Source organism: Passer montanus, unplaced genomic scaffold (genome assembly GCF_014805655.1).
Source record: "Passer montanus isolate IOZ18808 unplaced genomic scaffold, ASM1480565v1 scaffold46, whole genome shotgun sequence".
Taxonomy (NCBI): Eukaryota; Metazoa; Chordata; class Aves; order Passeriformes; family Passeridae; genus Passer; species Passer montanus.
Genome location: NW_024369485.1, coordinates 3,099,963 through 3,222,650, shown reverse-complemented (window position 1 = coordinate 3,222,650; position 122,688 = coordinate 3,099,963). Strand labels below are relative to the sequence as shown.

The 122,688-nt window shown below is 40.8% G+C and overlaps 5 protein-coding genes across 10 annotated transcripts; all 5 read left to right on the top strand.

Annotated features, from left to right (window-relative positions):
- Positions 1-4,181: 4,181 nt before the first annotated feature.
- Positions 4,182-35,065, top strand: LOC120508207 (protein LYRIC-like). Its single transcript, XM_039721579.1, has 12 exons — positions 4,182-4,254; positions 4,555-4,673; positions 15,185-15,244; positions 16,431-16,521; positions 18,868-18,936; positions 20,751-20,966; positions 21,868-21,942; positions 23,512-23,610; positions 30,111-30,214; positions 30,901-31,020; positions 32,295-32,424; positions 32,868-35,065. The coding sequence occupies exons 1-12, from the start codon at positions 4,182-4,184 to the stop codon at positions 32,921-32,923; spliced, it is 1,212 nt and encodes a 403-aa protein (XP_039577513.1). The 3' UTR covers positions 32,924-35,065.
- A 7,749-nt stretch (positions 35,066-42,814) lies between these two features.
- On the top strand, positions 42,815-55,956 carry LAPTM4A (lysosomal protein transmembrane 4 alpha). Of its 3 annotated transcripts, none has more exons than XM_039721572.1 (7): positions 42,815-42,999; positions 49,438-49,558; positions 51,634-51,710; positions 51,808-51,930; positions 53,078-53,173; positions 54,545-54,643; positions 55,174-55,956. In XM_039721572.1, exons 1-7 carry the CDS (start codon positions 42,901-42,903, stop codon positions 55,246-55,248), a joined length of 690 nt encoding a protein of 229 aa, XP_039577506.1. In that variant the 5' UTR covers positions 42,815-42,900; the 3' UTR covers positions 55,249-55,956. The 3 variants fall into 3 exon arrangements, with proteins under 3 accessions (XP_039577506.1, XP_039577509.1, XP_039577505.1); XM_039721575.1 differs by lacking the exon at positions 42,815-42,999 and adding an exon at positions 43,171-43,586 and having other exon boundaries at positions 55,174-55,401; XM_039721571.1 differs by lacking the exon at positions 42,815-42,999 and adding an exon at positions 44,211-44,707.
- A 1,983-nt stretch (positions 55,957-57,939) lies between these two features.
- Positions 57,940-71,830, top strand: MATN3 (matrilin 3). 2 transcript variants are annotated; one of them, XM_039721667.1, is made up of 7 exons: positions 57,940-58,069; positions 59,674-60,243; positions 62,665-62,787; positions 63,229-63,351; positions 63,871-63,993; positions 69,447-69,554; positions 71,338-71,830. In XM_039721667.1, exons 1-7 carry the CDS (start codon positions 57,940-57,942, stop codon positions 71,391-71,393), a joined length of 1,233 nt encoding a protein of 410 aa, XP_039577601.1. In that variant the 3' UTR covers positions 71,394-71,830. The 2 variants fall into 2 exon arrangements, with proteins under 2 accessions (XP_039577601.1, XP_039577602.1); XM_039721668.1 differs by having other exon boundaries at positions 69,447-69,588; positions 71,448-71,830.
- Positions 71,831-75,731: 3,901 nt separating this feature from the next.
- On the top strand, positions 75,732-118,025 carry WDR35 (WD repeat domain 35). Of its 3 annotated transcripts, XM_039721590.1 has the most exons (28): positions 75,860-75,883; positions 76,418-76,532; positions 77,428-77,499; positions 78,847-78,939; positions 80,035-80,163; positions 80,374-80,507; positions 82,111-82,276; positions 82,373-82,518; positions 84,530-84,655; positions 87,108-87,293; positions 87,831-87,863; positions 89,903-89,963; positions 98,458-98,602; positions 99,871-99,940; positions 100,684-100,737; positions 102,459-102,568; positions 104,103-104,313; positions 104,894-104,974; positions 105,100-105,236; positions 107,480-107,683; positions 109,483-109,629; positions 110,693-110,825; positions 111,703-111,813; positions 113,252-113,416; positions 114,431-114,571; positions 115,362-115,518; positions 116,123-116,363; positions 117,298-118,025. In XM_039721590.1, exons 1-28 carry the CDS (start codon positions 75,860-75,862, stop codon positions 117,446-117,448), a joined length of 3,543 nt encoding a protein of 1,180 aa, XP_039577524.1. In that variant the 3' UTR covers positions 117,449-118,025. The 3 variants fall into 3 exon arrangements, with proteins under 3 accessions (XP_039577526.1, XP_039577524.1, XP_039577525.1); XM_039721592.1 differs by lacking the exon at positions 111,703-111,813 and having other exon boundaries at positions 75,732-75,883; XM_039721591.1 differs by lacking the exon at positions 87,831-87,863 and having other exon boundaries at positions 117,298-117,448.
- Positions 118,026-118,564: 539 nt separating this feature from the next.
- TTC32 (tetratricopeptide repeat domain 32) lies at positions 118,565-120,755 on the top strand. The gene is given in 4 exon segments (XM_039721594.1): positions 118,565-119,103; positions 119,106-119,157; positions 119,232-119,392; positions 120,325-120,755. Coding segments are annotated over 4 exon segments (387 nt in total). The 5' UTR covers positions 118,565-119,057; the 3' UTR covers positions 120,453-120,755.
- The last annotated feature ends 1,933 nt before the right edge of the window (positions 120,756-122,688 follow it).

Genomic DNA, 122,688 nt, shown 5'->3' with positions numbered 1-122,688 from the left:
ACTCCCAGATCACCACTGAGGAGATGTGCAAAAACCTACCAATCCTGCTGTATATTCCTGCAGCTCTGGCTTCCACCCAGGGAAAGAATGGGTGCTAAGGGTGCTAAGAGTGACCTGGGGCACTTAACAGCTTCTTTCTGAATTGTTTGACAGGGATGCAAACCTCTTCACCTCCAGGAAAGCCAGTTATGCATACTTTTATGTCTACTTCTGCTTTGCTCTCAAGGCCTTTGATTTTATCTTTAAACCAGCAGTGTTTACGGTTCTCAAGATGATGTGTTCTGCTAAACAAGTTCCTTTGTCCCACAGTGTGGCTGACAAATCTGCTAGTGAAACAATTTTACTATTCAGCAACTTCAGTTCTGCCTCCAACATTTTCTCTGTCGCCTTTGAACTGCCACTGCTGCATTGATGCCTGCTCTGGCTCTGCCTGCCATGCATGTCATTGCTATAGCCCATTAAAAGCAGTTGCAGCCGTGCTTACCACTGGCTTCCTCCTTCCTTTGAAGCCGTTTTCTTTGACTGGTCTTAATTAATGCATAAGCTGGGAAAGTGCCTTCTTTCCTCCTTTCAAGATGTTTTTTGTTTCTTTGTTTTAGTTTCATGTCTTTGGCTGAATAGATGTTTCCAGTATGTTCTTTATGAAAATGAAAGGGAAATTGAAGCTTACACAACTTTTTTATTGGTGAAAGAAACCCAGGCCGTGGTCTTTGACTGCGTTACCATTGCGTGCTTTTTCGACTCCATTGCTTCTCTCTATTCAGGAAAGCCAAGTAACATGATTAAAGTCTTCTTCCAACTCAAAGACTTTGACAGCAAACAAAGATGGATCACTTACCAACTGAATGAATCATGTACAGGAAACCAAGGCAAGTGTTAAACATATTTACTAGGGGAATCAGTTAAGAATGGTATGCTGAAGATCTGCAATTAATTAACAGCAGTTCCCTGTACTGAAACAAGAGATTGAAAAGCTATTAGATAATTAGTAAAATTCTATAAAGCTGCATTCCTCAAAGCAGCCACAGATGCCGAAAGGAAATGCCGGACTGCTAGGCCAGATACCAACTAGTCAAGGAATTAATCATCTTATTTAATGGCAAATACCTGGCCACGTGGGCAGCTGTGCAAAAGAGCTGAATAGTCTGAGCAGATGGAGCACTCCTCTCTCATTACTGGTCATTGTCACGCTGCTGCCAGGCGTGCAGCTCCCACCTTCCTCAGTTTCCTCATCAGCAATCTAGGCGAGCTCAGTGCTTCATCAGCTTTAGGCATGTCCATGGAAAGTCACTGCTGCACCAGGGCTTCACACAGGAGGAAAAATGGGAGAAGTTTGCAAATGACACAAATATTTGATGAATGCATGTCCTGAACATGAGCAGATGAACCTCAGCACTTGGTGCAAATGTCCCTTCAAGCCTGTAAACAAGCAGGCTGTGAGACCATCTCAGCCTACACACATCTTCATTGCAGCAGAGCAGGAGGGTCCCAGGCCTGCAGCAGGAGCTTGCTGGGGGACACAGCCTCACTCAGGGTCTCATTGCCCACAAATGCCTGAAACAGAGACCTGTGCTTTGATCTCAGCCACATCCAAACACCCTCCTGCCCACATCTGCACAGTGCTCCCCCAAAACCCCTCCCAGCTGTGGGCTCAGAAACACAGGGACTGCTCCATGGCACTTCAGTGGGTGCAAACCCCACTGTTTTCCACCCAGTTACCCCAAATCCCCCAGGCTCAGACAGGGAAAAGCAAAGAAAGCCTTGTGATCCTACGAGGAGGGTCTGTTCTGAAGAGCCTGGTCAGCACCAAGGGCTCCTCCAAGGGAAGGCACAGCTCCTGCTCTGCCCTGACAGGGATTTCTGAGCAGCTGCTTGGAAACAAAACTCCTTTTTGCCTTCTTCCAGATGCAGCTTGAACTCCTTAAGGTTAGGGAGTCTGATTAAAGAGGTCTCCTCACTGCCCCTCAAAAGGGGGTTTTGATGGGACCTCAAAAGATGGTGTTACTGGGGCAGTTTAAAAGCTTCCTCTCTATATCTCTGACTTGTTTGAAATCACTAATTCACTAATTCACTTCTATCATGTTTGTTTGTTGCTGCTCATTAAACATGAGCAGTGTCAGGGAAGGGCATTTCTCTTGGCTTTTGAGGGAGAATCCTTAAGTCTACTGTTAATACATCAAGTCAGAACCTTATAATTTCTGTGAAATGTTATTAAAAATCATTTAATTCCTTCCTTTTTTAGTAAATTTCATTTGTAATGATTCAATGGAAAATTGAAATAAAAATTTCAGCTAGAAAACTCTGCTTTGCTTTTACCATGAAAACTGCCCAAACGAAGCTTTTTCCCTTTTTTTTTTTTTCAGTTGCCATATGATTTTGTCAAAGTCAGCTTTCATGCAATATTTAACCATTAATAAGACTGGATCTTATATTCTCCAGAAAACTTCCCAAAGCCTACCTTCATAATTTCAGCATCCTGAATGACAAACTCAGCACAGAAGCAGGCAGGTTTGACCAGGACCCATCAGGCATTAATGTCTGCAGTATTTTGTCAGTGGAAACCCACCACATTTTGATCTATGACAGAGAGGTGGTTCCAGCTCCTAATTATTGGACTTTCTGTCCAGGTATGAAGGGAGAGCAATTCTCCATCTGACACTTGCAATTAGCTCATGTCACACATAAATGGACAAATATCTCCTCACGTTTGCAATAAAATTCAGTCTTTCCATATAACATGACATGATAATAATTTGTGCTATTTTCATAGAGCAATGATGTAAGAGATATGCTGCCAAATGAGCCTGTAATAATACTAGAAAAAAAAAAGGTCTAATATGATGATGTTTATCTTTTTAAATAAATGCCATTAGAGGCCAGCCACAGTAATTGCCTCTATTGAAGAAAAAAAAGAAATAGAAAGGAATGGTGCAAAGCAGTAATCTCATACTCAGTTAAGCAATGCTGACTCCTGAAATGTCTTTCAGCTTGTTTCCCCAGGAAAAGAAAAACAAACTAATTTAGATGAGCTGAAAGTAGTGAATTTATGTATGAGCTGAGATATAGATTATTTGCATTTTAACAGCTCAGACCTGAAGAAATGTATCTTCATTTTACAAACAGAGAAATAAAGAAGGGTCAAAAATAAAAACCAGATAAGGAAAAAAAAAAATTACAAGTATCTAAACTAACCACAAAACTGCGATTTTTAACTATGTAGGAAGTCCCTCTCTCTGACATTTGCACATGACAACTCAGTTATCATGCTCAGGGCTCCAGATGGGTGCAAGATAGACATATTCTCACAAGACATCAGTATCAGGCCTAGGAATAGAAACACTCACATTCCTGAGGTTTTAAACCACAGATTATTCAGTGCTGAAATTTAGAAGATCAGCAGTGTGAGATACAAACAGAAAATGATAACTTGTGTGATCCATGTTTAATCAGAAGCTTCCTATCCCAACAACAGTATTTGAAGGACCACCATACCCCCACAGCTCCCTCCTGTATGTTAAGCATTTCTCTCTCTCTCCCAAAACCTTCTTCTCCCCATAAGGCCATTCAGCATATAATTTTAATCATAATTAGGAAGGATGGATAATGAGCCTTCCCCATTGCTGTCTTTTCAGTGGGTTTGAGCTCCAGCACTTGGATCCACACTCAAGAGAGAGCAGTCCCTGCTGGGTGTGAAATAAACAGTGACAGATAAAAGCCATTCCCTTACCAGCCCTTTCTCTGCACTTGGATTTACTACAAACACGACTTTTTATGCTGTTTTAGTTAAATAAGCTTATTCTTGTTGTTGTTTTTTGGTAGTTATGGCCCCTGGTAAGTCCCACTGTGTTTGTGCCAGGTGCAAAACATAACCATGCTGAGAGAACAAGGAGCTCAGTCTTTCCCTTCACTACCATTCAATGTTTATTTATTGCTCAGAGGTTGTTCCCCGAGATTGACCAAGGCAAAACTGAGCTTTCCACTTTAAAAGAAACTCGGTGACTTTGAAAAAAAGACTTCGTGAGAGCATCATCTGCACTTATTCATCAGGTGGCTGAAGAAATTTTCCATCCAGCGCGGCAAAGAGGTCTGTGGTTCGAGGCGCTCTGCTCCGCGCTCCGCTGGCGGCGGTGAGATGCTGTTTGTCGGCGATCAGCCCGAGATGAGAGCGCATCCTGCGTTACATGGCAGCGCTTGTCATCATCACAGCGATGCTGCTCGGTAACGACGTGCTTGTAGCGCTGCCTGACAACAGAAGTACATCCCTAAACACTGCTCCGTCTAGACTGGGGAATTTTGCAGAAAAGCATCACTTGTGAGCATCCCCGCATATCCCAATCCTCGGCCAAACACCTGCCGCTTCGAATGGCATCACCTTCACCTTTCATCGCGCACCGCTCTCATCCTTCCACGGGGAGAGCCAGTCCGTGCGTTAACCCCTTCCTCCCCGCACGGGCGATCGGCCGCGCCCGGGGTCCCACTCCCGCCCCCCGCGCGGCGCGCCCGCCCCTCGCCTGGAGCTCCCGCGAGCTCAGCGCCGAGCCGCGTTGGCTGCAGCGCCCGAGGAGGAGGAGGAAGAGGAGGAGGAGGAGGGGGATGGCCCCGCGGGGGCCGGCGGCCGGGCGGCCGGGGCGCTGCCGGCGCGGCAGCCCGAGGAACAAAGGCGCTCGGCGCAGGTAAGGTTAGTGGGGGTCGCGCCTGGCCCGCTCCCCGGGACGGGACGAGCATCCTTCTGTCTTTCCTCCGCCGCACCTTTTCAGGGCAGAGAAGAGTCCTGCATCCCCTGCGTCCGGCCCCACCGGGCTGCTGCCGTCCCATCTCACCCCTTCTCATCCCATCCCACCCTGTCCCATCCCATCTCATCCCGCCCCGAACCTCTCGGTGTGATTTAGGGGTGAGGCGCTCAGCATTCCCCGCCGAACGCTGTGGTGGCATCAAGATGACAGTGCAAGGCAGCAGGCTGCCCGAGCACCTGGCTGGGGGTGCTGGCGCTGGCCTTTCATCCGCCGTTCTGTCTGACAGCATAACTCCATCTGAGACTGATCCTCTTTGCAGGGCATTACGAAAACTCCAGTTAATGTCCATCATATTGTCCATCATATTAAGAAGCAATATACAAGAATACTACCATACTACGGTGTTAATACAATGTGCTAATTATGTGTATTTACTCCAAATCAAAGCTCTGTTGTTACTGCATGAACACCTGGCTGTGAGCTGATGACCATGGCCACCCTGTTGAATATGTGCTGTGAGTTTGATTTGATGCAGTGTTGAAGTTTCTGTATGACATTGCCATGACTGTTCCTTTGACACATTGTAAGCTGTCTGTAGCAGAAGATCTCAGTGTAAATTACAGAAAACAATTTCACCAAGGCACTGCAATATGGAAAGCAAAGCGCTCAGAATAACTTACCAAACATAAGTATGTACTTAAAATTAATACATCGAGCTTTTTTTAACATTTTAATCTGTTACTGTTGTCTCCTAGGTCTCATTTCTGAGCAACACAAACAAAATGAATTTGCAGGATTTTTTTAAAGTGTGCTATAGAATAAGTGTGTTTGTTCCTCAGGAACAAAAATGTGTCAGGCTTTCCATTGTAAACCTAGTTTTCAAGGGTTTATTATTTTGTTGTGGAAGCTTTGGCTTTTAGTTGTATTATAGTTATCTTTTAATAAACTATTCCATTTTAGGGTATTTTTTCTTTCATCAGTCAGAGCAGAATCTTGACCTGTCAGCACAAGTACCCCTGAATTAGTAAAGAAGAATTAAATCCAAAAGCAATCTGAAGAGACCTGCCAGTGTCAAGGGGTGAAGAAGGATTTCAGTAACAATTTTATTATACCTTTATAATCATCAATACTAGATAACTAGAGTTGCCTGCAGAACAAATGAAAAATTTCCAGAGCCACCAATACTGGAGGCAGTGTGGGACAGCAAGGGGAGACACCAATTTATTGTTTAATCTGTTACTGTTATTTCCTAGGTCTTATTTTTGAGAAAGACAAACAAAATAAATTTGCTGGGATTTTTTTAATGAGTGCTATAAAATAAGTGGTTTTGTTCTTCATGAACAGAAATGTGTCAGAGACAGTCCAGGTGCTGTGATGGTGGCAGGGTTATTAGTTCAAGCTTATGGCATTGATTTGAATAGATACCTTCTAGTCAGAGATGCTGCATCTCACAAGCCTAAGTAACAGAAACCAAAGAAGAGGAGGGATAAACTGAAGGGATAAATTTGTTTACAGTCATCTGCAGTTTCTGCCATTAATCTTACCTTTTCCAGTGCTGAGCAATTCCTGCTCTTTAGGGACTGGGCTCTAGCAGTTGCATCATCTTCTGTATGAGACCACTGGTTATTGTGCAGAGTACAGAAAACATGGTCCTGAGGAGCTGGAGGATGATCAAGAAAAATATCTTAAAAGATCCTTAAAATAGATAACTCAGAGAAAATATCTTGCATGCTGAAATGAAAAATGAAGGCTTGCCCTCCCATGACAGTGCCGTGCCCTCTCCTTTCTCTCTTTGTCTCTTTTGTTTTCTTTTCCCCATGTGCCTTCTCCACTGCTCCTTGTCATTTCCCATCAGATTCTCTCTGTCTTTGGAACATCATATCCTTGAGGCAAAAGCTGTATCTCCTTACTTAAGTGTAAAATGCTGCCCTGTTTTGGCACTTAGCTGATGGGAGCATGCCAGAAGAGCCAAACACCTTTGATATGCTGAAATCTGCATATGAAAATCACCAAAGAGCAGCAGAGGAGTCATTAATAACAAAGTCTCCCATTCATACACATGGCCAGTGATAAGATGGGGTGTGCAGGTATTACAGGAAGGGACCCCCTCTCTGCTGCCTGCTGAGATATGAAAAAAACAAGACACAAATTGCCTCCAGTGCTCAGGTGTGTTTATACATCCCAGCAGCCAAACATCTGCATATCCTGGAGTGGTGGATAAGTCAAGATCTTAATTAAAAGAACCTAGGTGGTTAATTATTTTTTCAGTTTGGGAATGCATGTTTGCCAGTAATTCCCAGTTGCTGCCCCAGGGGTGGGCTGTCAGGTTGCCTTCCCATGAAATCTGCTCTTACTTGGCTGCAGGATGATGTAGGACTGATCTTCCCCTTGTGTGTCCCTACTCCCCACAGCAATGGGCAGGCAGACACTGTCCAGGAGCCACAGTGCCCTGTTAGACCCAGACTGAGTGGCTTGTGAGATCAGTCTGTTGAACAAACTTTCACAGAGTCATGGAATGGTTAGGCTTGGAAGGGGACCTTGAAGATCATCCAGTTCCAGCTCCCTTGCTGTGGGCAGGAACACTTTTCACTAGACCAGGTTGCTCAGAGCTCCATCCAGTCTGTCCTTTAATACTTCCAGGGATGGGGCACCCACCACTTCCCTGGGCAACCCATTCCAGTGCCTCACCACTCTCGTGGTAAAGAACTTCTTCCTAATATCTAATCAAAACCTCCTCTCTTTCAATTTGAACTCATTCCCCCTTGTCCTCTTGCTACATGCTCTTGTAAATAGTTTTGCCCTATCTTCCCTTCAAGTTCCCTTCAGGTAGGGGAAGGCCTCAGTTGGATCACTGTCATGGCTTAGGAATGGTAGTTCCCAATTTAGTGTGCCCCCCGAGATTCCCCAAAACCACATGCTCCTCCCTCCTGCTCTGCAGCTTTTCCCCTCCCACCTACAGTGGGATGGGCTTGAGACTTGGAGGCACAAAAGGTAAAGATCATAAAATGAGATAAGATCAGTTTAATGGTAACAGCAACGAGATAAGAAAACAATCAGGAACAGAGTAATACTAATGACAGAGGGTACAAGAAAAGAAATTATTTACGCAGAAACCCCTTGACAATAGACAATACCAGACTGGCAGGAACCCCTTCTCCCCAAAAGAGAGTTCAGAGTTCCTTCCCCTGACACTCCTGGTAATGGCTGTAAGGTGGGATAGAATAAGCTTTGGGTCCTGGCCACACCTCCGGACAGTTTCTACAAAAAATTAACCCCGTCCCGTCCAGAACCAGGACAGTCACCCTGAAGTCTTCTCTTTTGCAGGCTGAACCACCCCAATTCTCTCAGACTTTCCGCATAGCAGAGGTTCTCCATCCCTCGGATCAATTTGGTGGCCTCCTCTGGACTCGCTCCAGCAGGTCCATGTCATTCCTGTGCTGGGACCCCAGAGGTGTAAGCAGCCCTGCAGTAGAGGTCAGGCCAGGGCAGAGCAGAGCAGAGCAGAGCAGAGCAGAGGGGCAGAATCCCCCCTCCCCTGGTGCTTTGGGTGCAGCCCAGGACACACTTGGCTTTCTGGGCTCTGAGAGCACGTGCCTGTGTCATGTCCAACCTCTCACCCATCACTTTGTTCCAATGGATACATGGCCTCCAAACAATCATACAAGCACACTTTGAATGTGATCTCATTATGCATAGAACAAAAAGTTACATTCTGGCTGTTGTCACAAAGCCATACACACCCAAAAACCAAACCAAAACAAAACAAAACAAAAAAGGGTCTAGAAATTACTCTATGTTTAGTCTTTTTCAGAATTGCCTTTTCCCTAATTTTGTGAAATTGCTAATGACACTTGCTGGAAGCCAACTGATCTGAATGGCAGTTGTTGAGTTGGGGGTTTGTGTTTAATCAACGTTCCTGGGCTGTTCTGCAAATTGGTCAGTTGTAAAGAAGAGCATTTTTTACAAATGCAGTGACATAATCTTCCTTAAGCAGCTTCTAAAAATATGTGCTGACACATTCCAAAAGAAAGCTTTCTGCTTTTCTGAAGTGTCTTTATAAACTGGAGACACTTTTTGCTTCTTGAAGGATTGCTTAGCAGTACCAGAACTACATATCCATCCCTTCAGCTCCAGAGTTTCACAAAAAAATAGACGTTTTCTTTTACCTTTTCAGGTTACACAGTATTTTTCATGTAACACAGCTGCACAATTATTTTTATGCAGCTATCTTGGATGAGAATTGATTTTTAAAGTATCCTGGAAGGTGTTGGACTTCGGTAATTGCCTCCTTAAAACGGAGCCTTTATCCCTTGTTGAGATGCTGCTCTAATTAATCAGAATAGAAGATCCCAGGAAACTGATTTCTTCATCCCTCCTCACAACAGTAGTTTTAATCTACTCATGCCGCAGAAACTCTTTCCCCAGATATGAGAGCAGCTGAACTGAGGCAGGTTCTTGTCAGGTGTGATTGTGTTTATGGCTGCTGTGTGGCTTCTCCTGTTTCCAGGGAAGGCTGGCCAGCTGGAGGATGTGTAGTGCAGGCAGCACCATCTTAAGGATGTTTCCCTAAATCTTCTCATGCAGCTGCTTTTGGATAAGAATGGCTACATATGGCAAACCTGTCTCCCACTCCTTGTTATCAACTGTGTTTGTGCTCAGGGGGCCCCTATGGACAACTTCATCCCTGGGAATATGTGCAGACAAACAGGTTTTCTGTGCTGATGGCCCAGGTCCTTTTCCACAAGGTTCTTGGAGCATCCATGTGATGGGAGAACTGCCCCTTTCTTTTCTACATTAGGTGCCATAAGGGAAAGGGAAAATTTCACATATTCCTAGTGTGTAGTTCTATGTAATTCTGTCTGTTCATTGCATGTGTTTCCCTTGTGATTTTCCTTTCCAACAGACTCTTCTTTCCTACTGGGAACACATTTGTCTGAAGTGATTTTGCCAGGGAAAACTTTGTGTTACCACATATCAATAACAGCTATTAACAATAAGATTATTAGTACTTACAGTATTGATCAAAACCCAGGACTGTGCTCTCTTTTCCCTCCCCTTTGCAGATATGCCTCTGTACTGTTGTGAGCAGCCATATCCCAAAGAAGTTCCTTTATGTCCTTCTGCCATGCATGGAGAGCCACTCAGTTTCCTTTGCTAACAAACACAACATTTTTTTGGCTTTCCATTTTTACCTGAGCAGAAATTGCCATTGTGTTATCCTTTCTCTAGCTGTTAGAACTGAATGAGTGATTTTCTTTGAAGCTGGTAATTTCCTGTTTCTCTGATGGCCTCTGCCTAAACCCCATCCTTTCTCCCCTCAGAAATGCAGGCTTGTCTTTTCCCTGGATCCCACTGGTTTAGGGAATAGGTCTCCCAGAGCAAAGTCCATCATCAGGACAAGAGCATGTGGCAAAGCCAGACTGGCCAGGATGTCTGCTTCCATTTATGAATCAGGGTTAATGAAACCCAGCACTGCTTTGTTTCCCAAGCCGTTTGTCTCTCTGTCTGTGGATGGAGGAATGCGAGCCCTGTCTGGCTGCAGCAGCAGCAGCAGCACTTGGGTTTGCTCTCCCTGTGGCCCAGCCCCAGGAGAGAGACAAGAACCCACCTGCAGAGAGCCAGCAGTGAGCTGCAAGTGGTGCTGCAAATAATCTGACTCAGAGCATGGAGTGTAGGGAGCGAGGACCGGATCTTCCAGAGGATGCTGAGAGGGATGAAGACTTCCTGGTCACTTTTCAGCTTGTTTAAGATCTACTGAGAAAGCTGAAAAGTGCAGTCATACCTTGTTCAGTTGTAACAGAGCATGTTTGAGGGAGATTATTTATTTCTCTGCTTAGAAAGTAGTTTTCTTTTTGTTCTTTTCTCCCACCCCCTCCCTTAATATTTTAATTTAGTGCATGTTGGTGTTACTTTTGTCATACCAGTATTGCCTTTTGGCCTACATCCACAACATTTTTCTGTGTTGTAACATAAAGTGAAAAAAACTCCAGTTTTTTTCACTGGAATTGAGCACTATGAAACAATTTAATTGAAGTACTTCTTAAATCTGGAAATGGTTTTGTGTTCACAGACCCCCTGCCAGAATGGGGTAGTTTTGCTTCCTTTCATTTCCAGTGTCCAACCCACTTAATTTGAGTTTTCTGAAAGTGGTAGCTGAGAACAATTTTCTGAATCTTTATTCATGTTCTTAAATGAATTTCCTGATTTCCAATGTGTGAAGCATATAATAGCTCCCTTTGGGTTTCATAGGCTGAGTTTATTTTGTCCTAGTATCCCTCTACTGGGCAAACCTTTCCATGCCTTCCTCAGGAAGGCAATTTTAAGCACCTTTCCCAAGAGGGACAAAGGGCAGTTAGTGAACCTGAAGCTGATATTCACTCAATTTTTAATTACTCCTCTAAGCAGTTGGTGGCACTGAGATGTGAAAGCTGGCTGCCTGATCTGATAGACACAAAGGTGTTGGGTTTTATAAAAATGACTAGTCTAGCAAAACTATTGAAATGCATAAAGCTAAGTCTCTAGGTGTACAGCTTTATGGCTTTGAATACAAGGTTTATAAACCCAGCATTTTTTGGCACTTGGAGATGTATCGCTTTGCCTCCTTTCTTTGTGACTTTATGTAGAACTATATTAACAGCATAAAACAAATTAAACACTAGCTCAAGAGAATCAGAAATTGCTAGTTTCAGAACAATCATCAGGAATATAACCTTCAGTTACATAAAAAAGGGAAAAAAAGGCAGGGGGTGGGGGGGAAATCCTGTTCCACTGGGTCACGAACCAAATGGCCATGAACTAAAAATAATCTTTCTATTGTTCCACAGAATGTGAGTAGAAATTAATATGCTAAGTCTGATTCCACTAAAAGTCCTGATTCTGTTTCTCTGCATATATTTGATGTATTTGGAATTGCACTTAAGACTTAATATAGTCATTTAATGTGGTGGATTTAGATGTGTTTTCCCAGTACAAAACTACATTTTTCATTAAGAAAAAAATTCCCCTGACAATATTAATTTCTCTTTAATGATTGCATTAGGTTAAATGAAATAAAATAATGAAAATTCCTTTTTCCTTTTCATAGTCGCCAAATGGCACGATAAAGAGGCATGACTAATCCCCTACCCTAAGGGCTTCAAAAGGAAAGAATAGGGTAGGGTGGGGTTCCTCAGCCACACAGCCAGCTTACTGCCTGAAAAAGGGTTGGATAAGGGCAGGATTTAATACAAAAGGTCAGGCTAACATAATGCATTTCCACTGAAAGGAAATAGAACTCAGTAAAAATTCTTGGTGATGAAAGAAAGGGAGTTGCTGGTATTACGGAGGGATGGCAGAAAAGCAAGAGATATTTCAGGTTTGAAAAAAGAGCATCACCACAGTGGTGGGACATTTTCTGAGCATCAGTCAGTGGTCAGGTTTGGTATTTTTTTGCACTAGCTGTTCATTAGGAAGGATGCAACAAGGTTCAGGAGTCCCAGGTGGGCACTTAGGGCTGAATAGCCACTCAGTCATCACGAAAACCCCTGGGACATAGTAAATGACTGTCAATAGTGTATATTTAACCTCCTAGTCAGTGATGGAGAGAGAGGGGGATGTTGGTCTAGCAGGTAAAATATCATTTCAGTAGCAAATGTTGTGCTTCTCTGGTAAAAGCACCAGCAGCAGTCAGGTTGGCGAAGCACTAAAGGTGCTGCAATTTTCCAGCTCCTTGCTTACTGTCATTTATACAGAGAAAAGGTCCAGGAACATGATCCTGACCCAGAGCCAATATCGTTTGCATCTTCCCTGATCCTCTATTGCACTCAGCATGTTCCTTCTGGATTCTCCTTGCCTGTGTGAGGGCCCTGTACAGCCTCGGGCTGTGCTCGCTTACCCAGCCAGGGGGAGGAAGGCAGTTTCATGTCCTTAATCCTGACATTTCCTTGGCTCTGCCTGTAGTCCCTCGTGCAGAAGCATCTTGATATAAAGAGAGGCTAACAGGAGGTGGGATGTGTCTTATCCTCTTATCTGTGTGTTTCTGGAAGGCTGCAAAAAAGCATCCTCCTCCTTTCCTCCTAAGCTGGTGTTGCTATTTCTGTGCCCATGGTGGCAGTCTTGCGCAAAGTGCCTTCACTTGGGAGGTCCATTTGCAAAGATTTTAGAAAACAGTGAAGATTTCATTATGAAAACTGGGAAATCACCAGGGTTTGATGACATCAGGAAGGAATATTCCACTTTCATATTGTTTGGCTTCCCCCAGTCACCTCTTCTTGCATTCATCAGATAAAATTCAGTTTTCCTGAAGTTCTGTCATATAATTGAAAAGTCATTCTCCCAAGATTCTATATTGCATCGGAATTGTTGTCCACTGAGACAAGATCTGTCTGTATTTTCACACATTTAAATAGACAGAAACATATGCCAAGAAAGAAAGAATAATATAAACTCAAGATTTTCCACATCTACGTGGTTCAAATTTTCACCAAAATGCCCACATTTTCACCAAAATGCCCAAATTTTCACCAAAATTTTCACCAAAATGTGGGATATAAAATACATATGGTTTTGTATTTTATATCCCACATTTTATGTGAGAAGCTGCTTCCCTCCCTGCTGCAGGTAGAGTGGGATTTTCCCCTTGAGCAGAGCAGGAGATGGAAAACTATTTGCTTTGTGGTGGGATTTATGGAGAGCCTCTAGTAAATGGACCTGAGAGGCTTAGAAGAGAGTGCCCATGGGAAAAAACAAGACAGCCTTGATAGCTACTAACAAATGTTGCTGGGTTTTAACAGAGAGGTAATAATTTTACTAATGTTCAGAATAACATAATTGTAAACAATTATATTGTTTGCATTTGATAGCCGGAGAGATGGAGGAGATTTTGGCTTAAGCTTATAACGTTGAGCTGGTGGAATTACTGATATAACAGGCAGGGTTTTGCCTCCTGCTACTGTGATGTTTTACTGGAAGACCCCAAATCTGTATTGTCTGTGTGCAAAGTCCACAATTTTGGGGCTTCCTCTCCTAATCATTTTGGACCTTGGGGTGAACACCACCAGCCTGCTGGGTCTGTGTCCACCATGGGCTTGGGCTGGTAACTGGTAACTGGTCTGTAATTCCAAGCAAACACCTGCAGGAATGAAGCATTTGCCCGCATACTGGTGCCTGTCATGTACTTCAAACAAGACCTTTCTGAGACTTGCGAAAAATAGCTCTAAAATCCTCAAAATGCCAAAGAGATGACTATTAGGAGTCTGAAGGACTGCCGCCCCACTGGGTCTGCTGGGGAGAGACATGGGCAGTGACCCACAGGATTTGATCTGCTGCTAACTAATCATGGCCCCATCTCAGGGACAGAGATGACCTGTGAGAGTGTGGAGAGGGAGGAGGAAGCATCAGCTGCCTTCCCCTCCCCAAGAGGACTGGGCACCTGAACTCAAGAGGATTTTGCTCCAGGCAGGGCTGCCTTCACCTGCCAGGGACCCCCTTGTCCCAGGCAGAGGAGGCAGAGGATGGATCAGGGATTAGGGTGACAGCCTGAGTCAGGCTCCCTTCTGGGAGATGTGGGTTCAGCTGGGCAGCCCAACAGGTCTGACGGGCTGAAGGAAGCCTGGGCAGTGCTGAACAGCAGCTGCATTGCACAGGGAGAGCAATGCAGAGAAGTCAGAGAAGTTCCATACCTCCAGCATCGAGCTGCCCTGTGTGTCAGGGGGAAGCAGAGGCACACGGGGAGGGAGCTTCAGCCTTGTCTTGGGTGCTGCTGGCTCTGCATAGTGTCCAGTGGCCCTTGCTGTCTCAGCTGCAGATTTACACCCTCCCATCCCTGTAGCTGGTGGCTGGCAATTCCCAGGGAATTCTGAGACAGCTGAGATATTAGTCAAACTATAATTTGAAAAGTCCTTAAACATTTATCGTTTACTTTACTGGATCTAGGTAGGATAAAATCTATTATTTTGGTTGTTCAGGTAGACTTGAGAGGGAACATAAGGTCCACCCCAACTGGTAAACAAGAATTAAAAATAAGAATATTAAAATAAGCCCTCTTATGTCTATGCTGTTTCTTTAAGACAGGCTTACCCTATTTGAAAAACGACTTTGATCCTAGACAAATCTTATGATAAACCACAAATATGTCTGCTTTGGAATAAATCTTTCTAGAGTTTCTGGATTTACATTCATGAAGGCTTAACATGCACTAATTAATTTGGAATAAATTACTTCGCTTGGAACAAGGCCACAAATTCTAGCCCTCATTTGTACAGGGGGTTATTTAGCTTTATCTTAATTAATTTGGAATAAATTACTCCACTTGGAACAAGGCCACAAATTCTAGCCCTCATATTTAGCTTTATCTGTCAGACTATTATATGTATTATAGGAAGGTATTGAAATAAATGTATTTCTATATGTATTTACACATACACACACATGTATTTGTACTGTAATTCATTTTGTTATTGTCCACCTCCTAGGTTCCAGTGAATGGCCATCTTATCACATCAGTCAACATCAGAGAGAAAAAGCTCCTCAAGGTACCAGCAAGAGTTTTAGAGTTTATGTATTATCTTTCAAGAGACAGTTGTTTTTAAAGAATGTTCTTTTTTTAAGGTAGTTTGTTATTCCTTGGTTTGCTGCACTCAAGAGATGATGCAGGAATATAAGACCATGTAATTTTCTGGCACAGCCACACTGTAGTGTTTGTCACTGCCACCACAAGGGGGATGGTCTCATCATCCAAGCCCAGAAGTGGGTGCTGGAATCTCCTGTATTTCCATTCCAGCTGTGACAGGACATTTCCTTGTGTCTGTTTAAGGGTTTTACCTTGGGCATTGAGCACTTCTACTGGCGTGGAATAAGAGGCTAAGGCTTTAAAGAACTTCCAAGGCTTTACAGCAAGTTCCGAGTTGCCCAGAGAAGTTGTCTGCCCTGCCCCTGAAAGTGTTCCAGGCCAGGCTGGATGGGCTCTGAGCAGCCTGGTCCAGTGGAAGGTGGCAGGGGTGTTGGAACTGGATTGTCTTTAAGGTCCCTTCCAAACCATTCTGTTATTTTGTGATTCTAAGTGAGGAGCAGCCCCTGAGCTGGGTGGGGGACTATATTTTCTGGCAGGGGTTTCCCACCTTGGAAAAGTCAAGAGCCACTGTTTAAACTAGAACATTCAAAATTTATGGTTTAGGGTTAGCGCCACAATTTCATCAAGTTGTATGAAAACAGCTACTTCTGTGCCTTTTCAGATTAGTGCAAACTCCAGATACCTTCATTAAAAATAGGCTGTCCCATGGTTTGAAGTGGGTGGTAAGGTGGGGCTGGGTTTTTTTTGTTAAGCATTGGCAGGGTTCTAACTCTTGATTATAGCATTCCTGATTTTAAAGGGAGTAAATATTTTAGACTTTCCTCCTTCAGAGAAAGAACTTTAGAACTCAAGAACAATGAATGTAAATCTTACTATAGGGCGGGTACCCGAATTAAAATGTGAACTTTCTAATCTAGAAGATGAGATTTGTAGGTCCAAAGAAATAGCGTTTATTTGTTTGGAATTTACAATAAAATCTGCTCAGGAAGACTTTTGCACACACTTAAAAGACTCCAGCAACCCCCTACTCTCCCTGAGTATCATGGGTTGTCTCCATTTCACAACTACTGCCCTGACTCTTTTTTTCTTCCGGATGAAACATCACAAATACTTGTTTTATCTTTCTGTTCTATATCTCTATACTGTAGCCTAAGAAGAAGAGGAAAACCCAGTGCTCAGATAAGGAAGTGCCAAAAGATCTGCTTTCTGTGGAAAAAGACAAACTGCAAGAGGAAGAAGGTAACAAAGATCTGATTCTTCTATTATCTGATGCATATTACCAAATAATGACATGGGATGAAATATGTCCAAAGGGAGGCCTTCTCCACTATTCCAGAGTTCTGTGTTAGTGGGGAGAGCTGTCAGTTTGAGAGTTATTTCTATCGCCTGCTCCTTCTGACATGTATTATGTGGACAGATGCTGTTGTGATCTAGGTTAAATTACAGAGGAGTAAAGAGAACTAACTCTCTTTGAATAAAATGGATTGAACCCTGGAAGATTTCAATATACCCAAAAAATGTGATTCAAACCAAATGAGCTTAGATGTTGATATAAAAAATTGATATATTTTATTTAATAGTAAAAGAGGCAAAGAGAAAGAAAGATAAAAGAAAGAAAAAAAATGGAAAAAGAGTTATGTGGGGGAACAGGAGAGTGACAAAGATTAGGAATGTATCACCCCTCCATGGGTTCCAATGATGCCTTGTTGTTTCCCTCCATCTTGGTGGTGAGGATCCTCTGCCTTAAAGTATAGAATCCCATGAATTGATATACATTTGGGCAGGTGGGAATGCCCACGTGCCTCCCCTGAGGGGGGCAGGTTTGACACTGTCCCTTGCAGCACTGTGGATCTCTTGCATCGTGTGCAGTGCCCTGGTGCAGGGTCTGGGGGCTCCTTTGGGAGACCCTTTGAGGGCCATGACAGCCCCTCTGCTGTCCCTCACATGGGTGTCCCTTGGACATGGCTTTCCTGGGGTGAAGGGGCCCCACAGCTGAGCTGGTCTGCACAGCAGAGGATGGCACTCACTGGCCAGAGGCTGTGCCCCACACCCAAACCCTTTCCTCCTCCCCCGTTTGGAGCAGGGTCTGTGTGAGCTTGGCACTGATAAACCTGGGGCTGTGGTCTCCACCTCGAGGCAGGTGCTGGGCTGGGCTGTGGGTGCTCCTCCAGATGCTCTGAACAATAGTGTCACTCTCCTTATCTCAAGTTGCCTTATGGGTTTAACTCACAGTTTGGGGTTTCAGTCAGGAGGCCCATCCAGGGTGGGCTTTGGTGGTGCAGCTTCATGATGCACTTTTCCTGTAAGGGGCAAAAGTCCTTCATAAAGATAAGTCCTTTAAGCCATAAACCACAACATTTCAGCCTCTGGCATGGGCCATGTGCTTTCCTGCCACACTCCCCAGGTCCTGACTGTGTACACAGGGAGGACAATCTGCAGGTGAGGAAGGATCTCTGGGCTCAGAGGCCCAGTGGTCAGCAGGGTCCTTGCCCTAATCCTGTGGCCTGTGCCGTGCTGGTACACAGATGGAGCAGCACTGCTGTGCCATGACTGAGGCTGGTAAAGGTGCTGGGGCAATTCACAGCCAACTTGCAGCACGCCTGTGAGCAGAGCCAAGACCTTTGTTTCAAGCAGATCTGCAGAGAAATCTGGCAGAGGCCAGCAAGGCTCAGGCAGCTAGAATTTCACTGGAAAATATTGCATCCCATGAGCCCCTCTCTGCCTCCCCCCACCAAGGGTTGCACTGAAAACAACAAATTCTAAGCTTTTGTGGGCTTAAAAGATTACAATGTGATTAGTGTGGTGCTGAGAGCAAGAGAAGCCCTCGCTGCTGTTGGACCAGAATCCTTCCTGGGGCCTGTGAGGCTGCTGGGGGAGAAGGGGACGCAGCAGAGGCTTTCTGCAAATGGATCTGTAATTTTTGAATGGATGAGCCAGCTGAATTGTGTCACGCATTTTTCAGACATGAATGCTTCATGTTTTCTTCAGGGATGCTTCAGAGAAAGGAAGTGTCTTGGTCAGCTCCAGGGGCTGTGTTTCTTCCTTCATTAACCATTTTTGCCAGCACCTCCTCTGACTTCTTGGTCATGGAGGGCATGGATGGAGACAGGATGTGGCCCCACGGGTGTGAATGAATGTGTGTCTAAACCAGCTGAGTAGGAGAGGCTGTCCACACTGCAGGACAAGTCTTGGGGGTAGAGGAACCCAGTAAATCAAAGCTTTATTTAATGATTAAGATTTACATTAACTTCTCCCCACTGTCAGACACACAAGGTGGCCGAGCTCTGCTGTGACATCTCCCCCAAGGGAATGGGTGTCACATCAGGCTGACACACAGGACAGGAGAATATGTGCAGTTGCATGAGTCAGGACAACAGACAGGTCTGTGATGGGGATTTCTTATGTAACACATCTCTGCAGAGGAAGCAAAGGCTGCACACAGGAGACATGCTGCACAAGATCTGATGCCTCTTTTACAGCCAGCATCAGAAGCTTCCAGATGGCTATTTACCTTGGTGCTGAGCAGTAAAGGCAATGAAGAAAGTTGTTTGATAGCTTAAAAATGAACTTTGCTCTCTGTTGCAGGAGTTTGGCAGACCAAGATCAGCAGCCGTGAAAAGAGACACTTGAGGAAGGAAAGGCTGAAACAAAAAGGTAAATGTACAGGCTCAATTTACACACCTGATCTGGCTGGGCTTGTTACCCCTCCCCACAGCCCAGCATCTGTTTGCTCTATTCATCATTTGGCAGCAGAATCCATGCACTTACTGAGGCTATTTACTTAAGAAAAAAACAGCTTTGGGAGCTTTTACTTGGGAGCTTGCCTTTTACTTCATGCTCTCATTAAAACACACAGCAGAGCACACAGCATTACCCACAGGGCTTTGAAAGCAGATGTCTGGTAGATTGTAGATCTGCTAAAGGCTTGGTGTCTCGTGGGCTTGTTCCTTTTGCGTGGCTTGATGGAAGTTTTCTGATGATAGACGTTTAAAAACACAAATAATTTTCTCAGTTCCATAGAGGTTTAGTCCAGGATTGCCCAGACTAAAGAACTATAACAGAACTATAATATACTTTTATCCTAATGAGATAAAATGAAACAACACTTTGTGCTCACTCCATATTTTTTCTCTGAGGATTTCAGGGTGCCTGCTGTGCACTTAATGCCTATATACATTTCTGCTAATCATGTTATATATAATAACCACTATATGAAAGCAGATAATGGAATTAAGACATTTGAAAGTATTTTCATTATCTGTGATAAAATGATCAAAATAAACTTTAGGTTTATAATATTAGGGTAATTTAGAAGCTAAGATAGGAGTTTGGATATTGGAGAAACATAGCTGGATTAGGAGATGTAGCTGGATATATGTGTGAGTTAGTGCACTGTCTGCAATAAGGCTCTTAAAGTGCTCTCAGGTGCTCTATTAAAATTGAAGGGTAAGGGAACAGGAAATTTCAATAGAAAAATATACAAACACCTTGGGACCACTTTATCATTTGAATTATACAGAGTTAAATATCAAGAGTTTAGATTTTTAACTCTAGCTTTATCAAGGGTTTTTAAAGGCTGGAGATGCTGAGGTGTCCTCTTTCTCTCCAGCAAAGTGAATGGGTCCACATGTCTTTCTTCATGTAAGTTGACCTGTTGTCATCAATGGTGCCAGCTCCACATGCAGAACCCCACAGGGACTAACTCTAAGGTTATGCAGGTGTTAAGGGCTTTGCGGACCCAGGAAAGGGAGCTCAGTTCACCAAGTCTCATTTGAAGCACCAGAAGTCTTTGGTGCAGCCCTGAAGCCTGGGCTGTGCAGAATGCTGAGCCTGTGATCATGCTGGCATGGGCATTTCCAGAGTAGGGAGATCTGATCTAGGAAGAAGCCCTAACCCTGCCGAGTGCTGGCAGCTGTTCCCTGGCAGGAGAGAAACAGCAGCATCACCATTAAGGTGTGTGAAGGTGGAGTTGGTGTCAGCAGTGGACTCCTCCTCACCAGAGCTCCAGAAAATGCCTTGCCTTCTGAAGGCTGGAGTCATGAAACACTTGAGGAGTCCTTTGGAACAAAAATGATGGAGATAACTGTCATTTTTAAAAATGTTCATATGCCTGCACTGATTTCTTTAGCAGCCTTGAATGACCAACATCCAAGAGGTCCAGCTGTTCTCTTTCTCTCCCTTTACTGCTATGGGCCCCCAGCAGGACTCTGGAGGCCTTGAGCCCGCCCTCCAGGGAGGGATGCCCAAGGCTGCTGTGGTGCTGTTCTTCTCACATTGGCCTTCCTGTTTTCCACTTCAGTGTCCCATCCCAGGAGCTGCACTTCACTGCCACCATGTCTGTAAATAGTTTCAGTTGGAAATAGTCCGATGGGTTTAGATCAGCCTTTGTTCTGTTTTCTCTCCTGAACAAACTCTTCCTTGTAATTAAAAATAATGGTGATCCTGTGGTAATGTTTATTCCCAAGCAGACCCCAGCAGAGCATCTCTGGGTAGCTCAGCAGTTGAGCCAGCCTTTGACTGGGACGAGAAGAGAGTGGTGTGGCCACTCACAGAGGACACTGGTGGTGGTGGAAAAGGTGCTTTCTTTGCCAAGGCAGAGTGTGGGACCGTGCTGAGGGGCTCAGGAGCCCTGCGGGAAGAATCGGCAGCCTCCAGGTCAGAAGACGATGTTTTCTCCAATGTAGGTGAGTGTTGACATTCCAATATTGCCAAGGGAAAGCTTCACAAATTGCTGTGTCCTCATCAGAGTGCAGCCCCACTGACATTCATCCTGCACACACAGTGTTTCCCACCCCCCCCAGGACCCTGCCAGGTGTCATTTATGTCCCAGCAGTGTGAAAAGAGGGGTCCTTATGGCAGGAACTCCTTGCTAGGTGCAAGTTGTTTTCTACCCACAGGTACTATTTGTGTCTTTTACAACCAAAGCCTTGCCTTCTGAGGATGCTCACACATGGTCAGAGCTAGGCTCTAGTTGTATCTGTGTATTTCAAAAAAGGAAAAGGCAGGGTATTCCTAAATCAAAAGCATTTGATTTTGACTACATTCTCAGTGATTAATTGAGCATGGTGGCTGAACTGAATGGTATATTAAGGCCACATGATGACTCACCTTCAGTAGCAGTAATCCAGGACTCTGATGATTCAGAAAATGCTCTTAGGTTGCTCTCATGTGAGTTGCCTTCTCTGCTAGAGTCCTTTTCTTGCAATGTACAGGGTTGATGGGGGAGGACATTACCATTTTTACTCTAATGCTTTCAAAAGGCCAAATTCCAATACATGATGACAACTTTGCCAGCAGTGCATAAAGGGGGCTTCGGTTCAGAGGAGTGAGGAACTTCAGAGAAGTGCCATGATGGTGTGACATGCATGTTGAAAGTGTGAGAAGGTGTACATGGTGATGGGGCTGGACTCCCTCTGTCCATAAAGGTGATTTCTCCTTCCCTGATGCTTGTCCAGCAACAGCAGTGGATGTAGGCTTGGAATAAAGAGAACATGGAAGGGCTGTAATGAGCTTGGGAGCTTGAGGTGGAAACTGTGACCATGACATCAGATTTTGGGTTACTGTTTGTTTGCATTTTAAATTCAGGAACCTGGGATATTGCAGATGTAAAATCCTGCCCTGTGACCTTTGGAACATTGTCAGATCTCTCCAGGGATTTAGGTGAGTGGCCTCTCGTTGTACTTCTATCTGAATTCTTCTATCACTTTCCTAGCTGCTTGGCTGAAGCAGCTCTCATTGATCACACATGGGTCTTCTCCTCTGGAGCCACATCTCATTACTCACTGTGCCTTGCAGAGCTTGCTTGCATCTGCAATCCAGCACACCAGTGTTTCAGGGAGCGACACCAGAACCTTTTGTTGAGTGCTTTCCAAACTCATGTAGTCATCTTGGAATCAATTAAAAAAAATACTGCCTCCCCTGCAGATTCTTTCTCTTAGGTTGACTCACACAGAAGGTTTCTGTTGTGCTCTGATAACCAACAAATTGAGAGAATTTCAGACTGAGGGAGAGAGTGAATGTGCAGCTTGGAAAGGCTGTGTTAGAGGCTGCCTAGCCAGCAGCTTCTCATCCAGCACAGTGAGGGATTTCCTGCCTGAGCCTCTCCCTGCGTGGCCTTGAGAAGGATGGAACATCTCCTTATTTTGTTTTAAGCCTCGTTTCTGGCTTCCACTTTGCATCTTTGCAACTGTCAGTCTTCACTGATTGACTGCACACACCCCTGGTTCATACATTCCCTGCCCACCAGAAACTCACATTTGACTGAAAGTTTAGCTGGATGATGAATGCAAAGTCTGGTCCTGAATCTATCAGAGATGCTAAAGACAAGCATAGATACATATAGATATCTGTGCACAAGACCGTGTGTGTGATGTTAGCCAGAATGATGAAATCAGCTTCTAAAGCCAGATAAGGCAATTAATACAACACATGCCATATTTAACCATCTGTTTTCCAATACTTTGTCAGTGGATTCAAGCAGTTTCTAATGTATTAGTACTCAACAAGGAGAAATATTTTTTAACATCTGCATTTATGCAGCAAAAAACCAAACTGATTCACAACTGCATAAACCTCAGAGTTCGTTAGGTGAAAGGAAGAAAGGAAAAGTCCTTGATTTATGAAAGATATGAAGAATATCCTAATCTGTTATGTACAGGCCTTAGGAAGGGCTGAGGGGAGTCATTCAGGGAGGCATGAATCCTACTGGTTGCTTTAGTTACTGAAAGTAATCATCAAAGCAACTTTTTCCTCCAGCAGCTCTCTCACCTGTGCTCTTTCATAGAGCAATTAATTTGGTAATTACAGATTTCTGTTAGCTTGAGCAGAATCCTTCTCACTGAAGATGGTGGGAGTTGGAGCTGGATCCTCTGGATGCAGCTTTTGTTCTGCAGGAATTACAGCTCCCTCCTTAGGTCCCCAACAGAGATGTGCTAGAAGTTTACTTTTCTGAATGTTGTTAGTGTAGCCACTCCTGAGGGAGTTGTTTTTAATAACTTATGCATGTAGTGTCCTCATCCAGCCTTTGTTAATAAATCCACAGTGATGAGAAGCATAGATTAATGTGTGGCTTAAATTACATAACATCCAGGCATCGTGACATAGCGAGCAGACAGAGGCATGATTAATTGCTTTTAATAATGTGAATATACCTATGTGATTATCTTTTAGGTTTGGGATTTGGGCTTTTTTTGGTTTAATTTCTTAATGAAGATGCTTTCCTGTGTGCAGATAACGTGAAGAGTAAATCATCTGAGGACAGTCCTTCCAGATGCTGTTGGCATGGCAGCTCGACTTTCCTCCCAGCAGATGATGCGTGGCAGGGGCAGGGTATGTCTCTTTGCCCTTTTTCTGTAGACAGACAAGTGCACCAATGCAGGAACTCTCTTCAGTGCATTCCCTAGGCCCCAGACATCAGGGTCCACTTCCCATGTGGCTCATTTGCTGGTCAGGGAGAAATCCCATGTGGGTCTGGTTTTGAGCAGGTGCCCAGAGCTGCTGTGAGCTCGGTCAGGCCAGCAGTTATCCACGTGGAACCCTTGAGAAGGGCAAGAAAGTGCATTTTATTTATTTATGTCATCCCTCAGAAGAAAGACAAATAATGCAGAAGGTACAGTCTGTTTTGGTGCATACATACTGGTGCAAAGTGTGACTAGGGCTCCTGGGCAGCAGCAGGAGCTGTAGGGGGCTGTCTGCAGGCTCTCCAGCAGTGCCCCGCTATCAGCTGCGGGCAGATAAGCTCAGGAACAGGGCAAGCACAGGGCAATCCCTCCCCACACCCTGCAGAGAGCGGGTCAGGGACCTCCTGAGCCACACGCAGCAAGATGGGCTCTGTGTTTCAAAAAACCCCATGTGTTAGCAGTCAACTCGGATTACTGAATTTGTGAAACGAGTTCAAAGCTGTGTTTGGTTTTCATAACTGAAGCATTGTGTTTCCCTCCCATGGTTGTGTGGGAAGGTGGAGCTGAGTGGCCTTTTCCAGGCAGCTGCAGCCTGGGCTCAGTGGGGTGGCTGGGGAGAGACGTGGGAGGACAGGGTGCTTTGCAAGCTCCGTGTACCTTTGCCAAAGTTTTAAATTTCCTTGGAAATGCCCTGAACCCAGATGCAGAATACAGCTCCAGTGCATTGTGGCAGTCAGGATTTCAGTCTTTTTAGGATTGGTAATGGGTATTTTTGTAGTTTTGAAAGAAAGGCAAGCATGGGTCCTGAGTGGCTGGAATAATTTGGCATGAACAGTGTGGGTATTAGATGACCTTTTCTCTTGACCTTTTGGTCAGGATTGAGTGAAGTATTTATATATACCCCTGTTGTTGGGAGGCCTTTCCTTGCTCTTGCAGGAGTGATGGCTGATGAACTGAGCAAACCTCTTTGTGCTCTAGCTGCTCTGATTGCTTAACTGCAGGAGAACCCAGAGGGGTGGAATGCATTAAGGAGAAAAGATTGTGGTTGTCTTGCTTCTCTGCCCAGCGGTAACTGAAGCTCTGCAGCAGATGCATCATTTTGGCCGTGATTTTATAAATAACACAGTTTGCTTTAAAGAGAATAAAAATAAAAACCCCAACCCTGAGCCTTCCCTTCCCTTGGTGCTGTGTTTCTTTACCCCTGCGTTGCTGCAAAGGGTGCTTGGTCCTTTCCAACTTCGGAGCCCCGTGGCGCCCACGCGGGATGGAGGGAGGCAGTGTGGGCAGCTCTTCAGCAGCATTCCCTTGCACTGCATTTAGCACATGTCAGACTTGGCACACTCTGGGCTTGATCTGCACTTGCAAAGCCAAGCAGAGCTCTGCTTTTGGAGTTCCATATCTGTCTGAGAGTAGAACGATAGAAGCAAACTCAGGAGCTTGCTTCTGCAAACATCAGAGCAGAAGTGTTTAGAGGATTCAGTCTGTCTTACAGCTTGCTTTTTTGTCCTGGTATTTTTTATCCTTTGAATCATCAGCCTTGCTATTGATGCAGGGGAGGGGTGTGTCAAGAACATGTATTCCCTGAATTTAGATGAGGTAATGGTTGGCATTAAGGTTGGCGCTGCAAGCAAAATGAGCTCTTAGACAGTTAAACACAGCATGTTAGCTCTTGCAGGCTTGGGAACTTTGAAAAAAAAGCCATTCATAGCCTAAATATGACCTGGGGTCATTTTATCAAATCCAGAGCAGTACATGTAATGAGTCTCTTTGTTCTGTGCTGGGCTGGTACAGCTGAAGGAGCTGGATGCTGGACTCCTGCCTCTGGCCTGGCTCGTGGAGCTGCCTTGGCCTCCTCCCTGCTCCACATCAGGTTATCTTTCTGTGAAGTACCAGCAATAACAACACCCTCACTTACAAAAGGCTTGAGATTTAAGTGTTAGCACAACTGAAAGCATATATACAGAGGGAGAGAGGAGTTAGTGGTAAAGGGAAGTGGACAGTCGCTTTTGGAATATTTAAAATACTCTCAATCAGGCTGGTTTCCAAACAACACACTCCTGTGTTGACATTCATTAATGATACATGTTTGCTGGTGGTTAATTCTCAATTATTGTTGTATCTGGAGTCCTGTGTCCATTTCTGGGCTCCCCAGTACAAGACAGTCAGGGATATACTGGAGAAGGTCCACAAGCCCAGCCTGTGTATGAGCACCTGATGGGGTCATGGCCTGGAGAGTGGGAAACAGGCAAATGGGTAAGAAGTGAATTTCCACTTATCTATAAGTGAAAGCTTTTTTTTGGGGAGAGTGATCAGGCAACAGAACAGTTTGCCCAGAGAGGTTAAAGAATTTCCACCCCTTCAAAATATTAAAAACTTTGCTGCATTCCTGAGAAACCTGCTGTAGCTGAGCCCTCTGAGAGACATGAGGTGGGACTAGACAATCTTCAGAGGCCACTTCCAACCTCACTGATTCTGAAATTTTCATTCTATCATCAGTCATTTTCTCTGCATATTTGAACAATTAGTCCTTAGCAATCTAAGCCTTTGTTAGCTGGGGGCATTCAGTGCCTTGGAGTTGAAGCCTGTTGGGCTTCAGCTGCAGTTGAGGGTCAGCACTGATGGCTGCAGTTCCAGCAGTCCCACCAGCAGGCTGAGGTGGCCAGGACTGCCATGAGGGAAGAGGGCCCCAAAGTGGGAAGCTTTGCTCATCATCTTTCCTCCTTACTCATCATTAGTGTTTGCATGCTTTTAATTCCTGTCACAAAGAATTAGTTTATTTCAAAGGGGGCTGAACCTCTTCCAGTCCTGACATAATTCACTTCATTTTTGAGCCTAGGAGGTGCTCTGCTTTCACCAGGTGCCTTTCTTGCTTCTTCTGCAGGGTTGCTCTTGATCCTCCTGCCTCTGCCTTGGAAGCTTTACTTGCATGTGCTTCCTTTGTGTACCTATGGCACACATCTGCCACTGCCCCTTTGGTGACATTTATGCACTACAGCTTTGCTGTCCCACAGAATGCATCCCAAGCTGTGGCTGGTTGTGCTGTTATAAAACATGTAACCCACACAGTGCGGGCTGGGCTGTTTCAGAGCACTTGTGTCTGGTTCCAAGGCAAGGCAATACTAATTTTATCCCATGCATCTGCTTCCAAGTGCAGCGGACCTGTGCTTTGGCAACAGCGCAGTGCAATCTCAGAAAATCCACATTCTGCTTTGCAAATGCAACAGCTCATGACCACGAGAGTCACTTTTTATCTGTGTCTTGGCATCCTCCCAAGGAATCCTTCTTGATTGCCAAAGCAAATTTTCCCTATAACCTTAAGAAAAGTTCTGCGTCTTCTGACCCTGTATCTCCTGACTCCCAACCTTCCTTCTGTTCCAGAGTTACAATCAATTGTAATTCTTTTGTTTTATGGCAATCAGTAGCCTTTTTTCCACTAAAAGAAGTCTTCAGTCTGGAATTTATTTGATATTTTGCCTCTCTGAATTATGCTGAAGGAAGGTGCCAAATAAGGGATTCTTCCACCCAGCTATTGACCTCTAACACAGAACTTCAGGCTTTACACTGGAAATTATCTACCCATTTCAACTGAATGTATTACACTTTACAAGTGATGTCTTGGCAAGGATTTGGGTTAGGACTATGTTAGGGAAGTAAACTGCACTTTGCAAAGGGATGGGTTTTCTACAGCAGCCACAGAAAAGCTCAGTGCCATAGACAATATGCAGCCTACTGAGGGGTTTGCCCTGCCAGATGAACCTCCCTTAATTTTCTGCTGCCCAAATTTTGTGACAGCATGCAAGAGAAATGCTGGTAGATTAGAACCCAAATGTGCAACTCTGAATAAGAAAAATTTTAATCCCCTTCTTGGTGACACAGACTGAGTTTTGCTGCAGTACTTTCCAGTTTCATTTTCCAGGCCAGATAATTAGGTTCAGCCTGTACAGTACTGTACTCCACCCTATCTATCAGCAGGCACAGAGAAGTTGCTGACTGTCCCTTTTGACCAGATCCTGCTGCTGTGGGGCCCTGTTTGCCTGCTCCCCAACACCCCCAGAGCACAGCCCTCCACTCCCTGTCCGTGGAAGTTCCTCATTACCCAGGAGAGAGACTGGAGACCACGGGTGTTCAGGTAGTGGTGCTGGGATGGACTTTCTGCCTGCAGAGGTGCTGGCACCCTCCCTGATTTCTGAAGACACCTTCAATGTTGTTTTCATTGCATGGGGTACATAGAAACCACCTTGGCCTTGAAATGCACTCTGCAAATATTTGCTGCCAACAGAAAAGTACAGCTTTGTCTGGGTGGAGTTTGCTGGAGGACTGGGGTGGGTTGCAAGCAAGAACTTAACTGGAAAATTACATTTAACAGCATTGCTTTTGTAAAAATGAACAGCAAGAATTGCCAAGACGTTGGTCTGTGTTGGTGCTGAGAGAGATATCACCTCTGTCAGGGGTAAACCCACATGGGGAGCAGGGGCACATGCTGCTGCTGCATGGCACATTCCTTTTAGTGCTTGTGTTCACAGAAATTACTGATCAGTTTTAATCTGGGAGATAATTGATGACCCAAGGAGAATCAGATTTAAAAATACTAGAGAATATTCAAAGTTTAAAGGCACTGTGGGAGATGTCACTGAAGGGAAATACGCTACACAACAGAAGAGATTTTAAGTCAGAATTTTGGGATAAGTACATTTAATCAGAGCTTTGGGATAAGTACATTTAATCTGATTTCCCCATCAAATCCAGCAAATTGTAAAGAATCTTATATTGCCCTTAATTTTAGTCTGAGTTGATTTTAAACACCCCTAGGACACAATACTTTGGGAGGAGTATTTCTGAGATGAGGCAGAGTCACCACTGTCTGGCAAAGTTTCATGCCCACATGGACAAGGGTGAAGCAGTAACGTAAGCTCATTGCAGGCAGTTTGCCATCAAAACTATTTTAATGTATAGAAGCATATATATAAATGCACTTTTTGAGATATCAGAAGTTAAAAAGGTGAAAACAACAGTTGTAGCTTTCCATGTGTTGAGTTATGGTCTGTTTTGTTTGCACACCCACGAGAACATCCATCCGCAGAGCTGCTGCCTTGCAGCTCAGGAGGCTGAATTCTGTTTTGGAATGGAATTTTATGGGGGAATGCATTCAAAATTAGTTGTTCCTTTCCCTTTTGAAGAAGGAAAGACATATTGTCTATATAGAGGGCATGGATTTTAAACTGAGAAGCTTGAACAATGTTTATAATCATGTTTATAACATTTGGCAGCAAACTGGTCAGAGCAACTTTTTGGAAACAGTTTTCTTTTATCATTCCCAGCATGCTTTTGGTTTTGGCCCTGCTTCAAGTAGAAGTTTTTCCATCCCACTTGGGATTTTTTTTTTTTAAGAGAAGTAATCAGCTAAGAGTTATTATTATATGTTTTCAAACATATATTGTGTTTTTAAAGTCATTTTTCTTGTTAGGATAAGACTTAAGACTGTTACATTCAAATTGTTAAAAAATAATTAGGTAGTCCTTTCAACATCTTATGCTGATTTATCTGCTTTTTTTGCACCTCATTCATTTTGGGTGAAGAATTTAAACTGGTCTGTTTTGCCTTCTTGACTGAGGATAGTTTGCCAGTGCTTTGTGGAGAGGCAGCTGAGGGCTTGCAGCCATATTTTCAAAGGTACCAGATGCTGAAAGATAGAGAAACCTAAAAGATTTTGAAAAGTTTTTTGCCCAGTTCCCATGAAATTATCAGAATTGCTGCAGGGTAGGTGTTCCCTATTTCATGCCTATTTAGAATTGTATCTTAAGGAGGTTTGAAAATCAGTGCTGGGATGGTGCTTTTCTGGCTTACATTCAAGAAAAAAAAATAGAAAAGGAAGATGAAGTTGAGAACGTACTTGGTTCTATTTTCTGTAAGAAAGAGAACACCAACGAGAGCAATAATGAATGCACAAATCCTTTGTTAATATTACTCTTCCATATGAATAATTGCCCAGAGGACGGTGTGTTGCAGTGAATTGAACAGTTGAGCCTGCTGTGTCTGCCAGTGTTTCTGGATATGTCTCAATCCTTCTTCATAAAATTAAAAGGAAATATTTGACAAGCCACATTATTAGTTTTGTAAAGCTTGTTTTCTTGAAGTGCAGGCTGGAAGGGCTTTTGGTTTTGTATGTGCTTTTCTGCCCTTCTTTAATTTTTCTCCTGTCCTGAAGAGTGCTGTCACTAATTGTCAATTGGCAGTTAATGTATATGTCTTAATACATTTTTAAAATAAATTTGTAAATGTTTTAACACATTTAAGACATTCATACATGCACATCCAAATATCACATGAGCAAGCAAGAAGACGTCAGGTATTTTTGCAGCATTTGTGCTATTCATGTGAGGGAAGTAGTATGGATTTGAACATAACCCATTTGTATGCTTGCCCTGATAGGTGACCCTTCAGTGATTGACCTGGACTCTGACTGGAAGGCTCCCACAGAGGAGTGGGGAAACTGGACTGGAGATGAGGAGCATCAGGCAAGGGATGAGAAGAAGGTGAGGCAATGCTGTTGATAGCCAAGGGAGACCTGGGGTCAGTCTCATCCACATTGGGGTCTCCAGTCCAGCCCTGGAGCCAGACTCCTTCAGTTGTGAGGGTTTTCTCATGCTGGGAGGAAGTGCTTGGCATGGTCCCTGCCTCAGCTGTCTGAGATAGCTGGAGCTGGGGAAAGCACTTGCAGGAGGCATGAGATGGGCTGGGGGGAGCTGGCTGGTTCTGGGAGTTCATCATCCCCCTGGTATCACTGTCCTGAGCAGCAAACTTTGGGTGTTTGCACCCTACTGCTGCTGACCTCAAATACCCAGACCTTAAAAGAGGTGTGGAGTCCAGAGCTGACACAGCCTTCACAGCATCTCGAGCAGCCAGGACATATTTATGTAAGCGTGCTGATAAGAGGGTTTGGTGACAGTGATACAGTGGTATCTTGGGTGGAGAAGTAGAAGCACAAGTTTTGTTGTTTAAATGCTTTCTAGAAGCCCAGGGAAATGTTCCCTTCGGGCAGCAGTGGGAAGAGCAGGCTGAGCTTTTCGCAAAGATGTGTTAAGCTGAGGTGTGCACCTATGCAGAGAGAGAGCCCCACTTGTGCATTGTCACCACACACTCCTGGAGGTAATCAGTTTTCTTGAAAAAAACAAAACTAGCTGTTCCATGACTCCTTTTACAAAATCTCTGATGCTTTCAGGATTTGCCAAAAGGGAAAGCAGGCATTCGTTTCTGTCTTTCTGGACCTGAAAGCAAAACACAACGGAAGAAGAAGAAAATGGAGGTGAAGGAAGCAAAGGGTGGAGCTGGACTGAGACATGTGAGTACTTTGTATTCCAAGAGCAGTGTTTGGTTTTCCATTAGCAGAGGGGAACTCCTCTCTGTTAGGATGACCTAAGGAAGACTTTTCTTCCTCTCTGTCTTCTGCCTTTCTCTTCTCTTTTCTCCCTGTCTTCACATAAAAAGAAGTTATGAGCACAGTGAACAGTGGAGTTTTGCAACATGGTATTCCCTAACATATTTTCAAAACACTTTGATTTTGCAGTACAGAATTTTGTGCACTAAACTTGGAATGCCTCTGCCTAAACATTTTTTCCATGATTTCCATTTACCAGATGCACTCCAAATTTAGTGTACAATTGGCCTGTTTCATCTGTAGCTGAAGGTCCACCCAGAGATATCAACAGTAATGAAAAGGTGGTTCCCAAAAGTCAGTGAAGATAAAACAAGGCCACTGTTATACCACTAAAAAGCTTATTGAGAGAAAAATGTCTCAGAGTACAACAGAGAAAGGCTGTGGAGAATGTCAGTTCATTTGGGATGGGAAGAGCACAGGAACAATGTTGGCTAGCTTTTGGACCAGTGCTTGCCTGTGACTGGTGCTCAGTGAAATGAGAAATTGTGGGGGGAATGCCCGAAATGTCCAAATTGTATTTCATTCACTTGTCACAGAATGCATTTTTCTGGACACGTACAGCTGCTTTTTTTTAAAATCATTTGTCTTCCCCTCACACCCACTGTGGTCTCTCATGATCCTTGAGACAATTTTGCTCCCAGATCTCCTGATGTTCCCATTTTAAGGGAAAGGTTTTAACTACCTGACTGACCACAGTCATAATCATTAGGACATCCTGTCAGTTCCCCCAGTGCTGCCATACCTTTTTATATCCTTTTTGGACTTAAAAAATGAAATTACTTATAAAGCCAGATCTACAAAGCTGCTCATCACACTCCTTCTGCTACCTCCAGTGTTTCTGTGGACTCTAGTCATTTAGCAGTCACTGGGCACATCTTACTCTTCAGTGTCACTACACAATGACAGTACTTTTATCTCAGTATTTCTTGCTGCTCTTCTGTTCACTGGGAGAAGCGGAAAAATAACACTGAAAGACAATTTCAACACTTTAATCCCCTCTAAAACAAATAAATAAGAGATGGGTAGATAACATGGCAAACTATTCTAATCATATAAAAATTAATTTGTCCTGCAGTTTCTTTAAATGCCCCACAGTAATGACATTTTCTCTCATATTTTGTACTTGCATATGCTTCGTTTAACTCATATGCTTAGTGAAGCATATTGTTTCAATTAAGCCCCAGCAAGGTTTGCAAACAAGAATGGAAGAAGGCCCCAGGGACTTGATATCTACAAAAGACAGCAGTGATGCAGTCAGTGCTTCCTTCGAAAAATCCTTGGACATTGTTAATAATTCACCCAATAATGGTAAGTGATTGTTTTTGCACATCTGATGAATTTTCAGAATAATGTGTAATCTAAGAAGTGTTCACAAATGCATTTTTAAGTGAATATGTGAAATGCTTCTCCTTTAGCTGCATATTTTAATTCTTTGAGAGGCTCTGTATTACTCAGAGGCTATTCTGACAAATACCTGTTGCTGTTCCTCTTAGAGTTACTGAGCAAAAAAAAGCCACTATTGCATTTAGTGACCGTAATTTATGCACAGCCCTTTTTAACATGAAACAGAAGCAAATATGAGTGAGTTTGAGCCCACTAAAAACATTGATTCCCCCCATGATTTTGAATTACCCTTGAAAGTAGGTGGCCCTTGTAAAACACATCTAAGAACCCTTAAATCCACTTCATCAGGCAAAAAGCCACCAGTTCTCAGGGATGCAATTGCATTGTCCCTGCTATTTGTATGGCAGGTGTACCTGGAAAAAAGGAGAGGAGGAAGAGGAAGAAAATGAAGAAAGAGACTTGAGGGAGCTGTGTCCCTGCCAGAGTGCTAACCTGATGGGGCAGACATGCCAAGGAGCTGCAAGGATTCTGCTTTCTGCGATGCCGCTGAGCCCCAGGCAAAGAGAGGCTCCGGGAGACCTCCCAGCGAGAGGAAGAGAAGAGGAGCAGTGAGCCAGAGAGCGTGTGTGTGTGAGAGCAGAGAGAGGGAGCAGGCTGTGCACAGGAGGTGGTTTGGAAACAGAGTGGCTGTTCATTGCAAGCTGCTGCCCTTGATCAAAAGCTGTTGAATGGGGTTTGACTGGTTGCATTAAGTCCTTTCAGTTTTTTGCTGTCACGTTGTTTGTCAACTTGTAGTGTTCTATGCCATTGTAGAAATAGTTGGGCTGTACCTGGCTGTGATTGTACTTTGGTCCCATGGAGGATCCACCAGCTAGTCTGGTCTCCTCTGGCGTTTTTGCAGAGGTGCTCATCGACAGGCTAGTAATGTACAGAAGGAAGCACTGTTCAGAAACAAAGGGAGAATTACATGGATCATTCTCCAGCCTCCTAACTCTTAAATCCTTGGTGGCTGCTATTGTCAGACTTTTGCCTCTTACCTTGCCATATTTATACTTTTTACCCCACATCAGACTAGTTTGCTCCTCAAGAAATATTCTACAGGAGGTTTTTAAGTTTTTTGGAAAGATGGTCCAAATCCATTTTTCCCCCTGGATTTCATGGTGGGCTAAAGTTTAAAGTCTGTATGTCCAAAGCATGTTGCATTTGTACTTAGAGTAGACTGAGTAACTTTTAAAAAAAATTCTTCTTAATCTGATGTTTGGAAGTTTTTTATCATTTTGTCACTTGAATATTCTAATAGAAACGAAATTTGTGAATTAAGTTTTTAAGTCAGTTTAGTATTTATTGAAGGGTATTTCTCCTTGTCAGAGGGCTCATAGTATGGAGGAGAATGTGTTACAACAGAATACTGTGGTTTATAAACAAAGCTGAACTGACACCACTAAAAGCAGAAGCCCTTTATCCCCAGAGGAGCTGCAGCTTTGGTGGTAGCTGGGGATGTCTTCTGTAGCTGGTAGACAGTCCTGAGACTGTGCCTGACCCATCCCAGAAGCGCTGCCTTGAAGGATGAGATCGTTTTTCTGACATCTCCATCTGCATCTGACTCTGTGCCTTTGGAGATGGTGGGGGACAGTTACTAATGCATGTTCAATGTGTGCACGTTCGTGGGCTTTGGGCTGATGCTGTGAAACTCCTCACTAGCACAGTGAATAACCAGGGATGTCCATGGCTTTACACTGCCACAGCTGCACTCCTGTTTGCATCATGGAGCCAGAGGAGAGCTCTGTGCTTCTGCCATTGCATCCCTGATCCCTGATCCCAGCTTGTCTAAGCTTTACTTGCAGCTCAACGCTTTTCCCTGATGGCCTTCATCTGTTGCATAGCTGTCAGATCAGCTGTACCCTTCAAAGAAGCAATTAACTGCAGCAATGTATTTGTGTTTAGAGTTTAGCTACTATATGTTGAAGGGCAGTTCTCTTGTGCTGTGATTTTTGGGGTAGTTAGCTGTACTGTGTGCCCTGAAATTTAGCACAGTAGGGTTGTTTCAGAAGGCAGGGGAGGGGTAATTTTAACTGATGCCACTTAGCAGCCCACTGTCTAGGATCTGCACATCTTGATGTTTGTGTCTCAGTGTAGGCGAAATATTGGCAGTTCATGAATGGACTGAACAGACCAAAGAGCTTTTATCGGGAAAGTAGCTGGTTTGGAATAGATGCACAACAAGAAAATACATGGCCTCGCTGGAGGAACAGGTACTGCAAGTTCAAGGATTTAGAAGATGTGGTAATGAGTATGTGGGTAATGAACAAAGTTCTGCTATCTCTGAAGCCAATGGAAAACATTCATTGACCTCATTGGGGCCAGGATGTTGCCCATGGCCTTTGCTTAGCATTGAAGATAACCTCTGTCATCCAAAACAGAAAGAAAGAAGAAAAAGAGAAAAAGAGAAGCTCACAAGATTGGTGGACTACAGAGTTCTTCTGCTTTTTTCTCTATATCTGCTTATAAAAGTTTTGATGTCTTTGTAATTATGCTTTATTTCAACATTTTTCAGTATTACAAATGTCACTGTTTTTATAATAAAAAATTAAAACTTTTGTCCAAAGCCCAACACTCATGAGCTGTTTTATTTAATTTGTATGTGTGTGAGTAAGAGCATGTATTTTTTCCTAGAACCATTCAATTTTCAAGCTTTTTTAAGGTACTATAAATTTTTTTAAGAGATTCCCTTCATCTGAACTCTTCAATGTTTAGGAAATCCTAGTGACATTCTTTTGTTGTTGGGATGAAAGAACAATCCAGACCTATAACACTGACAAGCTGACTGAGGTGCTGATGACAAGCAGCAGCAAATTATATTACTGTTTTTCTGTCAAATTCTTTAGTACCCCTCTTCCTGACTTCAGTGGTGTCTGAGGCCTGCATTTTCCTTCTGGCTTCACTGTTTCACCTCTGGGAAGTCATCACAGTAATACAGAGATGGGCTCAATACTTTACAGCAGAACATCATTTAATACCACACTCTTATGTAGGCAAAAAAGAATACAATTCTACAACTAAATATTCTTGATCATTAGGCTTTCCTAAATAATTGAAAAGCACCTTTTGGGGTAAACTAGGTGGCAATGTACAGCATGCTTGTGTGATTAATCTATTTTGTCAGCAGTTAGGAAAGGGTATGTTGGTTGTTGCTTGTTTGATATGGCTGTGGCAGTGCCTGGAGCCTTCCTGTCCCCCAGCAGTGCTGCTGCACAGGCTCCCAGGGATGCAGAAGTGTTCTTCAGACAGAACTGAATTTACAAAAACCAAATCAGAACACAAAGCTCTAAGCAACTCTGTCAACTTCCATTCCTTCACTTCCCAGTTGTCAGAGGCTGAAAAATCATCCCACTGTTTAATAAATGGTCTCTGCAGATGCTTTGAAAATCAGACAAAGCTTTGAGTTCCTTAAGAAACTCCCCTTCATCACCCCAAGTTCAGGTGAATCCCTGGTTTCTGTGCTTTTAGGACAGAGGCTGTGCAGATCACCAGCCTGCTCTGCTGCTCCTGGCTTCGGGAGGGTTAAATGGGTGTGCTGGATGTGTGCATTCTCCCAGTCTCTGATCTTTGCTAGCTGGAGACTATTGAAAATCCTCAGACAGAAGATTCAACGTCCCCCCAACATGCTGAAGCATTGCTTGAGCTACAACTGAATGTTATCCCTTAGAAGAGTAAATCGAGAGCAGTTCTCTCTGGTCATTCAATAACCCAGTGTAGTCTAATTGCCAGTTCATGGGCCAGGTCCAGCTGGCACCCCCTGCCTTTTCCCAAAGCAATTTATTAGCTGCTTGTGGGGCACTTGCCTTAGGGACAGCCAAAAGCTCTCCACATGCCTGCAAATGGCCCAGAGGCTGGAAATCAAGCCTCTGGTGCAGCCACAGCGTGGGAGGCAGGATGAAGTGTGGCTGGCAAACATCTAGGATCTGGTTAGGGGCAAGCAATTAATTGTTACAGCAGCAGCTGTAAATGACGAAATACAAGGCTTCAAGTTTCCACTTTCTCTTAAACACAGTCTGCTCTATTTTTCTAATGATGCTCCTTCTTGTGGGCAGCCCTTGAAGGTGGAAGATTGGCTATATCCCTAATAACCCATAGCCATACATGACGAATCCATAGGCATTAAGATGTGGCTGATTATGTAACTGACAAACTCCTGACCTATGAAGTTGTGTTCACTTGCAGGCAGACAGCAGGATGCAGACGTAGAGGCTGAAGCTTCACACTCAAACCATGATGTAACACTGCCAGGGTAAAAGACAGGCAACCATAGAGAGGAATTTGGCCTGCTGTTCCATAATTATCCATAACTGATCACTGTAATTGTCTATAATTATCAAGGTCCCACCCAATGTGGAGATTGGTGGCACAGCCAACATGTGCACAAGCTGACTAGCAGGTAGACATGCTAATTGCCTGGCAGGAAGTAATTTCTTTACTATGCTTCCAACATGGGCCTACTCTGTAGCACTGAGTATTTTCTAAGGGTAGCTGGGTGTTGTGAGAGAGGTTAAGTCAGGGGCCACAAAAATCAGATATAGGAAACCTTGTCCTTCTTTGATTGTACTGAATGAGACCCAGGGATCTTTTCAAGGTAAAAAGAACTTTCCAGCATGTGCCATCCCTGACATTCAGCCCTGCAGGTGCTCCTGTGAAGGAAAGATCCTCCTGTACTGACTGAACAGACACTGTAATGCATTGATCTCAGAAACAACTCTGTGCCTTCTGGGGAAAAGGGCACTGTAAGAGTAATTGTGTCATCCCACCAAGAGAGTATCAGAAGTTTGGTAAACATTATTTTCTATCAAACTTTGGTTTCTCTTAGTGCACACAATTTTCCTTTGGTGGTGGTTCTGCGCAGTGCACGTTGCCGGGATTTGCGATAAACGGCTTTACAGAGCTCTTCTGGCAGCAACAGGCTCCTGCCACAGTGCTCCTCCTGGAAACCTGCAAACCCAGCCAAGGAGCCAACCTGTAAAGAAATAACAGCCATCAGAAGGTGCCTCCCTGCTTCCCGAGGAGGTAGTGCTCAGGTCCTCAGGCTCCTCCTGCTCACTCTGCCAAGATTCATGGAGGGGCAGGTCCGGACTGAGGGCTGGAAGGGGGAGGCTGCCAGTGAGTACAGGAGATTTTCCATTTCCAGTGTTCACTGTTGTTCATGTGAAAGCACTGAGATATCTGAAATTGCAAGTACCATTTTAGATCATGTTATTTTTAGACATTTTCATAGCTCCTCAACTGTGTGGAGGCTGCTATAAATGAACCACAGCTCCTTTAGTTTAGCAGATTTTGATTCTCTAAATGAAGACAAGATTTTTTTATTCAGTGTTTGAGATTTAGAAAATCGGAATATACAGCGAGTAACCCAGAAACAGTCCTGGGTTTGGAGAAACTTTATATCATGCTGTCATATTTTAGCTTATTTTCTAACCCTGACTTTCTGACCCATCTGTTATGAGTTTAAAAGGTTTGGAACTGAGTTAAACTGACTCATACTGGTAAAAGATAATTCATATTGTTAACAGCAACCAACTAGAACAAATAGTACAGAAACTTGGAACATTACATTAGGAATCCCAAAATGAAGTTGATTAATTTGGTAAACAAGAGTAAAATTCAATAATCACAAAACTCATTGTGATACATTACTATTACCTTGTAGTCCTTTTTACAAGAAACCACTGATCCTTCAAATATGGTTGTTTTCCTACAAAATTCATCTTGGAGAAAAAGATGGTAAAATTTGCTAATGCTGACTTCAGGATATCTGTGATTTTGCTGTATGAGTCACCAACAGGAAAGCTTTCCCCTGACTAATTTATATGAGGGTTTTTTTCCTCTCATTGATATGTTAATGCACTGCTTTTACTCTAGTACATTCTTATCTTTTTTTAAGGAAGCAAAAAGTCAATCCGTACTTTCAGCCTGGGTATTTTTCACACTTTCTGCACCAGTTCTATAGATTTTTCTAAATTCTGCTAAGGGGATACAGTACTTTATATTGCAGTTTCTATGTAAAGATATTACTTTCTCTGTGATGTTGAAAAACTTTGGATTTTTTAATCTAAAAACGTTTGTTTAGCATGGAAAATAACCAAATCTGAGGAGTTAACTGTTTCTCTTTTTTTGTTGGTTTTTTTGTTTGGTTGGGGTTTTTTTTGTGGTTTTGTTTTTGTTTTTAGTTTTAGAATGCAGAGTAGCAGACACATGAATAAAGTTATAGGAAAAAAAAATTAAAAATAGCAGTAGCTTGTTCTTGCCCTCACACTCAAGTACCTCCCATTTGGGATGGAGTTGCTCCAACATGTCCTGCACTGTCCCTTGTATTTCCTGGCAAAGAAGCCAACAGACAAGATGTTCCTAGAACTTGGATTGACCTGTAGTAGTGTTGGTCAGATCAGTTCACCTCACTGCACCTTTGTTCTCAACCCCATCAGGACAATATTTTCACTATAAAGTGATATGAATTCTGCCTGAGGTTACATATGATTATCAGTTCAGAGTCTCTAGGTTTCCATGCACACAACACAGCAAATGCTGAAGCAGAACAGCACCTTGTTCTTTACAATACTGCCATCCTGGCAATAGTTCAGTGTGTGGTTACAGCATTAAACCACCATCTTCTAGCCAAGGATAGACAGAAGAACAGCACAAAAGAGAAAAACTATGGTATTACAAAAATTAGCAAAAAACAGCCTTTAGTGCTGCATTGTTTTGACATCTTGCAAGTGTAGGACTTTAAATTTTTGAAGAAGTTGAAGCCTGGTCTTTCATTTACCTGATCCTAGCTGTTTTGCTGTCACCTTATTAAAATCTGATTATCCAAAACTAATTTGTGTTTGGTAAAACACTGTCAGGCTCTCTCAAGACAGAAGTGCAAATCTCCTGTCTAGACATGGGTTTTGAAAGCCCGACTAGTTTGGCTAATGAGGAACACCTCGATATCAAACCCTCCCTACCTGCTGAGAGGGAAGGAGTTAAAATGTCATGCTGGTAAAGGAATCCCAATCATTCTCTTGCAGCTGCTTCTGACTTGCAGATCTGTGTACGGCTTCCTGCTCCTACTGCTGTGGATGCTTTGGTCCTGCATGCCGTGGTCTCCTGGTGAGGAAGTTTTATCCCTAGTACTCGCTGACTCTGAGATTTTGCTCGGCATGTCATGACTGTAAGCTGAGCCCAGAGTTTTTAATATATTTAGCCTCAGAAATCCTCTTTGAACTAGCAAAAAAGAGAGAATTAAGGCTCAGCGAGAAGGAAGTCTCTTGCCTGAGGTCATCTGGGCTGCTTGTGGCATGAAAGAACTGGAATCTTTCAGAGGGTAGGACTAAAATCATTAACCTATTACCTCTTCCCTTAAGTACAAGGAACAATGCAATCATTCTCAAAATACTCTTTAAATCTTTCTTTTCCTTTTTTTTTCCTTTTTTTTCTTTTTAGGGAGGAGAAAGTGGAGAGGTTTTTTATGCAAATTCAATAGTTCCACATCAGCCTATCCTGCTGTGGAAAGCTTCTTTGTGATGTTAAATGAGATTCACATTATTCTTCCCAGTATCTTTGTTGCCGAGTATAACAAGCAGTGTTTGCAGAGTATAACAAGCAGCGAAGCTCAAGGGAATCGCATCAATTTTTATTCCGAGTCTGGCTGACAAAGATATGAACATTTAATTAAGATTTCTTTCATCTCATGAAAATAGCCCAGACAATCTCAGCCTGACGAGAGCTTGATCTTAGCGACGGCAGCGTCCAGCTGCAAGCTCTTAGCTGGAGCACTTGCCCTCACAAATCACTTGAACTGGGAGTGGGATCTAAAGGTTTCCAAGGGGATGTCCAGACTTTGAGGGAGGGGCTCCTACTTTAATTTCTGACTTATTCTAATCCCGTGAACCCCTGCTTCACACAGGTACAGACCAACAGGAAGCAGAGTCTCTCAGCTCCGCAGAACAATGTAATCAATTCAGGCATGCATGCAGCAGGAGTAGTTGGCTTAGCTTCCCAAAGTGCCATCTGTAAGAAAACCGATTTTTTAAATGACTGCTTACAACAAAATGCACACTCCTTTTTTTTTTTTTTTAATGGACATGTGTATATTGATTAAAATTAGTCCCTTCTTCCTACATTAAATCAGAGTGTTGGTAATTAGGCATCTGTGCACCGGGCTGAAAACATCAGCAGCACTAAAGAAACAAACAACAGTTTGTAAGGGGATCATCACAGCCATCTTAGCAGCACTTACAACATGTTTATTCAAAAATGAAATATGCCCTAAGGAAAAAAAAAACCCACCAACTATGGAACTCTGGGGATTTAACATAAAAAGGTCACTTTTAAAGCCCTTAAGTAAGTAATTTCAAACAACTCAGCAACAGCTCACATTAAAAACAGACTAAACAGCTAAAGCAATAAAATGTGTTAATTGTACAATCTGGAATGTATCAAAAGGACAACCACTGTCACCCCCATTACCTTCTCACTGTTCAAAGTGAAAAAACTCAATACTGGCTTACATCTTGGTGTATATAGGCACAGCAAATATTTATGGCTCTTGTCTCAGGCTGTGCACTGCCAAGAAGGAAATATTTGCAGCTACAAGTAGAAGGTTAAAATAAACTGTGTGCATTTCTGCATCAACAGCTCAGGTCTCCAGAAATCACTGGGTCAGGGGAAGTTTACAGGTCCCGCTCCATGTGGGAACAGGAGACAGTGTGTCTAAGTGGTGGTGAAACTTAACACATACACAAAAGGAGATAGCACTTAGATTTACACACGTTATTTCTAATTAACGTATTAAAAAGCGCAGCACCCGCAGGTTTCAGTGAAACTAACAAAGTATTTCCATGACCCACTCACCAACAGGGGCTTGGAGCCACCAACAAAGTAAAGCACTTCTGTGGACTAAATTTCACCTCTTCTGTTTTCCCTCTCCTGGCATATCCTCTTAGCATGTAACACGGTCTTAATATTATTCTTTAATCCAAGGAATTAACTCAAAAGAACAGCAAAACGGCTCATGTGAACTAAACCTTCTGCAGCGAAATTCAGTGAAAACCGGGGAATGTTGGCAGTACCTCAAAGCAGACCTCTTCAGGCTCTGCCCAGGTGTTGTGGTTTAGGAATGGTACTTCCCAGTTCAGGACCCCCAGTGAGACTTTCCAAAACCACACCACTGCCCTCGCTCACTCTCCCTTCCCCTCATCCTTCCTGCTGTGTTAGGATGGGGTTGAGAATTGAAGGCACAACAATATACTGGAAAAATAAAAGAGATAAAGAAACCTGCCCCCGCTCCCAATACACACTACCAGCCAGCTCCCTTCGCCAGAGGAAGAAACCACTTTTCCTCCTGCTCCTGGCAATGACCAATGATGTGAGGTGGGACAGAATAACCTCCACATCCCAGCCATGCTCCCTCCTGGCACCTGCAAAAATCAACACTGCCCCAGCTGGAATCAGGACATAGGAGACATTACTTACTCATTACTATACTAGAATTAAGGGCTGTCCATAATCACAAAATCAATTAGGTTGGAAAAGACCTGTGAGATCATCGAATCCAAACCATGACCTAACACCGGGTAAACCAGCCCATAGCACTAAGTGCCATGTCCAGTCTTTAAACACCTCCAGGAATAGTGGCTTCCGTTCCAAAGTCTAATCACCCTTCCAATGAAGAAATTCCTCCTGATGTCCAGAATAAACCTCCCTGCTGCAGCTCGAGGCCATGTCCTCTAAAGCTGCCTGGGAGAAGGGGCCGACCCCCACCCGGCTACAGCCTCCTTTCAGGAGCTCTACAGAGCGATAAGGTTCTCTCTGAGCTTCCTTTTCTCCAGGCAAAACACCCTCCGCCGTTCCTCATCAGACTCCTGCTCCAGCCGCTCCACCAGCTCTGTTGCCCTTCTCTGGACTTCTCTAGAGCTTCCATGTCCCTCCTGAGCTCAGGGGCTCAGAAATGGCCCCAGAAATCGAGCCGCCCCTCACCCGCGCTAAGCACACGGGAACATCTCTAGACAACGCAGCTTTCCCCACAGGTTTGTCCCTGCCTCTCCGGCTGCCAAGTTCCGGCTCTTCAAACGCCCGGCGGGACCTTTCCCCGCCAGACCCGCGTGAGGGCCGGCGGCAGAGGCGGGCAGAGCCCAACATGGCGGAAAAGGCACCGCCCCACCTCAGGTGCGGCCCCCGCCGCCGCAGGTGAATGCGGGGCGTCGGTAACAGAGACCTTGTGATTGGTCAGTGACGCTGTCAGTCACCCGTCACCGCGGCAACACAGGCCCGCCCCACGACACTCTCTCGGCGGTTGATTGGTCAGTGCGGCGGTGACGCGCGCGCCGGGGGTTCTACGGCTCTCGGTGTCGGGAACTGCTTGGAGAGGGCGGGTGGAGGGTCCGGCGGTTGGAGCTGCGCGCCGCCGCCATGACGTTCAAGCGGAGTCGTGACCGCTTCTACAGCACCCGGTGCTGCGGCTGCTGCCATGTGCGCACCGGCACCATCATCCTGGGCACCTGGTACATGGTGAGAGGCGGGGGCGGCCGGCGGCTGGAGGGGCGGCGGTGGGGGCCGTGCTCAGCGCGCGTGCGCGGGGCGCTCGGTGGGGCGGGGGAGCGGCGGCCGCGGTGAGGGAGCGCGCGCGCCCCGCTGCCCGGCCCCGGCGGCCGCTCCCGGCGCCGGGGCATTGCCTGGGGCAGCCCGGGGCTCGGGTCCCTCTGCTTTCCCGGGCTCTCCTTCGGGCTCAGCAAGGCTTCCTGTCCCTCGGCACGCTGCCTTGTGTTTGTAAAAAGAAAGTGAAGAGAAAGTTCAGAGCGTTTTAAGCTGCGTCGCAGGGAGATTGTGTTCCTCTTTCTTGGTTTGGAGGGATTGAGACTTCAGTACAGTGCTGAGCGTGTAAGGAAGGAGATCGGGGGAGAGTGGAATTTGGGCTGTATAGTAGAGGAATAAGATGAGGTGAATGGTGTGTAACATCTGAGAGGAAGATGAGTGTCTCAGAATGAGCAAGAGCTTTGTGGCAAGAGGAGTTCCTGGTTATTCCATGCTCTGTTCCTGAAAGTGATTGAAAAGCGGTGAAAACAAATTTGGCTCCAATACTTCCTTTCTTCTGACTTGTGAGTGTTTTATCTCCGAGCAAGAGCTGTGGTAGTGTGGATGAAATCTTAGAAATAAAGTTCTGAACTAGTGCGAAGTAAAGACGTGAAAATAACACCAGCGAGTTAAAGGCCTGGAGTGGAGTCCTAACTTCCCTTGGTTCCCTCAAAGGGGGCCTGAGCTCCCCTTTATTGAAGTAATTTCCTCATCTTTCCTTCCCCTTAAGCCTCGTGGGCAGTAAAAATGAGAGGATAGTTTACAAAAGTTGCATTATACCTTTTCTGTTCTCCTGAAGCTGTAATCAAATCTGCGTTCTCCTTTGCCCTTCTCCGGATTGTGAGAAACAAAAAATGCTGAATTTTTGTGTTGATATGAAACAGCCATGCACCAAAACTGCCTTTAAAGGCATGGGGGTTTGATTTTGGGGAGTTATTGTTTATTTTCAATAAGTATGGGGAGATCCTTTATTTTTGTGTATCTTGGTCCCTCAGTTGGCAAAAAAATGTACAGGCAAACAAAGTCGCTGGAGAGACAGGACTTGAGGAAAAGTCAGGCTAGGGGGTTGGAAATGTAACAAAACTTTAGGGAAAAGGTATCTCTTTCAAAATGAACTGGGACAAAAGTCTTGGTGCTGATTAAGTTCTGTTACTAGTTCATTTCGAAGGAAAAGGTCCATTGTGGTATTGAGAATGGAACTTTCAGAAACCTGCAAACCAGCCTGTGCTGATGGGTGCAGTTCAGGAATATGCTTCTGGTCCCTCAAGTAAAAGCAGGAATCGAGAGCAGCAAGGGGACAGTAATCCCTGTTCCAGAACAAAAGCGCCTCGCGCCTTCCGCACTGCGATTCCTGTTCGCGGGAGTGTCCGGAAAGCCGGGAACTTGCTGGGGGCGGGGGACAGGGAGATATTTCCGTGGCCGCAGAGCTGGTAGCACTTCCAGTTTCTACCTCTCCTGCTGTGCTTATGTTTCCTCTTGTTGCCTGGATGCGCAGCTCTTTCTTCTTTGTGAATGGGTGCCGGGGCCGGTGGCTGCGGCTCGGGGGGAGTGCGGCTTTGATCCCGTGTCCCCGCAGCCGCTCGCTCTGCTAGGGGGGAATAGCGCTGAGCTCAAGGCAGAAGGGGGCATGCACAGTGCTTCAGAGGTGCGAGTTTTTATTAAAAAAAAAAACAACCTATATCAAACACTTTGTTAAGCAGTGTTGAATATTTTTGTCCAGTTCTCAGCTGTCACCTGGGTAAGCGTGATAACTTTAAAATCTGGCAACAGCTGTCTGTTTGAGCTGGAAAAGTTATAATATGAAGCTTTAGGTGGTCTTCTCTAATGCTTTGAACTTAGAATTCAACTAGAATTTATACTTCTTTTGAAGGTAAAATATGGTTTTGACAGTGAAAGTTAAATTTAATTGCCTTCTACCAAGCTTTAAAAAATTGACCAGAACATGCCTGTTTTTTTAGACATGTTAACTAATGCACCATTTAAGTATTTCTCTAACTTAGTGTTTCAGTTCTTATGAGAAGTATTTCCAAATCAATTAACTAATCTCTGCTTTTAAGTTACAGTGGGACAAATAGTAGTAACTTTATGTGTAGGGTGGTGGTTTTTGGTTTGTGGGTTTGGTGGGGCTTTTTGTTTGTATTTTGTGTGTTTTGGTTTTGTTGGGGTTTTTTGAAGGATGTAGCTTTTTGGAGGGGGAGAATGTTTAGTTCAAGAATAGTTTTATGTTACTGAAAATCTTTCTATTTACTATATAAACTGTGTTCTCGTGCAGTACAGTCCTGAAGGAATTTGCTATCAAACTTAAAATGGAGTCTCACAGCAATCTACTCCAGATGTTTTAGTAAGATAAGACTTCTGTCTACTTAATACATGTGTTATTCTTACATAACCATTTCTTTAGGCATTTTCCTATTCCTTGCTTTTTTGTGTACTTTTAAATAATGCATGTAATTAACTTTGCTCCTCACTAGAACAGTTTTATCACTGTCCTTGCTGTGTGCTTCTGCAAGTCCAGAGGGAACCAGGTCTACCTTCTAAAATGTCTGCTGCTGATGCTGTGTGAGCAGAGTGTGTCTCAAGCACGGTTCTGTCCGTGTGCTGCTGCTGTTTGTGAGCAGTAAATAAAAGTGTATTTACCAAAAGACAAGAACATTTCTGGCAGAATTGTACTTGAGTTCCAGGTCTGATAAAGCTTGGTTAGCTCTGCAACACCCACTGCTGTTCTGTGTAGGAAGGAAAAAGAAACCTCCTGTTCCTTTCTCCATAATTGCAGTCGTGTTGCTTTGAAGTTTGTTTCTTCCTGTAAACTTTCATATTGGGCACTGCATTTTCCAGAAACCGGAAGCTCGGGCACTGCACTGGCAAGAATGGGATCAGAGCTCAGTAAACAGCACAGAAGCCACTGGTATTGTTTTGGAGGGAGGGGCTGCTGCGTTCCGGCAGCAAACTTCAGGGCTGCAGTCAGTGATGCAATTGCTGCTGGTTGCAGGAGCATGAGGGGGATCTGGAATTGTGTTCACTGAACCACATTGAGACTGGTTATATTGGCTCATGTCTGTCAGTCTAATACTGGTAGGGCTAGAGGCTCTGAAGTACCCTATTTAAAATTACTCTTCTTCAGTTTTTACTATTTCAGTATGTTAATAAATCAAATCAGAATCTCCATCTTGGGTTTTTTTTTTCTTTTCTTCCCTCCCCCTCTGCTTTGGAAACATGTCTAGGGAAAAAATACTGGAAAAGTGAAAGGAAAATGAGTGTAGTAGTGCAAGGCGATTTCCCTCTTTCCCCTCATAAAAGGATATAAGCAAATTGTAAGTAGGAATTCTTGGTGTTGCCCAAGTCACTGAGTGCTTGGGGAAAACTAGACTTCGTGTTCGGACTCCAGAGAGTTGAAGCACTTACATGATGAGGAATAAAGTGTACACTGTGGAGATAAAACTCACTAATTAAAAAGCTAATGCTTCTTAAGAGTTCCACAGTCTTTTGTGTTTTAATCATATGGGGAGCTAATATTTCTGTTACCAGGGTGTAATAAATTATGGCTTTCAACTTGAGAATTTGAAATTTCAGCGATGTGAATTTTGATACAAGCTACACCAAACTATTAAACTTAGCTATCCCAGGTATGAAAATGTAAAATACACTCCATAAACTATTACAAAACTAAATTAATGTTATTCTCATCTTAATGGGATTATTTTTTAATAAGAACTTGAACATGCATTTTGCAATTTTTTTAATTACTATTTTTTATTTCCTAGCAAAAAAGACCAGAATGAGGCTGCTGAGATTTTTGAGGTGTTACTTTAGGGTGCTGCAGTATCCACTGAGTATCTTGTCAGGTTTGGGGTTTTTTTGAGTTTTTTTTGATGGGGAGATGATGATGGGTTTAATCCTTATATTACACTGAGGCATACATGAGTTATGTTTTTTCTGACCTCTCTGTGTAGACATTTGTGAACATACATTTGATTTGCAGTGAGTATATACTTTAAAGCTCTAACAATGTTTTGTGGTCCAAACCATATTCTTGCTGCCTGTTACACTGATTATTTTGAAACTAGCCTTGTGGTCTTGCTGTTATCAAGCTTCTGGGAAAGAATGGAAGTAGTTAAAAGTACAGACTCTGGCTCTGTGGGTCTTAATGACATTTAACATATGAATTTCAGTTAATTGCTGAGTGTTGTGATGGATTTGTAAACAGTAGTAATGGAGTGCTGGAAACCCTGACGTGTTAATTGGCCAAGGTTTTGGTTTGTTTGTTTTTGTTTACATTTGTTTTGGTTTGTTACTATTTTTATTTGGTCTCATTGATTATAATAGATTGGATTTTGAATGACTCTTATTTTCTGTTTTACTTCCATACCATTTCAGGTTGAGAAAATAAACCTTTAATACTTGGACCTACACTCAGTAACTAGTGAAATTACTGAAGACTTGGGTACACTGAATTAGGACCACAGATAAGATGAAAATAAAAAAGAAAGTGACAGATGGAGAATTACAATCTCAAAATTCTAGTTCTTCAGTACTTCTATAGTAATTCAAATGCTGCTTACTCCTTATCCTGAGGCAGATAGCCTATCATGGCAGTCAAACTCATGACTATGTATAAACAAGAAATGATTTAGTTGTAATTGAACATGTACGTTTGTGCTTTATAAAATAGAGGTCAATGTTTCAGCTGCCAGAGATCTGAACCTTGACCTGGGCTTTTTGAAACAGGTACAGTGCAGAAAGGTATTTTCCAGTATAGAGAGGAGGAAATAGAAGGGTTGAAAATGCAGAGAGCATTGAGAGCAGAAGGCCAGAGTACAGAAGGATGAAGCAGGTGGGAGAGGAAAGTGTTCCATATTTTTGACAAATGGTGAAGCAAAATAAGATTTGAAAATAAGAGCCAGGTGAGCAACTTGACAATTTGCCTTTTAAGAAGTATCCTGTTAGTGAAAATAAGTGCATTTTGAGGCTAAAAATATTGGTGGTTAAACAGAGTTCTTCACTGCCCGCTGTTTTGGCTACTATGTTTTATATAAAATGCCTTATAGAAATACAAGGGGCTGAAAATAGCTGGAAATTCTAGTAAGTTTGTGTAATGCATATGAGATGATTGCATTTCTACAAAGTAAAATGTTCTACCAACTTTGATTCCACAAAAGGGTTCTTTTAGGAGAAAGTGCAAGCATGCTTCTCACCATTTATCTGTAAACCCCGGGGGAAAAAGAAGAAAAAACTAATAAAAACAGTAAAGGGGAAAAAAGTTATAGGAACTGTGAGTCTCAAAATTTTTCAAAGATTCAGGGTTTTTTTTTTCCTTCCTGAAATCTTCAGTAATTGTACATAGACTTGCCACCATCATTGACTTCTGGAACCATGCCCATAGAAGAAGAAATACCTGGCAAATATTCAGATATTCTTAAGTTGTGAGAAACTGCAAACCAGGTTTGTTTTTTTTTTCTTTTGAGACTAATTGGAAGGGATCGTGCTGCTGGTGTGACAGTACTGAATACTGATTGGAAAATGTCTGCAGCTAAAAGAGACCATCATGAGGCTTTTTTGTGTTATGCAACCTTTGGCATGTGTCTCCAGATACTGGTAACAGAAACTATGTCCCTGTAAACCTTGAATACATGCTGTCAAGGCAATTTTACAAAGGCTTAAGCCACTTCTGATTCTTTGAGCTCTTACTGAAGACGTTTCTGGTGTGTACCAAAATGGGGCAACAGAAGGAGTCTTAAGTAGCAGCTTCAGGGAGGAGAGAGACTGGTGAGCACACAGCCACATTGGGGGGTTCATCTTCATGTGAAACTTTCTGACTTCCCCTGTGGTTGTGGAGACCTTTCTGATAAGTACTGCTGAGGTTTGAATAAGTGATCTGGGAAGGAGAGGAAGATTTTCACTCTAGCTTATTAAAGCTGAAATGTAGCAGAAACCCAGTAATTTATTTAAATTAATTCAGTTTGTTGTAGAAAGCATAAATTCTTTGAAAATATTCCTCATTCTGTACCTTTATCTTCCTGACCTTTTTTAACGGTTTCCAGTGTTTCAGTTCACAAATCTGTACATTCATCAAGGCAGCATCAGCTTAATTATGTTATTTGAATCCCTAGCAATCTTTCCATCCCCTCAATTTGCAAAATTATTCATTGGTGATTCATTGAACCTAGCAAGTGCTCCACACTCTTTGGGTTGTTTTAATAGTTGTTTAACTAAATCAGCTTGAAATTTAACTGTAAATTGGGCTCTTTTTTTTTTCTTCCACATACAGGCAGAAAGAAGAGTTTATTTTTAACTGAAATAAAGGATTATTAGTGGTCATTAAAAACATCTTAGCTGTTGCAAAGTAATTAACCTTGAGGTAACTGTGATCTCTCTCAGGTGGTGAACTTGCTGATGGGCATCTTGTTGACAGTAGAAGTGACTCATCCAAATATGGTGCCAACTGTTGATATCCAGTATGAAGTCATTGGGAATTACTATGCTTCCGAGAGAATGGCTGGTAGGTCTGGAGCTCGCTGGCTGATGGGATCATAAAGCTTACAATAGCATGGATTTATCTTATATTAGGTTGTAATATATGCATACAACTTTTAATAAATATGGTTATCTTGTTTTCTGAGTTTCTCTTCAATTATTCTGGGATTGAATTCTTCTACAAGAATAAAAAGAAAGCTTTATGGACTATTATTTTAACTTCATTTTATACCCAAGCATCTTAAGTGATGAGATTTCTTGGTCTCCTGATGCTTTGAGTGTTGAAGTATGCGTGGGACATCTCTGATTCACTTTCTCCATAAACATTAATTAACTTTGCTGTCTTGGTAAAACAAGCAGCAGAAAACAAGTTTAAAGACTTTTCTTCAGAATTTTTGGTCATCTTCATAGATCAGGAAATACCTTAGAGCTCCTGTGTATGAATGTACTAAGAAGAAAACCATGATATCTTTTGAAGAAGAGAGCAACAATTCGGACGCCAAGTACTTGAGTGAAACCAAAATGCTTCTCCAAGTTTCACCTGCAGAATAAATGAAAGAGAAAGCACCAGGAGCAGAATTGTGCCTGCTTTTCACTCTGTTGCCAAGTGTATGATGTATACAGCTGTAATTGGTGTCAAGCTTTTAACTATTCCATCTGTAAACTTGTGCATATGCTTTGCTTCTCTTGGTTTTAAATGTGCAGAAATGTGTAGTGTGGCACTTCTAATCTACCTCAGCTTGTTGTATTACACGAAAATTCAGGCATGGTTAGATTCAGCAAAGTTAAATAGTGCAGCACAAAACTGGGTTTTGATCAGTTTTGGATTAATTGTTCATTACCCGAGTTGAGGATCTGTTAGTTCTGACCTGTGACTGTAACTCACATTTACTTCTAATGAAATAAGAGTGGGAGCAAGGACCAAATTCTTCATGAGGCTAAGATACTAAGTAAAATCACAGCAACTGATCTGTAAAGGCTGCAGGTGTACATGGTAGCCTTAAGCTTAAATGAGTGAAAGATGCTTCTGAAGCTGAAGGTGCTTTCTTCACTCTTTAGTATAAAATCTGTCACATGCTTTTGACTTAAAAATTCTTATGCCTTATATTGGGATCTGGGCTGGAGGGTTTTGTGTGTATGAAAGAACATTACAGGTATTATTGTACTCGTGTATATTGTGAGTAATAACTCCTCAGAAGACAGCCAAACTTGCTGGTGATTGCTGAGACTTGTCTGATCAACACAGTGCATTTCAGATATGTGGGGGCTCTTCCTTGATGCCATCTGTGTATGTAGATATTAATTGCAGAGTAGAAAGGGTTCTCAGATAATCTTTTTCAAGCAGGAGAACCACAAAATGTTGGCTTCAATATTGCTAAAACACATTCATTTGCCATGTCTATAGACTCAAGCTGCTTTCTTTGTGTTCAGAAAAGAACAAGTATAATCTAACTTGTGTAAAGCAGATGTGCTTCTGTAATCAGTAACTGTGATGCACAGGGAGAACCTTTATCATGCAGCTTCCATGAGTGTCCTGGATTTTGCTACAAATTGGTTTCTGTTCAACTGCCTTTCCTTGTAAATAGTGGGATACCTTCCACACAGTGATTTCCTGTTTTCCTTAGTGTTACTGAAGGAGCAGTGCTGCTCCCACTGCCAATGACCAAATTACATAACCAAACCATTTTCAAGTGTAAAGGTTGATAGTGTGTTGGCTTCACTTAGATTCTGTCCAGTTGTAAAGTTAATCACTCACATACTTTCAGCACTGACACATACTGCAAATCAGCATCATTATGGTGCATTACTGTCAAACTGTGTCAAGCTTCTAATTGGTGTTCCTGGGCTTTAGTCAGGCTTTTGATTAAGGCAGAAGGGTTTTTCCAAGTAGTTGTAGATTTTCTTGGACCAGATAGTTTTTTGTTAGGAAGGATCTGAATTACTCTGTTCTGCTGCTGGTAGTTGGCACGGAGGAGTCAATTGAGAATAGATCATAGTAATGGACAAAGCTTGGGTACCTGTCAGCTGCAGTGTGACAGCTCCAGGAAATGACTGATTCTTACTGGTTTATTTTGTTTTGTTTTCTTTTTTTTAATGCAGAAAATGCCTGTGTTCTGTTTGCTATCTCCCTCCTCATGTTCACAATCAGTGCAATGATGGTGTATGGTGCCATTGCTGTAAGTATATTTATAATCCATGGTTTAAGAGTTGGTGCTTGATTTTTTTTTTTAAACAAAATAATTTACAGGCTGCTCCTTTTTTTCTGCTTCTTAGCATCGTGTAGGCTGGCTGATCCCATTTTTCTGTTACCAACTCTTTGACTTTGTGCTCAGTTGTCTGGTTGCCATCAGCTCTCTAACCTACTTGCCCAGAATCAAGGATTACCTGGATCAGTTGGTAAGTATTCAGCTCAAGTTGATAGTTTACCTTTGAAATTAAAGTTTAAGTGTATCAGTGAGTGAGTGAGCTACACTTCCCTTTGTATAAGAAAAAGGAATTCAGCCTGCAGCACCCATAGGTGGTTATTATGGGCATGGTAGCTTATCAGAGGTGGAAGAGTTAAAGTTGTCATTGCTCCCTTAAAGGAAAGCCAGGGAGAATAAGAAAAGAATTGTGATGGGAACTGCTGGTTTAAACTGTGTTGGCTACAGTTGGACTTGGAAGTGTGTTCTTTAACACACTTAACTGTCTTGTAAACAGTGGGGCTCAGTGGCAGATTTGCTACTGCAGATTAAAAATGTGTTGACCTTTAATTGGTAGGGAACAGGAAGAGAAGTATAGATAAGGACTGTAGAAGTGTAGGTAAGGATTCCCACAGCATTACACATGGAATCTGAGCTTTCCTTTTTACATTCTATGTGTGTCTCAAGTTGCAAACCACTTTCTGAGGAAACTGCACTGAAGTTCTCACTAACACTGCTTGTGTTTTAACTGCAAGAAGAGTCAATGCATAGAATGTACTGTCTGTGGGCACCATGAGCTCTGGCTGGCTGGTGTTGTGATTTGTTCAAGTAGATGTTTAAAAGCAAGTTCTTTTTAAAACAGATAAAATTTTAAATTGGTGTTTGAGAGAGGCTTTGTTGCTGTGGTCAGGGAAAGAAAAGAGACAGGTTTACAGAATTTCTGTTTTGTCTCCCCCAAGTTTGAGGGTGACATCTTACACTGCACACCATGTGTTCAGGTTGGACTGACAGGATGTAATTAACATAAGTCATTAAAGAGCTTAGAGGACCATGAGTACAAATAATGTTCTACAGCTGTGAAGAAGAATCTCTGTTGGCATGAGACCGATGAAGTGACTAGGGACACAGACTGTACTGTAGTGATCTGTTCTTGTGGGACAGAGAGAGGATAAATACTGTGCTTTGTGGGAGGATAAAGAAGAAACTTGTTAGAAATGGAACTTTTTGTTTCAGGGGAGTAGTTTACACAAGGGTTTGTTTCATTTCGTGTGAAGTTCGGATGTTTTTCTATCATATTTGATTGTGCAGTGTTCATTCTTTTCCCTTTCTCTCCTTTCCCCCCCCTTTTTTTTTTCCACTAGCCGGATTTTCCTTACAAAGAGGAACTCCTTTCTTTGGACTCCAGCTGTCTCTTGTTTATTGTCCTGGTGTTCTTTGTATTATTTATCATTTTAAAGGTAAGTTAAAAATTAATCATGTGTCTGTTGCAAGAGTTAATAACTATTGAGCCAGTGTCAATCTGAGTTAATTCTCAATGCTGAATTCAGAACCCAGCTGCCTTCTTAATACTGAGGTGAGAACTTTGAGAACAGTTCTTGGGATGTTCAGTTCCAGTATGACTTAAGTCTAATATATTGTGTACTGGTGTCTTCAGCTAACTTTTGTGTGGTTGGGGTGTGCTTGTGCAGCTCAGCTCTTCCTGAGTAGGAAGGAGGAATGCAAAAAGACTTTTTGTCTACGTGGAGAAAATTTTAATAGTTGTAATTAAGCTTGTAGTGAAATTGTATTGAGTTAATGCATACAAGTTTCTAAACAAAATGTTTCAATCTCTCACTGTGCCTAACAAACCAGAATGCAAGTTTTGGAAGCAAGATGATGGAATGAGGAAATGTATAAATTAATTCTAGACCTGGATCTTCTTCCCTTCTGAAGGGTGATAGTACCAGTTTCTTTCTGAAGATCTAAATAATAAGGCATTCATTTGGATTATGAAAACTCTTGTGTAGAAAAAGCATATTAGAGAAATGAATTTATAACATACATTGGCCATGATAATGTTCCTTTATTACATTCAGGTTGCATTTAAGAAAAAATGAAATAATGAATAATAATTTCACTGATTTTCTATACTTTTTCCAAGAAAAAGGTATGGGTAACTGGGGGGAGTGAAAGCCTAATACAATAGATAGCACTTGTGTATTGATTGGGAAATTTGGTACCTTTTGTGCAACAGTGCTAACTTGTCAGTGGGAGATTTGGAGAGGTTAATGTTACACAAATTATTAATAAAAATCTCTAATCCTCATCATATCATGCTAGTGTTTCTTTCTGCAGCAGTCAGTATTGACTTGAAGGTCAGGGCTCACTGCTCTGCCCTCTCCCTGCTGCCTCAGTTGTGTGTCTGAGCCTTCTCCTTAACACGGGCAGTTAGCTGGAGAAATCCTGCTAACAGGGAGATGAGTGGGATTGTACTGTTGGCCTCTCCTCCTCCTCCTGGCAGGTTTGGACTGGGATCCACACAAGTATAAGCCAGTTGGGGATTAATTTGATTAGCACTGCTGAGGCAGACAGAGATTAGTTGAATGGATCTGTGAATTCTTTTGCTAAAAGCTGTGTGGTGCGTCCTCTATGAGTCACTGTGACAGCAGAGCTAAGTGGAGAGCAGCATAGGTATGTGGCCAGGTCTGTGGAATAGCAACCATTCCTCAGATATGTGTTGTCTAAGTTGATTTATTCTCCTTTTTATCATAAGAATGTCATCCAACATCTAATTTCTGAATCAGCCAATGCTTATGAGATGTTTAAAAGAAAAATCTCTCTTCTTTCAGGCATATCTAATTAACTGTGTATGGAACTGCTATAAATACATCATCAGCAGAAGTTTGCCAGAGATTGCTGTGTACCCTGCTTTTGAAGCTCCTCCACAGGTAAAATCTTGTTTTAAGATAAAAGGAAGCAGTGTCATTAATTTTTAAGTAGAAAATCACCACATCCATGTATGTTTCCAAGCCTTGTCCAGCTTTCTAAAGAAAGACTGGAAAGATAAAACATTTTAAAGCAGCTAATTTTGTGTTGGGTTATTTCTTAGCTAAATTCTGGGTGTCTGAATGGAGGGTCTTTAGAGAGAAGTCTTTGAATGTTTTTCTTGTGGTAGAGGGAAGCTTTGACTGCACCAGTCCAAACCCTCCTTGCTGCTTTACAAAGTCAAGATGCAGTGGGGTGTGGATGTAGGACTGAGGGTTAGGCTCAGCAGAGCAGCAAACTGCTCCTGCACCTTCTTTCACTTCCTCATTTGCTTACTAGGAATAGCAGTGAATTCTTAAAATAACTTTGCTTGCAACAGAGAATTAAGTTGCTGATGGGCCATGTATGCTTTTGTTCTCTTGTTTCTTTTCTTTTTTTTTTTTTTTCATTTGAAATCTCTTGCATTAATCACTTCAAAATGTCTTCTCCTTAGTATGTTCTGCCAACCTATGAAATGGCAGTGAAGATGCCTGAGAAGGAACCTCCACCTCCCTACATACCTGCCTGAAGTAATTTTTATGTTCATTAACATCTGTACCAGCTTCCTGGGGGTTTTGTCTTTTAATCTTGCAAAACTGCTTAAGTAATAGAAATATTCAGGGCTTTAGGAGCAAACTGTTCTGTTTAAAATATGTTTGATATAAACTTACTAAGCAACACACATCTGAGAGTGATTTCATTTGCTTTAATTTTTGTTCTCCCTAATGCTCTTAAACATTTTATTGCCTTAGGGCCTTACACCTGCAAGAACTTATGCATGTGACTAACTTGTGGCTTTTAATAATACCAATTGAGCCACTCTGATTGAAGTTAGCTGTGATTATAAGTGTCTTCAGGATTATGCCCTTAATTTATATTAATTTTTTGTAAAGTAGTTCATAAAGACAATCTGATCGTGCAGCAAAATGACAGTTTGCCTTTATCCATTTTTTTGGAAGGGGAAGGGTTTGAATGTGGTATATATGTGACTTTTTTACTTTGCACTTTTCTCATATGTTATCTTACCTTTTATTGTGGTTTTTTTTTTTGTTATCCTATGTCTTGAAACAGTATTTTTGAGGAACAAGTGAGGGTGGCACAGGAGTTCTATTACAGCGAGCTGGGAATGCAAGAAAAATAAATAGAAATGTGGAAGATGGTTGCATGCTTCTAATCTTCTATGTATTTTCCTCTTTGTGATAAATGATACTTAAATAAATCTTTTACAAAATGTTTACCAGTAGTGTTGGTTGATCTTTTTGGTGGCTTTTTTGTTTGTGCTGCAGACAGTCCAGCATACTTAGTTGCAGGTTTAGTGGTTGATCCATGCTTCAGTAGAAGTCCTCTTGTGGCTGGAGAGCATGGATGCTCTCTAACACCCAGGCCTGTGTTAAAGCCTTTGCAGTTCAAGTACTTGGGTGACTTCCACTTGTCTGATTGGTACCTACCCATGAGCTGGGAAAAGGGAATTGTACTGGAGGCTTTGAGCCCTTGGGGAAATCTGATGTCTGGTCAGCTCAGGCATTAAAGCAGGACAGACACCCAGCAGGACTGCAACATTTACATTGGAAAATATCCAGAGTTGTTGGAGATATGCCATAACTTAGTGATGTTCTTCTACAATCAACAAAAAACCTCAAACAAAAAAACCAAGCTACAAAAATTTTTCCACTCTTCCTCTCTAGTAGCAAGAGCTGTAAAGAGGTAAAAGATTATTTAACGACTTAGTATGGCTGAAGAAATAAAACACTTTACTGCTTTGGAAGAGAAGAGGTACCTCTGTTAAATTGTGAGAAAAGGGATTCAGATTGTTGCAGCATATAATTTCTGGGGTAATTCCTGTATTTTCAGTATGTATGTCTGTACACATTTAAAAATGCTCTGTTAGAGCTCTGCTACCAGCAGTAGCTTCCCCTTTTTAATTAACTCTGGTGCCACCTGCAAGAGCACTTTGAAGTGCAGTGGTCTCAGAGCCTCTCTGCCCCTGTTCTGGCAGTGCTGTCCTGGCTGTTATCCCAAGGAGCTACCCAGGGTGGGACCAGTGCTGCTGGAAGCTGCACTCTTATTTCCAGATTCTGAGGAGTTGCCCTGGATCTGAACTCCCACAGAGACTCCAAACGCAGGGCATCTTCAGATGCTGCCACAGACTGCTTCAGTGTGACTCTGGAGGGGTGGGGGGGTGTGAAAGACCACCGTGGTTTCGTGTGGTTTAAGAAACACAGCTGAAACTGGGTGCTGCTCCAACATGGATTCCAGCACGCACTCTGCTCTGGCTCCCTCTGCAGTGAGTGTGTGTGTGTCTGACCACGAGTGGGCAAAGAGCTCCTGCCAAGGGCTGTTTATTGACTGTCCAAGTGGGTGGCTGACCATGTGTGTGAGCAGTACTTGACAGCAGCAGACACTGCCTGAAATTTGGGGGTTGTGTGCTTGTGCTCTTGCTCTAAAAAGCTGCAGTGTTCTGAGAGAGAGAGAAAAGCCATTCTACTCCCTGGAGCCCTGCCCTGTGGCTTTCTCCTGCTTGAAGGTGGTGGTCCCTCTTCCCTGCTACCGTTTGCAGCCTTTGGGAATGTGATGGTGTCCTCTTCCGTGCTCTTGTGGTAGAACTTGCTGAAGTGAGTCACTGCCTGCCTGATACTGTACAACGCTGGGGGCTTGGTGGTTCCTCTTCTAAATCAAGGCTTCCTGTTCCCCTGATGGAGGTGATGGGAGAGAAGATGATCCTGCAGTACAACAGGATACAGATTTGGTAAAGGCGTCTTCTAAAGCCCTGTGCTGGAGATCAGGGTGCCTTTGAGCTTTCCCAAAGCTCACTGCAGCTTCCTGCAGGAACTGCCCAAAATGTCCTTGGCCAAATTTGGCAACAGAGCGGGCAGTTCTTGTGCCTCGGTGATCATACCAGGAGCTTTTCTCCCGTTCTTTGCAACTGCTGCCCTGGAGACTGAGATGCACAATTAGCCTGGAAGGAAGAACGGTGTCTCAGCTCCCCCTGCGCCCAGGTTCCGGCCCTGCCACACATGCCCAACCAGGAGCGCTGATCCTCGCCCCGCTCCCTCTCCCCAGGGCAGAGCGCCCGTCGGGGCGGGGGAGCGCGGGCCAGAGGGCCGCCCCGGGAGGAGGCGGCGGGGGCGGCCGGTGCCCCCTCGGTGTCCCGTCCCCCTTGGCGCTCCCGGCGGCTTTAAAGGCGGCGCGGGGCCGGGGCAGCAGCAGCAGCAGCAGCAGCATGGGGCGGTGGCTCGGCGTGCTGGGCTTGGGCTGCTGCCTGGCGCTGGCGCTGCTGCCGCTGCCCGCGGCCCCGCGGGGCCCCGCGCTCCGCCCGCGCCGGCAGCCGCGCCCCGGCGGCCGCTCCGCAGGTACCGCAACGCGCGCCCCGCCGCGCCTCTGCTCGAAACAGCTTCATTTCACACTCGTGCGAGGACCGGCTTGCTGAAAAGGGCTTTTTCCTTCTCAGTCTAAAAAAGGGAAGTTTTCTACCTACAAACACTGCACTGGCTCTTTTTTCTTTCTTTTCTTTCTTTTTTTATTTTAAAATTTTTTTTAACAAACCTTGCCTTTTTTTTGTTTGTTTTTTTTTTGTTTTGTTTTTTGTGTCTTAAGCTATGCATGCATGCACTAACATTTCTTCATGTTTTTTCAGCTTCCCAAAAGCGAAACTGAATTACAGGATGAATATAGAATGATATAGAATGTACCTGGGTGGGATCAGATTCATCTTGTCTATTACTCCTTCCAAAAGCAAAACCAACTATGCTGCTGTGCTTCCTAAGGGAATTTGTGCAATTTCATTTTTTCCCCTCTGTTTTCACTTGAATCAGAGAAAAAAGGTTTCTAATACCTTGGGGGGGGGGGTGCTGTTTTCACCTCTGCTTTTAAGATACTTGTGAAGATTTTTTAAATTTAAACTGGAATGGAGTAATAAAAGTCAACTTGACAGTAGCCAGGAGAGGTGTGTCAGGTTCCCAAAACAGCCCTCAAGTTGTGAATTCAAACTGGACACCTCATATTTTGCTATTTAATGCACTGGTGAGCCAGGATGTCTCTTTTATATATATACTCTTGTTTTGGGTTGTCTATTTTTCAGCTGCAAATCCAACCTTGATGGTATAAATTAAGTACATGGTACCGTCTGTGTCAGGATGTGGTATCAGGACAGGGAAGGGGCATTTCAGTTGCCTGCTGTCACTGTCTTGATTGGTTTTTGTCTTCGTAGAAGTGATGCTTGTCTCTGATCTAAGCTGTGGCTTTTCTGCTTCTGTCTTGATTTACATGGCAGTGAGGAATTTTGGAAACGTGTGTGTAAATGTTTATTTTATACTTCATGAGTAATTTCACTTTTCTCTATCTGCTCTACAAGTCATAAAAAACAACAATTTCCAAAGAAGCCTTTTTAAAACATCATTTGTGTCTTTTTCCTTGTTGGCCTTTATTTGTTCTTCTTGTGTATTTTGGATTGTGATTTACAAACAAGAAATAATTCCTAATTAGTACTTTTAGTACTAATTTAGTACTAAATTAGTAATTTAGTTACTATCCAAAAAAATATTACGATCCATTCCCTAGATGATCTAGTCAGATGTTTTGCCATTTTATTTCTTTATCTTATAAAAACTGGAATTCAAGCTTTATGAAAATAAACAGTAAATACATTCATATATAATTGTTTCATCTCTTTGTTACCTGTTACATGAAACCCTTTGTTTCAAGGATAGTTAGACAGTTTTGAGAGTTCAAATGTGCATCTATCTATTAATGCTTAGAAAAAAACAGTTATTACTTGTCAAAATTAATATTTATGATTCTCTAATATGTTATTCACTATAATTTGAAGCCTCTTCATAAAGAATCAACCAGCATTGTCTGGCAGGAGTAGTTTGCCATGACAGCACTCGCTGCCCTTGGGTGAGAGCTCCTGTCCCGTGTAGGAGATGACTGAAGCACTTTCCTTCCTTCTTGGCAGACACTGCCTGTAAGAACCGGCCTCTGGACCTCGTCTTCATCGTAGACAGCTCCCGCAGCGTCCGGCCTGAAGAGTTTGAGAAGGTGAAAATCTTCCTGTCAGAAATGATCGATACCCTGGATGTTGGTGAAAGAACGACGCGTGTGGCGGTCATGAACTACGCCAGCACTGTCAAGGTGGAGTTTCCCCTCCGGACCTACTTTGACAAAGCCTCTCTGAAGGAGGCCGTGTCTCGCATCGAGCCCTTGTCTGCTGGCACGATGACCGGCCTTGCCATCCAGACTGCCATGGAAGAAGTCTTCACCGAGGAAATGGGCACCCGGCCAGCCACCTTCAACATCCCCAAGGTGGTCATTGTTGTGACAGACGGACGGCCACAAGACCAGGTTCAAGACGTGGCAGCAAGGGCGCAGACAGCCGGCATCGAGATCTACGCGGTCGGGGTGGACCGGGCAGACATGGAGTCCCTGAGGATGATGGCCAGCGAGCCTCTGGATGAACACGTCTTCTATGTGGAGACCTACGGTGTGATCGAAAAGCTGACATCCAGATTCAGGGAGACTTTCTGTGGTAAGGGGAGCAGTCCAAGAGAGTGGTGTAACTTGGCTCCTTTTGACTGCTGCTGCGGTTCCACTCCTTAAGAAAGAAGTTTTTAAGAAGTGTTATGTATCACATCTAAATATTTCCTTTACCATCCATTGGGCAAACAAGCCAACCCTCTGTTTCAGTGGGTAACAGCCTTTAATTTTGAATAGTGACCTCAGTGTAGGTGACAGGCCTGACTCAAGTGGACCTCCTTGTGCAGTTGGTCAGATTTAGAGAGAAAGAGAAATCACAGCAATCTGGACAAGGTTTGACTGCATATATTTCCTGAATTACTGAAGGTACACACCAGAGCTGTGCAGGCTGCTCGTTTCTTTTCCCATCTCACTGGGAAGCAAGGAGGATGGGCATGTGGAGCTGAAGGGATTCCCTATAGGTTCAGAGTAGGACAATCAGCGTGTCAGGTAAACCACCACACTGGCTTGAGCAATCTGGTACAGAATGAAGTGCCCAAATGCAGCAGCAGGTCTTCTCAGGACAGGCTTTCACTCCTTAGCCACTGCTGGGCTTTTCCAATGTGCCAGGCTCACATCTCCCTCCGTTTCTCTGCAACTTGATTTAGACAAGGAACTGTGGGATGAGACTAATTAGCTTTGCTTTTTCAGGGTTGATCTTATAAAAGTGCGGTATGTATTTGGTTTAGGCTAGAACTCCACTAACAATGCTAGGCCAGAATGGGCTGTTGCTGTCATTTATAGGGAAAAAAGGTCCTATCTACAGGCACTATTTAGAACTGCCTATATATAAAAACTTGTGCAAAGTAGATTTTTCTAGTGAATTTCTAAGAAATTTACTTTAAAATAAATCTCAGCAAATAATAGGTAAAATAGATATAAATGACATTGTAAAAAAATTAAAATAACAGCCACTTCCTTGGGAATTTGGTTGGCAGTGTGTTACTTTTGTTATTTCAGAGCCTTACTAAAATTACTACCATACCTTTTGAGTATGTTTAAAGTGAATAAACCTCTTTCTCTAGGTATGAAATAAATGTGTAAGACCATCTGCAGACAGTACACTTTGCCAACAGAATGCCTTGAGGTTTGGCTTGACACCATGTTGTGCTGCTGGTGTGACCAGATCCTCACCAGTGCCCACGTGGCTGGGCAGGTATGTGTGCTGTGAGCACAGCACTCATGTCCACCTCATAGCAGCAAAGAAAAATCTCTTGTTCTTACGAATAAACTGTTTATTGTGCTGAAGCATAGAAATTACACCTCTGCAAGGCTGGAGGGTAAATCAGAGAGCTCACATGTGTACACTTCCAGTGGAACTCTGAGTCGCCTGTGTGCAGTTTGCCAGAATCTGGGGTTCATGAAAAAAACAGGATGAAGGAAGCAGTCTTTACAAAAACTCCTATGAATCTAAGAGGGTATTGTAAGACAGTGTGGTAACCTGGGTCTCTTTACAGCTCCAGAGTGCTTTTTGGTCAGAAATCTGGACTCACCAGTGCCAATTAGGATTTTCTTGCGCTTTGACCAAGGCAGTTAATTTATTTGCAGGGTGAACTGAAAACAGAGAAATTAATGTTCAGGGGAAAAATAGTTGGCTAAGATCAAGTTCTTGATGCATTGAGAGCATTATTCAGCATGAAGCCATCCCAGAGATGGAAAAGTCTTAGCCTTGAATAGCTGTCCAAGTCAGTGGACATTTGACTTTCCTACCACAAAAATCCGACCATTTGAGTCTGAGCTTCTCACTTATGCTTGAAAAGATCACCCAGAGATTTTGTTCATGTAAAATGTATAGACAAGACAACTCTATCAGCCTTTTTAGCAGAATCTAAACCTTCCTTGTTTTCGAAAATGGGAATGTTGCCATTTTGTTGCCACAAAATTGCCTTATTTTCAGAAACACATGAGAAGGTTTAAGCACTCTTGCTTCTGATTTTTTTATCTCACCAGTATTGCTTTGGAGATTGATTTTACCAGTAGTCCATACCCACAATAATACTAATTAGTAACTACAAATCTAAGTAAAAATCTCAGGTAAAACCTTCCCTTCCCTTCCCTTCCCTTCCCTTCCCTTCCCTTCCCTTCCCTTCCAATATAAAGGAACTGCATACAAAGAGCCAGAAGAGCTTTTCATGGCTGAGTTCTTTCCTGTGCAATGTTCCTGAATGCTCAATATCTCTCCTTGTTGAACCATCTCATTTTCAATTCATCTTTTCTGCTGCCACCTCAGGTAATGAGTTATTTCTGTGCCATTTATGGCCTCTCTCTCCTGGCTAAGGAGTGCTGTAACTTGTTGTGACAGCAACACAGCACTGACATGTACTACCACTAATCCAGCAAACAGTGCAAGATGTACTTCTGTAAGCATGAATGAGTAATGCCTGTTTCTTTCCTCTGGGATGCTGAAGTAGCTCTCTGCCCGTGCCCTTTGCAGCTGTGAACGTGTGTGCCCTGGGGACCCACGGCTGCCAGCAGCTCTGTGTGAGTCACGGGGCATCCCACCTCTGTGACTGCTATGAAGGATACACCCTGAATCCAGACAAGAGAACCTGCTCAGGTATTATTCCTTTGGATAATGAGTTCAACTAGAAAAAAAATAAATTAACACTATTCTTGGATTTGAGATGATATGTGTGTGCTTCTGTTGAAACAACAAACATCCGTATCTTTTTCAATAAGAATCTAGAAATGAATAATAAATAAAACTCAGCTGCAAGTCATGGTGAGATGTATCTTGATTCTATCACTGTCCTTTTTATTGTGCCTACAGATCCATTCATTAGGGTCAGATGCTAAAACAAAATATCTGTAGTGTCTACATTTCTTCAAATGTAGACACTATAGATATTTTCGCCTACCACTTGTTCTAATTCCTTTGATTATTATTGCCATTTCTGAGATGATTCCAAATCAAAATATATTTAAAAATAGGTTTGTGCACTCCATCCCAACCTGTTTGTTATTAACAATGAGTTGTTTCTCTAACATGCCTAACAAGCTGTGGACGTGTGTGCATCTGGGAGGCACGAGTGTGACCAGATCTGTGTGAGTAACAATGGGTCCTATGTCTGTGACTGCTATGAAGGCTACACCTTGAATCCAGACAAGAAGACTTGCTCAGGTAAGAATTAAAGGCTACTTGAATATATGAAACTCATGGAGATATGGACATATTTTCTGTGAGTTACCCTAAAATGAGAACTCAGCTGTAGTCTTTTCCTTGTTTCCTACAACATTTTTCATTAAATTTGTTGATTTGAAAATGCAGTTTGGCATTTATCTACCATTTTATGGTCTTCACAGAATACCATAAACGTTGTTTAGTTGCTTAGTCTGACACAGGGCAGGTTGTTGCTCATCTCATGTGGGTTTTTAGCTTCATCCTTACTGGGGATGTATGGGACTGTTGGAATTGCTGATGAAAGGCAGAACTGCATGAGATGTGGTGTAGTCATGTCTTGCAGTATCTACCTCCTCCATTAAATAATTAATAACTGAATTCACTTGTCTGCAGCACAATATAATAATGAGTGGTTATCTGGTTAAATTGTAAGGAAATGATAATTAAAAATGTTGAGCATTTCAAACAGTATCTGTGAGGGATTAACAGGTTTCTTTCCTAAACCATGGCTCCCCACAGCCATGGACATGTGTGCTCCTGGGAGGCATGACTGTGCCCAAGTCTGTCTGAGTAATGATGGATCCTACAGCTGTGGCTGCTATGAAGGATACACTCTGAATCCAGACAAGAAGACTTGCTCAGGTAAGATCTGATCAAGGAAAAATTGTGTTCCACTAAAAGCAAGCAGCTTTTAGAAATCTGGCAAATTGATGTTATTTTTCTGATAAATTATCCCAGAGTTTCTGTACAACTCCTGAAAACTCAGGGCAACTTTGTTTTTCCATAGGTAGAGTAGTAATTTGAGATCCTTGGCCCTTCTGCAGTAGTGTGAAGCTTGTATTTGGTTAAAATTAAAATGCCATTTGGCATTTCCTTGAGGACTTCACAGTATTTTCATGCCCATGGAGCATGAATTGCCATATCCAGTATGTGACATGGACCACTTCTGTCAGAAAATCTTCAGTAAAGCAGAACAAGGGAATGAGATGAGGGAGAGCATGAACTGTGCTGGAAGAATGATTGCAGTCTCTACCATTATGAGTGTGATTGCTCTTTCTGGTGGATGTGTTTGGACCTTAAAAAATATTCCAGCCTTAAAGCTCTAGAAGATGGAGGAAAATGTTCCTTCTCAGTGCTGGTCTCTTGTGGAGAGCAAAAGCATAGATGTAGGTGGTACTCAGGGATGTACACATAGTTATATATTATCTACAAATTGTTATATTTTCTATAGTATCTTCACTTGATTAAGGTTTGATTTTCACTCTGAATTTCTCTGGAAATCTCATGATTTATTTAGGTCATTTATTTAGGCAAAATCCTTTTTTTCCCCCACTTCCACTATAATCCCTTTCCTTACTATATTTTGTGTGACAAACTGTTGAATTTAAGCTTCCAGTTCCAGGAAGTTCCTGGGCCAATCTCTCAAGGTAAGTCACAGGTCTCACATCTCAAAGAGGTGAAGCCAGAGGGTCTCAGTATTTCTTCCTGCCTAGGTTAGGAGCTGATTTTGTAAATATGGTGCTTAGGATTAGCTCTTAGCTGCCATTACAGAGGGGCAATAAACATGTGATGGAATGTAAATTCAGTCAGGCCTCCCCTTTGGGAGTCTAATCCCAAACTTTATTTCATAGCATTGATTCTCTATCTGTTTACTCAAACTTTAAATTATTTTTTTCACATGCTTGCTTTTTTTTTTTCCTTTTGAATCTCATTTTGCCGTATCCTGCTAATGATTTCCCAAACATCCAGGTCTTTGTCGCAATTATTTCACAAAGATGTGCAAAAAATGATGCAAAAATAATCTAGGTCTGGGAGAGGATCTTTCCCCCCTTTTCTTTTACCTTTTCATTTTTTTATTCTTTTCCTTTGCTTCCTTTCCCTTCTCCTTTCTTTATCTTTCTCTCTCTCTTCCTCTCTTCCTTTCTTTCTCCACCCTTTATTTTTTCTTGTGCCTTACTGGGCCTTCTTACTGCAAAGATATCCAAATATAGGAACTCCTTCTCAGCTTGCCCTTTCAGAATTGACGTGTTAAAATTGGCAGAAAACAGCAGACTCACACATAAAGTGCCCACTTTGTAACTGGCAGTGGGTGTCACATCTTTTTCAGCAGCCACATATACTTTTCTGTTTATGGTCTTTTCACTCCATAAAACAGTGTCTTCTCCAACTCAATTAGAGCTGAAGTAATGCCAAATAGTCTCTTAAAATCAAGATATTTGTTCTCTGAAATTCTGTTGGATAATTGTTTTGTAACTTCTTGACTTGCAGTTCCATTCCTTTTGCCATCTGTTACAGCTGCAAAAAAGCATTGCCAGTATTCCAAAATTTCGCACTAATTTTGTGACGTTGATAGCCAGCTAAAAACACACTCTGTGCACCCTGCTCTGGTTAACAGCACACTGACATGCAGCAAAAACATCCTGGTGTGAATGCAAATGAAGATACATTTGCAAATGGGAATATGGAAATCCCTGTGACCAGCGCTAAAGTTTGGATATGGATTGGTATTCTCTCTGCAATGCCTCCCTCATCTGTGTGTGCCTGGCAGGCACCACTGAGAGCAGATCTTCATCAGGGGTGACCAGCTCTACTCCTGTGGCTGCCACCAGGGCTTCTCCCTCAACCCAGACAGGAGGATGTGCTCAGGTAGAAGCAGATTGCAGATCCCTCTCCAGCCGTGCCCTCCCCAGCTAAGTGCATGTATTGCAATGGCTCTTGTTAGCATGTGAATATATTTGTGCATGCCTGAGGAGCTTTCACCTGCACTCGGGTGTCAGAAAACAGTTCCATGTCACTCTGCCTTGCCCACTTTAGCAAATGTCAGAGACACAAAGAACTTTATATGTAACAATGTTAGTAAATACTCACCATGCAGTCTTTGTCAATTTACAAATAAGGCCTTCTCTAATTTATGTAATATTCAGCAAACCCAGAACTGACAAATTGTTGAGGAGAGAAGAGCTGGGGTTAGTCACACACTTTGCAGTACTGTGGAATGTGTGTACTACCATGCATGTTTTGAGGTGATGTCCTCCCCTCCAGGCTGAATTTCATCTTGCTGTTCCTTTCTTTAGCTTCTCAGTGACTCTGTGTTACAGTAAAAATATAACAATTTCAGAAGTGGGTTTTTTTCCTTCCGAGTGTCCTTACTGTAAAGTTATTGTGCACTGGAAACCTTTTCTAGTGTGCCTTTGGAGCTGATGTGGCATCTCACATCTGGTGGGGTTACACAGCTGGGTCAGAGGGAGCAAGCTCTGAGGTATCCCTTCCATCAATTAATGTAAGACAATTGCTGCTCCAAGGTGAGATCAGTTACACATCTCAGCAGTTCCTGATAAGATTCATAGAGGATAGGCTCCCAGCATGGACAAGCATTGCCATTGGGAAGCATTAAGAAATGTTATCTTGGTTTTGGGTAACTGCTTCTCCAAAGCACATGCTGTGTGAACTGGTGTGTGTGCCCCAGAGCCTATGACTGCCAGCAGGTCTGTGTGAGTGGATCATAGACCTGTGACTGCTATGAAGGATTTATCTTAAATTCAGATGACAAAACATGCTCAAGTAATAACTTAATGTTCGGGGTTTTTTCTGAATATGTTTATTGAAGCACTTCTTTTTAATGTGTTAAACATTTTTAATCTGTTTGAGCAATGGTCTCTCAACTCACAAGCTCTCAGGAAGTATAATTCCTTTTCATTCTTTTATGCCTCTTCTTTATGTCTCTTCCTTCTTCTTTAGTTATAGCAGTTAACTGTATTTAAAACTAGTTTAATGTTGTCTCTTATCTGTCATCATACCTTGAAGGACTTACTGTATTTAAAAACATAATCTGAATTCCTGAAATGGGAATTGGGGGTGTTGGCAGGGCAGGGTTCGGGGGCACTTGCCTCTGGGATGTGACTCTCCATTGCCTACCTGCATTTGGAGAATGGCTGGAGGGTTCCCAGGGGAACAATACTCAGGTTAGAACTGCTGCAATGCTAAACCTTGTGTCCTTGGTGTCTCCTCTAAGCTGAGTGGGGCAAGAATGAACTCACCAACTGCTTTCAGATGGGCAATACTGGGATCAAATGTTGGCAGAACCTCTCCACAGTTCGATGTAGAATCCAAAGTTAAGTTGGGTAGGAAGGGACCTCAAGAGCTGCCTAGCTGTACCCCTATTCAGAGTGGCAATAACCTGCCATCACATCAAGTGGCTGAAGATGCTGTGTAAGAGCACAGTCATAAAATAGGTGGATATAGACAAACACCATCTGCAAAAATAGTTTCTTGTTGATCTGGAGTTTACCACAAAGGCAGTGTAAAAACACAGCTTTAACATGTTTTGTGTGACTTGTTGGGCATCCTAGTGGCAACAGGAATATCCCAAATTTTAAATATCAAATATTGGAAGACTCCTAATTTCACAGTAGGACTGTAGAAGAATTCAGAACATCCTTGGACAATTGCCAGAGCTGGTTGGAAAAATAAGTTTGTTAAAACAGTCAAAATCCAAGGAGAATCTGTATTTGTCACTGGAGAATTTAAATGCAGACATAAAAAGTTAACTGGCAGTTGGTTGGAAACCAACCATGTTGGTGTGATGTTCTGAGCTGGCCTTCCTCCAGCTGACTCTTGAACAGCTCTTCTTTGTACATTGACCATAAAGCCAGTGGAATGTTCCATAGAGGGGAGCTGAACAAATACAGCCTCAGTGGAATCAAAGAGACACCAATTTCAACATTGGCTTTAAGACAAATGAGTTTCTGCACTGCCAAATCTGCAACCTCATAGATTTTGCAGTTTTGTTGCAAAATGGGGGTTATAATGGCATGACTGCTAAAAAGAGAAAACCAAACCAAACCAAACAAACAAACAAAAAAGAAGCTAAAAGAGTTCAGGAAAAAAGGGAAATGTACTTAGATATAATATTTCTATTTTCTTACTGTTACAATGCTCACACACCTTGTTTGACATTAATCAGCTATGCATTTATATATCTAGAGAAAACAAAATTTATTAATAGGCTATTGTTACCTTTGCAAGTAATGTAAAAAAACCCATTTATTAAGAGATGGGTATTATACACAGGTAATATATCTTGATAACTTACTGAAAATGTATTTGTAGGCTCTCTTTTAAGAAGGCTTTGCTTTTGGAAGCTCATTATTCCAGTCTCAGATGTGGATGGTGAACTCACTCACCTGTGCTGCTGTAGCTGTTGAGACATTTGTTCTCAGCCTTCAGTGAAGTGGTGCAGCCTTAACTTACTTACTTTATGGGGTAGGTGAGCTTAAACTACCTCTCATGCAGCTAAGAACTCACAGCCATCTATTGATGCTTCACATTATTACACTACAGTGAAATTGTCATCATTGCTGGTTTTTTCTGTGAATTATGGAGAAAAAGGAATTGTTGAGGACAGCTGAGGCTGGTCCCCTGTAAGTTTGGAAGACTGAGGTCAAGACTTAGGAACAGATTCAGTGGAAGCACTGTGGAGTATAGCAATGATTACTCCCTTTCTGAAGAGACTGGTAACTGCTCTGTCTGGTAACTGGCTCCTCCAGTTAGATTGCTGTGATCTTCTGCTAATTATAAATTCACTTGGGCCTATTTGAATGGCATCATTAGCTCCATCTATATTCGTGTGACATTTGAATGGATTTGTGTCCATCCTCTTGAATCAAGAAAGATACTCCCTAAGCATGCATGTTTCAAATGTTAGAAACAAAGAGTACTTGTGGGGCAACAGAATTAAAGTTGATGGGGAGGCTGGTTGGTCTCTGCAGCCAGGCCCTTTTTTGTTTTTATTTTTTCTCAGTAATGGTCTAATTTAAAGAGTGTAGAGGCTCCAGGTGTGCAGGTGAGGAACATCCTGCTCTGCTTCCTTCTTGGTTCAAGTTGAGCTCTCTTTAACCTGTCCTGGACTATGACACTCAGGTCTCTGGCTACACACCAGCCCCTGTTCACCACTGCCCCTCCTTCCCACCTGACTTGCAGTGTTTGCTGTGGTCTCACATTGTGGGTTTGACTCCTTCCACAGGATCAAGCATTTTCTTGGGATTTAAATGTTGAATAATTGTAGTAAATATAGTAAATGCTGTTTTCTCTCTTAGGAGCCATAACGAGCAGTCTTGTAACTGATGAAGAGTCCTGTAAGTGTGAAGCCATAGCTGCCCTCCAGAACTCAGTGACCTCATACCTTGAAGCTCTATCCACAAAATATATCCTTTTTCTTACATGATCACCTGCATTCAGGTATTTCCTGGTATTTTGGAGGTAGCTGTTTTGTTGTAAACCAGGGAAGGAATATCCAGGGAAGAAAGTATTGTCAGGGTGATTTCATAAATATTATGGAAAAAAAGATAGGTTGTTGCAAACACCACTATGTTTTCACATTTCATTGAAGAGCAATGCCATACAGATAAAATAAATGCATATGTCCACACCCCCTAAATTATATCTGCCATATTCAACATTAAGCACTGTTCATCAAACTCATAGTTCTTCTAGCTGGCTTTTACTGTTACATCAAACATTCAGTTTTGAGCCCTATTATGTCCCAAAAACTTTAGGGACAACTTCACGGGCAGTGTGACAACAGTCCCATGAGCTGTGCTATTCCTCTGCATCCCACCTCCATAGGCAGGCACTGTCCCAAGTGATTTACAAGCACCTTCTTTTCTCTGAAAATGTGTGAGCCTCTGCAGGCATGCAGGAGCACGAGAGGGCAGCAGGGCAGGGTGCTGGGGCTCTGGGCAGGCCTTGTGCCCACGGGAGCCCCGAGGTGAGGCTGGGGTTGGAATTTGTGGGCTGCGTTTGTGCAGTGCCGCGTCTGCAGCCGGGGAGGGAAACGCGGTCAGCCCCCAGATCAGACATTCCACAAACATGTGGGAGAGGAAAAAAACCCCAACCAATAAACAAAGAGAAAGTGGTGGTCTCTGTTGTACCACAGCAAGCCTGGATGCTGAATAAATGCCCTCAGATGACATGGCAGGAACTAATAACTGGAAGTTGAAGTTGGACAAGCTGCAGTACATCGTAAGGCATAATTTTTAGAAATGAGAGTGGTTGATCTGCTACAATTTACCAAGGAACATCACAGAATTTCTTTGCTGAGCATTTTTGAGACTGAATGCTTTTTTCTGTCAAAGGTGCTCTTATTCAAATAGGAATTGATTTAAAGGAGCATTATGCCTGTGGTTATCATCCCAATCTCTGAGGCTTCAAAATCAAGGAAGAGTGGACTATTTAAGATTTTAAAAAGGGAGAGAAAAGTAGTGAGTTTTATACAACATTTAGATAGATACAAGAATTTTTCAGTTTGCCAAAGTTTCTGAAAGTCAAATAAACACCTCTGCCAAGGACACAAAACTTTCCCAGTTTTTGAATAAATTCAAAGTTATATTTATGAGATCTAATTGCACATCCCTCTTCATGCAGTGTGCTTGGAGTTCAGTTTATCTGCCTGGGAAAAGCAAAGGGAAGAACTCTGATTTTCCTCGATTGTAATGTATAATTCTAGGAAATCCAATTGCTTAAAAGACATTTAAACCTGTAATGTCATCTCAGTAGTAGAACATCCTTCAGAGATCAATCTTTCTGCCCCAAGAGCTCATGTTAAGTAAGAAAATGCTGTGGGTTTAAGTTAGGAATAGACTTTATACAAAGAACTGAGGCTTTCTTTCAGAGTTAATCTTTGATGGGCCATTTCTATCCCCAGCATCCTTTCAAGACAATCTGGAAAACATGGCAGAGACCATCACCTTCTGCTCCTCATCCCTGGGTATCACCTGATCCAACTTTTTCTAAGAAATTAGGGTTGTTGAGGTTATTTGGGAAGATGCTAGATCTTGACAGAAGTCTAATATCTTTAGAAATCTCTGTTTCAAGCATGTGTTGACTTCATCTAGAAAGGAGACTATTTTGAAAATGCAGCAATGAGAAAGACTGTAAATAAAACAAACCTTATAGCCATCTATTTTATTGCCCTTAACAACTGACCACTAGAGGAAGTGTCTGAGAAGCTGCAGGCATATCAAGACAGACAGCAGATTGTCTGAGCTATCATTTTGCTTTATTTTAAAATAATTTTTCAGCCTTTTTATTGTTTTCAGGAAGCTTTATTTCATTGCACAGCTTACAAAACAGCAGTGGTTTATTATCGACAAATGTCAAGAAAACTTGAGGAAGACAAGAGTCTTGAAAATACAGTGACCCTGAGGATCTTCATGTTCAGTCACTTTATAGCCATGAAGCTACTCATACCTGCTGTGCTTCAGTTTCTACTGCAGATACTGCTTTTCTGTAGTAACTGCATTTTTTATTATCTTACTTCAAAGTAAATACAGAAAAAAAAAAGGATACAGTATATCACATTATATAAAACTTTGAAATGGCAAGGCAGAATGCAAAAATGTGCCTATGTCTTCTTTCAATTAAATGGGAAAGAAAGTTGGGTTCTTGTAACTTATTTTAATAAAATACAATCTGATATGCATATTGGTGTTGGAAATTATTTTGTTTTTAACCTAAAGGACATGTGTTATGAAATAAAGGGTTTAGAAAACCCAAGGAAACAAAACTTCAAGGATAAAGGAGGCATACATGGAAGAAATAAAGAGAATACTGCCCCAAGTCACATGTTTTGAAAAAGAAATATTTGATTTTAAAACCTAGATGTTACTGTAAATATAGATAAAAGATTGCACAGTATTTTCAAGTATTAATAATGTTTAAAATGTAGAAGAATGAAAGACATCCTCCAATTTAATATTTTTATCCTGCAAGATTTACTTATGTTCTTAGTCAGTTGTTCCTGTTGTCATTACAGACTTTACTGACACTTCACTTGTGTCAATCAGCCTTTTAGGATAAAACACACAAGCTAAAAATTAAAAAAAAAAAAAAGCTGTTAAAGGAATTCAATTTTAAACACTTGGTATTTACAATCATCCAAATACTTAAAAAATGATATTTAAATTAGGAGTCAAAATGATGTTTTTTAATGGAAAAATCCCACAAATTTTGTAGACCCTTGCAATATAATTACACAAAATATTATATCTGGTAACTAGCTTGCCAAGGATGCATAAAACAACATCTGTACTTGTTTCACACCCTGCACATACCACATTCAAGCACGTTCAGTTATGTTCACTGCACATGGTTGTGTGACTTCAGGTATGCCTACACAGTGATGTTAAGCTGGAAAATAACACGAAACAGCACAAGTGAACATGGGACACAGCTTCAGCTGAGCTAGAGCTAAAAATGAGACTATAAACCCCCCAAGAATCCTGCATTTGGCTGTGCTTGGTATTTTGTGGTGTGTCCCTGTACTGATATTAATTTGCTGTAGTACAATTAAAGTTAGCATGGGACGTCCTGGCTATACTACACTTGCTTCCTCAAAGTGCTGTGCATGCATATTTTTTTTATTTCTCCAAGTCATGGAGTTTTATATCCAGCACTTTACTTTGCTTACTTTCATGTCCTCTGCTTGAGTATTATACAGGCATTTATAGGGCCAGAAGTATGCCTTGGCCTCTGTAATTGGTAAGAATAAACAAACTGTAAATCTAATGCAAGACTTTACAAGTTCTTGGCAATTGTGAGGGGATGACATCAGTCCTATTTACACTAAAGCCAGTTGTCAGATGAGATGTAAAATTTTATAGAATAGTGGAATATTGTCCTGGAGGCCAGATGTATCTTGTAAGCTGTCAGCTAGGCAGGCTTTGATTCATGCACTAGTATTCATAACTTCATTTTTTATCACAAATGATAATATTTACATTCAATTCCTCTGAGCAATTACCTGCCTCACTTTGTGAGTACCATGTAAAATTCCAAGATGATATAAACTATTTGTTTAAAATAGGACATATTGGTGTTCAGAAAAATTGGATTTATTATCCAGTGTGCTAAAGACAATAATTACACACTCAAAAGAGACTGATTGTTTATTTCACAGTTGTGCACCCAGGCCGGGGTGCTCAGTGATGTTCCAAAAATCAAGCACATTGCCTGTAAAAACTTTTTACACTTAGTAAAACACAAAAATATAGTAAAATTTCTCCCCGAATACAGTAAAATTGCAGTACAGATTCTTTTTGTCCATGTGCAGTTAGTGAGCTCCAAGTCAGTTTCAGCTCTGGGGGTCTTTCTGTTAAGACCACCACAAAGTTGGAGGAATACCTTCGGTCTGTGTAATGAATTCATGGGTCCAGTCATTTCAATTCCATGGCTCTGTGTGTGGTTAGCAGTACCTGATAAGGTCCTTTCCACTTTTCAGCTAGTGGAGTATCTTTCCAGGTTTTCAGGTCTCCACACCTGAAAGAATATATTGGTGACTTGATTGGGACTGGTGTTCTAATGAGCAAGTACCTGTGTAATAATCTCAAGGCTTTCTTTAAAAACGAGAGATGATCTGTGAAAGCTTTCTCTCTTACCACATCATCTGGTCAGTTCTTCCTGTCAGATTCACATTATGTGATATACCATACAGAATTTCAATTTTTTCTGGATTTCTCAGTACAACCTGGCAGACTCCTTCCAACGTATCAAATCAGTGATTGAAAAGGGAACTGTAACATATACAGGGTTTTGGTGTGCCCAATTCTACCTGCAATTGGACTAAATGCATCCCTTCATCCAGTCTTACCATCAGTATCTTCCTGGTCCCAATTATCACTATCCTATTCTTTCTCAGAGAAACCAACAATTGTACACCTTCTTCCTCTCTATCCACTTTCAGACACCTTTTCCCTATACTACAAGTGGAACAGCAACAAGATAATTTCTTTTTCTCTTCCATTATCATTAACACATTTGAATCAGACACCAATAACCTGCATTTCTTTCTTGTTTTATGCTCATTTCTCAATGAAAAAAAAATCTACACAGAGGATTTCATTTCATCTTCTGCAAAACAACAGTTGTAGCATGTTATTATAATTTAATGTTCCTATTTCTGTCAACTTTTCATCACAATCCAATTTATATTTTGGCCACCATTGAGTACAGTATTCCTTTAACTTCTAGTTTGTAAGAAGTTCTCCACCAAACTTGTCCCAATGATTCAAAAGATATCCTAATGGAGAACAAGGAGAAGGCTTAACTGATTGCCCTTCATTCCAAAGGCCATATTACTGTTTACATAGTAATTAATGTATTCCACATTACTACCCAAAAGAAAATGTTTTTTAACCATGACTTCATACACTCCACTTGTCACTCTCAAGCATGTATGAGTTTTCCAAAATTCTACTACACAATACCAATTCCATATCTATATAATATTATATCAACCCCTCTTACTTTATACAGTCTCTTTTCATATGTTGCATCTCTGTGTCTCAGCTGCTCCTGGATGAGGAGATACTTGCACAGTTCCTGACCAAAAGACCAATGGGCACTGGAGTTACACAGTGCTACAAGTGACACAGTTCTTTTATTAATTGGTGTTCCACATTCTCTTGGTTAATGAGACTCTCTTCCTTCTCATGTTAATTAGTCCATATGCTCAGTCTTTCTTTTCTTTTGGGTTGGTGGGTTTCTTGGGTCTGATGGTTGCAATCTGCTGCTGCTGGAATTACCCTTTACCCAGTCTGAGCCGATTGCCACATGATGCTGAGTTGACTTTATTAGTTTCTTTTTCTTGGGAGTTCTGCCAAGTGTGGGCCTTGTGGCCCATAAATTCTGCTTTCTTTGTGTCCATTATCAGTGTGACATCCTTCTTCCCAAGCTTTATTAACCACCCTTCTAGGTCTGAGATCATCAAAACTTGTCCAGCTGTAAACTTTAACAAGGCAGTATTAGTGACAAGTAATTTATCTTTCAAATACCTCAACATCACTGAGAGCTTGTTAGTTGCTCTCTGTTCCAATGATTAAGTCTCCTTCCTTTTTGGTTAGGGATGCCTTTAAACTGAAAGAGGGCAGGTTTAGGTAATATATTAGGAAGAAATTTGTAACTCTGGCACAGAGAAGCTGTGGATGCCCCATCCCTGGAAGTGTTCTAGGCCAGGCTGCATGGGGCTTGGAGCAGCCTGGTCTAGTGGAAGGTGTCCCTGCCCATGGCAGGGGGATGGGATCTTCATGGTCTTTGAAGTCCCTTCCAACCCAACCCATTCTATGACTCTATGTTGATGAAGCTACTCTTACAGCAACTGGTCTGACTTGTTTTTAACTCTGCAACCTAAAAAAAACCAGACAGCTTTCTATTCATAACATAAATTACACTACAAACACCATGCGCACACAACCTGCGGTTCACAAACTTTGGAATTTTAACTCGTGTAAAAAGCAGCGTGACCTTTATTAAGGAACTGGCAGTGCTTTCTAACCAGGCGGAGCACTCCCCAGCCGCCCGAGCCGGGAGATGCCCTCACGGCCCCCGCCGGCGGAGCGCGCACTCCGCTAATGGCGCCGGCCGCTCCGCCGGAAGCGGCGCCATTTCCGCCGGCGTTGCCGGGGGGACGCGCGGCTGGCGTGAGGGCCGGGCCGGGCGCTGCCGCTCCGCCGGGATGTTCATCTACCTGTGCAAGAAGGTGCTGCTGGGGAGGCGCGGGGCAGGCTGCCCTCGGGCAGGGGGAGCGGCCCTGGGGAGTCCCGGGGGTCGGGAGCGCGGAGCTCGCGGGGGCTGAGGGGAGCCTCGGGGCCGGACACGGTGCGGCCGTCCCGGAGCGCTGCCTGCTCTGCCCCGCCGGTGCCCTCGGCCTGGCCTGGGGCTTCTCCGGTCTCCGCTGCTCCGGCAGCTCCGCAGCTTTTCCCCCGACAGGCTTTGGACGCGGATTTTCCGCTGGGGACCGAAGCTCTGTGTGACCCCTGCCCCTGTTTGTGTTGCTCAGCAGACCTTTGCAGGTGTCCTGTTACTGTTATTTACTGCTTGAGTTCAATTGCTTGGCAGTTTCTCTAGTGCTTACAGTTCTGTCTTCCCTCTTTTTTTGCATGTACAGGTCTGTTAATAGAAATAAATTTATCTTTTGTGCTATTACAGGTGTCTCTGAGGTGTTCAGACAGACGATGTAAAATAAAATGTGTTTATTGCAACTGTGTAGAGATACAAATTACTTCTTTTTCAGATTGCAATTCCCGGTAGTATTCCATTAAAATGTATTTCCTGGAATAACCAAGGTTACATAGCCTGTGGTGGAGAGTCTGGATTACTGAAAGTTATAAAATTAGAAACACAAACAGGTAAATGGGGGTGGCGGTGGGTTTTTTTTTTGTTTTCTTTTTTTGTTGTTGTTGGTTTTTTTTGGTTTTTTTTTTTTGTTTGGTTTGGGGTTTTTTTTTTTTTTTTTTTTTTTTGTTTTTGCTTTTTTGTAATTTTTATCTTAAGAACAAAACCCACCACACTTAAGCATACGTTCTTCCCCGAGTTATTTGACACTGTTGCATATGCTTTAAATCTGTACATAACTATTATATATTTCTTCTAATATTCAATTTTTTCATCATTGTCTTATATATACAATTTTTCTCCAACTGCTCTTATTTGGCACATGAATAATTTGTCTACCCATTGTATCTGCTGAAGTTTTCTTCAGTGCTTCTTCCTTTTTTTTTTTTTAGGGCATATAATTAATTATTTTTGTGTAGGCTTCCTTTTTATTTTGGAACTTACTTTGTTATTTCTTTATTTTATTTGAATGTTTGCTGCCATCTTAATTATTTTACAGAGAAAGCTGTGTATTTTCTTTTAAATAAATATGTTCCAGAAAAAGTAAAATCCATTTTCAAAAATTTTTAAACTTCTTTTTCTGAATGTAACAAAATGTGGTAACCATAGGTATTGTTGTGGGGTTTGTTTTTCTTTGTTTTTTGTTGTTTTCCTTTTTTTTTTTTATTTTGTTGACTTTTTCCTCTGAAAAACTGTTACACTATAAGGCATGTATCAATTTGGATGACAGATGTGAATAGCAAGCACATGGAACTGAGGGGTGGAAATTTCATCCTGCAGTTACTATGTACTTCTTTTTAAGTGGTTCAGTTTATGTAAATAGTGATTACAGCTTCAGTATTCATAGAAACATGGTAACATGTATGCTTTGTTAGGTTTATTTTCATGGTGAATTTTGTTATTTTTTAGATGAGGCAAAGATAAAGGGACTAGCAACTCCTAACAACATTTCTGTGACTCAGACTCTTGAAGGTCATAGTGGTAAGTGTATTTGGGCATTTGGTCTGCTTTTAGTTAGTTTAGAAATACAAGATTTTGTGAAGCTGATAGAGTAATTTTGGTAACTTTTTATTGTAAATCCAAAATAATGGTTGTGAGTATTCAGCATGGTATGTAACAGCTTGGCTGTGTATTTTTACCATGATATATTGGATATCTGTTGGGTTTTCTTTTTAATAATGTCTGTGAGATTACGTGTTGCAGTAGCGTTCCGTTTTCTTCTGAAGAAATGAAAATTGGTTCAGTAAACTTGATTTTTTTGTTAAATATATTGTAATTTTTGCTTTTATTGACAAATTACAGAATGTGTCTATGCAGAGACTGCAGTGTACAGACAAAGTTTAGAGAGGTTAGAAAGCAAGCCAGAGAAGTATAATGTGTGAAAGTAAAAATTGAATGCAGCAAAATTAGGGAGAACTTCTCACATGAGAAATGTTGAATGGTCATCAGCCATGGACAATGGGATATGAAGAGGATGCTAAAATCCTTGCATTATTTGAGTAAGTGGACTTTTTTATGAGGACTTGCAGTTGAAATCTGCCAAGAGTCAGGTTATTTTAAGGGCTTAACTAAATAGGATTGGAACAAATTAATTGTGAGGAATTGATTTAGTGAATACTTTGAATGGATGTCTTCAAATCTGAAATAGGTTACTATTACCTTTAAAATCCCTGACAATCAGAATATCTTTGATTGCATCTGTTGATAACTGAAACACTAAAATGGAAACACAGTTATTGACTGAAACACTAAAAATGGAAAGGATACAGAGAAAATGGGTACCCAGCAGTGAGGGGAGGAAAAAGTGTGGTACAATTTGATCTGCAGTATGGAACTGATAAAATTTCAAACATTTCAAATATTTGTGAGTGGGATCACATATGAAGCTTGAGGGTCTGAAGGATTTGTGTGTGGAGTGCTCTTTTGAGTAATTGTCAGGGAGATTATGTTTTAAAAGTGCAGCAACAGTGAGGCTCAGACTACGAAGAGGAATAAAAACCCCAAACTTCCTACAACTGTAAAATTTTGTCAGTGTCCCAAAGTGTCAGAGGTGGTCAGAAACTGCAAAACCATGATTTGGGTTTTGGGTGTGGAATCAACAGTGAGCAGGATTTGGAGAGGAAGTTGCTCCAGTGGGTGAGTACAAAAGCAAAAGGAGCTCTTGGGCAGAACTTTGAAAGAGGAAATAAGTGATGCTGAAAGAAGCCTACAGCTAAATCAAGTCAGCAATGTAAATTTCTGAAAAGCTCCAGGTTGATTAAGTTGGATGTTGTATTTTTTATTAACTACTTAAATAATGCCAATAAAAAGCTTTTTATCACTTTCTAGGTTTTGTTCAGGTTGTGACATGGAACGAACAGTATCAAAAATTGACTACCAGTGATCAAAACGGCCTCATCATTGTGTGGATGATGTACAGAGGTATTCTGCAGGATAAACTTGAGATGGGATAATCTGTGTCATGAGAAGTATTTTTTTCCTTCACTTGCAGTTTTTACTGTTGTTTTTCAGAGTGTTTATTTTGCAGATTGTATAGCTCAAAATAGTTTTAAAATTATTTTCAAGTTTTATTGTAATACTTGTCTATATTTTTTTTAATAGTGTAGTCACATGAGACAAGGCACTTGTCCCACAGAGCTACCATAGATGAAGATATAAGTACTTAGCCATGTGCTTGATAAACTGCTCTAAATTTTTTATCTCTGTTGCTTGGAATGCAATATGAAAAATATATCGTGCAGTGAGCACAAACATGTTAGTAGACTACAAAAACTTATGAACACTGCATAAAGCATCAATTAAATACTCTTATAAAACCTATCTTTAGAAATGTTTAAGGTAGTGAACCAATATGAGTAACCAGTGCATGACTATAATTATCTTTTATTGCTCTTGACCCTTTCACACACATATACTGTGGTTCACTGGAATTCATTTAGAAGCCAGCAAACCTCACAGTCAAAGTAACCACTTTCCAACATGTGGGAAAGAGAAAGAAAATAAAGGGTTTTCCTATTCTCTTGGGAATTTTAGTTTAATGAAAAATGGAAACAAATAAAATCCTAGCTGTTCTTCTCATTTCAGGAGTAAAGAATAAAAGTCTTTCTGGCTGATACATGGTGGCTACTGTCACATAAAAAATCTGTTAGTTTTGAAAAATAATCAGTAAATTACTTATTACCTATTCCCAGCAAAGCCAGTTGTTCCCTCTGTTTATGTTTCCTATTTTATTGTCAGTTCTGAAATTACTTAAGCACAGAGCTCTTTCTGTAGGCCCCTCTTGGTCTTTGGCTCCCCTCTCCGAGTCCTCATTCATCACCATTGGCTTTGGAAATGAGCAGCTCTCATGGGAACACTGGCTTTCACAGTAACTGTGTCTGTGTCTTCTGGGGACACTGTAGTGTAGTCTTGCTAGGCTTTTGCTAAAAGGACAGTTCAGTGGTTAGCATGTACCTTGAGTCCTCTAAGCTTTATCAAATCACAAGTGTAACTCAGTTTTTCTTTCACTAATGATAGGCTCTTGGTATGAAGAGATGATTAACAACAGAAATAAGTCTGTGGTTCGAAGTATGAGCTGGAATGCTGATGGACAGAAGATTTGTATTGTATATGAAGATGGAGCTGTGATTGTTGGCTCAGTGGATGGTAAGATTTTAGGCCCTACTAATTGTTGTGCTATCACACAAATTGGTTTGTAGTGCTATATACAGAATGTCTCTGTTTCTCTGGGTAAACATAATTAATAGTTACTTACTAGTTGTTGCTTTGACTTCAGCTGTTTTAGTTTTTACATTGGGAGCTTGCATCCTGGTTTTAATTTTGTGGTATGTTTATTAAGTCAATGTTTTGTTCCAGGCAATCGCATCTGGGGAAAAGACTTGAAAGGCACCCACCTGTGCCACGTGGCCTGGTCTGCCAACAGCAAAATTTTACTCTTTGGAATGTCAAATGGAGAGATTCACATTTATGACAATCAGGGAAATTTTATTGTAAGTTCACTGTGGTATAATTAAGGGTTATAATTACAACATCAGGGTATAATGATAATTATGTATAAGGATTATAATTTAATTCAACAGATATAAAAGCTCACTTCCTTTTAATTTATTTAATGCTTATTTAATTGGTGGACATCAGTACTGAGAACTGGATGACCTCCTACACAGAGCTTTTATTCAAGAGTTCTTTAGCTTTTTATTATAATTACTTCTTTTTTTTTGGTAGCTACATGATTATCACATCAACTAATGCCTTTCGGCCTTGCAATAGTTACTGAAAATGTAGAAGTAGGAATGGTCAGACTGGTGAAATTAAGTTAAATTCATTGGGACATCTGAAAATCTTTACTTTCAAAGATGTTGGTGATGATAGGTCAGATTTAATATTTTTTAGCTGTTGTTTTTTTCCTTCTTTCATATTTGGAGGAACTAATGCTGGCTTAAAGGATATTGACTTCTTACAGCTTCTGCTTCTTAAAGTATTAGCATGCTTTTAGAAAAAGCGACAGTTTATTTTCCTATTGCTCCTATTATTCTTTAGAGAAATCCTGGTAGTGAGTAGAAAAATAAAGGGAAATAGGTATAGTATATTGTTGAATTCGTGCAACCTAGATTTATTTATTTATTTATTTATTTATATCTACTTACTTAAAGTATTGCAATATGGCTATAACAAAAGTAAAATACTGACTTTAAAATCTGTGTGTTTGAGACCATGTTCTTAACTTTTAGATGCTTAATATGGTGAATTTTCTTCTCCTTTCCATTACCTTCCTAAGAAAGTATCTGCTATCCTTCCCATTTTCTTTTCTTTATCCTCCCACTGTATCTTTCTTTCTTTGACTGTGTGAGTCATAGTATTTCCAACTGCTACAAATTATTGAAATTCTTTAAATAATTTGCTGTCATTTCCCCCACCATATTAACAATATGTATGGTTGTGCTCTCTCTCCCTCTCCTCCTCTCTCCCATAACTTACCTGGCATTCCTCTTGGAATTGATTCAGGAATACTCTTATCTTTCAGACAAACCCTTACTTGTGTTACCAGGTATTCTGGGCTAGTTATTGCAAAAGTTCCTTTAATTGGTGTTCTAATTTGGACACTAGTTTTTTCCAATTATTTTTATATGTTATTCAGTAAACTTTAGTCAAGAAAAATCAAACAAAAGTTTTTTTGGTTTGTTATTTTTTTGTTGTTGTTGCATTTTCTTTTGTTGTTTTTTAAATATTGTGCCTATGAATGGTTTGAAATAGTTTGCTGTGTTCCAGGGGGTTTCTCATGTCTATGTACATGTGTCAATGGTGGTCTTTTTATGTTGTTGGTCTTATTTAAGTTATTTTTCTAAGAAGGAAAATGCCAACATTAGGATACTTCTTTGTAGTTAAAAATATATATGTTTTTGTATGTCTGATCTGGCTTTTATTATATGAGGAAGTTTTTCAAACCCATACAATTCTGATAACTTCAAAATTTTTCTTGGGGCAGGAAAACAATTTTGCTTAGACATTTTGTGTTTTGCACGTGTCAGTAGAGATTTAAATTATTCTTAAATAACATGTTTTCTGTGACTTTACTTAACCATTCTTGTGCAGGTGAAAATGAAGCTGAGTTGTTTGGTGAACTTAACTGGAGCCTTCAGCCTTGCTGGGATACACTGGTACCACGGTACCCAAGGCTACATTGAGCCCAACTGCCCTTGCCTTGCTGTCTGTTATGATAATGGGAGATGCCAGATAATGAGAGATGAGAATGACTACAGTAAGTACAAATTAGAGAGTGCAAGTTACTGAGCTTCTCTTGACCCAAAATGCCTACTTGTGTTGATATTCTTTATGTTTATTCCTTAAAAACTAGATCCTGTTTTGATTGATGCTGGTATCAATGTAGTGTGTATTCAGTGGAACTCCAATGGAAGCATTCTGGCACTGGCAGGCTCCCTCAAAGCAGCTTCTCAAGATAAAGATATCAATGTTGTGCAGTTCTACACTCCCTTTGGCGAGGTAAAAATATTTGATAAGTTATATGAATGTTTTGGTTTTTTTTTTCTTTCTGAATTTTGTTATGTTTTGCTACAAGGTCATTACTAGTGGAATTTGGATGCCAGAATGTAGATGTTTAGTGCTCTCAGATATCCATCTGGCATATCCATATGAATCTGGAAACAGGACCATGTACACTTTTAGAGCAGTATAGTGGCCAGTGTGAAAATCCCAAGTGCCTCTCAAAACACTAGTGATAGGATAAGTGTGGTGTCTGCCTTTGAACACCAGATCCCTGAGATGAGACTATGGAAGATAAGCAGTTTGGAGCTTAGGCAGCAGTCAAGATGTCAACATCTGTGTATCAAATCCAGAAGTACTTGTCTTTCTGCACTGGCTGTGTAAGAGACCTGAGCATCTCTAGATTAGAAGCTGAAAATACAGCAGTGAATGAGTATTAAATACTTGGTATGTGCTCTTTTATATGGAATCAGTAAAACTGGCAAAAAGGCATCCTGTATCAGTAAAAGCAATGGCTCAGAAACTTCAGAAAAACTAATTTTTTTTCTAAACTTCATAACTCGGCTGTTAGGGCTATTGTTTTGTAAATGGTTTTTGTCCATCCTGGCTTTTTATAGTAGATTAAATGTTTGATAGTTGAGAGACAAGTGCTCAGTAAATTTTTGTTGTGCTATTTTTGCCTTGCCAGGTAATATCCTGTTCCCTCTTAGTAATACAGGTGAAAATGAGCAAGTTAGTGTTATGTAGCAGAGTGTGATGAAGTCTGTCCCTTGTACAGAGGAAGTACTGGCCAGCTCTGAGCTGTGCTGTGACAGGGGTTAACATCCCACATCATCTGCAGGGGTTGCCGTAGTTGAAAGGATTTAATGGAACCAAAGGTTTTGGCAATAATGTTGCATCTCTGGTTGCTGATGTCCTTTGGATTAACTAAAACTGGTGTTCCAGATTTTGTATTTAGTGTTTCAATGTAAATTCTTCAGGTTTTAGAACAGTTTTGTACTTGTTCTGATACTCAGATATGGTCTTAACTTTTTGGAAGATGGTATTTTCCATGAATAATGTGTGAGCAGTATTTTGACTTGGTATTTGCATCTAATCAAAGGCACAAAATAGGTACTCAAAAGGAAAGTTAGACCTGAGCAATTTACTCTACTTAGTAAAATGTATTTTTTAAAGCCTAAGATTATTCAAAAAAGTACAGTAAACAGTAGATAAGTGTATATTCTACTACATACAGCTGTATTATTTGCAACTAAAAAGGTACCCACAAAGAAGTGCTCTGTGGGACTAAGATTATAGCTTTTCAAAACATTTCTTTTTTCTAATTGTTTCCTTCATTCAATTTAAAAATCTTCAGCAAAATAAAGATATTGGAAAAAAGATGGAAAGTGTACCTACTGCCTTTCTTAGATTCTTTTGGAAGGGGTATAGAGAAGAGGAAAATGTCCATTGCCTCCGTGAAAATTGTGTACCTCTGCAGCTAATGAATTGCATGCTCTTGACTTGGAGTAGGGATATGTTTTTATTTGTTTAAGCTGTCATCTGTAGTTAAGAGTGCTGTACATGAACTGATTAATACACTTCCAGTGTCTGTGAAACTTCTGAGGCATGTCAGGATCAGTGCTACTGCTGTGTTTTAATTGTGACTGAAATCATAAAGGTGATTCAAATTACCAACCAAAGGGAATAATGTTTGTACTGTCATTCTCTATCTGTTTATTTCTTCAAGCTTGAATTATCACTGAGTCCTGTTGTTTCTTTCTCTCTGGAGAAATAAAACACTAATGAAAAAAACAACAAACCAAACCTAAGGTGAAAGAACACGTTATGGTGTACACCTTAAATATCTCTCTTTCTTTGCATAGGTATTGCAATCTGAGAATTGTTAAGGGATACTGTAAAGAAAATCTATAGGGTTTTTTTCAACAATTATCAAAACTGTCATTTATGTATTTTAGAGTAGCTTTCCTGTGATAAATTCAAATCTTTTTCTTTCCTTGTTCTAACCAAGCACTTACGTACGCTGAAAGTTCCTGGCAAACAGATCTCTTCCTTATCCTGGGAGGGAGGTGGACTGAAAATTGCACTGGCTGTTGATCATTACATATATTTTGCAAACATTCGTCCACATTACAAGGTATGTAGTAATGTGAAACTAAATTGTATTAGTAAGTTTCCTGTTACTTATTCTCTTTCTGATCAGATTGAAAAAGTAGCTTGCTCTAATATGCATACATATGTACATATGTGTGTGTGTATGTATATATATGAAACTTGTGCTTAACTTAGGATTGCAGCTTGATCAACACTACTGACTTGCAGTTTCAGTGGAATGTGAGGATCCGTCTTGGTGATGCAGTGACTTAGCCATTGCCTTTACAATGCATTTGGAGTTTCTTTTTCACAATAAGGAAACAGAACTGGGCACGATTCTAAATTTGGTAGGACTTGAGGATGTCATTAGGTAAGGCTGCTGTGTTTTCACTGCTATTTGGTTAACTAGGTTGGGCTGAGTCATATGATGGGAATTGTTTGAGCCTTACTTTACTGCCATTTTTTTAGTGGTGAATTATTCATTTGAGCCTAGAAAGCTGAGTAGATACCTGAACAATAGGAGTGAGAGCAACCTGGTAGATGTACTTCCTGCTTACATTTCAGTTCTCAATATACTTCTTACAAGTGTGTATCATCTAATTCTAAATAATGTTTTATCTTGTTTACCACCTGAGTTTTTTCATTTGGTGTCTTTTTTTTTTTTAGGAGTTAGAACTATTATTTCATTTAAATTTACAGTTTAACAAATAATAGCAATTACTGTCCAGTACAGAGTATTGTATACTTCTTTTCACAGCAGAGGATATGTTCTTTAATCATCAGTGTGTAGTCACTGTAATTAGAGAGAGTGCAATGTGAGGAACATCCTGCAGCTATATTGAAATGTATTTTAGTCAGGGAGTTGTAAACACAAATCTGCTAGGAGGCTTTTTCAAATAGTTTGTTGTAAATATTCTGGAAAAGACTTTGGAAATCTGAACTGGAAATTAGTCTTGCAGGAAATGCTACCTAATGTTTATTCTGGGAGATGTGCAACAGCTGGAACACAGGCCTGTTGCTTTTTCTTAAACTCATCAGCATCTAGGAGGCCATGTGTGTTTCAAGATCTGGCACAGTTTGCAAATTAATAATACTTTGAAACTTTGGTTTTAGGAACTGCATGTGTAAGCTCATTTTTTTCCATTTTGCACAATTGAAAAGGAAAGAGATATGTTCAAATTAATTTATTTCTGCAGCAAATAAACTCTTTATATGTTGATAGTGTACTCTATTTCAATTTTAAATATTTTTATGCTGAATGATACATGTTTTTCTTCATGTTTTACTTCTGCTGTGTTTTGCTAATATAAGCAACTCCCTTTTAGGAGCTACGTATTCTAAAAGGTGACAGTCATTAAATGGGAGTGATTCAAAGCTATAATTATCTTAGGCTGGATTAGAATTAATGACCTGGAGATGAAGAGTTAATATAACATTATCAATCTACTGAATAATCTGTCTTCCTCTATTTTTGAATAAGCCATAATAAGACAAAGGAGGTTTTCAATTAACAGGACAGTAAAAACTATGAATTGAGCTGATCTTTTTTTAACCTATTCAGTTTGCAGGAGTTGTGATACTAGTTTAGAGTCTATGGGCCTATTCTAGAAGTTCTTCTGTTGATGCTGTAGTTTATCACTTTGGTTTCATTTCCTGAGGAGTGTGGGAGCCTCTCTTGCCAACACTAATAAGCTTTCTCTTCTCCCTCTCTAGTAGATGTTGATGCAGAGAATTCTATTAGATTTTCTCCAATTCCATTGTCTATCTTTAAGATTTTTGTTTAATGTCTCATTTATTTGACAGCTTCACCTCCTTCCTATTTTCTGATTCTGTGGTATTAGAAAGGATTTTCATTATTATATTTTGTACTTTGAATCAGTCAAATGCAATAAATGCATCCTCATGTATATTCTCTTTCTTTTGCCTTTTTGCCCTTTCTCCTACTTGTTACAGCAATAATTACATTCTTCTGGGAGGAGGGGAGGGGTTTTCTCATGGTGCTAATACAGAAGAAGTGATGTGAGTTATTACAGTGCTCCTATATAATTGCACTGTTAAAGGTATTTATTGTATTTCCTTTGGGAAATGAACTTCAGGTTTCTGAATCAGTAGTCACAAAGCAAGCATTTTCATGGCAAAAACCATCATCACACTGGGTGTTTCTGAATACCTGCTGAACTATATAACTATACCTGCTGAACAAGGAGGAAGCATGGCAGAGTGAGATCTTGTCACTTTTTAAGGCGGATCCTTCAGTTCTGAAGGGGATAGAAAAAGCTTGCTGTGATAGAAAAGCTTCTTTTGCCAGTTTAATATTATTCCAATATCTTACTATGTGAGCTGTGTTCTCATAATAAATCAGTTTGTCACTTGACAGGTAAGAAATTTTGAATACTAGTTCTGTACATGAAATAAACTCTTTCATGGCTGGAATAATTCATTATTGAATTCTTTTAATTTCTGATTGTTTTTACCACCATTGTGTCTCTTGGCAGTGGGGTTACTGTTCCAATACCGTTGTTTACGCCTATACCCGAGCGGACCGCCCAGAGTGCTGTGTAGTCTTTTGGGACACAAAAAACAATGAGAAATATGTGAAATATGTCAAGAGCCTCATTTCCATAACAACTTATGGGGACTTCTGTGTTTTAGCAACTAAAGCAGATGAAAATCTGCCTCAGGTAAAATCTGTTTAATTTTCAATTGAAATGCTCTGTTCCGCATGTCAGTTCTTTACAGCCAGAATAAGATGAAATGTAAAATTCTGAATCTGTCTTAGAGTTGTGTCAGTTGTCATTTGACAGAATGGCAGAATGGGCTCAGTGTTCAAAACCATAGAATCCCAACAAAGTAACTGATTCAAAGTAACAGCATCTACGATCCACTCCTTGTAGCCATTAGTAACCTAATAAAAACTGCAACCTTCCAGATGAATGTTTCTTCAGAAATATTTGCAACAGTTCTCCAGAGACAACGTAAAAGCATCAGAATGGTAATGAATATTTTGTCAGTCAGAAATGGAAAAAAGGGTCAATTTTTTAGGTGATATAAGTTTATTGCAAACTCCTTTGTTAATTAATTTATTTTACGTGTAATCACAATTGATGAATGTATTATTTGGTTAATGATTGTTCTGTTAGTGTGATACTGCTACATGATTTTTCCTGTGCAATCATTTCAGAATTGTTTTCTGTATCACTTATATATTGCTTACAAAGGAGGAGCAGGAGACAGAGTCATTTGGTGCCATGGTAAAAAACCCCAAACATGCTGTAGTGCTGCTTTGCTTCATTGTGTTATAAATGGTATACTGTCATATGGATTGAAAAGATGGGGTCGTGGCCATAAACATTTGGTGAAGTTGAGTGTAATAAAATATTTTTTTTTGTAATTTTAAAGGAGGAAACAAACAGTTGAAAGACTTAGTGTAACTCTATTGAGCAAAAATAAGGGATTTAATTTTCACATCTGAAAATTACAGATAAAAAGGACCTATCATTTGTTTTGAAATGGCTCCAATGTAATTATTAACACTGTGAGTTGCCAGGTTTTAGGAAATTAAGTGCATAGGCTTAAGGATAGCAGTTCATTAGAGTTGTCTGAAAAACTGATTTGGTTTACAAGAGGTTTTGATCATTAGAATTGTGGTTTCAGAATGGCAGAATTTAAGCAATAGCTAATGGGAAAAAAAATTACTTACCTTCAGCAGGACCTGTTTAAAGATATTGCAAAATTGTCAGTAAATTAAGAAGCACTTCATGCTGATTTCCATAACAAGGCTGGATAAATCAGCCAGTGGAAACTCCCTGCCCTGGCACCACGTGTGTGGGTCATAAGCTTGTCATGGATACTGTTACTCCGTTCTCCTTGACAGGCTCTGATCTGCTGACTTGGAGTGTCAGAAATTACTAGAAAGGGCATAAAAGAGAAATGTATTGTAGACTGAATGTGGGAATAATTTACCAGAGAAGAATTAATGTAAAGATGATGGAAATGAAAAACAGAGTAATAAAGCTGTGTGTGTTTTCCTACACAGGCAGAGGCACAACATATTTTTTTTTGAAAATAGAAATCTGAGAATGCTGGTGAAAAGTTTAACTCATGAACAAAAAATAAAAATACTATTTACATGAGGTACTTATTGGTGGCCAAACCGGAAAAAAAAATAATGAAAAGAAATCCATGTTCAACTCTTTTTCTTTGGAAGAATGAAGTTCATACAGTAAATGAAAAGCTTAATTGAGCTGCTCTCATATGATGAATAAGATGTCAGTCTATCAGTTTAAAAGGGTAGCTGTACAGTTACTGTAGTCTGCTACCACAATTACATGGATTGTTTAGGAGGTGAAAGAGCCATGAAAAACTAATTATCTTTCATTTCCTGGAGAGTCAGGGTGACAGCTCATGGGTAATTCACATTTTGGTAGCCCTGTATATTTTATTTATTTTAAGCTTAAAAATGTGACAATAAAAGTTGATCCTTTACTTCCACACTTCTCATTCAAGGCATTTCCCTATGCAATAACCATTAAGATATTTAATCCTTGATTAGACCTGAAGAAATAAATACATAAACTACAACAATGAAGTATTATTGTCAAGTGAATTGTTATGTATTTGCATCTTCCTGAATTTAACAGCCCAGTCTCTGAGGTAACTGCTATTAAAGCCTTCCTGAGTAAGATTACAAGAAGGGAAAAACTTGAAAAAACCCCTCATCACTTCTGTGGTACCTGTGATACTGCAGGGCAGAGGGAGAGCCTTATTGACAATTCTCCCCACACTGTTACCCTCTTGGATCTTCGAGGAGATGGAGATCTGCAAAGGATAGAACAAAGATCCTAACTGCTGGGAGTTTATTAAATTATCATTTTCATGAGCAGCTGATGAGAATGAAATCCCCCAATCAGGGGTGTATCGTGCCTGTAAATACTCTCAGTGCAGCCTGTGCCTCACACAGCAGCAGAGGAGACGCTGCCTGCCTTGCCCATGTGTTGTTTTTGGATTTTGCCTGGTAGATTTGCTCCCATGCATAAAGCAGGTGGTTACTTTCCTGTTTTGTGTTTGTTCTTAATTTATAGTGCTAATTGGCAAATAGCTCTCGTTTACTCTCAACTGCTCTCATGCTTATGCTGCTTTATATTTGCTGCAGTCACGGTCTCTGTGTTTTCTGTTGCTGATGAGCATGAGAATGTGTGGCATGGGTTATGAGATGCACCTTCACAGAAAATTAGCTTACTGATCTACAAAAAGTGTGGTAGTAATAACACTTGCTCTTATTTCCATACAGTATGTGCTGGTTCTCTGCAATTCTATTGGCACACCCTTGGACCCAAAATATATTGATATTGGTAAGCAACTTGCAATAGTCTTATTCTGTAATCTGTGTTGGAATTGACCTGTTAGTTATCTTTTAGTAAAGAAAATGGCTTATCAAACCAGTAACATTCCTTGTCAAATTGGCTAAACTTAAACAGATTCTTCCAGTTAATGCCAACTATAGATAACATAATTTTAAAAAATTGTTACTTTTCTTTATTTCTTTTTTTTTTTAATGGATGTCTTTTGGCAATTCAGATTTTCCTTCACAACAGTGGTAATTCAACTTCTTTATAAGAAAATGTACTTTGAAAAAGGTCCATTTGTATCAGAGGAAGTGAAATAATTAGATTTGGACTTTCATTTAAAAATAACTTGTTGCTGCTTCCCGAATAACTTAAACATCAATTTCTTGTGTTTCAGTGTTGAAAATATCCTTATTTTCATCACAGTTGTTTTATGTAAGTAGTTTCAGATTATAAATTAAAATTCAATTAAAAAAAAATCCGTGGATTATAACACAAGTATGAGGACACCTCCAAATCCTCACTAGTGCTGAATTCCAGGCTTTCCCTACTGCTTGTTTGCTGGAGGTGTGGTACAGAACATTGCCAAGTAATTGCAAGCCACTGTTTTCAGTGATTTTTGTTTGAGAATCCAGATAATTGATTATTTTCCCTTTAAACAGATGAGGGAATTGTAGTCAAACTGACAAATTAATTTCTTTCTTTTTTTACTAATTACTCCACTTTTGTTTATTTCGGTTTTTGCTTTATTTTTGGTTTGTTACCCAAATAGATCTGAATTTGGATTCAGAGTAGACACTGTGAACCCTGTTTGCAGTTTTCTTTTTGAACCTTGATTCTTTGATTAACTTTCCTGTTTTGTTGCAAAGCTAAATAACTTATTTAAATTTATAAAAGTATTTGTTTTTGAATGAGAGGGAAGACTCTATTATGACAATAAACCTATTTTTAAAAAATTTTAATAATGTAAATTGCCTTCTAGAGCCATTGTTTTATCCTCTTTGCAAAAAGAAACTTTTCTGGCTAAATTAGTCTGAGTAGAGAAGTTAATTTAAAGTGCGAATACTTGGTATTAATATTAAACAACAAACAGTGATTCTCTCTGATAAAATTGATGGGTAAAGTGTCTAGCAAAGTTTTGTTAAGATAGAAATGATGAGGAAAGTAAGGTGAAGAACTATTGAACAAGGAAGTAACAGCAATTCACTGAAGAATATAGGTAGGAGAAAAATCTACCAAGGACTAGAAATAATTAAGATCATAAATTATTATTTTCCTTTGCTTCTAAATGGTTTTATTCTTTATTATATATAAATTAAATTGTAAGTATCATTTTCCAGTGTTCAATTTTTCAATGATAGGAGGAGGAAATCAGCTGTGAGTCATACATATATTTTGAAATTTGTGCCCTATATTGTAGATCATAATTAAAATTAAGAGTATATTCTGATGAATCAGTTTGACTACTTTGTCATATGGAAAGTTTATGAAATATTGTGGTAGTTTTAGTCTTGTGATTTCTGGTTTTGTCCCTTTGATGTCCTCTTGCCACCTTGTGCATAGAGGGGCCATATAAGAATCTAAAAGAATAACATGTCCAAGAGGTTCAATACCAAAAAGTTTAGGAAGACTGGAGGAAAAAACATCAATAAGACAACCAAACAATGCCCTCCCCTGCCAAAAAAACCCCAAACAACCCAAACCAAAAAACCTAAACTCAAAACAGAATCCCATGAAGTAAGATGATGTGATGGGTGGTAGTGGTGTGAGTTGGGTGTGTGTTTTGTCCATGTCCTGTCTCTGCTCCTGATCAGATGTCTACACTGTATGTGCCCACTGGTTTCTTGGATTTACTTGGCAGGCAGGATTGGGGTGGTGGGAGAGGGTTCAGGGACTTAGAGGGAGTAGTTCTTCTCATTTCTGCAGCTGACATCTAAAATAACTGGAGTGAATCATTGATGAAGGGGGTCTTTTTGCTCTCCACTGGGTATGAAGAAGCCCAGGGCAGCCAGCTCATCTCTGTCAGAGATGTCTAAAATTAGGTGAGATGAATCCCACTCACTGTTAAAATTAGCTTTGCATGTACATGTCTAACTCTGCATTTAAACTCTTTGCTTTGCATTTTTCTAGTGTTCAGTTTATGTGAACTTTCTGAATCTATCTGTGAGAGTTTTTTTATTTTTTTATAAACAAAGGCTTCTTTATGATTCTGCCAGTAGGTCCCATCTCCTACAGCTGCCTGTACACAAGTGAAGAATCTTTCAGTAACTGGGAACACTTAAAAAGAAAGGCTGTTTAATTGAAAAATGCTGTTGTTTTTTCAGTTGTACTTGAATTGTGCCGAAGAGATTAAACAGTTTCTTCCTTTAGCATAATGAAGCTTTCTGCACTCTGCTGCTGTTCCCTCCAATACTGGAGGACCAGTTTAGTGCATAGATTTGCTCTTTCCTACAGTGAGTTGACTTGTGAAAATGCTGGGCCTTATAATGTTCAGCCTCATGATGGACAAATACCTGAGGTTAGGAATATTTAAATTTTTTGAGTCCTGAAAAATTTCTGTAGCCTCAATTACAAGCGAGTCTTTCATTACTGTATTATACAGTCAAAGATTCAACCTTTTTTTTTTAAAATATATGCATCCTGTAAGACTCCTTTAAAGTTTGCTCTCCAAACTTGCAGAAGGGATTGAAGGTAAAAGTGAAAAGCAAATGCCTATAAATGCAACTCTTTTGGAACACATTGTGCTGGTTTCATCATAGTTACTTTCCTCTTTTTGTAACATTTGAAAATGCAACTTTATAGAACAACTAGAAATATTTACAACATAAGGTCAGTTGGTGTGAGAGGTTGACAGCTGTACATAGTCAAGGTCCTATTGTACAGTATATCATGCTGTTTATCACAGTTGGAGCTTTTTGGCAGTAGGAAGTGTAATTGTTCCAGTTTGACAGCATGCTGAACTTAAGCAGCTGTCTGGCCTTGCAGAAGTGAATAGAGAGAGAAGACCTTGTAAAACCTTAAGGAGAGACCTTCAGAAGAGAGGAGACCTTTCTGAAAGTTCTCTAAGATTCTGGTTGATGCATGATTTCTAACAAAATAATTGTCCTTCTGCTCTGTTCATAAATGAGGAAAATCAGCATTAAATCAATTATCTGGTGAGAGTCATTATTAATAGTTTAAGAAATAAGCAGTTAAACATTAACTTCTCTTTTACTCAAGATAATTGGATGGGTGTTACTGACTTATGAAAAATGCTATTATCTGTTTGTAAAATTCTTTTTTCCCCCTCTTCTTTCTACTAATACAAATTTCCAGGTTATTTTCTTTTAGTAAGCTAATAAATTGTTGCATAAAGTTCTGTCCATAAAAAGTTAAGTAATTTTTGTTTTGAACTCTTGTACTTAATTGCCATCTTGTACTACGTGCCATCTTTCAGAGTGGCTAAAGTACACTTAGGTTGTTATTTGATTTTCATAAATGCTGGTGAAAAATGATTTCTTATGTTGTGGAATATCCTCAACAGACCACTTGGTATCTGCGTGCTCCTGCCTTTTCGTGAGTGTGTGCTCTTCACTCTCATGAGTCTAAACTGTATTTTTTGGCTGGCTGTAATTACTGCAGATTGAATGGGCAGATAGCTGTGGTTTCTAGCAGACTGTCCCTTGTTGGAGCAATAATCACCTGGAGCTCTACTGAACATAAAGGGTTCACTCCTCCTTGAAACTTAGGTGCCTTGCAGACCTCTTGGGCAAAGCCTCTTGGACTTTGTCCTGGTGGGAGATGGATAGTGGAGAAAAAGAGACTGCTCATGTAGGGATGCTAAGCAGCTGACAGAGCATTCAAATAATGCATCTGAGAACGTGTGTTAAGACACAATTTGTCTGAATTGTCAATTTATAATATTTTATAATACTGTTTCAACAAAGCACTATTAATCTCCTAATGACAAAGAAATTGTGACATTATGCAATGTTTGATTCACCCTCAGGAGAAATAAATCTTATGTTGTTGGGCGCCAAGCCAGTAGCTCAAGTAAGGCTCAAAAAAAGAAGTGCTTATTTCCTTTATTCTGTTGAATTCTTAATTATGTCATTAGCTTTCTAATGTTTGTCTCTTAATGATGGCAATAAAGGATTAATAAGTCATTATCTGGTGAAGGGCCATCACTTAAGCTTTCTTTAGACATTGATGGGTGGTTACACTTTCAGCTGTTCCTCATACTGCTTTTTATTTTGTCCAAAGGCATTTTGCTTCCCTGCTTCCTGTGCCTTGTGTTTGAGGTCCTTCACAATAGCTCGTGTTTGCTAGCTCATAAATTACTCTTTTCTTCATTGTCTAACATTACTGCATTCCATCCTACTCTGGGACAAAAATTAACCAACACAGTGTCTTCTGTGCTTTTACAGGCTCACAGTCTTTCTGTCAAAGTCCTTTGATGAATAACTAAATATAAACTACAGAAGGTTAAATATCTTGTTATATAATATCTTTTTAATGGAAACATAACAGATGGTATCTGCTAAGAAAAGGTCACTCAGGCTGGATTATATCATCTTCTTACATGTGCTTAGGAGCAGTGACATAGTGAAGTGTTGAGTTATCTTTCAAGTGTGTGTTAGCACCCAGTGAAATTCATACAACAGCTTGATCAACATACAGGTGGATTAAAGGCAGAGCTGGAGTCCTGCCCAGGTGTCTTGTCTCCCTCCTGGATGCCTTAACAGGGATGACAGAACTACATGTGAAAAGCACTTGAATTGCTGTTACTTAGTTGATCCTTTTAATGTAAATTGTAACAGATTTTGAATATTTATGTTCCGTAAACTGTGCTTGTTCATGAGTTGTCCCACATGTCCCAACATGTTCAGTTGTCCCTGCTGTTGCCTGACATTTTCTTCCATTTGTGAGCCAACACTTGTAGAGATATTTGAATCAAGCTCTAAAATTAGGTAGATTTATTGATTAGGCTGAATTCATTCCAGTTTCTCAGGAACAGCCTGTAACAGACTTGTATGAAAACAACAGTTTAATATTGTGTCTGTCAGATTGCTTCCTTTCCATCAGATTTCAGTGGGATCACTTGTCTCTTGTTTGTGTATGCTATCTCATAGACTAGAAAGGTCTCAGCCTTTTCATGTGGTGAAGTAATGTAGTCATGCATTGTTTGATTTCTGTCTATATTTTTACAAGAAGATTAGAGTTTGAAGCAGGTGTTTTCTAACAGCTTTGAAGCGAGATGGAGTGTGTGTGGATGAAATGCAAACATTGTAGAAGGTTATTCGAGATTCCTGGGTATATAGGAAAGAAAGTTTATTTCCTTCAGGGAGGAGGCTTTATGAAGGAATAGTGAAAAGAAATGAGGTGAGAAGAGAAAGGAAGGCCAGCAAGAATTTAAAGGGCAGTTGTTTCACATGTTGGAGTTGTTTTGATGTGGATGGTTTGTTTAGCCCTTTTCGGTATTTGGCCAGCACCTCAAAAATTAAGCACCTGTTTAAATGTTTTCCTCACATATTTCCAATGTCTGAAAATTAAGTATTAAGACATTAATACTGAAGTTGGGTATCTGCAAAATCAGCAGGAAGAACTCAACAGTGTAAGAAGTTTACATATTGAGCATGGAAAGCTTCTGTGCAGTGGAAATGCTGAGCAGAGGAGCATCCAAATCTCTTGCCTCCTTCACACTTTAGGTGCTTGTGTTTCTGTCTGCATAATAGTCAGAGCACAGGTTCTGTGAAGGACACTGATACTCAGGTGAGCAGCACCTGCTGGTAAATCAATGCTGCTGTATAAAATGGTATTTCCCTACACTAAAGGAAATTTAAGTAGTTAAACCAGCTGCCTGAAAAGGGATTCTAGATCTTCCTTAGCCTGGAGGGATTGAAATGAGCATATTGTCTTTCCTTCTCTGCCCAGCAACAGCCCAAACTTGAAGAGACATTCTTCCCTCATGTTGAATTTGTGCTGTCATGCAGTCAAGAAGGAAAACATTTTAGGAACAGAGCATAGCCCAGTGTGGAAGGCTCTGAGGTGAGAATGTGGAATGGAATACTTTCAGTTGGAGGGGACTGACAAGGATCAGCCAGTCCAGGATCACTTCAGGGCTTCCCAAAGGATGTTGCTAAGGGCATTGTCCAAATGCTTCTTAAACACTGACAGGCTTGGGGCACTGACCACATCTCCAGGAAGTTGGTCCAGTGAGTGTCCACTCCCTTGTAAAGAAATGTTTCATAGTGTCCAGACTTGGATTTACTTTTCTTTTTCCACAGATTTTTCTGTTTGTGATTTTTTGTTCAATGACTGACCAATATAAAATGCTAAAACAGTCCTAGAAAAAAATGCCATGTGTCCTACTTTTATGCAATGGTTGAAGTTATACAGGCAATTCTGTAAAAGCATCAGTTCCCACAGAGATGCTGCTCTCTCAGATGTGGCTCTGCATGATCTGATCCTGATGATTGTGTCTCTGTGCTGTGCCCTGCAATTTCACATTTGGCTTAAATCCAGTCATTGCTGAGCCTGTTGCAAAGAAGGGAAGGCCCTGCCCTCCATGCTGGCTGCTCATTCCTGCCTGCTCCAGCATTTGTGATTTTCTCTTTAATCCAACTTAATGTAATCTTTTATTTATTTAATTTTGAGGTCAGTTAGATGAATGAACTGATCAAACTTAGTCTGTTGTCCAGATGCTGCTAGAACTGATGTGAAAGAAGTGGCAGGAAAATGTGTCAGGGGTTGGTATGTATGTGCTTTTTGGCAGCAACTGTCAGTTTAGTCTTAGGCATGTTCATAAAACACCTAATTGACTGTATTCCCATGGATGAAGCGTGGATACTTTGCCATCTTGCTTCTGGATCACAACAGACCATATGTGAACAACTTTTTTTCCCGGATTCAGGTATTTCAAGCTGTGCACAAATAAGTTTAGGCTCCATGGAAGCTGTAAGTCAAAGGGATAGTCACCTCTTGAGTGTGAGGAATGCCCATGGCTTCAGATGTTGGTATGGCAATGTGGTTTAACATTGTCTTGGATCACAAGTACTCAAATGTTGACTATGTTGAGTTCAAATATGAGGCTTAGTACAAGTGTTGTGATTTGAGCAAACCTTATTCGCTCACAGGTCAGGAGATTCTCCTGATTCATTTTTAAAGGATAAAAGCATTGGTTGTTATGGCACATGCAGCTGGAAGTTAATAAAAAACCAGAGCAAGCACACAGAATTTGTTAATGTTTTTGATGAAACAGGAGACTGTATCCTTCAGTTTAGATGTGACTAATTATTGAAATGAATGTGTTCTAAGTACATGAAATAAATGAGTTGCATATAATATAAACAACTGTGCTGCTCACATTAAGCATCATCACTAAGCCTTCTTGCCCAGTATTGACATTTTTACTAAAAAGTGTTCTGCAGCCATTGGGTAGCTTATATAATCCTCTTGGTTTCAAAGAAATGAAATCTGTTCAACCAATCTTCCCCCATCTGTCTCTTGTAGCACTGCTCTTATATGTGGCAGGCTTATAGCTCCCTCCAGAGTTCCATTCTCCGCTCAAATACAGAGGAGAAAAAAATAAAAGAGATTCACTGTAAAAGAATTGCATTTTCTACTCACATCATATTATCTGCATGACTCATTGTTCCACTACCAGGCTGGTTTGCACAATTCTTTTGAATTTATCTAGCTTTTTTTTTGGTATCATAATGATTTACTTTTAGAACTTAAAGACATTGATTGATTTGCATACTAGGTTTCTTTATTTTTCTATGCCTTCACTGTTTTGGTTTTTTTTTTTTTATTTTTTTTTTCACTGTGCATGGACAGCAGAAAGAATGTGTACACAAATTGAATATCTCCTAAGTGGGCTTAGGGCTGAAGTAAAGAAAATGTCCTGCATTCCTACACTCTGATTTTTTTTGTATAATAAAGTAAGACAAAATGTACAGTCTGCTAAATATTTAATTTGTTGCCATTCAGATAAAAAATTGAGATTTGGCCCAGCTATTAACTAAGGTACAAACAGCATTTCTCAGTCTTGTCTAACTTAAAATTTATTAATTGCTTTTAAGAAAAAGAGTCTCTTCTATATTGTCAACTTTTGAATAGTCTTAAATATGTCAGATATAGAAGTATTTAATAAATCTTGTTAAGAAGATTTGAGATGCTCCTGAGCTGGTCATTAATCTGAAAGTTTGTCTATATGTATTTGCTGTTTTCTGCATCAGCGCATGAAGATTTGCTGAAATAGCAGGGAAAGGAAAGTGTTAATGGTAAAATCAGAACTTGTAAAGAAGTTCTTTGTTCTTCTGCACAAGGCCCCTGTGAAATTTGTTACCAGCTAATGAAAATTGCTGTTAGGTTGTGTGTGGGCAAATTTTTTGGTCGTTATTTTTTGCATTTAATATATGGGTGTATGTTTTCATCCATCTTGGAAAAAAATTTATGAATCGGCATCTACTCCAATGCTTGCTGCTCTAATTTTGCAACTCCTTGGGTTTTGTAACAGAGCCATTGTTTGTCACAATGACCAGAACTCATGTGATCGCGGCTTCCAAAGTAGCGTTTTACGTCTGGCAGTACCGGGTGGCCAAGAAGCTCACAGCCATGGAAATCAATCAGCTGTCACGGACCAGGAAAGAAGGCAGGGAAAGGTTTGTCTTCAGGCTTTGTCATTTTTCTTCCTCTGCTCTGGTGTCATTGATAAGGTGGATTCTGCCATGTCTAAAATGCAAACCCTTGTCCTCTCTTTTTTCTAATCAGGTTTCTTGACTTTCAGGCCTGTAAGATGATATACTAGTTTTGTATAACAACTGTGTGTTTGTTATCCACATCCCTCTGACGTTTTTGGATTAGTTTCTGTTCAGTGTCTCCATTTGCTTGCTGCATGTTTTCCTTACAGAGCTGTGGGTCTTTATGCCTTTTTACCCCTCTCCTGTTTCTCCTCTGTACTCTTAGTTTCCAGGCAGCTCTGTTCCCTCTGATAACTTTAACTGCTTCTCGTCTGTCATTGCCTGTAAGAACTTAGTCTGTCCAGGTGGCTCTTCTCTAATACACTTGTGTCTGGTTGTGGCTTTGACAAGTAATCCTGTATGGACTTTTATCCTCTCAAACTAAACAAGCCAAAGTCAACATTGTTTTGCTTCCAAAATATTTCTTTCCTAGGTGCTCATTTGTGGCATTAACTTTTCTGTCACCTCCACAAAGCTTACAATTTTGTTATGGTTTTCTTTTTAGTTATTTTGTGTGTTCTTCCATATAATCTTTACACTGTATCATCTTTCTATAAACCTACCATATCCTGTCACCATATATCTCTAATAATGTGTAATTATTTGTACATGATGTAATAACTTACATTGTTGTAGGACCTGGTTGTCCTAGCCTTGGACAAGATTATAAATAGATAAAAATATCGAAAAATGTAGTTACTTGTAATTCAGCATGAATGAGGATTTTAGCATTCTAAAATCTTCCTAATGCTACTTTTGAAGGCAGATGTGTTGAATAGTACAGTAATACATACGTTTTTGTGGATGTGAAGATGAAGCGCTTCATAATTACGGAGAAGAGCCTGGGGAAATATGGACATGCATGTTTGAAAAGGACAACTGAGTGGTTGATGGTTTTCAGCAGGACACCTAACTGTAACAGCAGAAACTTACTGTTAAGGATGGAAGTTTACAGATCATAGGGGAATAGACCTATGGGACTGTGAAAGTGAAAGCAACTGCCATATCTTTATATCAATATAAAGCTGGTTTTTCAAAGGGGATGCTTTTGAACATAAGAACAGACATAGATTTTATTCTCTTCTCCAATCCCAATGGTTTCTTCTCCAAGGATGGAGCATGCCAATGCTACTACCAAAGTTGATCCTTTCTTTGGACTCACTCTTTCTTCTAACTTTCCTTCTCTACAGGATCTATCATGTTGATGACCCCTTATCAGGGTCTGGAGATGGTCAGCTTGATTACAGCAGAGCTTTTGAAGTGAGTGATGTCATGAACTAGTGTATTGTGGTGTCACTGGTAGCTTGAAAGAGCAGTAATTAGTGTTGATTTATTTATTTTCCTAGATTTTCATTAGTAGGAATACATGGTTGTACTTAAAATTTCTTTTACTTTTAATTTTTTTACATAAGTGTTATGTTTCTTCCCTCTGGTTGGTGCTGTTACTGTGTCATTGTGTATTACTGGAAATATACAGCAAACTATAGAGAACATGGAAAAAGTATATTCTGGGTGTGTACAGCATATAGACACCTGCTGTCTTCCTGGTCAGAAGCAGCTCCCCTTCAACAAGATATAACTTTGTTGAAAGTCAATAACCTTTAGAATCTTTTCTAGTATTTTTGGCCATTTTCACTTCATGTGTGCAAGTGCTGGCTGTCCTTACTAAATATACCTGAAATTAATTACTTAACAGCTCTCACAAGCCAGGGATTGTTGCTTTCTTGTGTTTCTGTTAAACACCTGTTATATTTTGGGTTTCTTATTTTTCTGTGGGGAGGGGCAGGAAAAAAAGAAGCAGTTAATATTATTGTTATGATTGCCATAGCAAAGGCTACTGATGCCATAAACTATGCACAGACTGTATGCTGACAAGGTTTGATAGCTCCTTTTCATGTGGCTACTTAGCAACACTCTTGTTTATTTAAATAACCTTCTTTCTTTAGCAGGGCATGCTTACCTTTGCAGTAAAACTGATACTGATATCACTTGTTTACTTTCAGGGAACAAGAGATCCAATTTGTGCAATAACAGCATCTGATAAGATACTGCTTGTGGTAAGCTACATGATTAAAAGAATTCCTAATTGCCTGTTGGCTTGTAGGCATAAGATTCTTTTTTCTATGTTCAGAAGCAGTCATAATTTCAAAGCATTTCTGAATTTAGAATTTACACAGACAAAATCTCTTTCTAAACTTCCTCAAAGATAACTTTAATGGTTTCTTCTGTTAACCTGGATTTTTTCTTTAGGAGGGCTAATTCACTAATTACCTGCAATTTAATTACAGACTAGTTGCCCAAGTTAATACTTACACGTAGGATTTTATAAAGTCTAGGTCAGGACTTAATTCTGTAATCTGAGTCCTGAGAAGTCTCTTTGAGACAGTAGGTTCTAGACACAAAGATTTGCAAAGTTTGTCTGTTTAGATATTAATGGTATAATGCATGGTACTATACTACATACAGATGAATACACTTATGGATTATGCAGTTGTGTGAGGTATTGAATCATGCCAAAGAGCTGGTGCATTTTTGTGTTCTAAGCTGGAAGTGATCTCATTAGATGAAGAAATTTATATGTGGGCTTTAAAGCAAGCTAACTGAACAGAACAAAGAGAGAGAAAGAACAGTGTTTCTTCCTGTTATCTGCCCTCCAGGAAAGATCTTGTTTTGTCATGTTCTGATTCTAGTGTGGATTTTCGTTTGTTTTTTTTTTGTTTGTTTTATCCTTTGACTGTATTTTACAAAATCAGAGGGTCATGGGAGACAGCATGAACAAAAGAAGTGTGATGGTTAATAGGTGACTATGGGATTGTTACTGCTTGAAGAATATGAAAATGAACTTCTGACAATAATTAATCTGTGACTTTTTATTAAAAAGGAAAGGAATGAGAGGAAATGCCTCTGAGACCAGATCTGGATAAATGTGCTGAAGCTGAATGCAAATGATAGTAGTTCAATTTTCTAACACTTCTGAACTAATCTGCTTTTTAGTCTATAGAGTATATGTATGTGAAAAAGTCAAAAATGGTAGTTTATGCTGAGGATGTTAGGGACAGCTTTGGGGAAAGAAGGAAAATCACTCCTTTGAAATTTAGTGTTTATTCATTTCCAACATAAGAGTTGAACAGTAGGCAAACCAAGCTGGATATGTTATTTATTTGACAGAAATACCATGAGAAAATAGTGGCAGTGATCATTTCATTTCAGGGATGTCACTCCTTTCACCCTGATGGCCTGATGGTATCTTGACATAGGGAATCGGTGTTTCCTTCAGCAAAATAAAGATAAACCACATTGGTACTTAGATTCATTTTCTGTTACTCAAGGCTGTGAATAACCAGTATATTTTATAGCAGTTCCTTTTAAATCTAGCTCTGGTCTTGCAGTAACTGGTAAGACTTGTTGGTAGGCAGACAGCCCCACATGGTCAGAGCTGTCCTGCTCAGATCTGGGCTGATGCTGCTATATGGACCTCTCCTGTTTTATTATGTAGACCCTATCCTGGAGGGTCATGGCTCCTGAAATTCTGTGGGCTAGATGTGTAACTGTTTGTTTTAACATCCCTGATTTAAGCAGATTTGTCAATTGTAGCATCTTAGAGTATCTTGTTTAAATACCAGAATTCAAAACTTTTGCTGTGATGATTCCCTCTTTCACTCATGCTCTGTCACTTATCCCAAAGCTTTTTTGTCTAAAACAGCATATAAATAATACCATTTTAAGGGGTTTGCTGATGGACAAATTCTCTCACTAAGGCAGCATTGCTTTCCTCTAGGGAAGAGAATCTGGCATTATTCAGAGGTACAGCCTCCCCAGTGTGGCTGTGGTGCAGAGCTATACCCTGGAGCATCGTGCCTATCAGCTGTCTTTGAACTGCAACTCCACGTAAGTTACAGACCTGCTTCTAACACAGGTATCCAATTTCAAAATGAAGCACTACAATTTGTGAAAATACTAATTCTGTGAAATGTATAATTATATAATAATTATGTACTAATTTAAATTTAGTATAAGCCACATATTAATTTTAGTTGTTCTTAATGGTTGCTTAACCATTTATTTATTACTAATTATTTCCATCTGGATAGTCATTGTTCTGAGAGACTGTTAATAAAGGTCTCCTATGTTTTGCACCCTGTGTACATGAAAATACCTTTGTTTTATTAGATGAACCAAACATAACCTTCCTTTGATCATGACACAAATTGGTAAAATTATGTAATAACCTGAAATTTTTTATCTAGGACTTCTTTCTGTTTCTGTGTCCTTCTAAGGCCTGTAAACTTAGTTCATCCCATTTAATTTTCTATTGTTATAGGCTATAACTAGTGGTGATGTTTCTAGTGAGTCTGATTCTCCTGAGCTTCATCTGTGCTGATACTGAAGTTGACTTCTACTCAACAGCTTTTTTTTTTTTTTTTTTTTTTTTTTTGCATGAGAGTGTTAGCAGAAAAGGCAAAAATACACAAAAATTTGCAAGGCAATTGTAATCACTTCAAAATAACTTAAAAATTTCAAATGAAATTCATAATGCATGTGTAGAGATCTCTTGCCTTTTCAGGTATAGCCCAAAAATAGATTGCTTTGCTTAAAAGGCAAACTGATCTAGTCAGAGCTATATTAATTTTGTTTTGAACCCGAGCTATTTTCTTCCTAAATGACTTTGTTCTGGGGAAATAAGCTCAGATCCATAAGCATTTTGAGGTTAATTTTCTAAATTGCATTTGAAGTTTTAATAGGGGCTAAAGCTGTCTACCTGTTAATATTTAAAAATGCTTTTTAAATGGCCTTGTAGTAAATACAGGTTATTATGATTCATTGAAGACTGAGGCAACTGTAAAATTTCAAGTCTAACCTTTTATAAATTGTGTTTTTCCCATATATAAGCAATTTCAAAGATTAATTGGATTATACTTAACATTGTCTTGGAAAAAAAGTGAAGAATACCCTTTGTAGAAATGCAAGAAATCACATTTTAGGAATTAATAGTCTGCATCACCACACTGACTTTTTAATTTAATAATCTACTTAATTTCCTCCTAGTAAATAAGGAAAACCCATTCTGTTCAGTTGTTAATTTAGGTCCTTGTCAAGAAAAGTTTGGCAAGGGACAGACCTGTAATTTATTCAACTTGGTATCTGATGTATTTTCAAAGTGCTGGATATAAAAATGGGCATATTTGAGAACCTTGGCTGGGCCAGATCCTCTGTGAGCAGATGAAGAGCATCTTTCCATGTGTCTGGTCTCTGCTGTGCAGATACATGAAAACCATATGGATCTGTGCTGGTTCTGGCACACAACAGCATCTCATGGAACCTATAGAATTATACTGTGCCAGGCCAGAGAACTGTTTCAGATTTACAGCCTTGAGTGGTGTCCTTTAGCTGCCTTATTTTTTCCCTGTTTGTTTTTCCGCAGTCGCCTTGCTATCATTGACGTCTCCGGGGTTCTGACCTTCCTGGAGCTGGAGGCGCGGGCCGCGGACAGCGCGGGGCAGCCCGAGGCGGGCGGGCAGCTGAGGCTGGAGCGCAAGGACGTGTGGGACATGAAGTGGGCCAAGGACAACCCCGACCTGTTTGCCATGATGGAGAAAACAAGAATGTATGTCTTCAGAAACTTGGATCCAGAGGTAAGTATCAACGTACATAAACTACTCATTTAAAAAATTCACTCCTAAGTTAATGGGTCTTTCTTGAATAGTATTATTCTTGTGCTGACCATTCAGTTCTGCAAGTGTTTGTTAATATAAACTTGCTTCAGGTTATGTAAACCTCAAAACCTTACCAACTCTCACGTGGGAATGGACCATATAGGTAGAATGAATGGTCAGTCCTAGAAACATAAAAATGGTGTCATATTTTTCTCAAATAGATGAGATTTTCAGGAGTGTATTTTTTATATGTTTTGGAATTCATAAATTCAATTTTAGTAGGGATAGTTGTAAAACAGTTCAGTTGAATCTGAATATTGGCAGGTATTATTCATCTCTTTGTCATAATTTAGTTGCAGAAAACATGAGGATTGTTAGTGATACCTGTATTAACAGAATTGTCAATAATGTTAATGATTATAGTATTTGTTTCTTGTTGGAAGTGCAAGTATATCCTAGTTTGGAGAAGAATGGATCTAAATGTATACTTAACAGATTTGACTAGGATTTAGTCAGACAGAATGCAAGTTCATTCCTTTATAACTTATTTAACTTCCAGGAACCTATACAAACATCTGGATATATTTGCAACTTTGAAGATTTAGAAATCAAATCTGTTCTTCTGGATGAAATACTAAAGGTCAGTACAATCACATCTATTTTGTAGGAAAAGTCGGTGTCTGTCTAAATGATGGATATCTGTTTTGTTGGGTGAAAATAAAAGTCACCAGGAATAAAAATATGTTTCTTTATCCATTATGTTAGAATCCCGAACATCCTAACAAAGATTACATCATCAATTTCGAGATTCGGTCATTACGAGACAGTCGAGCATTGATTGAAAAAGTTGGCATTGAGGAATCTTCCCAATTCATAGAAGACAATCCACATCCCAGACTTTGGTAAAATCTCCTATAAGCCAAATTTGTTTAAATTTGTCTTCTTTTCTATTCTTTTCCTGTTCAGACAGATCTAGTATGAAAATAAAGAAACCTCAAAACCAGCCTATATATTTTACACACAATTATTTAGGATTTAATTAATGTTGGAGTACGTAGAATGTCAGGCATGTGCTGTATCATGATGGTGGGTATAAGGTGTAGGCTCAGGACACCTTTTTGCTCTGTGCTATATGGGCCCCAAAACACAGTGTTTCTTGTGTTTTAGAGGAAATTTAAAGGAAATGAAAAGCTAACAGCAAGATAGTCAAGTTGGTTAAATTAAAATTTATGTATTTGATATTGAACATTAAAGAGCTTAAAACCTGGTAAAGGGAACACATCAGACTGATAGAAGGATAAGAGTAGTTTGAATAACTTTGTAGCATTTGGACAGGCCTCGAAGGACAGAAGTGAGAAGGGCTGGGTGTGCTGTGTTCCCGTGCAGCATCTCAGAAGTAATCTGAGAAATGGAGATAGTGTCATGCTTAAACTAAACATGGCTCAGCTGTTAAACTAAAGTTGAAAAGTCTGCAGAGCAAACATGTGGGGGTAAACCTGTGACAACAGGAGTGCTGGAAATCTGTTTAATATCCCAGCTTGTAAGGGCTGGAAGAGTAAAGGCCTCAGTAGATAATTTAATGAAAAGTCAGTGCAAAACCTAAAACTTAATTGACAAGTTCCTTGATGAAGAAGACCAATTCTCTTTAACTCTCTGGAGACTGTTTACTTACCTGTACCTTTCTTTAGTAAATTTGGCTCTGTTTTGAAGCTAAATGGTCTCTTGCAGCATTGGACGCTTAGCTTGCATCAAGGCGGGTTGGAGAGTTCACTGTTAGTTCTGCTGTTTCAGAGATGAATTTAGAGTTGCTAAAAGACTGGACAAGACACCTTGCTTTAAAAGTTTGTCTCAAAAAACATTTCTTTCTATCTAGTTGTGCCTTTGTCTCCAGAATGTTCATTTTGAAAAACAGGATTTGCTAGCTATATATTGAATGTTTCTGTAATACTATAATTTTATTAGCTTGAGTGTGTAGGGTGAAATGTTAGTGTTTTGAGTCTTCATTTTTACAAATGTCATGAACTAGCTGAAGATTTTTGGACCTTTGAAATTGTAAATGATTTTTTTGCTAGTACTGTTGTTCAGTTAATATAAAATGACTGTTAGTTTTGCAAGTCTGTGTCTCAGTAAAAGTTCTATATCATAAAATCACGAAATATAGGTCAAATTCTGTTCACCTTGCTCTGGAATTGCCGTGAATGTTATTTTATTATGAGAGAAAACACGTCACATGTTTATGAAGAAGAGATTGATTGGAAAGAAGTGCTGGATATAAAGTAAATATATTCCAGATCAGAAGAAAACAGCAACCTTGCTTCTAGAATGCAACAAATGTGATGTGTAGATCAATTGGTTTCTTTGATGTCAGTGATGAGCACTTGAGTTTAAGTGATACCAGCCTTCTCAAACTGATTCAGAGATACACAGCAGACACTGCCTAAGCATGGCTTGGGTCACTGAATACAGCAATAATACTAGTGGTTTTGTCAGTGCCTCACTGCACTGAGTTTGTTTCACAATGTAATCAGCCAGTCTAAACTTTAAATAGCCTAACTTTTTCAGAAAATTCTAGAGCTCATTCAAACACCTGATGCACACAGGTTGGCCTGAATTCCCTATTTGCAGAACTAACCTATGGGGCAGTACCAATTATAAAGCTCCCCAAAGGTTTTCCCTGCTGTCCCAGGCTGCTGTCATAACAGGACCAGGAACATTCAGATGGATCAGAAGGATAATTTATTTGTCGTGGCCAGTGGAGCTGGAGGCACTTAGATTGAGGCTGCCATCAAGGCTTACAGTTTCCACAAATGCACAGGGAGAAATAAATAAATGGAACAGCACTGAGACCAGCAACACATTTCACGTAGTGTAACAGTCAAATCTTGCCCATTCCTCCCAAGCCAGTGCCCATCTGAACAGCTGAACTGAAGAATATTACCAATTATTTCAACATCTCTCCCTGACCATGTACCAGGCAGATCACAGAATGTATTAGGAATAAACACATGACTGTATTAAGATTAGCTAGTAAGCAATAAATTGCAACAACTTGTATGTCTTCTTTAAATAATTTCTAGTTAAATATACCCTCATTTAATTTACTCTGTAGCTGCTCTTCCATCTGCTATGTTTGTTTTTCATGCAGGCGACTCCTGGCTGAAGCTGCTCTTCAGAAGCTGGATCTGCAGATGGCTGAACAAGCTTTTGTGCGTTGCAAAGATTATCAAGGCATTAAGTTTGTGAAGCGCCTGGGCAATCTGCAGAGCGAGTCCATGAAGCAAGCAGAAGTGGCAGCCTATTTTAGCAGATTTGAAGAAGCTGAAAGAATGTATCTGGATATGGACAGAAGGTAATTGCATGTAAACATCTCAGCAGTAGAAAAGTCTGGGGGAAAAAAAAGCATTCCTTAATCAGGAATGGCTGTTTTCTCTGGAGAGTCTTTACCAGTTTCTGCAAAAACATAAAAGGATCAGATGGGGAGAATTTTGTTTAATCCATAGATAACCATTTCTGTATGTAAACCAGTGCATTCCAAACAGTTTACAAAACCTTGGCTGCTCTAGGTAGTGCTGTGTTTTATAGATGTTTTATTCACAAGTATTTTGTTGGTATTTCAACTGGGATTCCAAAAATACAAACAATGTTAAATAATGTTTAATTTATGTGGTGTTGGTCTGTGCTAGTAGCCAAGTACACATTCTTCTCAATTACATATACAAACAACAGAGTTTTTAATGAACTGTAATCTTTGGAGAGACAGACTCTGGATGAAACTGTGAAACATTGAAACCAATCAGTGTAATTTTTGCTCAGGAATGAAAACAAACAAAGCAAAATTTTAGTATTGCTGGGAATATAAATTAAGTAATTAGCTAGAGCACTGTCTCTACTGAAAAAGGATAATGAGAAATCATCAGCAGCAGTTGTGCAGTGTAGCCTGTAGATGGTGGTCAAACATGGAGAAACATGAATCACTTATGCACACATTTTTAAGCTTTGATTAATGGAGCCATGAAAAACAGTAGGGAATGATGGAGAAAAAAAAATTAGTTATTATTTCATGCTGTAAGAATGAAAGTAAGGGAGACAGTGTGGCAGGGCAGAGGAAGAAGGCAGGGGCTGGGGAGAGATGCCCAATAGTGCCTGGTAATGAAAACTTCCTTGCATGTCATTAATTAGTTGCTGGCAGTTGGGTGATTTGGGGATGTGGGCTGCCTCCTCAGCACTTCAGTCACACTGCAACACTCAGTTTTAGATATGACATATTTCTTTTCACATGGCTGAAGAGAAACTTGGACATTGAATTGCAGAAATCAAAAACTTATTTTTTGTTTACTGGTTTCAATTTTCACAACTAAAAAAATCTATATAAGGATCTACAATAAATCACAATGAAATAAATTTATTTTTCAAATAAAATTCTAATGTTTTTAGATAGATGCTCTTATTTAGCTGACTGCATTGACTTTCTCATGCCTTCTTTAATTTACTTGTAAGGTGAGGGCATTTTTAAAAGAAGGACATAGGTCTCTCCCATTTATTCTCTATGCACCTGCAGAATTACTTTTATATGAGGTAATACAGAATTATTCTGTTTGGTGGAAAAAACATGCCAGACAGACACACAGTGAGTCATATGTATGCATGAATAATAAAAAGGAAAAAACTACTGCTGAGTCCTTTCTCCTTTATCCAAAATCACCCTGAATCTGGAAAATAAGTCTCTGAAATCCATTTTATTTCATCTGAGCTTTAGCCTCCATTATTCATATTTGTTGCTTCTTGTTCTTTCCCCTCACCTTCCTTCTGCTTTTAGCCTTTTGCAGCAGCTGCCATCTCTTGTGGTGGGTCAGCAGTGAAAGATGCAGAACAGAGTAAGAGGGAGCCTGAAGTAACATCAGCCCAACTGTCTCACTCATTTACTCCTCACACAGGAGTGTGGCTGATAAGGAAGTGCATACGTGTGATATAACCTGGGAGCTCTCTTGAGTGTTTGCTTTAACGGAATAGTGTTTAAATTGTAAACAAGTTATCTGGGATCACTCTGATACCTGCATTGCAGGTGAAAACACTTTTGGATGCTTTTCTCGAGATGTTTGTTAAGCCTCTTTTGTTGTGTTTGACTTTTCCCTGCTGTTTCCTGTTTAGAGATCTTGCCATTGGGCTGCGGATCAAACTGGGCGATTGGTTCCGCGTGCTGCAGCTGCTGAAAACGGGCTCGGGGGGCGCGGACGACGCCCTCCTGGAGCAGGCACACAACGCCATTGGAGACTACTTTGCAGACAGGCAGAAATGGTATGGGCTGGACAGGAAATTATTAACCTGATGACAAGACTTCATGTATGAGGAGGGACAGATATTGGGAAAGTTAGGATGCAATGCATTGGATCATTTTGGAATTATGAGATTTAGCTCATACCTTTAGGGTTCCATGATATGATAAACAGCTGCTGATCAGCTTCCTAAAGGGTGAAGGTTGTATAAATCTCTGCTTTGCCAGAAGTCGTCTGCTTCAAAGGAAGGGAAGAGAAATGCCTATACAGTTGTATTATAATAGGCTGGATAATAAAACGTATTAAAAAAAACCCAAAAGGGATTAAAAGTAGTACATAATTACTAACTATCAGTGAATTTTCTAAAATGCTTCAAATCACAAATATTTGAGAAGGTCCAGAGTTCTCTGACCTGGATCTGTCTCCAGCTGTTGCCCAAACTGGGCACCCAAGGAAGATTTTACACTCTCCAGAACACATTGTGCAGTCAGGTGCTTACTGAGCCAGAGGTAATGTCTTCATAGCTAATAACTTGCAGGGAATTTTTTTCATGAACGTTTGTTGTTGCCTTCTAAGCCCATGTATTAGAGTTCCACAGCTCCACTATGTATTGCCATTATCCAAACTGTATTGTCACAATGCAGCTGAAAACTTGTGATTGGATTTTGAAAGTTGAGTTTTACATGCTTTTGGTAACTTTGGAGAATGGACTTGGAGGTCTTGATGTTTGCATTTTAAAATAGAGAAGCACAACAGTAAAGCCCTTTTCTGGAAGTTTAGCTGTAAGTTGTCCTCCCTCATCTCTGCTGACATGGGAATGCAGCTTTAAGAATTCCTTGACTTCCTAATCTTATGCTAGTCAGAGAATCAATATTGCTACACTTTTAATATAATGATCTGTGAAAATTAAAATTTTTAGTGCATTTTGGAAAAATGGTGAAATTCTAGCTATGAAAGTTTTTCAAACAAAGTTACCTATTTAAAATAATGTGATTTTAACTTTACAAATGCAAAAGACTTACAGAATTAAAAACTTCTCTTGTGTTTATACATCAGAAGCCACCACATTTTTTTGGTCTTATTAGGTTAAATGCTGTACAGTACTATGTCCAAGGACGAAACCAGGAACGTTTAGCTGAATGTTACTACATGCTAGAAGACTACCAAGGACTGGAGAATTTGGCCAACTCACTTCCAGAGAATCATAAATTGCTTCCTGTAAGCAAAAAGCACCTTTATTGTTCATTGCCTTAAATCCAACTATTTATTTAAAATTTCTCATCTTGGGAGGGTTAAGAATAAGACAATGAGTGCAGTGGATGATCTACTCACTTAAAGTGCAATGGTGTTACTGTGGTATTGATCTCTAGTATTACTGTTATTTTCATACCCTGTCACTCTTCCATTCCCTTATTGCACTTCCAGAGAATCATAAATTGCTTCCTGTAAGCAAAAAGCACCTTTATTGTTCATTGCCTTATATCCAACTATTTATTTAAAATGTCCCATCTTGGGAGGGTTAAGAATGAGAGAATGAATGCAGTGGATGGCCTACTCACTTAAGTGCAATGGTGCTACTGTGGTATTGATCTCTAGTGTTACTGTTATTTTCATACCCTGTCACTCTTCCTTATTATCCCAGTTCCCCAGAAAGACCTGACTGACAATGCTCTGAAAGGAGTGAAAGTAGATGGGGTAGGGTGTGTAGGATATATAGGTGTACAGAGTATAGGTCTGTATATGTAGCAGGAAATTGCCTACTAAATAATAGCTAATGTAAAACTATGCTGTGGTTGACTTAATCCAAAATGCTTGAAAAATGCAAAACATGCTCCTTTAATGCCTTTTCCAGTAAATCAAGACATAGCATTTTCTTTTAAACTCATTGTAATAGCTTTCTTGAATTTAGAAGCAGTGTGTGAGCACAGTTCTAAAGATTTACAACAATGCCTGATGTCTTCACAGGGTCCATGAAGCAAACAACCCATTCCCCACCCTCTTGGACTTAAATTAACCAAATAGGAGCACTGCTGTTGCTGCACAATGTACTAAAAATGCAGAAGTGAATTTAATACAGTGCTGATGCTTTTTGCAGGATATAGCTTATATGTTTGTGAGAGTGGGGATGTGTGAACAAGCTGTGTCAGCCTTTCTGAAATGTAATCGACCAAAGGATGCTGTGGATACCTGTGTGCATCTCAACCAGGTAAAACAGCAGATGATAATCTGTAACAATACCAGGTTAACAGTGAGATTTCTATCCTAATGCCCAGTGGAATACAAATATGTGTTAAACGTCAGATGATTTGTCATAATTTCTGGAAAATTCTTATTTTGGTGCTTAAACCAGTTCTCTGAGATTAAGATTAAAACACTGGAGGGGCTACATGCAAAGCTACATGCAGGGTTTGTGGGCAGCATGCTCAGCATACAGACATTTGTAGCCTCTGTGAAGCCAGGCTGTGCTGCCTCCTGATGGAATGGGACAAGACTGGAGAAGAGATAGATGTCCATTCTGGATATTTTCCACATCCCCCTCCTTTGTATAGATGCGAATAGATTTGTGACAGCATGAGGATGTAGCTGGAAAAAGCTGAGCTGGAAACTGATCTGCACGTTGAGAACTAGAGCTCTTTCCTGGTATGACTTAACCTGTGCAAATGTCTGTGTCAACACAAATAAGGGAAAAACTGAGGATGGCTATGAGGAACTTGATGGATGGGAATGGCAGGATTGCCTAGGGCTGGCTTTTTGTGAACAATTTCTTACTTTATGGATCTGAAGAGCTATTAGGTGTGAGATTCAATTAAGATCTCAGTCCTGCCAAACTCTTCATCTGGGGCAAACACAGTAGCCAAACCACTGAAGATCAAAAAAATTCACAGACAAAATGAGGTGTATAGAAGGATAAGTAAAGTGTTACTGTGTGCTTTAAGCTTCTGGGCTGAGGTTCTCTTTCAGACATACTTTTGAGAGTCTGGTTTAGGCTTTTCTTGGTTGAAATCCACATGTCCAGCTATGAGCTATAGTGAAATGATTTTGCATAGCTTTCATAAAAGTAGAAGCAACTGTTTTATATCTGGTTTAGGACAGAGGTCTATGAGCCATGAAGAGAGACAGGGAAGACTTTGAGATGGTCAAAGAATCTGATTTTATTGTGGACTACAATGTTAATATATTGTTTTAGGAAGGCTAGTAATGTTTTACTACAATGATTGGGTTAAAGATCACATAAACTTATACTTTAAACATCTTTTGCTTGCAGAAGTCTGATGTAATTTTCTTTTTTCTGGCAAATCTGTCTGATTTGATCTTACAATCTTGATTTAATTCTCAAAGTTCTGTTTGCTCTTGCCAAGGCATCCTGTTATCAAATCTCATATGCTAATAAGGTCCAAAATAATCTCTGTTTTGGGTACACCAACATTGGTCCAGCATTTTTTTTCAGTACTACTGCATCACATGATTGGCAACGATGTAAGCATTTGTATTCTCTTGCTTTTTATGTTAATTTTATAGTAGTCTGGTTCAAAATGGTGATGAAATATTGCACACAGATGCTGCAGTCTGTTCATGGATAACTGGTTTGTTCTGAGAGTGTAGTTGAAATAATGAGATTAATAATTGTCTCCTTTAATTTCTAGTGGAATAAAGCTGTGGAGCTGGCCAAAAATCACAACATGAAAGAGATCGGATCCTTGTTAGCCAGATATGCAAGTCATTTATTGGAAAAGAACAAAATCCTTGATGCTATAGAACTCTATCGTAAAGCCAATTATTTCTTTGAAGCTGCTAAACTCATGTTCAAGGTATGGCAGGTTTTATTTTTATGTTGAATGACTGGGGTTTTTGGACTAGCTCTTACTATTTCTGTGCTACTTTTATTCCCTTGGGGTTGTTTTAGTTTTAACAATGTCTAGGCAATAAGCAGATATCATCATACAGGATAGTGCAAGGATGAACCCAACTCCCAGAGTTCAGATATCTCTATGTGTAACAGTTACCCTGGGTGTCCTCTGTAGCTAGTGGAGAGGGGACTTGGGGGACACAAGCCATCTATTTCTTTATTTTGAGACTTTCACTTCAGTAGGAGATGAACTGCACCTCAGAAAAGGTCCTGATGCCCTGCATTGCCTAGTAAAAGAGTATAGTAGACTGGCCTGGGGTGCAATGCCCACATTATTTTAGATATCATGGGAGTTACTTTTATCTCCTTTAAAAGAAAAAAAAAACAAACAAAAAACAAACAACCAAAAACCGGCAAGAACTAGAAGTTAAATTTTGGTATTTCTTCAATTAGTTCTTTCAATTAGAAATGGCTGTGGTGTGCTTTTAAGATAAAGATGTTGCTTAGATTTGGTTTGGCTACAGAGATTTCTCTACATAGCTTAAAGTCTTGTAGGAGTGATATGTAATTTTTACAGCAAATATTTATAGCAGTATATCTGTATGTATGTATATGTATATAATATATGTTACTTTCAAAAGACATTCTTCTTTTCTGGGAAAACCACCAGACCTTATTGAAAGCTATGTATGTGTTTAAAAATTGCTATTTTTTAGTTTATTTTTATACTAGATCACTAGACTTATACATGGTTACACTGATTTATCCTTCCTGAGAATCTGGCTTTATATACGTGCTAGCTAAATAAATATAAAATAATGTGCATACTTCACTTTGACATTTTCATTTATAGTTCTCTTTGCAGTCTAAATTATTACATTTAAAGGCAGAATAATTTTTTGGCATGATTTCCTGGGTTTGTACAAGCATGCAATTGTCCAGCAGAATTAAATCCCTTTGTTTTTTTTTTTTTAAGATTGCAGATGAAGAGTCAAAGAAAAGGACAAAGCCTTTGCGAGTAAAAAAGCTTTATGTGCTATCAGCTTTACTTATGGAACAGTGTCATGAACAAATGCAAAATGCACAAAAGGGAAAAGTTAAAGAGAAAAGTTCAGAGGTAATGTCTTTTTTTTCCCCCCTTTCTGAATTCTAGTATCTGCTAGCTGGTCACAATAAAGCAAACCATCTTCATGGGTGCCTATAATGTTTTTTTAATAACCCTTTTCCCTGCTAAGAACAATGCTTTCCTTCAAGCAAGTCCCCCATGAAAACATATTAAGTTTTATTTTAAAAGATTTAAATCATATGTATTAATAGATATTTTCTTCCTAAGTTTAACATGGTTTTCTTAATATTTGCACTATAACAATGGAAACTATACTAAGAAACTTCCTGCAAAACTCTTGTGTCATTTAGGAGTAGGTATTGATCCCAAAGGGTGATCTATGATTAGATTAAGCTATGTTGCCTGTAATTCAGCAGGGAGATGGCTCCAGATACATGGGATGCCAGTGGAAGAATTTTTTCTCTGCTTACACATTCATCTTCATATGCACAAATGAAATAGTTTAAACACATTTTTAAGAGCTCTGGTGTCAAAATGCAGTGTTAATCCAAACTATGAACCAGTCTGCAGATGTGCACAAAATATATTTGTATACACATGTATATGTTATTTATCTTTGAAAATCTGCACCAGATGCTGTGCCTGTGCTCTGCACAGAATGCCTGACAATGCTCACTGTAGGTCCATTTGTATTTTGCCTACTTAACACGGACGGTGTTTTGTCTACTTAACACGGACAGTGGTGTAATCACCAAGTATAGAAAAGCTCTTTTCATATATCCCCATTTCCTGCTGTATCTGTTTCATATAAAAATTACTTGTGATGCTGGTTTGTTTTCAGAGTGCTTCAGCTTTGGCTGGTTTGCTGGAAGAAGATGTTCTTTCTTCAACGAATCGCTTTGCAGACAATGCTTGGCGAGGAGCTGAGGCTTACCACTTCTTCATACTTGCACAAAAACAGCTCTATAAAGGTTCTGTAGATGCAGCACTTAAAACAGGTAAGAATTAATTTTCAACCCTGTAAAGACAGCACATAACTTCATTTATAGCTGCCACATTTTTCAGTTCTTAATAAATCCATGGAATTTAAACCAAAACCATATAATGAATCAAATACAGCTGCAGTCACAGTACCTGGAAAGGACTTTGCTGAAGAAAATGCAAATCTTTCCAAATATTACCTGGTAAATTGGTTCATCTCTGTAGATGTTCTGCTGACTGTTTTGTTTCTCTCCCTAAGTTATAAGGCATACCTAAATTTACATCATACTTTCTTGTAGAGCTTCACAAAAAATCTGTGGGAATTAGACAAACAAGTAGTGCCTTGTACTTTGTCCAAGTAATGAAGACTTCAAATCCTTCTAATATTTTTACAACCAACCAACCAAAACAAAGTGTTTCAAGAAGACGACAATTTCCAAGTGAAATTTGCTAATTTGTTTTTTAGAGCAATGCTTCACAGTCATGTCAATAAAAAGACTGTGGTTTTTGTCCTATTTTTAGAATTAATACTGTCGTCTAGTAGCAACTGTTTCATGCAGATGCTTGCACTCCTCAGAAGATATGTAATAATTGCCTTGGATTTTTTTTTAAATTTTTTAGCTCTTCATTTGCGAGATTATGAAGACATTATCCCTGCAGTTGAAATCTATTCCCTTTTGGCACTCTGTGCATGTGCAAACAGAGCATTTGATACTTGTTCAAAAGCCTTTGTTAAATTAGAATCCTTGGAAACTCTTGAACCAGAGCAGAGGCAACAGTATGAAGAGCTTGCTCTAGAGATATTCACAAGATACAGACCAAAGTATAACAAAACACCTGATCTGGATGATGTTCTTGAGAGGTGGGTTTATTTTTATGTACTATAATAATACTGTCACTTTTTTTCTGCTGTTTGCTGTGTTTTGGGTTTTAGCAGGTTTTGTGTGTTACCAAATTAATTGCTTTGCTGCTTAAACCAAATATTGGGCAAGAATGAGGCAGGAGTTAGCCAGTTTGGAGGAAGGTAATACAGCACTATGCTGTTTGGGAAAAAAAACACTGACTGCATTTGAGGATCTGGGCATAAAGATGTAACTTCATCTTAATTTGAAATGCAGGTAGACAAAGGACAGGAGTTTTAGGACTTTTGAGACTGTGTCATGTGAGATTAAAGTAAGAATGTTACTGTTTGCATTTCCATGGTGGGGTGCTGAAAGTATCAACAAGGGACTGTTTGATCATTATTAACTAACAGGTCTCCAGTGTTTTGTGAATTACCTAAATCTGTATGGTGTGAAAAGAGCAATATGTGAAGTTAAAATTAGTGTGAAGGGCACATTTAAGGGGTAAGTCCTTGGAGTGGCTGTGCCCACAACAGTGTATTTGACACATTTCCTGCTGAGAGCATGGAACTTGGAAATATGGAAATCAATTGTGAATCAATTTTCTTTTAGCAAACAGGATTTTAACCTGTCTTGATTGATCATGCTGTGCAGAATCTCAGTAGCAGCTGTGATTCTGCTGACCCTTCAGACAGAGGAGGACAGAGTATAACAGCAGTGCAGGTGTCTAATCAGGCCTTACCTTTATCTGGCCTTCACTGCTTCTTTCACCCCATCTTTTGGATCTGCTGGTCCTCATTTGTTGACTGTATGGTTCTGGGGTGGGCATATTCTGGTGTGAAGATTTATATACTTGGGTTACTTGAACAGTGAAGTGTTACATAAGCTAATAACAAGTGGCACACCACATTTTTATTCTTTCAGCTTTATTTTTTTCTCCTTTTTTTTTTATAGTGGAGATGGTAAACTTCCTGTATGTGTTGCAACAGGAGCCCCTATCCTGGAGTATCAGTTCTGGATGTGCAGTGTGTGTAAGCACTGCATGAAAGCCACAGAAGCAGGCCATTATAATGCCTGTCCTCTGTGCCACAGCACAATAAGCTGAGGATAAAGACTGTATCTGCATTTATGACTGCTAAGAACAGCCTCTAAAATGGTACTATCTTGAAATACAACTCAGGTACTGTATTGTAGCAGTTAGTGCTGCTATTAGAGAAACATTAAAAAAAAAAACAAACCCAAAACCAAAACAGAAAACCCACAAGAGAAACCTTTACTGCTTCCATTTAGCTGAAATAATTACCATGTAAATACATTCTGGTTTTGCTATACTTAAAAAAAAAATATTTAAGGTAAAAGCATTATTTTTGAATTGTAGATTGAGCCTAGTTGCAAAACTGTATGAGTGGAATGTAGGCTCATATCAATATATTCCACTCTGAGCAGGCTCCATTTTTTGGTCTAATTCCATAGGAAATTACTGGGTTTTCTCAGAATTCAGTTTTTTGAAGGAAGTGATTCCTGAGTTTAAATAACATCACAATAATTTTGATAATATTACCACGTAAGTTTTTGTACTACTGTTTAGTTACCAGAGTAATGACACCAGTATAAGCATACATTAGTGCTGGTTTCTTTTGCCAAGTGTATTTAAACCCACCATAAAATAAAGGGCTTGAAAACACGCAGCAGTCAGTGTGTCAGTCGGGTTCCTGAGCTTGGGTGATCCCATCTTCAACAGCTTAAGGAAACCTCCATGAACTTCCAACCTGGAACCTGACACTTTTCACGTAGCTTGGGAGAGCAGCCTGCGTCTGTTGAACAGCTGTCAGGAGCTGAACTGTCACCCTTGTGACACACAAAGGTCCAAGGAACAATGTCTGGCTGTCCCACCTTAGTGCTGGTTTGTGCTCTGGCAGTGCTGCAGGGCCTTGAGCACGGGGCGAGCTGTGCCCAGGGCCAGCCAGCACTGGCTGCCTGACAAGAGCTGTGACGTTCACATTGTGCAATGGCACGTTTGAGAGGAGAGCAGAGGAGCTCTTCTGTGCTCTCCCCTAAGCTTGGACCCGGTAAGGATAAACCCCCTCTCCACAGCATCACAGAGTAGCAGAAGGGCCTGGGTTGGAAGGGACCATAAAGATCATCTTCATATAAGCCTGCTGACAAGGGCTGCACCATCTTCCACTAGACCAGGTACCAGAAAGCCCATCCAACCTGTTCTTGAGTATTTCCAGGGATGGGGCACCCACAGCTTCTCTGGGCAACTTGTTCCAGAGTCTCACCACCCTCACAGTAAAGAATTCCTTCCTTATGTTTAACCTAAACCTTCTCTCCTTCATCTTAAAGCCATTCTCCCTTCTCCTGTCCCTTTATGCCCTTGTAAACAGTCCCTCTCCAGCTGTCTTAGAGCCCCTTTAGGTACTGGAAGGTGCTCTGAGGTCTCCACCAGGCCCCTCCCAGCCTGTCTCCCGAGGAGCAGTGCTGCAGTCTCTGATCGTCTTGGTCTCCTCCGGCCGCGCTCCAGCGGGTCCAGGTCGTGCCTGTGCTGCGGCCGCAGGGCTGGACGCTGTGCAGCCGGCGGGGGTCTCGGGAGAGCGGAGCAGAGGAGCAGAGGGCCCCGCGGCCCCGCTCCTGTCGCCATTGCCGCGTCCGCTCCCCGGCCAGCGCCTCCCTGACGCGGCCGCGCGCGCCGGCGTGACCGTGACGTCAGCGCGATGGCGGGGGAGGCGGCGGCGCTGCTGGCGGCGGCGCGGGCGGGGGTGGGGGGGCGGCCGAGGAGCTCTTCAGCCGCTTCATCGCCCGCAGCCCCGCGGGGTAACGCCGGGGCCGGGAGCGGGGCGGGCGCGCCGGGCCGGGCCCCGCTAACGCCGCTGCCTCTGTCCCCGCAGTGCCCGCAGCGACCTCGCCACGGCGCTCAACGACCGCGGGCAGGTGCGGTACCTGCGCGTGGAGTTCGCCGCCGCCGTGCAGGACTTCACGGCCGCCATCGAGTGCCAGCCCGGCTTCGAGGTGCCCTACTACAACCGCGGGCTGGTGCGCTACCGGCTGGGTACGAGCCGGGGCCGGGCAGGGCAGCGAGACCGGGCAGGGCAGCGAGACCGGGCGGCCCCGGGGCACGGGCGGGATCGGGACACCTGCAGGGCACGGGCGGGGACACCTGCCTGGCTCTGAGGGGGACACCTGCCTGGCTCTGGGGGGACACCTGCCTGGCTCTGAGGGGACACCCGCCTGGCTCTGGGGAGACACCTGCCTGGCTCTGAGGGGACACCTGCAGGGCACGGGCGGGACGAGGGCGGGCATCGCAGCCTGCCCCCGTGTGCGGTTTCACCCTGCTGCTGGCTGTGCTGCTGAGTCATTCCAAACTCTGCTGTTCCGTGGAGAATGGGAGGGAAGGTGTAGTTGACTTGTGGGAAGATTTGCCCTGGGGTCAAACAAGCCAGTTCCAAACACTGCCATTAAACCTCAGATAAAGCGTCTCCCAGGTACCTGTAGCACAGCCTTCTCGACTTCCAGCGGGCTGCTGGGGAATCTCCAGCCCCGTTTTTGATGATGCCATCACAAAATGACAGCCCTGTGCCCTTTGTTAGAGCTTGGCCATTGTGGAGGTCGAGGGAGTGGAGAATGGAGCCGGGCCATAGGCACCAGCTGGAAGCTCTGTGCCTGTGTGCCAGCTTTAAGGCTGCCTCTATTGGTGTGAGCCTTTTGTCTCCTCCCCTTGGGAATAAACAGGCTGAACTTTGCCTTAAGTCCATTTGAGGTGCAAAAATTCATGCAAAATGAGGTGCAAAAATTTATGGTTGTTGATGTGAAACACTTTGACTCCCAGTTGGGCCTGTGGAGAATCCAAATGCTATGGCTCCAGGAAGTAGCTGTTACCTTGTGGGTGAAAATATTAGGAGGTGTTCTTGAGTTGTCAGAGGTTTGTGAGCATGAGCAGTTACAGAAAGATAATTTTACTTTTTTTTCCTTTTTTTGGGACAGGAGACTTTGATGAGGCCATGAAAGATTTCAGGAAAGTATTAGAGTTGAACCCCCAATTTGAAGATGCTGCATTGAGTCTAAAACAGGCTATTCTTGATAAAGAAGAAAAACAGAAGCGGGGTTATTGAAAATGCAGGTAGTGATGTGATGTGAAAATATTCCACTAAACATGTGATTTTTGTCATTGATGGATGAAACACAAGATCGTTTACATCTGTTATGACCTCTTGAAGAACTTCATTCTTAGGCAAATAAGGTAAAAATTGATTATGATTGCAAAGTAACCTGAATGTGGGATTTCTGTCCTTGAAGGAAGGTGTAATGTTGATCTCTGTGAGACACATGTACAGATTTTATACAGAAATACTTTGTAATTCTATAATAAATGTATTAGCCAGATTAATTGAAAATAAAAATGAACATGTACTTTTTATCTTGTGATTGTCTGCAGAGTTTACCATAGAAAACATTCACAGGAGGAATTGTGCTTTCTCTTCCTTATTAAAAAGATCAATTCCCTGAAAAAATACAGTGTGAAATCCATCTGATGGAGCTGGCTGTGAACACCCAGGCAGCTTCATTTCTCACATGGTAGGAGGGACCATTACTGAAATCCGTAAATCATCAGCTAGAAGGATCCTTACAAGTTCATAGCAACACAAATTTAACACAATAAATACTGACTGCTGATATGACCATTAGGATTTTGTTTTTTAAATTATGCCGGTGACATTTCTGCTTCTTACTTTGAGTTCCTGTGTGGATGAGCCCAGAGCCTGCAGAAGCACAGGGCTCACTGAAGATGGTGGGACTGCTGGGGTGAGTGGTGAGAGCAGACTGGAGCCTCTGGATGTCCTTCCCAGCAGCCTCACCAAGATCACTTTCAGTGTAGGGATGAACCTGCAACAGCCACAATGAGCAAATTTGAAGCACGGCTGAGAAAATGCTGCATTTGCCTCTCATGCTCTTGACACTTGCCTGCAGCCATTTGAAGTTACAGAAATATGATATGTAATAGAAGGATGTGACCATTCACAGTTTGAGAAATAGGCAATGACCATTTTTCCCACCTCAGAAGTCTTCATTTTGGACTTGATATAATAAGCACATGGTTTGCTACCATTTATCTTGGTGTTCTGTCTCTAAAACAACACAGAGAATTCAATTACTTGATACATTTCATGCCACCTCAGTCTTAAAAACTGAGAAATCCTACCAACTCTTGACTGATGGTGAGAAGGTGAGGTAGAATTAAGCATGTTCCTGACTGACCTTGCCAAGACAATCAAAAATGCAGTAATGAACAATTGAATGTGTCTCTGGAAGTTTTACTGTGAGAAGAGAGATCACAGATGTGATTCTGCACAGAACACTTAAAATGACAGGATATAGATCAAAATATTAACAATGAACAAGTATTTTAGAAAACAAAGATGCTAGAGATAATATTCCAGCTTGTGTTTTGTGAATGTTGCTTAATTACTTCTCATGCAATTGCTGGCTCAGAAGTACTGTACAGGGCTGGGGAGCAATTGCCAATTCTCCACAGTATTTCCTTGTCTGCTGTGAAAGGATGAACTGTCATCATGCATTTCAGCCTAATCTGGAATTCTTTCAAGGTGATTTTGGCCAGTAGGGTTTTCACATTTTCCCCTTTCACATGCACACAGGTCACTTAGTTCTCTGACTTCCAGGTTTTCATCCTGAAATTGTGAAATAGCCCTGCTGGTTTCAGCTGGGGTAGAGTTAGTTCCCTTCACAGTGGCTGGCATGGGGCTGTGTTTTGGATTTGTGCTGAACACAGGGTTGATAATATGGAAATGCTTTTGTTATTGCTGAGCAGGGCTTGCACAGAGCCGAGGCCTTTTCTGATTTTGTACTGCCATGCTGAGGAGGAAGTGGGGGATGCCTGGGAGTGTGGGAGGAGACAGCTGGGACAGCTGACCAAAGGGATACTCCACACCACAGGGCATAATGTTCAGTATATGAAGTGTACAAAAAACCCCAAAACTTGAAGAGGAGGATGTATTTAGTAACTCCTCTTGTCCTGCAAAGTTTCCTGTTATAAAAGTTTAAGAATTAAAAGCCTAACGGAGAGTAATAAAATTCTTTTATGTAATGTTTTGTGAAATTCAGGCAACCTCTCAGCCTGTAAAAGGAGCAGGGTTGTGTGCTTTGGATGCTTTGCAGTGCAGGGTGCTGTAGCTTTATACCTTCACTGGGCTTTAGGGGTTGTCTCTGCATGAGAATTCCACACCTCTGTGCAGCTCCTGGGTCAGTCCTGCCTTGTCAAAGTCATGGGGCTGCACCAGTAAGTCAAACAGATGGTTGCTGCTAATGCACTGTGACTCTCTTTACTCTGGC

Excerpts from the sequence above, each read along its gene's own strand:
- LOC120508207 (XM_039721579.1), top strand. The coding sequence starts at position 4,182 with ATGGCAGCGCTTGTCATCATCACAGCGATGCTGCTCGGTAACGACGTG. Across the intron at positions 4,255-4,554 it reads AGCGCTGCCTGACAACAGAA|CGCCCGAGGAGGAGGAGGAA; the intron begins GTACATCCCTAA and ends CGTTGGCTGCAG. Across the intron at positions 15,245-16,430 it reads GAGAGAAAAAGCTCCTCAAG|CCTAAGAAGAAGAGGAAAAC; the intron begins GTACCAGCAAGA and ends TCTATACTGTAG.
- LAPTM4A (XM_039721571.1), top strand. The coding sequence starts at position 44,312 with ATGCTTCTGGTCCCTCAAGTAAAAGCAGGAATCGAGAGCAGCAAGGGG. Across the intron at positions 51,711-51,807 it reads TGGTGTATGGTGCCATTGCT|CATCGTGTAGGCTGGCTGAT; the intron begins GTAAGTATATTT and ends TCTGCTTCTTAG. Across the intron at positions 51,931-53,077 it reads AGGATTACCTGGATCAGTTG|CCGGATTTTCCTTACAAAGA; the intron begins GTAAGTATTCAG and ends TTTTTCCACTAG.
- MATN3 (XM_039721667.1), top strand. The coding sequence starts at position 57,940 with ATGGGGCGGTGGCTCGGCGTGCTGGGCTTGGGCTGCTGCCTGGCGCTG. Across the intron at positions 62,788-63,228 it reads AGACAAGAGAACCTGCTCAG|CTGTGGACGTGTGTGCATCT; the intron begins GTATTATTCCTT and ends ATGCCTAACAAG. Across the intron at positions 69,555-71,337 it reads TGAAGCTCTATCCACAAAAT|TAGAGGAAGTGTCTGAGAAG; the intron begins ATATCCTTTTTC and ends ACAACTGACCAC.
- WDR35 (XM_039721590.1), top strand. The coding sequence starts at position 75,860 with ATGTTCATCTACCTGTGCAAGAAG. Across the intron at positions 77,500-78,846 it reads GACTCTTGAAGGTCATAGTG|GTTTTGTTCAGGTTGTGACA; the intron begins GTAAGTGTATTT and ends ATCACTTTCTAG. Across the intron at positions 82,519-84,529 it reads TCTACACTCCCTTTGGCGAG|CACTTACGTACGCTGAAAGT; the intron begins GTAAAAATATTT and ends GTTCTAACCAAG.